This window comes from Oncorhynchus masou, chromosome 10 (genome assembly GCF_036934945.1).
Source record: "Oncorhynchus masou masou isolate Uvic2021 chromosome 10, UVic_Omas_1.1, whole genome shotgun sequence".
NCBI classification, from domain to species: domain Eukaryota; kingdom Metazoa; phylum Chordata; class Actinopteri; order Salmoniformes; family Salmonidae; genus Oncorhynchus; species Oncorhynchus masou.
Genome location: NC_088221.1, coordinates 40,245,668 through 40,362,852, shown reverse-complemented (window position 1 = coordinate 40,362,852; position 117,185 = coordinate 40,245,668). Strand labels below are relative to the sequence as shown.

The 117,185-nt window shown below is 46.0% G+C and overlaps 4 protein-coding genes across 6 annotated transcripts in view; 1 reads left to right on the top strand and 3 right to left on the bottom strand.

The window, feature by feature from the left end:
- Positions 1 to 1,613: 1,613 nt before the first annotated feature.
- Positions 1,614 to 14,866, top strand: LOC135547631 (cyclin-Y-like protein 1). Its single transcript, XM_064976802.1, has 10 exons — positions 1,614 to 2,953; positions 6,741 to 6,821; positions 7,118 to 7,161; positions 9,019 to 9,119; positions 9,210 to 9,245; positions 9,403 to 9,454; positions 10,163 to 10,282; positions 11,983 to 12,149; positions 13,618 to 13,780; positions 14,270 to 14,866. The coding sequence occupies exons 1-10, from the start codon at positions 2,797 to 2,799 to the stop codon at positions 14,384 to 14,386; spliced, it is 1,038 nt and encodes a 345-aa protein (XP_064832874.1). The 5' UTR covers positions 1,614 to 2,796; the 3' UTR covers positions 14,387 to 14,866.
- A 191-nt stretch (positions 14,867 to 15,057) lies between these two features.
- On the bottom strand, positions 15,058 to 19,003 carry LOC135547630 (frizzled-5-like). The gene has a single exon (XM_064976801.1). The coding sequence runs from the start codon at positions 19,001 to 19,003 to the stop codon at positions 17,252 to 17,254; it is 1,752 nt and encodes a 583-aa protein (XP_064832873.1). The 3' UTR covers positions 15,058 to 17,251.
- Positions 19,004 to 22,127: 3,124 nt separating this feature from the next.
- Positions 22,128 to 104,390, bottom strand: LOC135547629 (pleckstrin homology domain-containing family M member 3-like). 2 transcript variants are annotated; one of them, XM_064976800.1, is made up of 9 exons: positions 104,083 to 104,390; positions 100,308 to 101,249; positions 89,741 to 89,981; positions 88,713 to 89,494; positions 70,534 to 70,679; positions 70,126 to 70,319; positions 63,215 to 63,278; positions 51,344 to 51,501; positions 22,128 to 23,179 (listed from the first exon to the last, which is right to left on the bottom strand). In XM_064976800.1, exons 2-9 carry the CDS (start codon positions 100,789 to 100,791, stop codon positions 23,080 to 23,082), a joined length of 2,169 nt encoding a protein of 722 aa, XP_064832872.1. In that variant the 5' UTR covers positions 100,792 to 101,249; positions 104,083 to 104,390; the 3' UTR covers positions 22,128 to 23,079. The 2 variants fall into 2 exon arrangements, with proteins under 2 accessions (XP_064832872.1, XP_064832870.1); XM_064976798.1 differs by lacking the exon at positions 22,128 to 23,179 and adding an exon at positions 40,645 to 40,959 and having other exon boundaries at positions 104,083 to 104,388.
- Positions 104,391 to 108,771: 4,381 nt separating this feature from the next.
- Positions 108,772 to 117,185, bottom strand: part of LOC135547628 (isocitrate dehydrogenase [NADP] cytoplasmic-like) — a 16,347-nt gene continuing 7,933 nt past the window's right edge. For both annotated transcript variants that reach the window (XM_064976796.1, XM_064976797.1), the window contains exons 3-9: positions 115,508 to 115,799; positions 113,865 to 113,967; positions 113,270 to 113,447; positions 112,853 to 113,004; positions 112,364 to 112,504; positions 111,885 to 112,047; positions 108,772 to 111,800 (exon numbers count right to left, since the gene is read on the bottom strand). In XM_064976796.1, the coding sequence (XP_064832868.1) occupies positions 111,707 to 111,800; positions 111,885 to 112,047; positions 112,364 to 112,504; positions 112,853 to 113,004; positions 113,270 to 113,447; positions 113,865 to 113,967; positions 115,508 to 115,799 (1,123 nt within the window). In that variant the 3' untranslated portion in view covers positions 108,772 to 111,706. The remainder of the gene's footprint in view (positions 111,801 to 111,884; positions 112,048 to 112,363; positions 112,505 to 112,852; positions 113,005 to 113,269; positions 113,448 to 113,864; positions 113,968 to 115,507; positions 115,800 to 117,185) is intronic.

The window sequence follows — 117,185 nt, the reverse complement described above, 5'->3', positions numbered from 1 at the left end:
TCACAAGCAGGCTTTAATGTGCTGGGCTCTGCTATATAAACACAACTTTCACCTCATAAATGTTTTATATGGAATAATGGGTTGATGTTACATGGAAACAAGATGTTATTTAACCGTAACTGGTTCTCGAAAAACATTGTCCTTGTCAGCCAATTAGTTAATATTAGTGGGAATCTATTTACGTGGAGAGAATTTATGGAAAGATATAACGTTGAGGTTTCAAACAAGGAATATAAGACACTTATTAAACTATACCTAGTGGGATAAAAGCTTTACTTCAGAGTAATGCGTACTTTGGAATATCTCCTATTGTAAGCAATATCCAGGTGAATGGCATAGACTTACTGGATAAGAAATTCAACAATTGTTTATTAAGGAATGTTTTCTACAGGAAGTCTATTCCCTCTGCGATATTTTGCTGTGCTTCATCGTTTGATGTAAACTGGAGCCGTGCTTGGCTCACTCCACACACATTTATGGTGACCAATAAAGTAAAGGAGATCTCCTTTCAGATTATCCATAGATTCTATCCGTGTAATAGCTTGATTTCTAAGTATATACCTGATGTTACCAGTGAATGCAGTTTTTGTGAACTAGAAACTGAATCTATTGAACACTTATTCTGTCATTGTTTACATAGTGAAGTATTCTGGGCTGATGCAAAACTATATCTTGGCAACAAAATGCACACAAACTTTGAAATATCTAACTTTGACATATAATTTTACTACACTGATTTCACAATTGAACGTGAGATGTCATAAATCTCTTTATGTTATTAATAAAAATGTTTCATACACAAATCAAAATTTATGAAGAAAAAGGCCCTTTTCTTATTTTTTTTTTAAATCTGATTTTGAAAACTATTTAGAATCATTGAAACGTATACAGAACAAAATGTCTAAAACATGTATTCCTACATGTCTGTATTTTAATTGATATAATGTGGATTTGTATTTTTATTATTTTTTCTCTTCCTTATTTGTGGAATCCCTCTGGATGTTCTGTTTTTGGGGTTTTGCATGTTACTGTTTAATAATAAAAATAATAAAAATAAAATAAAGGTATTTTTAAACGGCTACATTGGACCTTTAAGTATAATGTAGGTACAATCCTCTCCGTGGTTTTTGTCCAATCAAATGTACGATTAACCAAGAGGTTGTCTTTCTATGGGTGGATGATTGACATGTACATAGAGCAATGAGAGAAGGACACTCTTGATTTTTAAAGACCAATAGGGATGAAGATGTATGTACTGAATGTAGTTATTGGTCAGAATGAATTTAGACTGACACGTGTTTCAACCAATTGCCATCGAAACATTCCCCTTTGTTTTGAGTAGTTTATGGTTCTGTAAGTGGGTGGGTCAACTCTGGGTGCCAGATGTGCGTTCAGTTCGCTTGAACGTTTGCTACGTTACGGAACGGTTTGTACTTAACGACTCGTTTCCCCAAAACGTTCGTGTACGTTCTTGAACAGACTTTGTGGATCGTTTGCTCGCGTTTGGTGGGTGTGGCGAGGTGTGGCTTGAAGCAATGAATGACGAATTTGCGAATTTAAAGGGCAGTGGCTATGCTGACAGCGTTCCCCAACCCTTCCCGACAACTGGTCGTACTATGCTGACAGCGTTCCCCAACCCTTCCCGACAACTGGTCGTTCAGTACGATCGTCACTAGTTACCACTCCCAGAAAGTCAGAAACCCCTCTTATTTCAACAATTTATCTTCCTATAATGTGATTTTAACCTGAACTCTAACCCTAAATAAATAATTAAAAGCATTTGTATTTATTTATGAATTGTTTTGCTGTAGTCACATGTTCCGTTCAATCGAACGTTCCAAACGTAAAAGCGTACTGAACGCAGCCCAGGCAGCGGTGTGTTCAGAGCTGATGGCGGTGGTGGCGGGTAGCGGACCGCAGAACTGGCCGGTGGAGAGGAGGGGATAACGTAGCTTTTTTTAGTCCACAAGTTGTGAGATCGAAAATTAACTTCGACAAGGCTTGACCAGTTTACATTCACAAAATGATTTGAAACTCTCCGGCTTTGATTTCTTTATCATGCGGGTAGCTACGTTAGTGTAGGCCTCAAGCCTCGGATAAAGTTGTCGTCTGATCCTGGGATTGGGATTCCAAGAAAGATCTCTCACGCCAGTCCCATCTCGGACAATTGGGAATCCCTGTTCGGAAACTATTTGGGATCCATGCTTGGAAGAACTAGCTAGTGGCATATGAGTGGAGTAGTTTCTTTCTTTAAATGATTGTTTAAACGGCAGCTCCGGAGGGGTTGATGCATATTGGCAAAGTTATTAAAGGGACGAGCTAACTAGTTAATCTATCCTACAGACAATGTTCCATTGCTGCTAGCTGATTTCGCAAAGGAATGCCGAATGGATGAATGGGCAACCGCTTGTAATGCTCCGATTTAAACAGCTGCTTGATGATGACCTCAGTGTTACAAACAATTAGTTTCGTTAGTTAGCAACCCTGTAAATAATAGAGCATAGAGCACTCGAACAAACGTTGATTTTTATTTTGCTGTGCAGCCAGCAATCTGATTCATGGTGCGGACGGAGCACACACACAGATGGCCAGGGTTGCAATTTATTGACATTACTGGTCAACAATTTAGTTGACCATTTGTGTTTCTCTCATCTCTGTTTTAATTACAGACGTGTTTTTTTTAAATCCTAGGCTTATGTAATGTATGTATGCAGCAGTAAAGCTAAATATCTGGCATCCTTGATTTGAAGGAACGTTGCACTACTTAATTAGTGTTGAGGTTATCCCTGGTTTGGAATGGGGAATACGGTTTCATGCTGCGTGTCGCCCGAGGAGAGCCCAAAGCTACCAAGGCAACCGGTGGACCGCCACGAAGACTACCAAATAATTACGGACGTGAGTGACGACACTGGCCCGTACCTGCAGCACATCAGCGACAGAGAAGTCCCTGACGGTAGGTGTCACACACGACAGCATAGCTAGGATTTGAAATATTTACAGAATGTGACTGGTTACGAGAAAGACAGAACCGGTAATGGTCTGTCCTGTGTTTGGTTGGTTTCCTCCAAATCTACATTCTCATTGGCTGTGGTAGTTGCAGCAGTAGAGATGCAGTACTAAAATATACAACATCCATTTAGTCTTTTTAACACTCTCTCATACACCTCTGAGGCCTGTAGCCAACTGAATTACATGCAAATAAAGTTAGGTGAGATGAGGCTATCAATTGGGAAGGAGGGGTATTTGATCTATAGCCCCCTGGTGTCCGGCCCCTCCCTCTCAGCAGGGTTTGATGTTGCTGGTTGTTTACAGCTTTAGACTACTGTTGATTTTAGGCCCTGCATGGTGTTACACTCCTGGGGTAAAACCACACACACACACTTCCTGATGCTGCAACACCAGGCATCGTGCACTCATCCATTCAGACCCCCATTGACTGAGAGCAGAGGACCTCAGACTGTTGTTGCCACCATCATTGATCTCAGTGATAAGGGATTCCACAGTACTTGCCCAACTAGCTCAGCCAAATCAAATTGTATGTCACACGCCGAATACAACAGGTGTAGACTTTACCGTGATATGCTTACTTACGAGCCCTCCCCCAGCAATGCAGAGTTGAAAAGTAAGACAAAATTATCAAAAAAGGAAATGGTAACACAATAAAATAAGACTATATACAAGGAGTACCAGTACTGAGTCAATGTGCAGGGGTAGGAGGTAATATGTACATATAGGTAGGTGTAAAAGTGACTAGGCAATCATTAGTTGCCATACCAAGCCAGTCAAGATGCTCTCAATGGTGCAGTTATAGAAACTTTTAAGGATCTGGGGACCATGAGACATTTTTTTTCAGCCTCCTGAGGGGGAAGAGGTGTTGTCGTACCCTCTTCAAATCAAATTTGATTGGTCGCGTACATTTTGTGACGTGTTTGTTCGTAAAATAGCACGACTAAGAGCTCCTCTGCAAAAATGTCAATTAATGATGGATTTATTGAGTTATCTCAGAATAATTCTGACTTTTGAGGAAGTGTATACTGGCTACAGCGTCTCAAAATGGACAAACAGTACTATTGCCTCTTATTTATTTTTTTTCTCATTTTTCAAGCAAAGGTCTTTCAGAGAAATATGTGAGCACATTTGTTCGGTTGGGATAAGCGAGTTGGGATAAGCGAGTTGGGATAAGCGAGTTGGGATAAGCGCCAGCTGAACTGAAGCATGCTGACGCCTTAACATGCCAACCAGGCCTCGCCCACCCTTAGTGCTGCAAGGTATTCTCCCGGCAGGAAGACTCCAGTCCAGGGAAAGGCCAGGGAGTGATTGGTGGAGGTTGGTGGAGGGAGGAGAGCAGTGTGGCTGGGGAGGGGAGCTGTGTGGCTGGGGAGGGGAGCAGTGTGGCTGGGGAGGAGAGCAGTGTGTGGGGAGGGGAGCTGGGGAGGGGAGCTGTGTGGCTGGGGAGGGGAGCTGTGTGGCTGGGGAGGAGAGTAGTGTGGCTGGGGAGGAGAGTAGTGTGGCTGGGGAGGGGAGCAGTGTGGCTGGGGAGGGGAGCTGTGTGGCTGGGGAGGGGAGCTGTGTGGCTGGGGAGGGGAGCTGTGTGGCTGGGGAGGGGAGCTGTGTGGCTGGGGAGGGGAGCTGTGTGGCTGGGGAGGGGAGCTGTGTGGCTGGGGAGGGGAGCTGTGTGGCTGGGGAGGGGAGCTGTGTGGGGAGGGGAGCTGGGGAGGGGAGCTGTGTGGCTGGGGAGGGGTGTGGCTGGGGAGCTGTGTGGCTGGGGAGGGGAGCTGTGTGGCTGGGGAGGGGAGCTGTGTGGCTGGGGAGGGGAGCTGTGTGGCTGGGGAGGGGAGCAGTGTGGCTGGGGAGGGGAGCTGAGGCTCCATCTTATCTAGGCTGGAGTAATCACATGATGTTGTCTGACTGACTCATCTTAGTGGATCTGATAGGCTGAATAACTTTGTTGCGCCATGGTTTGTGTTGTAAAACACTACATGGCTAGTCTACCTGCTCGTCGCTGCCCTATGCTCTGTATAGAACACACTGTTTGGTTCGGTAGCCTGTCTGCAGATGGGTTGACATGGCTACTCCCACTTCCTGTTTCTCAGCGTGCTGGCCAGTGTGGGAGGGGTGTAGAGTGAGGACTGTGTTTTCCACAGAGACCCCAGACAAAGGTCTCCTTGTTGCCCCCACCCTGCCAGTCCCATACCACCATCCCCACAGCCTGAGTGGGCAGGGGGCACACGCTGCCAAGCCAACCCGCCTGGCCTTGCATCCCCCTGGCCCTGCCTGCCACGTCTGATCCAGGCCATGAGCACCCAATCCCAGACAGAGGGAGCTGTTAATACGTTAGGGTAGGATGAGGCGGTCTCATAGCTCCACCTGACCATTGAGCCTGTGGTGTGGTTGCAAAGGAGGTCATCAGATTCATCTGCATCATTAGAATCCGACGCTCCTGCTGTCCAAGTGTGTTTTGTTACATAACCTGGCTGCTGTACACACACGTACTCACTCATTCATCCGTCTAACTGGGTAAAAGTAGGCCTGGGAATTGCCAGGGATCTCTCGATACAATAGTATCACCATCCTTAGCTGCTGATATGTGTCAAGGTCTCTGAATGTGCTGTAACTGTATCCATTTTCCCCATCACTAGGTACTGTAATGGCATGCATTCCTTCCAGGTACTGCAGCACAGGGATAGTTCTAATGGTGGAGTGACATCCTGCACCGTACGGTACATTATAGAACCGGTTGTGCTGATTGGTTGATATGCGGGAGTTGTGGGACAACTCCCACAAAATACAATTTCTTGTTAATGTCATAATTCTACTGTCTGTAGCCCAGGCAGGAAATTCATAAACTTCATCTCACTCGTGGGGAGAGAGTCTACACATTTTCCCATGCTACTATTTGGTTTGCAACAGTTGGGGGTTATAAACCTAGCTGTCTGCCTCTGACCTGGGCAACAATGTATCATTTCACAAATGCGAAGAGGCAAGCTAAGCACTGGCTGTCACCAAGCGGCACCAGGACAGTAGCTAGTTTTCCCAGTCCTGTGCGATCAACGGAAACGTCACTGTTAACATCACCAACTAGCTTGGTTAGCTCGGGCTCACCAACCATAAGTGGTTGCCAATATAGGCCTATTGGATATTTATTAAATTCATTATTGAAGTTCTTGTCTCATCATCATTGAGTCTCTGCTAGCTATCTACATGTCAATGACTTGTTTTGCATAGCAACGTTGAATGAATCGAAAGATTAGAACGAATGACTGGGTCAACAAGAGAAAATAACTAAGAAGACCAGCCCGCTTGGGTAGCAAACTTTAGAATGTAAAAACAAATGTACGTTTTAAAATGTTTTTAATTAATATTTTCATAAATATGTTGGCAACATATAGCCTTCAAACCCTGGAATTATCATGTGATACCTTCGCCTCAGAACAGCCCTTGTCGGGAGTTGTCACGATAATTCCCGGGTTCTCGGGCATTATTGTTTAGGTTCAGTAAGTTACAGGTCACTGTTCTGTCTGTCAGGTCTCATTTTCACTCACCGGCTTCAATTCAACATACTCACCTCAGGTGAACTAAGGTAGTTTACCCCCTAAACAGTCGGTTTTCTGGATCACTAACTTTCCAAGTCAGGTTCGTCTGTCATTACCCTTGTTTGTCTGTCATTACCCTTGTTTGTCTGTCATTACCCTTGTTTGTCTACTTTGTTTCTAATGGTCAGTGGTGTTTTTGTGTTCCAGAACTGGCCCAGGAGTCCAACCCATCAGACCATGCCCGAGCCAGCACCATCTTCCTCTGCAAGTCCCAGACAGACAGCGAATGTAAGTACTCTACCCTGGTCACAACACGTCACACAGGAGAAATGATCATGACGCCATGTCAGCCAATGTGGCACACATCTCAAACTGTCGTCTTACTCACTTTAGCTACTTGGTACAGTGGTAAACCAACCTTAGCTTGCTAGAGCAGAGACATGTAGAGAGATGGTACTTAGGCTACTGGAAGTGACTGATATGGCTTTCTCATAAGCACAATGTGACTCAGTACCATTCCTCATTATTTTCAACATGGCTGTTTTGTCTGGGTCTGTAATGGCCTATTTTCTTTTTCCTTCCAGTGCGAGACAAGAGGAAAAGCAATCACATAAACCATGTTAGTCATGTAAGTATTTCAATACAAAGTTTTAGTTTTGTGTTAACCAACAATAAATAATGAATTGTGTGGGCCTACTGTGTGGGCCTACTGTGTGGGCCTACTGTGTGGGCCTACTGTGTGGGCCTACTGTGTGGGTGTGCATGTGAGAATACATCTGTAATCTCATTTTCCTCGTAACTTGGGTCACTGGAGGACAATTTGGGTCACGGGAGGATGGTCAATTTGTCATTTGGGTCTCGAGCTGAAACAGGTTTAAGAACCTCTGCTCTAGAGGACAACACCAAGCTCATGTATATGCAAATGCCACTCTGACCATCACACCTTATTGGTCAGCTGTTATAGGATGTAGCCCTTATACTGGTTGAAAAGGACAGATTGTTCCAATTTAGTGTCCCACAGTGGCTGTACAGTAACATGCTAAACATGACGTCAGAGCTCAGTCTCCACTTCACAGCTCTCTGACAGCCGTTCTGAAATAGAACATCACACGACAGGAAGTTGCTCCCAATCCTTCCCTCAAATTGGGCAACTTTTGCACATTTTTGGCTGTTTGAGTGAGGGGAAATGCTGTAAATTGAGGTCTCAATGTATTTTGAAAGATGAGACATTGAAGATTATAATCAATACTGCTTTGAGTCCAAATGTGCACTTCACATTTCCATATCATAAAACTCATGTGATATACAGTGTGAAGGTTCATGATCACTATATTTGATGTAAAGTTACAAGATGACATGGCGTTATACCCTGGGTTGTCCTGAACAGAAAGAGACCATGTTGTTTGTATTGTGAAGAAAATGTGCAATATTTTTCTTATGTTGCACCTACCCCAAATTTTCAAAAAATTTTCTTATGTTGCTGATTGTATCCAGAGTATTTTTAGATTTCGTTATCAACAAATGTGCCGACCAGTACAGCAACTGTAAAATGCACACAAAATCAACGGTGTAATGTTTTGGATTCAGTCTTGTCAGGTGAACTGTTGTCCTCACCTTTCCTCTAATCATTTCCCATAATCCCCAAACTGTTCCCTTTTAATTGCTGCCATGGTTATTCTTTTTTTATTTCACCTTTATTTAACTAGGCAAGTTTGTTAAGAACAAATTCTTATTTACAATGACTGCCTACCCCGGGCCAAACCCGGACCATGCTGGGCCAATTGTGCACCGCCCTATGGGACTCTCAATCACGGCCGGATGTCATACAGCCTGGATTCGAGCCAAGGACTGTAGTGACGCCACTTGCACTGAGATGCAGTCCCTTAGACAGCTGCGTCACTCGGGAGCCCACACGCTTTCCATAATTCTTCTGTAAGAAACGTTTCAATTTTGCCCGTTCCATGTAGGTGAATTCCCACCCGTGTAAGTAGTTTAGCAGAGGGTTGGCCTGGGTTATGACTTCTTTTACACCAACCTCTAATATAACTAGCTAAGTGCCAAGACCTTTGACCTGGTCAAATAAAAGGCAGGGCTGTGTTCCCCTTGCCTGCTACTATTCTGTGTGTGTCCATGTAGCCTGTGCTTGAGTTGACCACTAGAACAGGCTGTAACCGCTGTGGTGTCCTGTCAGCGAGAAGACTGACACAGATAAAGAGGAGACCTGGTGAATGTTTAGCGAGTGTTCAACCTCAACTCCACCTCATCTCATTCTCTCTGTATTATAGAGCAACGGCCAAGTTTAGCCACATTTCAAACCTTTTACCTTGGAAATAGTTCATGACCCTGGAGTGACTTATTGGTGATGTCATTATTTGGCTAAGGCCACCACAGGCTAACGTTAGCATCAATTACCTCAGAAGGATTGGGTTCAACAGGGCCCACATTAGCAGCGTCTGACTTCCATGTCACATATTTAATTTTGCAGACCTCTCCTGGCCCTCTCTCTAAGAAGTACAGTTCCTGTTCCACCATCTTTATAGATGACAGCACGGTCAGCCAGCCTAACTTGAAAAGCACAATTAAATGGTGGGTACCCACTACCTTCATATATGCACACACAGGAAACATTTTGTAGTTGAACTCTGGCCTAATGAATTGTCTGTCTTTGTTTTCCAGTGTTACATTAGCAATATACTACCACATTAAAAACAGGTGAGTGGCAGTGTTTTGACTTGTTCAGTCTGAGTGTGCACAGGTATTATTTTAAATGGGGGATCAGAAGGTGCCTTCGAGGCCTGGCAGAATGTCTGTATTGGACAGTATTTGGCTCGTAGTGGAGACGTTTTCTCTGTTCCTCTGTCTCTCTCAGGGACTCAGACAGGTCACTGGACATTTTTGATGAGAAGATGCACCCCTTATCGGTGAGTGGTCGGTTCAATTTGACCATAATCCTCTCAGGGTTTACAGGAAGTGAATAGCTGTTATGTACTCCAGACCTGCTAATACAGGTTTACATCAAAACAGAGGTCTGCAGAAGATGTGGCAGTATTGGTTTCTCAGCCCTTGTCTACATCAATATCTGGCATCAGCTACCTTCCTCACTCCCTTCTAGACCTTACGCTGCAACTTGATATGCCCCATAGCCCAGCCTAGCACATACCACTGCTCTTAGCTCCAACTTCAGCATAGCACATACCACTGCTCTTAGCTCCAACTTCAGCATAGCACATACCACTGCTCTTAGCTCCAACTTCAGCCTAGCACATACCACTGCTCTTAGCTCCAACTTCAGCCTAGCACATACCACTGCTCTTAGCTCCAACTTCAGCCTAGCACATACCACTGCTCTTAGCTACAACTTCAGCACAGCACATACCACTGCTCTTAGCTCCAACTTCAGCCTAGCACATACCACTGCAGGGTTAATGAAGAAGTTAGTTTAGCTCACATCACTTAGTTTCGTTCTGGTAGGAAAGTCAACATAAAACCATTAGGAAATTGAGAAATTACTTAAATGTTTCCTTATCTTGTTGGGGGGGTGGTCTTTTATGTGCTATCAAGACATGAATGTGTGTTTTGTGTTGTCTCTGGGCTGGTATGTGTTGTCTAACACTGTCTTCTCCCTGCAGAGAGAGCAGGTCCCTGACAACTACTCTGTTATGGACCCTGAGCACAAACTCATCTACCGCTTTGTCAGAACTCTGTTCAGCGCTGCACAGCTCACTACAGAGTGTGCCATCGTCACCTTGGTGAGGAGTTCAGTTAGCAACCATCAAAACACATACAGTTGAAGTCAGAAGTTTACATACAACTTGCTGAAATACATTTAAACTCAGTTTTTCACAATTCCTGACATTTAATCCTAGTAAATTCCCTGTCTTAAGGTCAGTTAGGATCACCACTTTATTATAAGAATGTGAAATGTCAGAATAATAGTGATTTATTTCAGCTTTTATTTCTTTCATCACATTCCCAGTGGGTCAAAAGTTTACATACATTCAATTAGTATTTGGTAGCATTGCCGTTTAAATTGTATAACTTGGGTCAAACGTTTCAGGTAGCCTTCCACCAGCTTCCCACAATAAGTTGGTGAATTTTGGCCCATTCCTCCTGACAGAGTTGGTGTAACTGAGTCAGGTTTGTCGGCCTCGTTGCTCACACACGCTTTTTCAGTTCTGCCCACAAATGTTCTATAGGATTGAGGTCAGGGCTTTGTGATGGCCACTCCAATACCTTGACTTTGTTGTCCTTAAGCCATTTTGCCATGACTTTGGAAGTATGCTTGGGGTCATTGTCCATTTGGAAGACCCATTTGCGACCAAGCTTTAACTTCCTGACTGATGTCTTGAGATGTTCCATCAATATATCCACATCATTTTCCATCCTCATGAAGCCATCTCTTTTGTGAAGTGCACCATTTCCTGAGTTTGAAGGTATGTCTTGAAATATATCCACAGGTACACCTCCAATTGACTCAAATATCAATTAGAAGCTTCTGATAGGCTAAAGCCATGACATCAATTTCTGGAATTTTCCAAGCTATTTAAAGCCACAGTCAACTTAGTGTATGTAAACTTCTGACACAGTGAATTATAAGTGGAATAACCTGTCTGTAAACAATTGTTGGAAAAGTTGCTTGTGTCGTACACAAAGTAGATGTCCTAACAAGAAATTTGTGGACTGGTTGAATTTTTTGTTTTTTTTGTTTTAACGACTTCAACCTAAGTGTATGTATACTTCCGACTTCAACTGTACATGTATTGTAGCTCAGTTGGTAGAGCATGGCGCTTCTTGTAATGCCAGGGTAATGGGTTTGACTCCTGGGACCACCCATATGTAAAATGTACGCACGCATGACTAAGTCACTTTGGATGAAAGCGTCTGCTAAATTATAATATACTGTATTATTCACTAGGTGTTGTGGGGTTGTATTAACCTACATGATGCGCTATAATACATCTGCACTAATGCACCACCGGGGGGCAGCAGAGTAATAGAAACCATGTTTTTTTTATTTAACTGGGCAAGTCAGTTAAGAACAAATTCTTATTTACAATGACGGCCTACCCCGGCCAAACCCTAACCCGGACGACAGCCGATTGTGATACGGCCTGGAATCGAACCAGGGTCTGTAGTGATGCCTCTAGCACTGAGATGCAGTGCCTTAAACCGCTGCGCCACTCAAGAGCCCAAGTGAACAGAGCCTAGTTTCAATTTAAACAGACAGTACACCTGCATTTGATTAATACGATTGGTCCTAATATATCAAGCATTCCTTATTTCCTGGACTCCAACCATAACAAAGTACTATTTCTCCCTTGTGTGTGTATATATAGGATAAATAATCAATAACATGCCCTTTTCCCTACTGGTTTTCTATGTTGGGCACATGGCATTTCTGAATGGAAATAACCCGCTCAGGTTTATCAAAGACCTCTAACCTCACCAGGTGTACCTGGAGCGTCTGCTGACCTACGCTGAGATGGACATCTGTCCCTGCAACTGGAAGCGGATCGTACTGGGAGCCATCCTGCTGGCGTCCAAGGTGTGGGACGACCAGGCCGTGTGGAACGTAGACTACTGCCAGATCCTCAAAGACATCACCGTGGAGGACATGTGAGTGGACAGGACACACACAAGATGCACCTTTCTCACTATTGTGCCAACCTAAACCGTACTTTAATGTTCAGCTTCAGATATGTCATTTTCACTTTGAGGGCGGAGGCTGGTTTGGCAGTGATTTGGAGGTGGGGGCTGGTTTGGTAATGATTTAGGGGCTGGTTTGGTAGTGATTTAGGGGCTGGTTTGGTAGTGATTTAGGGGCTGGTTTGCTAGTGATTCATCATGACCATGTTTCAGGTGGAGAACAGATGTAGACTGGAGCCTTCTTCCCCCCCCCCCGGTCTGATAATCATTCATTGGGCTGTAGTCTAAAGACTGGTACAGTCTCTAGCTCTCATCAGGGCTGTGTGAGATGAAGACCCTGCTTTGGGCAGCAAGGGAGTGAAGACTTGGCCCAGAGAGGGACATTGAGGGAGGCGGAGTACTGGTTGTATACAGGATCTCCAAGCCATCAGTAGGCTGCTCCTTACTAAACTACTGGCTGAAATTCTAGTAGCTTTTAGAGCTGGCTGTTGTCTCTTAAGTTAGGTTGTTGGCGTGTGTACCTGTCAAATAAGGGGTGCTTATATTTGTCCTGTTTCACACATGAGTGTATTTTGTTTCTCCTCAGACACCCTCAGTGGGGTCACGTCCAGGATCAGCCATTATCAACGGCAACCTGGGAGAAATTGGGGTGAAGTGCCTTGCTCAAGGGCAGATCGACATTTAAAAAAAATATCTATATCTAGTCAGCTCTGGAATTCTAGCTACGGTTACTGGCCCAATGCTCTGGGCTACTTGCCACCGTGTGTGTGAGCCCATGTCCCTCCCGCTCTTCTTTGGATTTGCAGTCTACTGTCATGTCTTTGTGAGCTGGGGAGTCTGGAGTGGCTCTCATCTCTCCTACATAATGGCAGTAGCCCTCACGCACTCCATTAGTTGCCCTGGGAGACCAGCCTTCCAACACACACCCTCCAGCCACCCTGGCCCTCATGTCTCCTCTCCCACAAAGCATCCTGGATGTTGTCTCCGTGGTGACCGGCATGCAGCTCTTTTATTGTCATGGTGATAAGGATGATGAGGCGAATCTGTTCAGGAGAGACATGAAGCGAGCCGTATGGGTCTTCATTGTAGTTAGAATGAATAGGCCAGCCCTCAGTTGCTCTAGTTGGTTGAGTTGTATTTTTTTTTAATGTAATTCCTGTTTGTCCTTTTGGGTAATTAAACATTTGAATAAGATGGGTTGAATAGCAGTCCTGTAGACCTGCACCCTTCTCCTTGCTGCTGTAAGGGAAAGACAAGGTTTTGCTATTGGTTAGACTCTCGCCCTCGTCAGTGGTTGACGTTACCTCTATCGTTGATCTATTTGGCATTTCTCCCTCACTCATTGTCAGGGTTGATCCTAGATCTGTGCCTGAGAGCAACTTTTTTTTGTTTGTATTAGAAGTCTCTAACCCTGTTTCATCCGCTCTCCTTCCGCCAGGAACGAGATGGAGCGTCACTTCCTGGAACTTCTGCAGTTCAACATCAACGTCACGGCCAGTGTTTATGCTAAGTACTACTTTGACCTGCGATCTCTGGCTGAGGACAACAACCTCCTCTTTCCCCTCGAGCCACTCAGCAACGAGAGGGCACAGAAACTGGAGGTATGGTGGTGGGTATGGTGGTGGGTAGGGTGGTGGTGGGTGTGGTGGGTATGGTGGTGGGGGTGAAGGGTGGTGGGTAGGGTGGTGAGTGTGGTGGGGGTGAAGGGTGGTGGGTGAAGGGTGGTGAGTGTGGTGGGGGTGAAGGGTGGTGGGTATGGTGGTGGTGAAGGGTGGTGGGTGTGGTGGTGAGTGGGGTGAAGGGTGGTGGGTATGATGGTGGTGAGTGGGGTGAAGGGTGGTGGGTATGATGGTGGTGGGTATGATGATGGTGAAGGGTGGTGATGGTGAAGGGTGGTGGTGGTGAAGGGTGGTGGGCATGGTGGTGGTGAAGGTGTGGTGGTGGAGGGTATGGTGGTGGTGAAGGATATGATGAAGCTGACAGGTATCAGAAAAGATTGGTGCTGAGACATGAATGGTCAAAGGGGATGTGTTGTTGTTAACCAGTGCATCAGGTATGAAGCCAATGAGCCTGTATATTGTGTTGTCCAGGCCATCTCCAGACTGTGTGAAGACAAGTACAAGGACCTGAGCCGAGCAGCCATGAGGAGGTCCTTCAGCGCTGACAACCTGGTGGGCATCCGCCGCTCCAACGCTGTGCTCTCATAGGCCAGCCACACTTCAGCGTTGTGCTCTCATTAGTCAGCAACAAATCTGTCACTCCAACATTGTGCTCTCACTGGACAGACACAATGGTGGAGTTAATTTCGCATGGCCCTGTGCCCCGAATGGGGGAAGTTTGCTCATTTTAGACTTCCATTGGTCCTTAAGTGAAAAGTCTACCCGCCTGGAGCACTGAGCCATGCAAAATTAACTCCACCAATATCTGACCTCTACAGCCCAACCAACACCCCAGGATACCTGCCACACACCCAGCCCCTCTGAGAGACTGGTCGAGGCAGCACCATAGGCCCCGCCTGTCCCGTCCCAGACCCTAAGCGCAAAATAACTTCTTCACTACATAGAAAGAAGGGGGAAAATATTTTTTTTTGGTGCTTACTATGTAGGCTACTAGCTGTGAAATGTACCCGTTTTTAAACTGAAAATAATTTGGAGATGGAGGATTTTAAATAAACACTAAACATGTAACATTGTCTTTCATTGGAGTGGAGATGAGAACATGTGGGAGCGCATTGTAAACATGTTACTTTAGACAAATGACGCATACTCAAACAGATTGGTCCACAGTTTAATTCTCTAGCATTGAGAGCTAAATGAAATGAGAGTAGGGGAGAGCTGCATCTTCAGAAATATCTAGCAAAAAACCTTTCTTGCAAAATCTCAGCCATGAATTTGCCACACTGAATGTAGTACACACAAAGCTGCAGTCCAGACTACTGAAGGACGCCAACGCAGACTTCCAGACCATGGGGTAGAACTCACACTGAACGTCAGGAAACAGGCTAATAAATTACACTGGATCATTTACACACTAGTCTGGTTAGAAAAACTCTGAAGCACAACAAAGTAGAAAGGCAGAAACCAGCAACTGGACAAGGTTTTAGTTCACCATGTTCTAGTCTAGCTGTCCACCAGTTCATCTTGTGTGAAGACAGTTTGATATGTAGGCCTATGCCTGCTGGATACCTTTTGAACAGAAATATTGACCATTTTGTAAACGTCTGACTCAATATGAGTACTGACGCGGTCATTGAAAATGTATACAGAGCTGTAGGTGACGTGTCCGAGGGTTCAGTGCAGTTTACAGGTGATCATCAAACTTATAAAGCCCTTCTTACATCAGCTGATATCTCAAAGTGCTGTACAGAAACCCAGCCTAAAACCCCAAACGGGTTTTTTTTTTGGCCTAGAGAGGAACCAGGCTCTGAGGGGTGGCCAGTCCACTTCTGGCTGAAGATTATAACAGAACATGGCCAAGATGTTCATAGATGACCAGCATGGTCAAATAATAATCACAGTAGTTGTCAAGGGTGCAACAAGTCAGCACCTCAGGAGTAAATGTCAGTTGGCTTTTCATAGCCGATCATTGAGAGTATCTCTACCGAAACCTGTACATTTACCATTGGGTTGGTGTGAACAGTTCCTGTGTGTACCAGTAGGGGGTGGAACACAGAACTCAGAGGGAGGCCAGGTGTACTTTGGCCATGCCTTCTCTTCTGGCCTGTGAGACTGATCTACAAACAGGCGGTCCCTCTACACTGCTTTACAACATGGTCCATTGTCAAAACTATTCCAAAGCATTAAACTCCCTACAACTGCGATTAGTGTTTTCTAGAGGCTACTTTTGACCACAAGTTCTAACAGAAAATACTGGTTGAGAAAAAGAGGCCCTTGATTATTGATATACTAGTAGGCTACACATCCATTTTCAGATGACCTCTGAAAGCCGATTTAACCATAGGTCCAGTCCAGAATCTGGTCAACAGTTGGGCTAGAGATCTTCATCCTACTACTATAAAGACCGGCTAGGGTGTTCACAGACCAGTCGGTCAACCAAACTGGATTTTACCGGGCAGAATAGGGCAAAGATTAATTGAACTCGAGCAGCATACAAACACATCCATACCACACATTTACACATTTACTAGATTCATACTGAATAGTGATTCATCACTGGGATTGCAACGAAACACATGAAATATTTTCTTCATTCTGTTCCTAGATTTGTTTTCATCCATTAAGGACCCAGTGTCCACACTGAATAATGGGGGGCATTCTGGGTAAGCAAAATCCATAGTCTTTTATAGAGCATCATATATACAGGAATAAATAGTGAGTCATCTAATGGTCCAGATGTGCAGGTTATACGTCCATCCACAGTCTGACGAAAACACAACTCCCTTTTCCCCCTCAGAGAATGTTCTAGTGCCCTCAAACTCAACTCTGGCCCGCGAAGCCAGTGTCACTGCATTTTTTTGTTGTTCCCCTCTAATCAGGAACTGAATGAGACCTGGGACACCAGGTGGGTGCAATTAATTATCAGGTAGAACAGAAAACCAGCAGGCTTCAAGCCTTGTAGGGTAAAAGTTGAATACCTCTGTGGGCCTGTTGAAGTAGTGGTACTTTGCCAAGGCAGCGATGAGTACCAGTTGTACCAAAGAGCTCATATGATACAAACGTCCCATTTCATTCAAAGAAATTCACTTTGTGATTTCTACAATATCCCTCTTTTCTGTTAAAAACACATTTGTTCTATGTTCCATGAAAAGAGTCAGTGAGGCAGGTTTGTTGATAAATGTTGTATTTACAACCTGTGGAATGACTTGGTTCATCTCCTGGTTGTCCTCTGACCCTTTTGCTTCCAGAGAACTGCTTTATCACATTCACCGTCTTGTCCAACGTCAAGGTGAGGCCCGCTCTCACATATGACAGAGCTATCACTGGACACCATTAGGGGCTCCTCTCCCCTCTAGGGTCCCATTCACACTGGACACCATTAGGGGCTCCTCTCCCCTCTAGGGTCCCATTCACACTGGACACCATTAGGGGCTCCTCTCCCCTCCAGGGTCCCATTCACACGTGTGAGGGCGGGGCAGGTTTGTGGTAGGACCCTGGTGGCAGAGCTGCCCCGGGGTGTCCCGTGAGGACCGTGCTGGCCTCAATGTACATGGAGGGGGGCACGGTGGGCTTGGAGACCCAACAGGGGCAGCAGCGAGCAGCGAACCTCCTCCAGGACTCCAGGGTCTTCCCAGACCAGATCCACACCCCTGATGTGATGCCCACCACCAGACACATGAAGTACTTCAACATGAAGACGGCGTAGTCGGGCCCCAGGCCCAGCCTCTGTCTCTCAGCCTGACAGGAGCAGGATAGAGCCCGGTCCCAGCCCGGCCTGTAGTGCTGTTCGTACACCAGGCAGGCTACTACTATAGTAGCAGGACCGGTGTAAAGCACGGTAAACAACCCAATCCTGATCATCAGCTTCTCCAGTTTGTCTGTCTTGGTCCCTCCCTGTTTGATGATGCTGCGGATGCGGAACAGAGACACAAAGCCCGCTAGGAGGAACAGGGAGCCGGTGAAGAGGTAGACCACCAGGGGAGCTAACACAAACCCCCGCAGGCTCTCCAGACTCTGGTTCCCCACGTAGCAGATCCCCACCACCGGGTCTCCGTCCACAGAGCTCAGAGCGAGGACCGCAATGGACTTGACGCTGGGGATCAGCCAGGCAGCCAGGTGGAAGTACTGGGAGTAACCAGCAATCGCCTCGTTGCCCCACTTCATGCCCGCGGCCAGGAACCAGGTGAGGGAGAGCACCACCCACCAGATGGAGCTGGCCATGCTGAAGAAGTAGATGAGCAGGAAGACCAGGGTACACAGGGGTGGACCAGTGGTGTCATACAGGATGTGCTGCTGGTCTCCGCTCCCAGCGCACGCCACCCTTTCGTGACCCGCCACTAGTCGTATAATGTAGCCCAGGGAGACAAAGAGGTAGCAGGCAGCCAGAAAGATGATGGGTCTCTCAGGGTACTGGAAGCGCTCCATGTCGATGAGGAAGGTGGCCACGGTGGTCAGGGTGGAGACGAAGCACAGGATGGACCACAGGCCGATCCAGAAGGTGGTGAAGGTGCGTTCATCCTGGGAGAAGTAAGGGTGGTGGCAGGGCTGGGCACAGTTATCCACAGGGCCAGTGTGGACCCGGTTGTATAAGGGATGGGCGTCTTTCTTGATGGGCACCAGAGGGTCCCGACAGCGGCAGTCCCGGTCACACTCCTGGGGGGCGGGGGGCTTGGGGGCGGGCTGCCTGCGGCGGGTGCCCTTAGGGGTGGGTTTGGGGAAGGAAGGGGCGAGGGTGGTGGTCTCGCTACTGTTCTGGTCCATACACAGAGTCTCGTCTCCCAGCTGAGGCAGCTGCTCACAGCTCATCCTCTCTGGCCACTCAAAACCATACTGGATCATGAGGGGGGAGCAGCCTCGCTTGGCCCGCTCACACACAGAGCGGCAGGGGGGCAGGGGCTTCTTGTAGTCCTGCAGACAGATAGGGGTGTACATGGAACACAGGAAGAAGAGCAGGTCTGGGGAACAGCGGATGCGGACCAGGGGCCAGAACTGATGGACCTCCAGCCCCACCTCCTCCTGGGTGTCATGGTTGAACTGGTTGGGCATGTAGGTGAGGTTGTACCCAATGCCCTTACACATGGGAACCGTGATGGGCTCGCACACTATGTCCTTGGAGGCAGCGTGCGCGAGCAGGGGCAGCTGGGAGAGGAGCAGCGCGAGCAGCCAGCGGACGACACCACACAGAGGGGGTTTGACTGTGGTCGCCATGGGGAAGTGGGATATTTCCATAAAAAGAATATTGGTAGAAAAATTACAGGAATTGCGTTGTGGACTTCAGTATTTGCTAAGCTCAGGCTTTCCTTACATTTATGACTGCATCTCCGACATATGAAATCCCAGGAGAGCGTAATTGCTCCAGCAGCATGTCCACAGTCCTCTGTTCTATAAATCACAGACAAGTTTCATCCCAGACTGCAGGACGCTCATTCTCTTCCAACAGCATGAGCACCTTTAGAAGGAACCATGGTGATTGTAAATACAGCAGCCAAGATCCGAAAACCCCCGAAATAAAGTGCCAATGTTTTATCCAATAAAGCTTGTGAGGATTTCGGGAAGATGGACTATGAACACCAAGCCGACCGAGGCTCTAAATAGGTTGCATTCAATTGTAAATCATTCACCAAGCTTTGCAATTACTTGAGTTGACAATTCATTTACCCTTTCCTTGCATTCCGGCCACGCGTCAATAAATGTAGTAACTGTAACCACAGGCTTAAACAAGAAACAATTTTATATTCCTCCAGTTTTCTATTCCGCATGACAGGTGAAGTCGCCTGTGCCTTGAAAAGAGGAACCCCTCTCGCCGCGTCTCTCTGAACAATAAAAACACTTGGAAGCAAAACTGTTAGAAAAATAATCGCAATGTTTCTCTCCGCTATGGTGCCTCATTTAAAGTCCACATTCAAATCCAATTAAAACAGACTCCCCTCTTCATGCAGCCGCTCTCGGGGTCTGAACCTCGGGGTAGAAAACAGGTTTCGGATAAAAGTCCACTTACGCTCCTCTCGCTCCAAAGTTTGGGAAACTCGTTACGCTTTCCTTTGTCCAACCAAATGTATCACTTGGACAACCCCAGAGTCGTCTCATTCAAAACTTCAGCACTTGTTTTCCAAACTTATCTCCAATGATTGTAAGCATGTATCGCTGTGTCTCGCTACACATCTCAAAGTGCTTGCCAAAATAACTCGCTCCGCTGCCCAAGAGGAAGAGACCCCTCCTGCTGCAGAACGCCCACCTCGTCCACAGCGCCAGCCCTCGAGCACTCAGCTCTATTGACCAAGGACTGTTTGGATAGCTTCACCACGCCTACTCGCACTCCGCGGCGCTCCTTGTACCTTTTGGACTAATCAGGACCAGAGTTTGAGCTACAGCGTTGACCAAATCAGTTAATTTATGGATGACCAAAATGTACCGGATGTGGAGGGACAGGTGGCATTTGGAGACATTAACGCACCTGCACCTCAAGCTGTATACTGTATATACTGTATATGCACCGTTGATTAAATAAAGAGAGTGAAATGAAAGGTGGGGATTCATATTGAAAAGTGTTTTCACGGGTTCCTGTACTGCATAGGCGTTTACCAGGGTTGGGTGGGTTACTTTCTAAATGTAATCCGTTAAAAAGTTACTAGTTAACTGTCCTAAATTGTAATCAGTAATGTAACTTTTGGATTACCCAAACTCAGTAACGTAATCTGATTACATTTTGTTACTTTTAGAGGCATTAGAAGAAGACCAAAATGTATGTTACCAATTGAAAGACATCTATTGCAGGATAAATCAATATTAAAGTTTACATAGCTGGCCATATATGGATGTTACATTTGACTTTATGGGTTGGTTATGTAGGTTAACACATCATTTTCTACTACATATAATAATACGATTAAATTATATATTTCCATTAAAAAACTAAGTATCAGAATTCCAGAAATATTGGAAATATGGAAGTATAGATTAGCCAAATTGTTTTACCTGAGCATGACCCAGTGGTGATTTTAGCACGCACATCTTGGTGGGGCAAACAAATAAAACAATGATGCATGCCAGCAATGCCACTATACAACACTAAACAATACATTAATTGCACTATAACGGTGACAAACGGTGCCCACAAACTGTTAGGGCCAACATAAAGCTGTCCCAACAGCAGCCCGACATCTTACCACTGCTACACCTGCTACACACTGTTAGGGCCTACATAAAGCTGTCCCAACAGCAGTCCCAACACCTTACCACTGCTACACCTGGCTATCAGGGGAGCCTTGTCTGGCAGCGATTCAGCCTCATTTACTGCCTTTTTTTAAAACATAGCTGATATGGCTGACTTGTTTAAACAAATGTGGATTCTACTGACAATTGACATGTACAAACTATGGCATAAGAGAACGATGAGCAGATAAGATGCAATCCGATGAAGACATTAATGAGCGAGCCAGGATGGACGTTGTCAATATAACTATTTGTTCAGCACTTTTGAAATGTACCGCGACAGAATTCAGAACATGGGCAGTTCTTACAGTGTTCTCGCTGTACACCAAGTCAGAACCGTAGGATAAATAACGGGGGCATATATGCAGACATTGAAAGCTCTTACAATATTCAATGATTACATTTCTCTAAAACAGGCTAAAGGCTAATTAAGAGGGGAAAAGGGACCAAATTATTTGCATGAGGCACATGGGCTACTAACAGCTTACTACATAACAGAGCAAGTGACGTTATTACTTTCTTAGCTACAGTATACATATCTCCCTGGCATATTACATCATTTATGCAGCAACATTTTTGGACTCACCTTGTGCTGTGCTCACTTCCTTCCAAACCACTCATTGTTGAATTTGCAATTTCCATAATGTTTATGTCCAATGACACCGATACGTTTTTATCTATAGTTTCTCTTCATTATTTATCTTCACATGACAAGGATTGAAAAGAATTTGCCAACATATTGTAGACTTGATTCATGATGATGACTGCTAGCTAAGATTTTGAAAGTATAATGTTGACATGATCAGTCCAATCAAAGCTACTGTACATATAACGTGATTTGACGGCATTCTATCTGTGTGTGGCCAATGACCTCAAGCCTTTTTGGATGGGCACTTCTAGTGTAATGCTATGACAGCAGCCAAAGGGTTAGAATTTTAGAGGTCTCCCCTTACACTTCACAATGATGTAGTTTCCCCATGAGTGACAGAACACTGAGCCAATCACGGCGCAATGCTCCGCATTTTCTGCTGGCTTGCCCCACCACCACAGAAAGCACTGAACTAGGCTGAAACACCTGCATTTTGGAGCTGCCTTACTCAAGAAAACTAAAAAGAGACCATGTTTGTATGCTGCTTTATTAACTCAATTATATATATACATTGTTTGCAAACTGATATGTGACATGTATTAATGCCAAAATAAAAGCCGCACTTGTATTCCATAGGCTTGGATCCACACAGCAGCAAGACCGCATTTTTCACTAGCTGTCCACTGGTTTCAAAAACAATGATTGATAGGCAGCTTAAACGTCTTGAAATCAACCATTATTGGGTTCAAATCCACTTTTAGATTTGTGAACAGCCATCCTCAACAACCACAATCCGTATGGCGCAAATGGCTAAATGAGAGAGCAGCAGTGTGATTCACATCAATGCGCTATGTAGATATCAATAATAAGTATCTATGTAGATATGAATAGTGAGTGATATCCGTATCGCCGTAGACTACAGCACTGCTGTCATCCTCACCTCCAAGCGTTTAGTCAAGTTGGATAATCTGTGGATGCCGACAGCATTCTCACCATTGGAAGACATAGCTTGGACTGTAGCCTACAAAAGTCTATTTGCGCTCTTTTCCACGATCCATCAAACACATTTGGTGTGTCATCACAGTGGTCTCTGACTTGTGGTCAAACTCGCTCAGGTGGAACAAAACAAACTCAAACTTAAACTTTTTTCAATGCCGATTTGAATGTCATTGGGAAAAACAGAAATGTAAAAAAAAAAAAAAACAATTCACAAACATCCTTCCTGAATGTAAAAGTAATCCTCGAAGTAATCATCTAGTTTTTCAAAAGTATCTGTAATCTGATTACAATATTTTTGCTGGTAACATAATGGATCAGTTACCATTTTTTTGTAATTCCTTACACGTAATGGATTACATGTAATCCGTGAGTGTTTACCCTAGAGGTCATAACGGATTACAGTTACTGTTTTTTGTAATAGTTTACATGTAATGGATTATGGTATCATTGGTATAAAAAAATAGGGATTATGGCATCAAATACATCAAAACACATGGTTTCCAGGCGTTATTATGAGCTGTTCTCCTCTCAGCAGCCTCCTGCGCAAGGGACCCATTCCTGCAGCCTGAATCAGCAACACACACCTGCAGAAAAAAAACATAGGTAGGGAGGTAGATTGGGAGAGAGGTTGGTAGGTAGGTTGGTAGAGAGGGAGAGAGGTTGGTAGGTAGGTTGGTAGGGAGGGAGAGAGGTTGGTAGGTAGGTAAGGGAGAGAAATTGATAGGTTGGTAGGTAGGTAGGTAGGGAGAGAAATTGATAGGTTGGTAGGTAGGTGGGGAGAGAGAGAAATAGGTAGGTAGGTAGGTAGGGTAGGTTGGGTAGGGTAGGTAGGTAGGTTGGTTGGTAGGTAGGTAGGGAGAGAAGTTGATAGGTAGGTAGGTTGGTAGGGAGGGAGGTTGGTTGGTTGGTAGGTAGGGATACAGGTTGGTAGGGAGGGAGGTAGGTAGGGAGTGAGGGAGGTTGGTAGGGAGGGAGGGAGGTTGGGAGGGAGGGAGGGAGGGAGGTTGGGAGGGAGGTAGGGAGAGGTTGGTGGGTAGGTAGGAAGATAGGTAGCAAGGTAGGTAGGTAGGTCAAATCAAATCAAATTTATTTATATAGCCCTTTGTACATCAGCTGATATTTCAAAGTGCTGTACAGAAACCCAGCCTAAAACCCCAAACAGCAAGCAATACAGGTGTAGAAGCACGGTGGCTAGGAAAAACTCCCTAGAAAGGCCAAAACCTAGGAAGAAACCTAGAGAGGAACCAGGCTATGTGGGGTGGCCAGTCCTCTTCTGGCTGTGCCGGGTGGAGATTATAACAGAACATGGCGAAGATGTTCAAATGTTCATAAATGACCATCATGGTCAAATAATAATAATCACAGGCAGAACAGTTGAAACTGGAGCAGCAGCACAGCCAAGTGGACTGGGGACAGCAAGGAGTCATCATGCCAGGTAGTTCTGAGGCATGGTCCTAGGGCTCAGGTCCTCCGAGAGAGAGAAAGAAAGAGAAAGAGAGAATTAGAGAGAGCATACTTAAATTCACACAGGACACCGGATAGGACAGGCAGAGACAGCAACGGTGGTTCGTTGCTCCAGAGCCTTTCCGTTCACCTTCACACTCCTGGGCCAGACTACACTCAATCATATGACCCACATAAGAGATGAGTCTTCAGTAAAGACTTAAAGATTGAGACCAAGTTTGCATCTCTCACATGGGTAGGTAGACCATTCCATAAAAATGGAGCTCTATAGGAGAAAGCCCTGCCTCCAGCTGTTTGCTTAGAAATTCTAGGGACAATTAGGAGGCCTGCGTCTTGTGACCGTAGCGTACGTGCAGGTATGTACGGCAGGAGCCAAATCAGAGAGATAGGTAGGAGCAAGCCCATGTAATGCTTTGTAGGTTAGCAGTAAAACCTTGAAATCAGCCCTTGCCTTGACAGAAAGCCAGTGTAGGGAGGCTAGCACTGGAGTAATATGATCACATTTTTTGGTTCTAGTCAGGATTCTAGCAGCCGTATTTAGCACTAACTGAAGTTCATTTAGTGCTTTATCCGGGTGGCCAGAAAGTAGAGCATTGCAGTAGTCTAACCTAGAAGTAACAAAAGCATGGATTCATTTTTCTGCATCATTTTTGGAATGGAATTTTTTAGCAATGTTATGTAGATGGAAAAAAGCTGTCCTTGAAACAGTCTTGATATGTTCTTCAGAAGAGAGATCAGGGTCCAGAGTAACGGCGAGGTCCTTCACAGTTTTATTTGAGACGACTGTACAACCATTAAGATTAATTGTCAGACTCAACAGAAGATCTCTATGTTTCTTGGGACCTAGAACAAGCATCTCTGTTTTGTCCGAATTTAAAAGTAGAAAGTTTGCAGCCATCCACTTCCTTATGTCTGAAACACATGCTTCTAGCGAGGGAAATTTTGGGGCTTCACCATGTTTCATTGAAATGTACAGCTGTGTGTCATCCGCATAGCAGTGGAAGTTAACATTATGTTTTCGAATGACATCCCCAAGAGGTAAAATATATAGTGAAAACAATAGTGGTCCTAAAACAGAACCTTGAGGAACACCGAAATTTACAGATGATTTGTCAGAGGACAAACCATTCACAGAGACAAACTGATATCTTTCCGACAGATAAGATCTAAACCAGGCCAGAACTTGTCCGTGTAGACCAATTTGGGTTTCCAATCTCTCCAAAAGAATGTGGTGATCGATGGTATTAAAAGCAGCACTAAGGTCTAGGAGCATGAGGACAGATGCAGAGCCTCGGTCTGATGCCATTAAAAGGTCATTTACCAACGTCCCAAGTGCAGTCTCAGTGCTATGATGGGGTCTAAAACCAGACTGATGCATTTTGTATACATTGTTTGTCTTCAGGAAGACAATGAGTTGCTGCGCAACAGCCTTTTCTAAAATATTTGAGAGGAATGGAAGATTCGATATAGGCCGATAGTTTTTTATATTTTCTGGGTCAAGGTTTGGCTTTTTCAAGTGAGGCTTTATTACTGCCACTTTTGGTGAGTTTGGTACACATCCGGTGGATAGAGAGCCGTTTATTATGTTCAACATAGGAGGGCCAAGCACAGGAAGCAGCTCTTTCAGTAGTTTAGTTGGAATAGGGTCCAGTATGCAGCTTGAAGGTTTAGAGGCCATGATTATTTTCATCATTGTGTCAAGAGATATAGTACTAAAACACTTGAGTGTCTCTCTTGATCCTAGGTCCTAGAGAAAGAGATAGGTTGGCAGGTAGGTAGGTAGATAGGGAGGGAGGGAAGTAGGTAGGTAAGTAGAGAGGTAGATAGGGAGGGAGGGAAGTAGGTAGGTAGGTAGGTAGATAGGGAGGGAGGGAGGGAAGTAGGTAGGTAGGTAGGTAGGTAGATAGGGAGGGAGGGAAGTAGGTAGGTAGGTAGATAGGGAGGGAGGGAAGTAGGTAGGTAGGTAGGTTGGCAGGTAGGTAGGTAGATAGGGAGGGAAGTAGGTAGGTAGGTAGATAGGTAGGTAGATAGGGAGGGAGGGAAGTAGGTAGGTAGGTAGGTTGGCAGGTAGGTAGGTAGATAGGGAGGGAAGTAGGTAGGTATGTAGGTAGGTAGATAGGGAGATAGGGAAGTAGGTAGGTAGGTAGGTAGGTAGGTAGGTAGATAGGGAGGGAGGGAAGTAGGTAGGTTGGTAGGTAGGTAGGTAGAGAGAGATAGGTTGGCAGGTAGGTAGTTAGATAGGGAGGGAATGAAGGAAGTAGGTAGGTAGGCAGGCAGGCAGGTAGGGAGAGACATTGATAGGTAGGTAGGTAGGTAGGTAGGGAAGGAAGGAGTGAAGGGGGGAGGGAGGTAGGGAGGTAGGCAGGGAGAGAGTTTGGTAGGTGGGTAGGTAGGTAGGTAGGTAGGTAGGTAGGCAGGGAGAGAGTTTGGTAGGTGGGTAGGTAGGGCGATAGGTTGGTAGGGAGGAAGGGAGGGAGTGAAAGAAGGAAGGAAGGAGGTAGGTAGGGATAGATATTGGTTGGGAGGGAGGGAAGGTAGGTTTGTTAGTCGGTAGATAGGTAGGTAGGGAGAGAGGTTGGTAGGTAGGGAGAGAGATAGGTAGGTAGTGAGAGAGGTTGGTAGGTAGGGAGGGAGGTTGGTAGGGAGAGAGATTGGTAGGTAGGGAGTGAGGTTGGTAGGTAGGGAGTGAGGTTGGTAGGTAGGGAGTGAGGTTGGTAGGTAGGGAGGGAGGTTGGTAGGTAGGGAGAGAGATTGGTAGGTAGGGAGGGAGGTTGGTAGGTAGGGAGGGAGGTTGGTAGGGAGGGAGGGAGAGAGATTGGTAGGTAGGGAGAGAGGTTGGTAGGTAGGGAGGGAGGTTGGTAGGTAGGGAGAGAGAGTGGTAGGTAGGGAGAGAGATTGGTAGGTAGGGAGAGAGATTGGTAGGTAGGGAGAGAGGTTGGTAGGTAGGGAGAGAGATTGGTATGTAGGGAGAGAGGTTGGTATGTAGGGAGAGAGATTGGTAGGTAGGGAGAGAGATTGGTAGGTAGGGAGAGAGAGAGGTTGGTAGGTAGGGAGAGAGGTTGGTTGTTAGGGAGAGAGATTGGTAGGGAGGGTAGGTTGGTAGGTAGGGAGAGAGGTTGGTAGGTAGGGAGAGAGGTTGGTAGGTAGGGAGAGAGGTTGGTATGTAGGGAGAGAGGTTGGTATGTAGGGAGAGAGATTGGTATGTAGGGAGAGAGGTTGGTATGTAGGGAGAGATATTGGTAGGTAGGGAGAGAGGTTGGTATGTAGGGAGAGATATTGGTAGGTAGGGAGGGAGGTTGGTAGGTAAGCCTATAGGTAAGATAAACAACAGGCATGCTTTGTGTGTTGACCAAGCAGGACTGAGTCTAAACATGCATGACAATGGGTTCAACACGCAAGAACACTGCCCTGTGTTCACATGGAGGGGCTCTTCCACAAAGCATGGCTGTGTCCCAAATGGCTCCCTATTCAGTACGCTCTATTCGTGCACTATATAGGGAAGATGGGGGGCCATTTGGGAAGAAGGCCATGTTTTCACTCTTAGCCTGTTTCTCTTGACCTGTCTCTTTAAGGTCAGGGAACATTCATACAGGATAGGGTTGATATTTTCTCACACAAATAGATTTGCTCTCCTTGTCCTATCACTCAAACAGACTCCAACTATAACCATGGTTTGCTACTCTCATATAAACTGACTGTACAATGTTTACCTAATTGCTTTGAAATACAAAGTACACCACATACCATAGGTGTAGATAGATAGCATTAGCATGGGTGTGGTGTGGTTGATGTGTGGGTACTAGAGTATACCCCACCTACAACACTACATTGCTCAGGAGAATAGTTATGGTTTCTTTACTATGTGCAGTCAAACAAGCACAAGTAGACTCTCTCTCTCTCTCTACCTCTCGCTCTACCTCTCTCTCTACCTCTCTCTCTACCTCCCAAAGAGTGTTGAGGCTTTCTGAAGTCCTAAGGCCTAAGATTTTTGACTAAGACTTAACACTGAAGGAACACATTCAAACCAACCCTGACCTGCATCATTGACAAATCTGCAAACCAATGGTTACAGAGCACAGCATATCAACAGATCTGACAGCTAGGCACACCTAGTCATCAACTGCCCACACAGGCAGTGCTGCTCTGTGATCAGACAGAGTGACCCAACAACCAAATCACTTGTCCCTTCTTCTTTCTCTGGAATCAAAACAACCACCTGAACTCACCCACAAAAAACACACGGTAATGATTGTGGGCTCCATTTCGGTTAGCTTGGGTATGTGAACGAAATGGAGTGCTGTGTCCACACTCCTCCCTGGCAACCCCCCCCCCCCCTCCCTCCTTTCAGAGCCAGGGATGAGCCTGCGTGCCCGTACAGGTGTCTACACAAAAGCCTTTATCCTACTCCTCATTCAGCCCCCTCCATAGAAACACACACACACACACAAAAGGCTGATGACACAATGTTACAAATGTTCACGTTTGTAAATGCATTCTCATTTTCCAGTCTCCACTCTTCCTTCTTCTCTCTGGTTTATCCTTTATGTACAGAGACATGAGGTCAGGGTTACACAATACCAGACACAATTACTCATAAACACCCGTAATCCCACGTTTAGGGACCAACAACCATGTGTAAATCCCACGTTTTGTGTGATAAAATGATGGAAACCTAATCTCATCTTTATAATAGCAGTATTTCGCATAACAGTCATATTCTATTTCTACAGTGTTGTCACACAGTGAGGAGCCTCAGCCTATAAGAAGGGCCAGAGTTGTTCCTGGTTAGACATGGTAACAGGTAGAAAAAAGACCTGGGCCTATGTATAAAACATAACTAGGGCCAGGAATATACCCTGACTAAATGTCTCTATCCATGATCCTGGGCCTATGTATAAAACATAACTAGGGCCAGGAATATACCCTGACTAAATGTCTCTATCCATGAGCCTGGGCCTATTTATAAAACATAACTAGGGCCAGGAATATACCCTGACTAAATGTCTCTATCCATGATCCTGGGCCTATGTATAAAACATAACTAGGGCCAGGAATATACCCTGACTAAATGTCTCTATCCATGATCCTGGGCCTATGTATAAAACATAACTAGGGCCAGGAATATACCCTGACTAAATGTCTCTATCCATGAGCCTGGGCCTATTTATAAAACATAACTAGGGCCAGGAATATACCCTGACTAAATGTCTCTATCAATGAGCCTGGGCCTATTTATAAAACATAACTAGGGCCAGGAATATACCCTGACTAAATGTCTCTATCCATGAGCCTGGGCCTATGTATAAAACATAACTAGGGCCAGGAATATACCCTGACTAAATGTCTCTATCCATGAGCCTGGGCCTATGTATAAAACATAACTAGGGCCAGGAATATACCCTGACTAAATGTCTCTATCCATGATCCTGGGCCTATGTATAAAACATAACTAGGGCCAGGAATATACCCTGACTAAATGTCTCTATCCATGAGCCTGGGCTCTGCAAACGACTCAATAACATGTTCAGACTTCTAGTCCGAGGGCAAAGAGAGCATCAGTCGACTGAGAGGGCTGTGACAGGTGAGAGAGGGGGTTGGGTTGGGCTGTGACAGGTTATAGAGGGGGTTGGGTTGGGTTGTGACAGGTTATAGAGGGGTTGGGTTGGGACAGGTTATAGAGGGGGTTGGGTTGGGTTGTGACAGGTTATAGAGGGGGTTGGGTTGGGTTGTGACAGGTTATAGAGGGGGTTGGGTTGGGTTGTGACAGGTTATAGAGGGGTTGGGTTGTGTGACAGGTTATAGAAGGGGTTGGGTTGTGACAGGTTATAGAGGGGGTTGGGTTGTGACAGGTTATAGAGGGGGTTGGGTTGTGACAGGTTAGAGAAGGGGTTGGGTTGTGACAGGTTAGAGAGGGGGTTGGGTTGTGACAGGTTAGAGAGGGGGTTGGGTTGTGACAGGTTATCGAGGGGGTTGGGTTGTGACGGGTTATAGAGGGGGTTGGATTGGGTTGTGACAGGTTAGAGAGGGGGTTGGGTTGGGTTGTGACAGGTTATAGAAGGGGTTGGGTTGGGTTGTGACAGGTTAGAGAGGGGTTGGGTTGGGTTGTGACAGGTTAGAGAGGGGGTTGGGTTGGGTTGTGACAGGTGAGAGAGGGGGGGGTTGGGTTGTGACAGGTTATAGAGGGGTTGGGTTGGGTTGTGACAGGTGAGAGAGGGGGTTGGGTTGGGTTGTGACAGGTGAGAGAGGGGGTTGGGTTGGGTTGTGACAGGTTATAGAGGGGGTTGGGTTGGGTTGTGACAGGTTATAGAGGGGGTTGGGTTGGGTTGTGACAGGTTATAGAAGGGGTTGGGTTGTGACAGGTTATAGAGGGGTTGGGTTGTGACAGGTTATAGAGGGGGTTGGGTTGTGACAGGTTAGAGAAGGGGTTGGGTTGTGACAGGTTAGAGAGGGGGTTGGGTTGTGACAGGTTATCGAGGGGGTTGGGTTGTGACGGGTTATAGAGGGGGTTGGATTGGGTTGTGACAGGTTAGAGAGGGGGTTGGGTTGGGTTGTGACAGGTTATAGAAGGGGTTGGGTTGGGTTGTGACAGGTTAGAGAGGGGGTTGGGTTGGGTTGTGACAGGTTAGAGAGGGGGTTGGGTTGGGACAGGTCAGAGAGGGGGTTGGGTTGTGACAGGTTAGAGAGTGGGTTAGGTTGTGACTGGTTAGAGAGGGGGTTGGGTTGGGACAGGTCAGAGAGGGGGTTGGGTTGGGTTGTGACAGGTTAGAGAGGGGGTTGGGTTGGGACAGGTCAGAGAGGGGGTTGGGTTGTGACAGGTTAGAGAGGGGGTTAGGTTGTGACTGGTTAGAGAGGGGGTTGGGTTGTGACAGGTTAGAAAGGGGGTTGGGTTGTGACAGGTTAGAGAGGGGGTTGGGTTGTGACAGGTTAGAGAGGGGGTTGGGTTGTGACGGGTTAGAGAGGGGGTTGGGTTGTGACAGGTTAGAGAGGGGGTTGGGTTGTGACAGGTTATAGAGGCGGTTGGGTTGGGACAGGTTATAGAGGGGGTTGGGTTGGGACAGGTTAGAGAGGGGGTTGGGTTGGGACAGGTTAGAGAGGGGGTTGGGTTGGGTTGGGACAGGTTATAGAAGGGGTTGGGTTGGGTTGTGACAGGTTAGAGAGGGGTTGGGTTGGGTTGTGACAGGTTAGGCAGAATTGGGTTGGGACAGGTCAGAGAGGGGGTTGGGTTGTGACAGGTTAGAGAGTGGGTTAGGTTGTGACTGGTTAGAGAGGGGGTTGGGTTGTGACTGGTTAGAGAGGGGGTTGGGTTGTGACAGGTTAGAGAGGGGGTTGGGTTGGGTTGTGACAGGTTATAGAGGGGGTTGGGACAGGTCAGAGAGGGGGTTGGGTTGTGACAGGTTAGAGAGGGGGTTAGGTTGTGACTGGTTAGAGAGGGGGTTGGGTAGTGACAGGTTAGAGAGGGGGGTTGGGTTGTGACAGGTTAGAGAGGGGTTGGGTTGTGACAGGTTAGAGAGGGGGTTGGGTTGTGACGGGTTAGAGAGGGGGTTGGGTTGTGACAGGTTAGAGAGGGGGTTGGGTTGTGACAGGTTATAGAGGCGGTTGGGTTGGGACAGGTTATAGAGGGGGTTGGGTTGGGACAGGTTAGAGAGGGGGTTGGGTTGGGACAGGTTAGAGAGGGGTTTGGGTTGGGACAGGTTAGAGAGGGGGTTGGGTTGGGTTGTGACAGGTTAGAGAGGGGGTTGGGGTGTGACAGATTATAGGTCAACTCCATCTTTCTTCAGTCAACTAAGGAAGTGGATTGGAATTCCAATTAATGAATATAAAATTCCTCTTTGAAAATAAACAGCCTCTTAAATTCTTTAATTTAAATTTAAATAAAATGGAACTGACCCCAACCGATCTACTAACTTAAGTAAAGCACATGTTTTCTGAACAGACCAACTATCTAAAATGTTGATTCATAGGCTTTCACACGAGGGCATAGGTCCAGACTAGAGGTCCTAGTCTGAATATACCATGAGGCAACAGTTGTAATTCTCCAGAGCAGCAGTACTAAGCTACTCTCTCTCTGATCCAGGTCACCCGGAACAGCAGGGTCCAGTGTGCCTTTGTATGGCTGCTCAACGTCAGGGGGCCAGTGTATGTGTGTGTGTGTGTCAGAGAATGGGGGGATGGTGGAGGGGGGGGGTTTCAAAGCCACTATTTTCCTCCTTTCACAAGCACCGACCCTCACCCCTCGCGTTCCATCCAATGTTACCCTCTCCCTTTGCACCCATCATCTCTCCCATCGTCTTTTTCTCCTTAAACCATCTTTTGTTTTCTTTTTCTGATGGCATTTCTCCTCTCTTGTTGTCGAGGCCCTAAATGAGTCTTGACCGGCCCCCGGGCCACTGGAGAAGCACAAAGGATCGTGTTCCGCTCGCTACAGTTGAGCCATTGTGGCTGCTGACAACGCACTAATTGGCAATGACAATTAAGCGCGGTCGACACTCAGGTTCAATTTGCCTGCTCCTCAATACAAATCACAGGCAAATGAGTCAGGCGATACACAGTTTGAACACACACACATTGTTTTGTTACAGTTTTCTCTTGCCTGGTTTGGAACTTGTGGGAAGCCTGCAGACTTGCCTCGTTTGGGACTGGTTGGAAAGCCTGCAGACTCTTGCCTCGTTTGGGACTGGTTGGAAAGCCTGCATACTCTTGCCTCGTTTGAGACTGGTTGGAAAACCTGCAGACTCTTGCCTCGTTTGGGACTGGTTGGAAAGCCTGCATACTCTTGCCTCGTTTGGGACTGGTTGGAAAGCCTGCAGACTCTTGCCTCGTTTGGGACTGGTTGGAAAGCTTGCAGACTCTTGCCTCGTTTGGGACTGGTTGGAAAGCCTGCAGACTCTTGCCTCGTTTGGGACTGGTTGGAAAGCCTGCAGACTCTTGCCTTGTTTGGGACTGGTTGGAAAGCCTGCAGACTCTTGCCTTGTTTGGGACTGGTTGGAAAGCCTGCAGACTCTTGCCTCGTTTGGGAAGCCTGCAGACGGAACAAGGACAGGAACTAAAGGCTGAGCTCATTTTCTTTCAACCACATTTTGTCATGTCAGCAAACTGCATGCAGAGTTCATAGTTTCAAAGGCCATTGACATTTTACAGGGCTTTCATTCCTCTGGTAACTACAGTATATGCATTTCCAATAACAGAGATGGAATGGTTCCATCCTCCCACTCATCCATTTCATGCATTTACAAAGAGAAAACACTCATATACTTTGTGTAGTTAAAACAACCTCACACTGAAAATCTGTTTTAAATCTTAAATGGTTACAAAGCCTGTAACCCTTGTGTCCTCCAGGGAAATAAATGTGTGAGGGCTCCATTTAGAAGAGAGAGGACAGAGAGATGAGACTTCAACTCTGACCTGCCCAACATTAAGATCTTAATGGGGTTTGGAATCAACATAGCGGCAAGGCTCAAGGACCCATTAAAAACAACCCAAACCTTTCAGATCTCTCTGCCACTTCATGAAGAAAATAAAATGTGGCGGGCACACGTCCACGACAGGCTGGCACACATCCACGACAGGCTGGCACACGTCCACGACAGGCGGGCACACATCCACGACAGGCTGGCACACGTCCACGACAGGCGGGCACACATCCACGACAGGCTGGCACACATCCACGACAGGCTGGCACACGTCCACGACAGGCGGGCACACATCCACGACAGGCTGGCACACGTCCACGACAGGCGGGCACACATCCACGACAGGCTGGCACACGTCCACGACAGGCGGGCACACGTCCACGACAGGCTGGCACACATCCACGACAGGCTGGCACACATCCACGACAGGCTGGCACACATCCACGACAGGCTGGCACACATCCACGACAGGCTGGCACACATCCAAGGCAGACAGGCTGGCACACGTCCACGACAGGCTGGCACACATCCAAGGCGAAGGCTGGCACACATCCACGACAGGCTGGCACACATCCACGACAGGCTGGCACACGTCCACGACAGGCGGGCACACATCCACGACAGGCTGGCACACGTCCACGACTGGAGGCTGGCACACATCCAAACCACAGGCTGGCACACGTCCACGTACAGGCGGGCACACATCCACGAAACAGGCTGGCACACGTCCACGTCTGTCGCTGGCGGGCACACGAAACCACGACAGGCGGGCACTGAGGTCCACTGTTGGCGGGCACACTGAAACCAAGAGAAAGGTCGGGCACACGTTGTCTGACAGGCGGGCACACGTCCAAGGCGAAAGGCTGGCACACATCCACGGCAGGCGGGCACACTGAAACCAAGGCAGAAAGGCTGGCACACATCCACGTTGGCTGGCACACAAACCAAGACAGATGGTCACACATCCACAGACTGAAACGGGCTGGCGTGTTGCAGCCCATCGTCGGGTCTCAAATGGGTCCTCAGATGCCTGTGGATTACTGCCTGTCAGCTATAGTGCTTCATCTCTCACTCTCTCCAAAGACCAGACCAGGGAAATGGCTGCTGCCTGCCGCAGGACAGGAAAGAAGGCAGGGAGGAAAAGTGGAGTGTTGACAAAGTATACTACATGGGGATTGGGGAAGAGGCCACCAGAGCAGGGGGGTGGCAGGAGAGTGGGTTTCTCAAGCTTTGTGTGGACTCAGTGGTTTGCCCTGACAGATGGAACAGGGATCCCATTGGCTGCTGTATGCCCCTACCACAGATCTAGGATCAGATGATAATCCTACCATTAACCATTGGGTTGGATGAAATAATATCTGACCCTGTATTAGTGGTTCGGGGCAAGTCCTATCTACTCCTATGCCAGGCTGGAGAGTTGGTAGAATGTGATACTAGGTGGATGTTGTCTCACCCATGAGGTCATGCCAATGAATTAACCCAATGTCTTTAGGGTTCTTCCAGACCTTAACCTTTGAAAAGGATAGAACGAGATAACGTGCCAGCGTAACCAATGTAATACAATTCAGTATTAAAAAAGGACACAAAGCGAGTGGTAGAACTCAATCAGATCCTTGGTGCATCCTCTTACATGACATTACAAGTCTGGTAGTATAGTGCGGTTTATGACAGGTCCTCTGGCTGGCTCTTGGTTCTCCTCCAGGAAACCGGATCCATCTGGAAGTTAGGTTGTAATTTGGGATTAGTGAGAGTCAAGAGTTAGTGTTTGGACCTTCTCTGGCCCTGAACCAAACCAAGACCAACCAAGCCCAATAGGAACCATCCGGACCATTAACAGAACTATAGGGGTAGAAATAGACAGAACTCAATCAGTTGTTCCACTCTGTAACCATTCTTAGGTTTGTTCTGACTCATAACCAGAGAATAATTATGTATTTCATATATAGTGCATAATGTATTGTTTAACTAGGGCCATGGGGTTTTCCAGACCGTGTATGACCAGAGAAGAAACATCTCTGTGGAGGCTATGCTGTTCAACTGGTTTACTTCTCCTGCTCAGGAAAACCTAGTATATCATGTCGCTGATGTGAAATGACTAGACAGATCACAACATCACGTTGTAGTAGTTTGTTTTATTGGCATCAGTGGTAAAAAGAGAAAAGAGGAAAGAACAGCAGGAGGAACGAGGGGTCAGCTACAGAGGTTGTCTGTTGGCTGAGATGCAGACTGAAACCAAGGCAGAAAGGTCAGGTACTGAGGTTGTCTGTTGGCTGAGATGCAGACTGAAACCAAGGCAGAAAGGTCAGGTACTGAGGTTGTCTGTTGGCTGCGATGCAGACTGAAACCAAGGCAGAAAGGTCAGGTACTGAGGTTGTCTGTTGGCTGCGGTGCAGACTGAAACCAAGGCAGAAAGGTCAGGTACTGAGGTTGTCTGTTGGCTGAGATACACACTGAAACCAAGGCAGAAAGGTCAGGTACTGAGGTTGTCTGTTGGCTGAGATACACACTGAAACCAAGGCAGAAAGGTAGATTAACCTGAAACAGTGCTGAAGTCCAGACAGACATGATGGTGGTTGGTGCACAACATAAATACAATAAATATTGGGCCAAAGTAACACAATGTAACAAAGGCAGAGTAAAACACTGAAGTGAATTAAAAACACAGCAATGAAAAGCAGGGTGCAGTAATTCAGAAACCAAGGGCTCATGGTGCGAAGGCACATGGAAGTAAATAAATCCCTATTTGGGACTCCGAGTCCAAACAGAAAGACATGTCTAAGGGGATTATTCCCTTGGTTCAATGTCCTCATCAGTCCCTCAGTAGGAACAATATTGTTCACCATTTACAGTGCACAGAATCCCTGATGTTTATAAGATCAACACACTTAAAAAAAAAATGTTTTTGAGTACGTGTGTGTATGTATATATATATATATATATGGTGCACCAAGGAAAATAAATAGATAAAGTCAAATAAAAACACTTATTTTCTTAATTTTTCATTTGAATTGTATTTGTATTTTTTCAAATGTACTATTATATTTTTTGACTTCTTAGTTTTAGTTTTTTAAGCCTGTCACATCTGTGAATGTGGAATGTGTTTTGTTGGTTGATTGAAAAACAAGAAAACTTAATAAAACATTAAATTTAAAAAATGAAAGAAAAGATCAACGCACGTTAAGAGAAGTCGTTACAGACGATCACAGAGCGAACATCAGCAGTGGAAGAGTCTGCACTCGGACTTCAGTTATGTACATTTTACTGCATTTATGTGCAGCGTTTCACTTCAAGGAACAGAAGTTATATAGGCTCCCTGTCCTCTCAGCACATTACTAGTTGTACATTGAGGAGCTTTGCTCGAAGCCAATTAAAACAAAACATTTATGATATATTCTCCTTTGAGTTCCAGATTGGAGTCGGCTCTTTATTCTAGCAACAGTGACCATTGTTCATTGTTTAGACTGAGGTCCAAAAACAATGAACAAACAGAAACATGGTTCAATACTAAATGGGAATCTGAGGCACGGTGGCATGATTAAAGATAGAAGCCCACACGTCAGTCTCACACAGACTACATTATCGCTGTAAGGAACACGTCAACAGGCTGTTAAGGCAGACGAACGTACAGACACTCAATAAATACCATTCATGAAATGTTCAAAAGCATGTACTCATTATGCATTCACACACAAAAAGAAAGGTGATTTATTACACAACACAAAAAAACAATACTGGCAAAATAATTGATAGGGCAACATGCCAAAACGATAATGTAGCTGCATTTAAACAAGCACACCCACTTAGCTAGCTGTTAACTGGACCTTGTCCAGGGCATTAGTGCATCTTAGTAACGCTGGCTCAGTCACACCAACACCCTGGTTTAGAGCCATTATCCAGTTTTCAATCAATGCAAGACATTTCCAGAAATTATATGACTTGTTACTTCAAATGTAAACCACAGGAAAACTAACACACTTACATACAAATACATGGACAAATAAACTATGACCAGATAAAGGGACCTTCCAGGAGAGAGGGGACGACATGGGAAGAAAAGAGGACAGTGATAACCAGAGAAATGTATTCTAGAGAAAGCAGAGTATGACTATAAAGACCTAGTTGCATAGGGAAGACACTCAACTCAAGGTAAAGCTTCAGTCTTTGAAAGTTTTGCACGATTAAAGCACAGTACCTCAAAAAGGACAAGAAACAGAGGAGAGAAAAAGGCAACAATGAAAATAAAAATGTATATTATTGCCCCAAGTATAGTTCCGGTAATGGAAAAACCTACACACACACACACACACACACACACACACACACACACACACACACACACACACACACACACACACACACACACACACACACACACACACACACACACACACACACACACACACACACACACACACACACTTGATATGGCTCCAGAGTGAGAGCAGTGGGCCATCACAGTCCCAGCTCCTGTGGGTTTGTGACGGCTTGGCTTGTGTAACAGAACTAAGCCACACATGGTGTTTTCCCTGGACTGTAAGTTGGGCCTCCTGTGGCTGAGGCCTGGAGATGTAGGGCTGACCTGAAAGAGCTTTCCCTGCTGAATATACTGGACAGTCAATAACTCCACCAGCCTCTAGCCTCAGAGGACAGGACTCGTTGCCCTTATTTAACCAGGATTAAGAAAACATGATATGTGAAATGACTATGACTCATTCTAGTTTCATGTCAGTCTTGGACCCTTCTATTGAACATGTCCAGATAAAGAGTTGACAGGTTAGAGATGGGCGCACTACTGGCCCAGTGTCGTCCGGGTTTGGCCCGGGGTAGGCCATGATTGTAAATAAGAATCTGTTCATAACTGACTTACCTAGTTAAATAAGGTTAAAAAACATGTTTGTTTTTTTTTAAATAACCAACTCACCATCAAACTTATGGTGAGTTGGTTATTGAAGGACCGCGTTTGGGAAACCCTGGGTTATAGAGGGGCTCCAAAGGGTAATAGGCAAGTTAAATAAGCAAACGCATCCTTCAATACTGTGGCTACGAGCCCAGTCTGTAGCTTGACATCTGAATTAACATGCATTGATAGTGCAAAAACATGTGAAGGAGAGGGAGGGAAAGAGAATGACGTCCAGAGAGACAGTGTGGGGAAAGGCTGGGGGCAAGGTGGGGCACAGTATCCTAATGTAGACTTCAGATATATAGCGAGATGCCACATCACACCAACTGAGTCCACATATAGTCCATACACACTGCATATAGTGACATCACACCAACTGAGTCCACATAGTGTCCATACACACTGCATATAGTGACATCACACCAACTGAGTCCACATAGTGTCCATACACACTGCATATAGTGACATCACACCAACTGAGTCCACATATAGTCCATACACACTGCATATAGTGACATCACACCAACTGAGTCCACATATAGTCCATACACACTGCATATAGTGACATCACACCAACTGAGTCCACATATAGTCCATACACACTGCATATAGTGACATCACACCAACTGAGTCCACATATAGTCCATACACACTGCATACAGTGACATCACATCAACTGAGTCCACATATAGTCCATACACACTGCATATAGTGACATCACATCAACTGAGTCCACATAGAGTCCATACACACTGCATATAGTGACATCACACCAACTGAGTCCACATATAGTCCATACACACTGCATATAGTGACATCACATCAACTGAGTCCACATAGAGTCCATACACACTGCATATAGTGACATCACATCAACTGAGTCCACATAGAGTCCATACACACTGCATATAGTGACATCACATCAACTGAGTCCACATAGAGTCCATACACACTGCATATAGTGACATCACATCAACTGAGTCCACATAGAGTCCATACACACTGCATATAGTGACATCACACCAACTGAGTCCACATATAGTCCATACACACTGCATATAGTGACATCACATCAACTGAGTCCACATAGAGTCCATACACACTGCATATAGTGACATCGCATCAACTGAGTCCACATAGAGTCCATACACACTGCATATAGTGACATCACATCAACTGAGTCCACATAGAGTCCATACACACTGCATATAGTGACATCGCATCAACTGAGTCCACATAGAGTCCATACACACTGCATAGTGACATCACAACTGAGTCCAACTGAGTCACATCATGAGTCCAGTGTCCATACACACTGCATATAGTGACATCACATCAACTGAGTCCACATAGTGTCCATACACACTGCATATAGTGACATCACATCAACTGAGTCCACATAGAGTCCATACACACTGCATATAGTGACATCACACCAACTGAGTCCACATATAGTCCATACACACTGCATATAGTGACATCACACCAACTGAGTCCACATATAGTCCATACACACTGCATATAGTGACATCACATCAACTGAGTCCACATAGAGTCCATACACACTGCATATAGTGACATCACACCAACTGAGTCCACATATAGTCCATACACACTGCATATAGTGACATCACATCAACTGAGTCCACATAGAGTCCATACACACTGCATATAGTGACATCACACCAACTGGCACTAGCTGTCCTTCTCATAATCAGCTGTTGAGTCACCTGGTGTGTGTGTGTGTGTGTGTGTGGAAAGGTCATCCCGTAATTCAATATGCGTTATTTCATAGTTTTGATGTCTTCACTATTATTCTACAATGTAGAAACTAGTAAAAATAAAGAAAAACACTTGAATGAGTAGGTGTGTCCATTTTGGATTGGTACTGTATATATTTCGGTTTAAAAAGGAACAAAAGAACCATATAAACCAGCACTTTTTGGAACTTTATTTTGCAGAGCAGAACAGTGGAATGAAATTTAAAAAACAAATGGTTCTGTTCAGAACAAAATGGAAAAATAATTTTGGTTCCAACCCTTGCTTCCGGTCATAGCTGTTTAAAGTGGTGTGAAAAGAGTGTTTCTCATGCAGAAAGCAGAGTAGTTCCTCTCCAGTGGGTGTTGCATTAGTGTCCATCTCTCCCAGCTGAGAGTGATGTCAGATCAAAAAGCAGGTGTGTCAGGGAGCATGATCCTTGCTTAGTCATCGACACTTCTGTTACTGTGTATCCTGGCCGACCCTCCCTCCCTCCCTCCCTCCCTCCCTTCCTCCCTTACACACACACACACACACACACACACACACACACACACACACACACACACACACACACACACACACACACACACACACACACACACACACACACACACTTTGGTAAGAGCAGCTCTGAGGTGGGTCCGCTGTTCCTCTCTCTGTGTGTGATCAGGTGTCCTGGTAGGGCATTGTGAAGCAGCCTGGTGTATCGTCGTGAGGGCTCCAGAAGGACGAGGGTCTCGTGTGGTGGAGCTCCCTGTGGACACAGCGTGGACATGGCTGGGCCTTCTGACGACACTCTGTATGGAACACCGCTCCGCAGATATCACATCTGGATCACACACACACCAAAATACAACAACAGTCTGTGGTGATTGTAGGTTGGTCGATTTCATCAATGTCAGAAATGTAAAGTAAAACCAGAGGGAAAACATCACTATAGTAAAAATGTGGATAAAATGTAGTTTTAAATGGCCCTGTTCAGTTCAGCCATGTCTGTCTAAGATGTACCACCTGTTGCCATCCTGCCAGGTGTCTATAGGACAGGACAGCATACTACACAGGTGGCTGTCTCTCCATCCATCATTCCATCATTCTATTCATCATTCCATCCATCATTCCATCCATCATTCCATCATTCCATTCATCATTCCATTCATCATTCCATTCATCATTCCATTCATCATTCCATTCATCATTCCATTCATCATTCCATTCATCATTCCATTCATCATTCCATTCATCATTCCATTCATCATTCCATTCATCATTCCATCCATCATTCCATCATTCCATTCATCATTCCATCATTCCATCATTTCATTATTCCATTCAGCATTCCATCATTTCATCATTCCATTATTCCATTCATCATTCCATTAATCATTCCATTAATCATTCCATTAATCATTCCATTCATCATTCCATTCATCATTCCATCCATCATTCCATTATTCCATTCATCATTCCATCATTTCATTATTCCATTCCATGATTCCATTCATCATTCCATCATTCCATTCATCATTCCATTATTTCATACATCATTCCATTCATCATTCCATTAATCATTCCATTATTCCATTCATCATTCCACCATTTCATCATTCCATTCATTTCCATCATTCATCATTCCATTCATCATTCCATTAATCATTCCATTAATCCTTCCATTCATCATTCCATCCATCATTCCATTATTCCATTCATCATTCCATTCCATCCATCATTCCATCCATCATTCCATTATTCCATTCATCATTCCATAATTTCATCATTCCAACATTTCATTATTCCATTCATCATTCCATCATTTCATCATTCCATTATTCCATTAATCATTCCATTCATCATTCCATTAATCATTCCATTAATCATTCCATTAATCATTCCAATATTCCATTTCCATTCATTTCCATTATTCCATCCATCATTCCATTATTCCATCCATCATTCCATTATTCCATTCATCATTCCATCATTTCATCATTCCATCATTTCATTATTCCATTCATCATTCCATTCATTATTCCATTCATCATTCCATTCATCATTCCATTCATCATTCCATCCATCATTCCATTCATCATTCCATCATTTCATCATTCCATTATTCCATTCATCATTCCATCAATCATTCCATTCATCATTCCATCCATCATTCCATTATTCCATTCATCATTCCATCCATCATTCCATTATTCCATTCATCATTCCATTCCATCCATCATTCCATTATTCCATCCATCATTCCATTATTCCATTCATCATTCCATCATTTCATTATTCCATTCATCATTCCATCATTTCATCATTCCATTCATCATTCCATCATTTCATTATTCCATTCATCATTCCATTCCATCCATCATTCCATTATTCCATCCATCGTTCCATTATTCCATTCATCATTCCATCATTTCATTATTCCATTCATCATTCCATCATTTCATCATTCCATTCATCATTCCATCATTTCATTATTCCATTCATCATTCCATCATTTCATCATTCCATTATTCCATTCATCATTCCATTATTCCATTCATCATTCCATTATTCCATCCATCATTCCATTATTCCATCCATCATTCCATTATTCCATTCATCATTCCATCATTCCATTATTCCATTCATCATTCCATTCATCATTCCATCATTTCATCATTCCATCATTTCATTATTCCATTCATCATTCCATCATTTCATTATTCCATTCATCATTCCATCATTTCATTATTCCATTCATCATTCCATCATTCCATTATTCCATTCATCATTCCATCATTATCATTCCATCATTCCATTCATCATTCCATTCTTCCATTATTCCATTCATCATTCCATTATTCCATTCATCATTCCATTCATCATTCCATCCATCATTCCATTATTCCATTCCATCATTCCATTCATCATTCATCATTCCATTCATCATTCCATCCATCATTCCATCCATCATTCCATCCATCATTCCATTCATCATCCGATTCATCATTTCATCCATCATTTCATCCATCATTCCATCCATCATTCCATCCATCATTCCATCCATCATTCCATTCATCAATCCAATCATCAATCCATTCATCATTCCATTCATCATTTCATCATTCCATTATTCCATTCATCATTTCATCATTCCATTATTCCATTATTCCATCCATCATTCCATTCATCAATCCATTCATCAATCCATTCATCATTCCATTCATCATTCCATCATTCCATTATTCCATTCATCATTCCATCCATCATTCCATTCATCATTCCATTCATCAATCCAATCATCAATCCATTCATCATTCCATTCATCATTTCATCATTCCATTATTCCATTCATCATTTCATCATTCCATTATTCCATCCATCATTCCATCCATCATTCCATTCATCATTCCATTCATCATTCCATTCATCATTCCATTCATCATTCCATTCATCATTCCATTCATCATTCCATCCATCATTCCATCCATCATTCCATCCATCATTCCATTCATCAATCCAATCATCAATCCATTCATCATTCCATTCATCATTTCATCATTCCATTATTCCATTCATCATTTCATCATTCCATTATTCCATTATTCCATCCATCATTCCATCCATCATTCCATTCATCATTCCATTCATCAATCCATCCATCATTCCATCCATCATTCCATTCATCAATCCATTCATCAATCCATTCATCAATCCATTCATCAATCCATTCATCAATCCATTCATCATTCCATCATTTCATCATTCCATCATTCCATTATTCCATTCATCATTCCATCCATCATTCCATCCATCATTCCATTCATCAATCCATTCATCATTCCATCATTCCATTATTCCATTCATCATTCCATTCATCATTTCATCATTCCATTATTCCATTTATCATTTCATCATTCCATTAATCATTCCATTCATCATTCCATTAATCATTCCATTAATCATTCCATCCATCATTCCATTATTCCATTCATCATTCCATTCATCATTCCATTAATCATTCCATTAATCATTCCATCCATCATTCCATTATTCCATTCATCATTCCATTAATCATTCCATTAATCATTCCATTAATCATTCCATCCATCATTCCATCCATCATTCCATTCATCAATCCATTCATCATTACATTCATCATTCCATCATTCCATTATTCCATTCATCATTCCATCCATCATTCCATTCATCATTTCATCATTCCATTATTCCATTTATCATTTCATCATTCCATTATTCCATTCATCATTCCATTCATCATTCCATTAATCATTCCATTCATCATTCCATCCATCATTCCATCCATCATTCCATTATTCCATTCATCATTCCATTCCATCCATCATTCCATTATTCCATTCATCATTCCATCCATCATTCCATTATTCCATTCATCATTCCATTCCATCCATCATTCCATTATTCCATCCATCATTCCATCATTCCATTCATCATTCCATCCATCATTCCATCATTTCATCATTCCATCCATCATTCCATCATTCCATTCATCATTCCATCCATCATTCCATTATTCCATTCATCATTCCATTCCATCCATCATTCCATTATTCCATCCATCATTCCATCATTCCATTCATCATTCCATCCATCATTCCATCATTTCATCATTCCATCATTCCATTATTCCATTCATCATTCCATTCATTATTCCATTCATCATTCCATTCATCATTCCATTCATCATACCATTCATCATTCCATTATTCCATTCATCATTTCATCATTCCATTATTCCATTCATCATTCTATCATTATCATTCCATCATTTCATCATTCCATTCATCATTCCATTCATCATTCATTATTCCATTCATCATTCCATCATTCCATTCATCATTCCATCATTCCATTCATTATTCCATTCATCATTCCATTCATCATTTCATCATTCCATTATTCCATTCATCATTCATCATTCCATTATTCCATTCATCATTCCATAATTTCATCATTCCATTCATCATTCCATCATTTCATCATTCCATTCATCATTCCATTATTCCATTCATGAAATTTACATATAGCCAAATACATTTAAACACAGTTTTTCACAATTCCTGACAATTAATCCTGGTAAAAGATTCCCTGTTTTAGGTCAGTTAAGATCACCACTTTATTTTAAGAATGTGAAATGTCAGAATAATAGTAGAGAGAACTATTTATTTCAGCTCTTATTTCTTTCATCACATTCCCAGTGGGTCAAAAGTTTACATACACTCAATTAGTATTTGGTAGCATTGCCTTTAAATTGTTTAACTTGGGTCAAACATTTCAGGTAGCCTTCCACAATGAGTTGGGTGAATTTTGGCCCATTCCTCCTGACAGAGCTGGTGTAACTGAGTCAGGTTTGTTGGCCTCCTTGTTCACACACGCCTTTTCAGTTCTGCCCACAAATTTTCTATAGAATTGAGGTCAGGGCTTTGTGATAGCCACTCCAGTACCTTGACTTTGTTGTTCTTAAGCCATTTTGCCACAACTTTGGAAGTATGCTTGTGGTAATTGTCCATTTGGAAGACCCATTTGCGACCAAGCTTTAACTTCCTGACTGATGTCTTGAGATATTGCTTCAATATATCCACATAATTTTCCGTCCTCATGATGCCATCTATTTTGTGAAGTGCACCAGTCCCTCCTGCAGCAAAGCACCCCCACAACATGATGCTGCCACCCCCGTGCTTCACAGTTGGGATGGTGTTGTTCAGCTTGCAAGCCTCCCCTTTTTCCTCCAAACATAACAATGGTCATTATGGCCAAACAGTTCTATTTTTGTTTCATCAGACCCAAGGACATTTCTCCAAAAAGTATGGTCTTTTCCCCATGTGCAGTTGCAAACCGTAGTCTGGCATATTTTATGGAGGTTTTGGAGCAGTGGCTTCTTCCTTGCTGAGCAGTTTATCAGGTTATGTCGATATAGGACTAATTTTACTGTGGATACAGATACTTTTGTACCTGTTTCCTCCAGTATCTTCACAAGATCCTTTGCTGTTCTTCTGGGATTTATTTGCACTTTTCGCACCAAAGTACGTTCATCTCTAGGCGACAGAACGCGTCTCCTTCCTGAGCGGTATGCGTGGTCCCATGGTGTTTATACTTGCTTACTATTGTTTGTACAGATGAACGTGGTACCTTCAGGCGTTTGGAAATTGCTCCCAAGGATGAACCAGACTTGTGGAGGTCTACAATTTTTTTTCTGAGATTTTGGCTGATTTCTTTTGATTTTCCAATGATGTCAAGCAAAGATGCACTGAGTTTAAAGGTAGGCCTTGAAATACATCCACAAGTCCACCTCCAATTGACTCAAGTTATGTCAATTAGCCTATCAGAAGCATCTAAAAAAAAATGGGAATTTTCCAAGCTGTTTAAAGGCACAGTCAACTTAGTGTATGTAAACTTCTGGCCCACTGGAATTGTTGGAAAACAATTGTTGGAAAAATGACTTGTGTCCTGCACAAAGTAGATGTCGTAATTGACTTGCCAAAACTATAGTTTGATAACAAGAAATTTGTGGAGTGGTTGAAAAACGAGTTTTAATGACTCCAACCTAAGTGTATGTAAACCTTCGACTTCAACTGTATATATACACATACATACACACACCTGTTCTGAAAGGCCCAGATACCAGAAATACCAGAATACCAGAAAGCAAGGGGCACCGCCAAGCAAGTGGCACCATGAAGACCAAGAAGCTCTCCAAACAGGTCAGGGACAACATTTTAGAGAAGTACAGATTAGGGTTGAGTTGTAAAAAAATATCAGAAACCATTAAAATAATTGAAAGGATATGGCACCACAACAAACCTGCCAAGAGAGGGCCGCTCACCAAAACTCACAGACCAGGCAAGGAGGGGATTAAACAGAGAGGCAACAAAGAGACCAAAAATAACCCTGAAGGAGCTGCAAAGCTCCACAGCGGACATTGGAGTATCTGTCCATAGGACCACTTTAAGTAAGCCGTACACTCCACAGAAATGGTCTTTACAGAAGAGTGGCCAGAAAAAAAGCAATTTCTTAAAGAAAAAATGAGCAAACATGTTTGGTGTTTGCCAAAAGGCATGTGGGAGACTCCCCAAACATATGGAATAAGGTGAGACAAGAATGCAGCTTTTTGGCCATCAAGGAAAACGCTATGTCTGGTGCAAACCCAACACCTCTCATCACCCAGAGAACATCATCCCCACAGTGAAGAACGGTGGTGGCAGCATCATGTTGTGTGGATGTTTTTCCATCGCAGGGACTGGGAATCTGGTCAGAATTGAAGGAATGATGGATGGCGCTAAATACAGGGAAATTCTTGAGGGAAACCTGTTCACCTTCCAACAGGACAATTTTTTTATTTTACCTTTATTTTACTAGGCAAGTCAGTTAAGAACAAGTTCTTATTTTCAATGAAGGCCTAGGAACAGTGGGTTAACTGCCTTGTTCAGGGTCAGAACGTCAGATTTGTACCTTGTCAACTCGGGGATTTGATCTTGCAACCTAGTCCATCGCTCTAACCACTAGGCTATGCTGCCGCCCCAAATGACCCCATGCATACTGCTAAAGAAACACTTGAGTGGTTTAAGGGGAAATATTTAAATGTCTTTGAATGGCCTAGTCAAAGTGCAGACCTCAAACCAATTGAGAATCAGTGGTATGACTTCAAGATTGCTGTACACCAGTGGAACCCATCAAACTTGAAGGAGCTGGAGCAGTTTTGCCTTGAAGAATGGGCAAAAATCCCAGTGGCTAGATGTTCCAAGCTTATAGAGACATACATCAAGAGACTTGCAGCTGTAATTGCTGCAAAAGGTGGCTCTACAAAGTATTTACTTTGGGTGGGTGAATAGTTCCGCACGCTGAAATGTTCTGGTTTTTTTTGGTCTTATTTCTTGTTTGTTTCACAATAAAAATATTTTGTATCTTCAAAATGGTAGGCATGTTGTGTAAATCAAATGATACAAACCCCCCCAAAATAAAATTTTAATTCCAGGTTGTAAGGCAACAAAATTGAAAAAATGCCAAGGGGGTGAACACTTTCACAAGCCACTGTATATATAGCAGGCAAACTGACTGAGTGTCCAAGGTTATGTTATTAATGCTGACACAACCAGACCAAGAGAGGAGCAGGTCTCTCTCTGGCCTAGAGCTCTCTCCCTCTGGCCTAGAGTTCTCTCTCTTTCTCTCCCTCTGGCCTAGAGATCACTCTCTCTCTCTCGCACTCTCCCTCCTCTCTGGCCTCGAGCTTGCACTCTCCCTCTCTGGCCTCTCCCTCTCTCGGCTTCGAGCTCTCGTTCTCCCTCCCTCCCAATCCATCTCTCTGGCCTGAAGCTCTCCCCATCCCTCACTCTCTCACTGGCCTAGAGCTCTCGCCCTCCCTCCCTCTCTGGTCTAGAGCTCTCGCTCTGCCCTCCCTCCCTCCCTGGCTTAGATCTCTTTCTCCCTCTCTCACCTAGAGCTCTCGCCCTCCCTCCCTGGCCTAGAGCTCTCGCTCTCACCCTCCCTCCCTGGCCTAGATCTCTCCCTCCCTCCCTCTCTGGCCTAGAGCTCTCTCCCTCCCTCTCTGGCCTAGAGCTCTCTCCCTCCCTCTCTGGCCTAGAGCTCTCGCCCTCCCTCTCTGGCCTAGAGCTCTCGCCCTCCCTCTCTGGCCTAGAGCTCTCGCCCTCCCTCCCTCGCTCCCTCCCTCCCTCACTCTGGCCCAGAGCTCTCTCCCTCCCTCACTCCCTCTCTGGTCTAGAGCTCTCGCTCTGCCCTCCCTCCCTCCCTGGCTTAGATCTCTTTCTCCCTCTCTGGCCTAGAGCTCTCGCTCTCACCCTCCCTCCCTGGCCTAGATCTCACCCTCCCTCCCTCTCTGGCCTAGAGCTCTCTCCCTCCCTCTCTGGCCTAGAGCTCTCGCCCTCCCTCTCTGGCCTAGAGCTTTCGCCCTCCCTCTCTGGCCTAGAGCTCTCGCCCTCCCTCTCTGGCCTAGAGCTCTCGCCCTCCCTATCTGGCCTAGAGCTCTCGCCCTCCCTCTCTGGCCTAGAGCTCTCGCCCTCCCTCCCTCGCTCCCTCCCTCCCTCACTCTGGCCCAGAGCTCTCTCCCTCCCTCCCCCTCTCTGGCCTAGAGCTCTCTCTCTCCCTCTCTGGCCTAGAGCTCTCCCTCTCTCCCCCTCTCCCTCCCTCTCTTCCTCTCCTGTCCTCTTCCTGACCTCCTCTCTGTCCTCTCCTCTCCTCTTCCTTCCTGACCTCCTCTCTGTCATCTCCTCTTCCTGATATCCTCTCTCGCCTCTACTCTCCTCTTCCTTCCTGACCTCCACTCTGTCCTCTCCTCTCCTCTTCCTTCCTGACCTCCTCTCTGTCATCTCCTCTTCCTGACCTCCTCTCTGTCCTCTCCTCTTCCCTGATCTCCGCTCTGTCCTCTCCTCTTCCTGACCTCCTCTCTGTCCTCTCCTCTCCCTGATCTCCGCTCTGTCCTCTCCTCTTCCTTCCTGACCTCCTCTCTGTCCTCTCCTCTTCCTTCGACCTCTCTGTCCTCTCCTCTCGTCTTCCTGATCTCCGCTCTGTCTTCTCCTCTCCTCTTCCTGATCTCCTCTCTGTCCTCTCCTCTCCTCTTCCTGATCTCCTCTCTGTCCTCTCCTCTCCTCTTCCTGATCTCCTCTCTGTCCTCTCCTCTCCTCTTCCTGATCTCCTCTCTCTCATCTCCTCTTCCTGATCTCCTCTCTGTCCTCTCCTCTCCTCTTCCTGATCTCCTCTCTGTCCTCTCCTCTCCTCTTCCTGATCTTCTCTCTGTCCTCTCCTCTTCCTGATCTCCTCTCTGTCCTCTCCTCTCGTCTTCCTGATCTCCTCTGTCCTCTCCTCTCCTCTTCCTGATCTCCTCTCTGTCCTCTCCTCTCCTCTTCCTGATCTCCTCTCTGTCCTCTCCTCTCCTCTTCCTGATCTCCTCTCTGTCCTCTCCTCTTCCTGATCTCCTCTCTGTCCTCTCCTCTCCTCTTCCTGATCTCCTCTGTCCTCTCCTCTCCTCTTCCTGATCTCCTCTCTGTCCTCTCCTCTCCTCTTCCTGATCTCCTCTCTGTCCTCTCCTCTCCTCTTCCTGATCTCCTCTCTGTCCTCTCCTCTCTGTCCTCTCCTCTCCTCTCCTCTTCCTGATCTCCTCTCTGTCCTCTCCTCTCCTCTTCCTGATCTCCTCTGTCCTCTCCTCTCTTCCTGATCTCCTCTCTGTCCTCTCCTCTCCTCTTCCTGATCTCCTCTCTGTCCTCTCCTCTCCTCTTCCTGATCTCCTCTCTGTCCTCTCCTCTCCTCTTCCTGATCTCCTCTCTGTCCTCTCCTCTTCCTGATCTCCTCTCTGTCCTCTCCTCTCCTCTTCCTGATCTCCTCTCTGTCCTCTCCTCTCCTCTTCCTGATCTCCTCTCTGTCCTCTCCTCTCCTCTTCCTGATCTCCTCTCTGTCCTCTTCTCTCCTCTTCCTGATCTCCTCTCTCTGTCTCTCCTCTCTGTCCTCTCCCTCTCCTCTTCCTGATCTCCTCTCTGTCCTCTCCTCTCCTCTCCTGATCTCCTCTCTGTCCTCTCCTCTCCTCTTCCTGATCTCCTCTCTGTCCTCTTCTCTCCTCTTCCTGATCTCCTCTCTCTCCTCTCCTCTTCCTGATCTCCTCTCTGTCCTCTCCTCTTCCTGATCTCCTCTCTGTCCTCTCCTCTCCTCTTCCTGATCTCCTCTCTGTCCTCTCCTCTCCTCTTCCTGATCTCCTCTCTGTCCTCTCCTCTCCTCTTCCTGATCTCCTCTCTGTCCTCTCATCTCCTCTTCCTGATCTCCTCTCTGTCCTCTCCTCTCTGTCCTCTCCTCTCCTCTCCCTGATCTCCTCCCTGTCCTCTCCTCTCCTCTTCCTGATCTCCATTCCTTTTCAGTGAAACATCAAACCTCCCTGAGGTCAGAGAGGGCCTCAGGAGACGAGGACAGTGACAGGGACAGAGCAAGGAGGATCAACTGCTCCTCTCCAGCACGGTGCCATGTCCCTATCACCCGTGCCCCTTCCAGCTGGTGTGACTAACAAGAGACAGAGACACACTCCTCTTTACTCCATTCATTCTCCAGGATGCCATCATGATCTAAGATCAGTTTTCTGCATTACCCCGAATAGCTAAAGGTGCGACATGCAGAAATCGCTCCGCCATTTCCTGGTTGCGGGTTAGTGGGATATTGGGCTGATCCTAGATCTGTGCATACAGGGGACTCACCTCTTAGTAGCACTCTCCTGGAAGGGGTAGATGACCTGTCCGTTCTGACACATCTCACAGATGAAGCCCTTCTCTCTGCACTGTCTGCAGCTGTAGACGTGGGAACTGGCAAACTGAATCACCTTGGAGAGGAAGGGGGCCAGGGTCCCATCTATCACCTGTAGGGACAGGGGGAGGGAAAAAATAGGACATTTTCTTCATGGCACATTATTGAATAAAATAGAAAATGTTTCTAAATTCTCATTCTAAATCAACCATTCTATTTCTCATCTACATTAATTCCCTGCAGTCATATATTCTACTATAGAGAGAGAACAAGACAGGAGGATTTTCCCTGGAAGGACAAACAGGGTTGATACAGGTCCCAACGGGAGCCACTGCAAAGAGATGGACAAGAGTTCGTCAGGAATTCACAAAACTAATAAAGGCCCTGGGAGAAAGAACTGGAGGCTGGAGAGGCCTGGGAAGGAGGTGTTGGGGGGTAACATGAGGGGGAGCCCTTTTTTTGTGAGGGGCCGTTTTAGCAACAAAAAAAAAATGATATGTGAACGCCATTTACTGGACTGGGGGGTGCGTAGTTAAAAACCAGCAGGGCCTTTGAATCTTGGGGGCCTGGTAGAGAGAGCATTGTGGCCCCTTTGAATGAGTCTGGGGAAGGGAAGGGGCCCAGCCTGGGTGGACCTCCAGAGAACACTGAAGGAGGCTGAGACAAGTGGCTACACCTGGCCCCGGCTGCAGCAATTAAAGGGCCTGCCAGGCATTCTTCAGCCTGGGGGAGAGAAGAGAAGGAGAAAGAGAGAGAGAGAAGGGCAGAGGAAAGGAGAGGGTGAAGGAGAAAGGAGACCCCCCCAACTGGAGATGGATACTCTGCAGGGGAGGGGGAGGTTATGTCTGGATGGTTTGGACAGAGAAAGACATTACATCATGTAAAATGTGATGTACATCAAATATATTTTGATTTGTGTTAACACTTTCTGGGTTACGACATGATTCCATATGTGTTATTTCATAGTTTTGATGACTTCAATGTAGAAAATAGTAAAAAATAAAGAAAAACCCTGGAATGAGTAGGTGTGACTGGTGCTGTATGTGATTGCATACAAATGTAAGCCATGTTTGAAATTAGTACGTTTAAGTCAAATGTTATATTGGTTTGTGCTTCTTTCGGTCAATTTGCAGTCTACAAACTATTTGTCATTATGTTCTGGCCCCCTGACCATCTACTCAACACAAAAATCGCCCCGCGGCTGAATCCAGTTGATGATCCCTGACCTAAAGAATGGGCCACAACCAGGAATAGTCCTTACACAGTCACACCTCAATCAGTGGCTGAAAACACAGCCCCCCCCCATCCCAGAGGCTGTGTTCCCTCCATCCCAGAGGCTGTGTTCCCTCCATCCCAGAGGCTGTGTTCCCCCATCCCAGAGGCTGTGTTCCCCCATCCCAGAGGCTGTGGTCCCCCCATCCCAGAGGCTGTGTTCCCTCCATCCCAGAGGCTGTGTTCCCCCCATCCCAGAGGCTGTGTTCCCCCCATCCCAGAGGCTGTGTTCCCTCCATTCCAGAGGCTGTGTTCCCCCCATCCCAGAGGCTGTGTTCCCTCCATCCCAGAGGCTGTGTTCCCTCCATCCCAGAGGCTGTGTTCCCCCCATCCCAGAGGCTGTGGTCCCTCCATCCCAGAGGCTGTGTTCCCTCCATCCCAGAGGCTGTGTTCCCTCCATCCCAGAGGCTGTGTTCCCTCCATCCCAGAGGCTGTGTTCCCTCCATCCCAGAGGCTGTGTTCCCCCCATCCCAGAGGCTGTGTTCCCCCCCATCCCAGAGGCTGTGTTCCCTCCATCCCAGAGGCTGTGTTCCCTCCATCCCAGAGGCTGTGTTCCCTCCATCCCAGAGTCTGTGTTCCCCCCATCCCATAGGCTGTGTTCCCCCCATCCCAGAGGCTGTGTTCCCTCCATCCCAGAGGCTGTGTTCCCTCCATCCCAGAGGCTGTGTTCCCTCCATCCCAGAGGCTGTGTTCCCTCCATCCCAGAGGCTGTGTTCCCTCCATCCCAGAGGCTGTGTTCCCCCCATCCCAGAGGCTGTGTTCCCCCCATCCCAGAGGCTGTGTTCCCCCCATCCCAGAGGCTGTGTTCCCTCCATCCCAGAGGCTGTGTTCCCCCATCCCAGAGGCTGTGTTCCCTCCATCCCAGAGGCTGTGTTCCCTCCATCCCAGAGGCTGTGTTCCCTCCATCCCAGAGGCTGTGTTCCCCCCATCCCAGAGGCTGTGTTCCCTCCATCCCAGAGGCTGTGTTCCCTCCATCCCAGAGGCTGTGTTCCCTCCATCCCAGAGGCTGTGTTCCCCCCATCCCAGAGGCTGTGTTCCCTCCATCCCAGAGGCTGTGTTCCCTCCATCCCAGAGTCTGTGTTCCCCCCATCCCATAGGCTGTGTTCCATCCCAGAGGCTGTGTTCCCTCCATCCCAGAGGCTGTGTTCCCTCCATCCCAGAGGCTGTGTTCCCCCCATGCCAGAGGCTGTGTTCCCCCCATCCCAGAGGCTGTGTTCCCCCATCCCAGAGGCTGTGTTCCCTCCATCCCAGAGGCTGTGTTCCCTCCATCCCAGAGGCTGTGTTCCCTCCATCCCAGAGGCTGTGTTCCCCCATCCCAGAGGCTGTGTTCCCTCCATCCCAGAGGCTGTGTTCCCCCCATCCCAGAGGCTGTGGTCCCTCCATCCCAGAGGCTGTGTTCCCTCCATCCCAGAGGCTGTGTTCCCTCCATCCCAGAGGCTGTGTTCCCTCCATCCCAGAGGCTGTGTTCCCCCCATCCCAGAGGCTGTGTTCCCCCCATCCCAGAGGCTGTGTTCCCTCCATCCCAGAGGCTGTGTTCCCTCCATCCCAGAGGCTGTGTTCCCCCATCCCAGAGGCTGTGTTCCCCCCATCCCAGAGGCTGTGTTCCCCCCATCCCAGAGGCTGTGTTCCCCCCATCCCAGAGGCTGTGTTCCCTCCATCCCAGAGGCTGTGTTCCCTCCATTCTGGGAGAGATACAACACTGTTAATAATGCTGTTTAGAATGGTGACATGAGTCATGCTGCTGCCCACCAATCAAAGGCTGTGTGTAGTGTGGAGCAGGTAGGGAGTCAGCCAGCCAGCCATGCAGAGTAGCCAGCCAGGCCGAGTAGCCAGCCAGCCAGGCCGAGTAGCCAGCCAGCCATGCCGAGCAGCCAGCCAGCCATGCCGAGCAGCCAGCCAGCCAGGCCGAGCAGCCAGCCAGCCAGGCCGAGCAGCCAGCCAGCCAGGCCGAGCAGCCAGCCAGCCAGGCCGAGTAGCCAGCCAGCCAGGCCGAGCAGCCAGCCAGCCAGGCCGAGTAGCCAGCCAGCCAGGCCGAGCAGCCAGCCAGCCAGCCAGGCAGAGCAGCCAGCGTGTCCCTCATCCCCTAGCCTAGTCCAGATGATATATGCCCCCCCTGATCAAAGCTGACACCAGGGGTAATTAAGACACTCCATCATTTAGCTGAATGAAACAACTGGCACCACACCACACTGGATTCTGACTGTGACTGATGCTCAGTGGACATGGAGAGAGGGAGATGAAGGGACACGGAGGGAGGGAGATGAAGGGACACGGAGGGAGGGAGGAGGGAGGGAGGGAGGGGGAGGGAGGGAGGGAGGGAGGGAGGGAGGGAGGGAGGGAGGGGAATTAAAGGAAGGAAAATAAATGGCGGGAGAGGTATGAATGAACAGGGGGATGCTTTGGATGGCAGTAGCACTAGGGCTCCCCGTCTTTGCCAACCAGGTGGATACATTCTCCACAGAGAAGTGACCCTCCACCCAGAGCTGGTCTGAAGAAGGGGTGCAGAGCAGAGCGGAGAGGGGCCACCGTTTATTTGTCCTGCCTACAGCTGCCTTCCTTCGCTGCAGTGTCATTGTGACTGTTCCTGGAACAAACTACCCCCAACTTCTTCCACCCTCCCCAAATCCTCCTCATCCCTCACATCCGATAAAGTCACGCCCCTCTGGCCCTGTCCTGTGCAGGGGGCTTTGTGGTCCAAACGGCTTAATCCCCTAAAACCTCTATTTAACACCCGCTACGTTATCCCTCTCTAGTGTTCCCCTGATGAAGGCCTGGAACCTCCATTAGTGATGCTAAGAAAGCCACCCGGATTACACACATAAAGACATGGTGAGCTCTGTTTGGATAACACGCTCCCTGCCACCCCACTCACCAAACAGGATTACCACCAGCCCCCAGTGTGCAGAGAGGAGAGTCTGTCTACTAGTGAGTGACAGACTTTGATTACAGAAGGAAGACGTGGAGAGTGATTACAGAAGGAAGACGTAGAGAGTGATTACAGAAGGAAGACGTAGAGAGTGATTACAGAAGGAAGACGTAGAGAGTAATTACAGAAGACGTAGAGAGTGATTACAGAAGGAAGACGTAGAGAGTGATTACAGAAGGAAGATGTAGAGAGGGATTACAGAAGGAAGACGTGAGAGGATTACAGAAGGAAGACGTGAGAGTGATTACAGAAGGAAGACGTAGAGAGTGATTACAGAAGGAAGACGTAGAGTGATTACAGAAGGAAGATGTAGAGTGATTACAGAAGGAAGACGTAGAGAGTGATTACAGAAGGAAGACGTAGAGAGTGATTACAGAAGGAAGACGTGAGAGTGATTACAGAAGGAAGACGTAGAGTGATTACAGAAGGAAGACGTGAGAGTGATTACAGAAGGAAGACGTAGAGAGTGATTACAGAAGGAAGACGTGAGAGTGATTACAGAAGGAAGACGTAGAGTGATTACAGAAGGAAGACGTGAGTGTTTACAGAAGGAAGATGTAGAGTGATTACAGAAGGAAGACGTAGAGAGTGATTACAGAAGGAAGATGTAGAGTGATTACAGAAGGAAGACGTGAGAGTGATTACAGAAGGAAGACGTGAGAGTGATTACAGAAGGAAGACGTAGAGTGATTACAGAAGGAAGATGTAGAGTGTTTACAGAAGGAAGATGTAGAGTGATTACAGAAGGAAGACGTGAGAGTGATTACAGAAGGAAGACGTAGAGAGTGATTACAGAAGGAAGACGTGAGAGTGATTACAGAAGGAAGACGTAGAGAGTGATTACAGAAGGAAGACGTGAGAGTGATTACAGAAGGAAGACGTGAGTGATTACAGAAGGAAGATGTAGAGTGTTTACAGAAGGAAGATGTAGAGTGTTTACAGAAGGAAGATGTAGAGTGATTACAGAAGGAAGACGTAGAGAGTGATTACAGAAGGAAGATGTAGAGTGATTACAGAAGGAAGATGTAGAGTGATTACAGAAGGAAGATGTAGAGTGATTACAGAAGGAAGATGTAGAGTGATTACAGAAGGAAGATGTAGAGTGATTACAGAAGGAAGATATAGAGTGATTACAGAAGGAAGATATAGAGTGATTACAGAAGGAAGACGTGAGAGTGATTACAGAAGGAAGACGTGAGAGTGATTACAGAAGGAAGACGTAGAGTGATTACAGAAGGAAGACGTGAGAGTGATTACAGAAGAGGAGAGTGATTACAGAAGGAAGACGTAGAGTGATTACAGAAGGAAGACGTGAGAGTGACTACAGAAGGAAGACGTGAGAGTGACTACAGAAGGAAGACGTAGAGAGTGATTACAGAAGGAAGACGTAGAGAGTGATTACAGAAGGAAGACGTAGAGAGTGATTACAGAAGGAAGACGTAGAGAGTGATTACAGAAGGAAGACGTGAGAGTGATTACAGAAGACGTAGAGAGTGATTACGGAAGACGTAGAGAGTGATTACAGAAGGAAGACGTAGAGAGTGATTACAGAAGGAAGACGTAGAGAGTGACTACAGAAGACGTAGAGAGTGATTACAGAAGGAAGACGTAGAGAGTGATTACAGAAGACGTATAGAGTGATTATGGAATAATGCGTGAGAGACAGAGAGTGAGAATGGCTGTGGGAAAGAGAGGCAGTCGTGTTTGAGTTTTTTTCTTTAATGCAGCAATATCTTCCACGCAAAAACAGCATAATTATAATTTACCAACAGTTCTCAAGATGACCAACATGCCCCTAACCCAGTGACAGTGTAAGGGCATACATGGGCATACTGCCTGTGTCTATGCCTGCAGGATGTCGATGTGAAAGTGTTGGTGTCTGTACTAGAGAGTCCTTGTGGCTACGACATCTGTCTGATCCGGTGTCCTGTGTGAATTTAAGTATGCTCTCTCTAATTCTCTCTTTCTTTCTCTCTCTCGGAGGACCTGAGCCCTAGGACCATGCCTCAGGACTACCTGGTATGATGACTCCTTGCTGTCCCCAGTCCACCTGGCCGTGCTGCTGCTCCAGTTTCAACTGTTCTGCCTGCGGCTATGGAATCCAGGCCTGTTCACCGGACGTGCTACCCGCCCCAGGCCTGCTGTTTTCAACTCTAGAGACAGTGGTAGAGATACTCTTAATGATCGGATATGAAAAGCCAACTGACATTTACTCCTGAGGTGCTGACTTGCTGCACCCTCGACAACTACTGTGATTATTATTATTTGACCATGCTGGTTATTTATGAACATTTGAACATCTTGGCCATGTTCTGTTATAATCTCCACCCGGCACAGCCAGAAGAGGACTGGCCACCCCTCATAGCCTGGTTCCTCTCTAGGTTTCTTCCTAGGTTTTGGCCTTTCTAGGGAGTTTTTCCTAGCCACCGTGCTTCTACACCTGCATTGCCTGCTGTTTAGGGTTTTAGGCTGGGTTTCTGTACAGCACTTTGAGATATCAGCTGATGTAAGTAGGGCTTTATAAATACATTTGATTTGATTTGATTACTACATAGTTTGTGGCCTGCCTATGCTGCATACCAGGGTATCAGTGTGGGAATCTGCCTTCCTGCATGTAAGTATGTGTCCCCGTGGCTGCTGAGCCAGTCCGGGCCAGGTCCCTCAATGCCCTTTTGTCCCCTCCAGTTGTTTGTAGGTCGTTGGCAGGACCAGCGCTGCTGCCATGGCACACAATACAATTAGCATCTACATGGCAGTGCTCAGTCCTCCACAACAAGCACACCTCTCCACCACCCCACTACTTTACAACAAGCCCACGTCTCCACTACTTTACAACAAGCCCACGTCTCCACTACTTTACAACAAGCCCACGTCTCCACTACTTTACAACAAGCCCACCTTTCCACTACTTTACAACAAGCCCACCTCTCCACTACTTTACAACAAGCCCACCTCTCTACTACTTTACAACAAGCCCACCTCTCCATTACCCCACAACTTTACAACAACCTCACCTCTCCACTACTTTACAACAAGCCCACTACCCCACTACTTTACAACAAGCCCACTACCCCACTACTTTACAACAAGCCCACTACCCCACTACTTTACAACAAGCCCAATACCGCACTACTTTACAACAAGCCCACTACCCCACTACTTTACAACAAGCCCACCTCTCCACTACTTTACAACAAGCCCACCTCTCCACTACTTTACAACAAGCCCACCTCTCCATTACCCCACAACTTTACAACAAGCCCACCTCTCCACTACTTTACAACAAGCCCACTACCCCACTACTTTACAACAAGCCCACCTCTCAACTACTTTACAACAAGCCCACCTCTCCACTACCCCACTACTTTACAACAAGCCCACCTCTCCATTACCCCACTACTTTACAACAAGCCCATCTCTCCACTACTTTACAACAAGCCCACCTCTCCACTACTTTACAACAAGCCCACCTCTCCACTACTTTACAACAAGCCCACCTCTCCATTACCCCACTACTTTACAACAAGCCCACATCTCCACTACTTTACAACAAGCCCACTACCCCACTACTTTACAACAAGCCCACTTCTCCACTACTTTACAACAAGCCCATCTCTCCACTACCCCACTACTTTACAACAAGCCCACCTCTCCACTACTTTACAACAAGCCCATCTCTCCACTACTTTACAACAAGCCCACCTCTCCACTACTTTACAACAAGCCCATCTCTCAACTACTTTACAACAAGCCCACCTCTCCACTACCCCACTACTTTACAACAAGCCCATCTCTCTACTACTTTACAACAAGCCCATTCTCACTACTTTTACAACAAGCCCACCTCTCCACTACTTTACAACAAGCCCACTACTACTTTACAACAAGCCCACCTCTCCACTACTTTTTACAACAAGCCCACCTCTCTCCACTACTTTTTACAACAAGCCCACCTCTCCACTACTTTACAACAAGCCCACCTCTCCACTACTTTACAACAAGCCCACCTCTCCACTACTTTAAACAAGCCCACCTCTCCACTACTTTACAACAAGCCCACCTCTCCACTACTTTACAACAAGCCCACCTCTCCACTACTTTACATCAAGCCCAACTCTCTACCCCACTACTCTACAACAAGCCCACCTCTCCACTACTTTACAACAAGCCCACCTCTCCACTACTTTACAACAAGCCCACCTCTCCACTACTTTACAACAAGCCCACCTCTCCACTACTTTACAACAAGCCCACCTCTCCACTACGTTACAACAAGCCCACCTATCCACTACTTTACAACAAGCCCACCTCTCCACTACTTTACAACAAGCCCACCTCTCCACTACTTTACAACAAGCCCACCTCTCCACTACTTTACAACAAGCCCACCTCTCCACTACTTTACAACAAGCCCACCTCTCCACTACCTTCCACTACAACAAGCCCACCTATCCACTACTTTACAACAAGCCCACCTCTCCACTACTTTACAACAAGCCCACCTCTCCACTACTTTACAACAAGCCCACCTCTCCACTACTTTACAACAAGCCCACCTCTCCACTACTTTACAACAAGCCCACCTCTCCACTACCCCACTACTTTACAACAAGCCCACCTCTCCACTACTTTACAACAAGCCCACCTCTCCACTACTTTACAACAAGCCCACCTCTCCACTACTTTACAACAAGCCCACCTCTCCACTACTTTACAACAAGCCCACCTCTCCACTACTTTACAACAAGCCCACCTCTCCACTACGTTACAACAAACAAGCCCACCTCTCCACTATTTACAACAAGCCCACCTATCCACTACTTTACAACAAGCCCACCTCTCCACTACTTTACAACAAGCCCACTACCCCACTACTGGAAAAACAAACGTTTTAATGCAGCAACAAAAGGGCCAGTAGCCAAACTAGTCCAGCCTCTGGGCAGGCCCTGGGCAAACAGTACACTGCTTTAAAGATAGAAAGGCTGCTCCTAATAGGAGGTGTTTGTTGGGAATTCAATAGCAAAGAGAGACAAGTGCACTACTGCTTTCCATGAAGGACTGGGTCTACTCTATAACTAGCCAGGGAGACGGTATTTATTGAACCTCACTGTGAAACAATAAAAGCCAGTCATGAACAAGCTTTGATTATTCAGGAGAAATAAAAGAAACAGCTTGTTAATATGGAAAGCCAATTAGCTGTAAAGAGAGAAAGGGGAGGGGCAGAGAAACACACACAGAGAGAGAGGGGAGGGAGAGAGAAAGACACACAGAGAGAGAGAGGGGGGGGAGGGACAGAAAGAAACACACACAGAGAGAGAGAGGGGAGGGGGAGAGAAAGACACACATAAAGAGATGGGAGGGGAGAGAAAGACACAGAGAGAGAGGGGAGGGGGAGAGAAACACACAGAGAGAGAGGGGGAGGGGGAGAGAAAGACACAGAGAGAGAGGGGGAGGGGAAGAAAACACACACAGAGAGAGAGGGGGAGAGAGAAAGACACAGAGAGAGAGAGGGAGGGGGAGAGAAACACACACAGAGAGAGGGGAGGGGGAGAGAAACACACAGAGAGAGAGGAGAGAAAGACACAGAGAGAGAGGGGGAGAGAAAGACACAGAGAGAGAGGGGAGGGGAGAGAAACACACACAGAGAGGGGAGGGGGAGAGAAAACACACAGAGAAAGGGGAGGGGAGAGAAAGACAGAGAGAGAGGGGAGGGGGAGAGAAAGGAGAGAAAGGGGAGGGGGAGAGAAAGACACACAGAGAGAGAGGGAAACACAGAGAGAGAGGGGAGGGGGAGAGAAAGACAGAGAGAAAGGGGAGGGGGAGAGAAAGACACACAGAGAGGAGGACACAGAGAGGGGAGAGAAAACACACAGAGAAAGGGGAGGGGGAGAGAAAGACACAGAGAGAGAGTAAGCTATGATAGAGAGAGATGAATAGAGAGAAAGAGAATGAGGAAAAAGAGCGCAGAGAGAGCGCGAGGGTGAGAAGAGTGTCAGGCCAGGGGATGTAGGGAAGAATGGTGGACTTTAACACACTAGTTTTTCTGCTTGTTGATTCTGAATGTCTGTCATTAGTGAGCGGGCCAGGGTGAGGGGAACATGAAGGGGAGAGGGAGAGAGGTTGGGTGGTGCAGAGGGGGCTGGGTGGGGAAGGTGGAAGATATGGGAGAAGTAGTGTGGAAGAACTCCAGGTTGGGGGAGGGGGATCAGAGAGAGGGGGTGGGAGAGAGAGGCAAGAGATTACGCCAAACCAAAGTAACCCTCATCCCAATAACAGTTATTCAAGCCTTCATAACAGCCTAGAAACTGCTAGTGAGAGGGCTGAGGGAAACTCTCCCCACTGTAAAGAGGACTGAGGGAAACTCTCCCCACTGTAAAGAGGGCTGAGGGAAACTCTCCCCACTGTAAAGAGGGCTGAGAGAAACTCTCCCCACTGTAAAGAGGGCTGGAGAGAAACTCTCCCCACTGTAAAGAGGGCTGAGAGAAACTCTCCCCACTGTAAAGAGGGCTGAGAGAAACTCTCCCCACTGTAAAGAGGGCTGGGAGAGAAACTCTCCCCACTGTAAAGAGGGCTGAGGGAAACTCTCCCCACTGTAAAGAGGGCTGAGAGAAACTCTCCCCACTGTAAAGAGGGCTGAGAGAAACTCTCCCCACTGTAAAGAGGGCTGAGAGAAACTCTCCCCACTGTAAAGAGGGCTGAGAGAAACTCTCCCCACTGTAAAGAGGGCTGAGGGAAACTCTCCCCACTGTAAAGAGGGCTGAGAGAAACTCTCCCCACTGTAAAGAGGGCTGAGAGAAACTCTCCCCACTGTAAAGAGGGCTGAGAGAAACTCTCCCCACTGTAAAGAGGGCTGAGAGAAACTCTCCCCACTGTAAAGAGGGCTGAGGGAAACTCTCCCCACTGTAAAGAGGGCTGAGAGAAACTCTCCCCACTGTAAAGAGGGCTGAGAGAAACTCTCCCCACTGTAAAGAGGGCTGAGGGAAACTCTCCCCACTGTAAAGAGGGCTGAGAGAAACTCTCCCCACTGTAAAGAGGGCTGAGGGAAACTCTCCCCACTGTAACTGGCAAAGGACAATTTGTCCTCAGACTGTGAGCTCTTCTCCCAGTGCCTAGTGCTGCTAGCAGGTTGAGGTGTCAGAGACAGAGCACCTCTTCACTGGGAGGGACTGCTTTTGCTCCACATGCCTGTCTGAGTCCGAGCAGAGACAGACGCTGGTCCTAGCAGCCATGCATTGTCCTGACACGTGTAAACTGAATGTTCAAACCCTGAATGCTGATTGGCTAACAGCCGTGGTATATCAGACCATATACCACGGGTATGACAACACATTTCTTGTTACTGCTCTAATTATGTTGGTATCCAGTTTATAACAGCAATAAGGCACCTCAGGGTTTGTGTAATATGACCAATATATCACGGCTAAGGGCTGTATCCAGGCACTCTGCGTTACGTCGTGCACAAGAACGGCCCTTAGCCGTGGTATATTGATCATATACCACACCTGACTGCTTAAATATAACACAGTACATATATATATATATATGAGTGTGTATTAGTGTGCCTGTAACGGTCTGATGTTTGAAAGTGAGTGTGTCCACCATACAGTATGTGTGTAGTGTGTATTACCTGTTGCAGGTCAGCCAGTGAGTACAGGTGGATATGTTGCAGTAGGTAATCTCTGGGGAAGATCCTTTAGGGGAGAGAGAAAGACAAACATTTTGACCATTTTAGTTATGCAATTTTCTTAGAACCATAAGTCAGATCCTTTCAGAAAATAATAATATACGCCATTTAGCAGATTTACAGCACTGTGTGCATGGGTGGCCCCACCAATAAAAAGTAGAATTCAATGGTGTGTGTCATTGTCTCTCACTGTACTGACCTGGAACAGCAACGCTGGTGAAATGGTTTATCATATATTAAAACATGACAGGAAGGAGATGTGAGGTTCATGTTGAGATTCATAAAGGACGATAACAAAATGTACACGATGAGTCATGTCACACATACACACACACACACACACACGGACCATGATAGTGCCTGTGTAACCATGGTAACGGCAGGGCCAAATTGCAGAGAAAATGGGGGTTAATTCAATAGAATGAGAGTCAGGCTGGGGCAGAAGGGGAATGGGTGTTTAAAAGCTCTCTGCCTTATAATGGAGCGAAGTGGAGGTCTCTCTCTGCTCTCTCCGTCTCATCAGGCTCGCTATTATAGCCCTCTGCACAACACTCTCTACCAAACCGACACACACACAGTAATTCACACACTCACCCACACCAGCTCACGTTACAGTTCAAGGATCCACAAAGTGACATAGCGAGAGACAGAGAGGTGGTAGTTGGAGTGAAAGATGGAGAGGGCGAGAGATGGGATCATATAGACTCCCTGCACTACTAACCCTGCGCTGTCCCTCTCTGCACTAATAACCCCGCACTGTCCCTCTTTGCACTAATAACCCCGCGCTGTCCCTCTCTGCACTAATAACCCCACGCTGTCCCTCTTTGCACTAATAACCCCGCGCTGTCCCTCTCTGCACTAATAACACCATGCTGTCCCTCTCTGCACTAATAACGCCATGCTGTCCCTCTCTGCACTAATAACCCCGCGCTGTCCCTCTCTGCACTAATAACCCCGCGCTGTCCCTCTTTGCACTAATAACCCTGCGCTGTCCCTCTCTGCACTAATAACACCATGCTGTCCCTCTCTGCACTAATAACGCCATGCTGTCCCTCTCTGCACTAATAACGCCATGCTGTCCCTCCATGCACAAATAACACCATGCTGTCCCTCTCTGCACTAACACTGAAGGGACACACAGCTCCAATGCCTCTCCTGGGAGTGTAGAGGGACAGACACACAGCTCTATGCAGGTACCATGGAAACCCTTGTGGGAAGGGGTAGTAGTATCTATATCAATGTGAATTTGAGTGCATATACTGTATACGTGAGTTACATCTGTCCCTTCCACGCCCTCTACTTCTCATCCCGTGTCTCCCTAACCTGCCGCCACTCCCCCAGTGCTCTCTCCCTCTCTGTGTGGGTGTTTCTGATTGTGTGAGTAGAGACAGGTGTGCTGGAGGCAGAGCAGATCCCCACCAGCTGCAATCTGTTCCATAATCAAGACTAGAGGTCGGCCGATATGATTTTTCAACGCAGATACCGATACCGATTAATCAGCCGATTAAAAAAAATGTTATTGTAATAATGACAATTACAACAATACTGAATTAACACTTATTTTGACTTAATATAATAGATCAATAAAATCAATTTAGCATCAAGTAGATAATGAAACATGTTCAATTTGGTTTAAATAATGCAAAAACAAAGTGTTGGAGAAGAAAGTAAAAGTGCAATATGTGCCATGTAAGAAAGCTAACGTCCGGGTTTTAGCTAACATGTTCCTTGCTCAGAACATGACAACATATGAAAGCTGGTGGTTCCTTTTAACATGAGACTTCAATATTCCCAGGTAAGAAGTTTTAGGTTGTAGTTATTATAGGACTATTTCCAGCTATACCATTTGTATTTCATTAACCTTTGACTATTGGATGTTCTTATTTTTATTTATTTTTTTAACCTTTATTTAACTAGGCAACAAATTCTTATTTTCAATGACGGCCTAGGAACAGTGGGTTAACTGCCTGTTCAGGGGCAGAACGACAGATTTGTACTTTGTCAGCTCGGGGATTTGAACATGAAACCTTTTGGTTACGAGTCCAACGCTTTAACCACTAGGCTACCCTGCCGCCCCTATAGGCACTATAGTATTGCCAGTGTAACAGTATAGCTTTTGTCCCCCTCCTTGCTCCTCCCTGGGCTCGAACCAGCAACACAACGACAACAGCCACCTCGAAGCAGCGTTACCCATGCAGAGCAAGGGAAACAACCACCCCAAGGCTCAGAGCGAGTGAAGTTTGAAACGCTATTAGAGCGTATATGACTGTAGTACAGAACCATGTCTTTAAACAGTATATGACTGTAGTACAGAACCATGTCTTTAAACAGTATATGACTGTAGTACAGAACCATGTCTTTAAACAGTATATGACTGTAGTACAGAACCATGTCTTTAAACAGTATATGACTGTAGTACAGAACCATGTCTTTAAACAGTATAAATGACTGCCTGTGTTCATATCCACACGTATGCAGCAGATCTGTGTGTCTAACGTGTACTGTGTGTGCATCCTTATGTGTGTGTGTGTGTGTGTGTGTGGTACATCCGTGGGGTTCAGAGGTGTGTGTTAGATCAGTGCGGGCGGTGATGGCCGTGACAGGCCTCCTCAGTGCCCCCTCCAGGCCGACAGTAGGCCCAGAGGGTCCATGGATGGCCGGCGGTAGGCCAAGAGGGTCCATGGCCCATGGTTGGCCCATAGAGGGCTCATGGTTGGCCCATAGAGGGTCCATGGTTGGCCCATAGAGGGTCCATGGTTGACCCATAGAGGGTCCATGGTTGGCCCATAGAGGGTCCATGGTTGGCCCACAGAGGGTCCATGGTTGGCCCATAGAGGGTCCATGGTTGGTCCATGGTTGGCCCATAGAGGGTCCATGGTTGGCCCACAGAGGGTCCATGGTTGGCCCATAGAGGGTCCATGGTTGGCCCATAGAGGGTCCATGGTTGGTCCATGGTTGACCCACAGAGGGTCCATGGTTGGCCCATAGAGGGTCCATGGTTGGCCCATAGAGGTCCATGGTTGGCCCATGGGGTCCATGGTTGGCCATGGCCCATAGAGGGTCCATGGTTGGCCATGGTTGGCATAGAGGGTCCATGGTTGGCCCATAGAGGGTCCATGGTTGGCCCATAGTGGGTCCATGGTTGGCCCATAGTGGGTCCATGGTTGGCCGGTGGGTCCATGGAAGGGTTTAGCACCACCGGCCTCATTAATCCTGCAGTGTTTGGAGGGCAGGGCGTTAGTCGCCGAGTGCTAATGGTGTAGTGGTAAACAGGGTCTCTAGCGAGAGAGGAGCACTCCGGGGTCGCCACCACAGCCTTCTTCCCCTTCCGACAACCAGCTGGGATAACTCTGTAGCCCAAGGTGTGTGTGGAGTAGGAGCGTCTCAGAGCCCCACTCTCTGTTCGTCTCAGCCAAGACCTCAGAAACAAAATGTAGACCTCCACAAGTCTGGTTCATCCTTGGGAGAAATTTCCAAACGCCTGAAGGTACCACGTTCATCTGTACAAACAATAGTACACAAGTATAAACACCATGGGACCACACAGCCGTCATACCGCTCAGGAAGGAGACGCGTTCTATCTCCTAGAGATGAACTACTGTGGTGTGAAAAGTGCAAATCAATCCCAGAACAACAGCAAAGGACCTTGTGGAGATGCTGGAGGAAACAGGTACAAAAGTATCTATATCCACAGTAAAACAAGTCCTATATCGACATAACCTGAAAGGCCGCTCAGCAAGGAAGAAGCCACTGCTCCAAAACCACCATAAAAAGCCAGACTGTGGTTTATGCGGACAAAGATCATAATTTTTGGAGAAATGTCCTCTGCTCTGATGAAACAAAAATAGAACAGTTTGGCCATAATGACCATCGTTATAATTGGAGGAAAAAGAGGGAGGCTTGCAAGCCGAAGAACACCATCCCAACCGTGAAGCACGGGGGTGGCACCATCATGTTGTGGGGGTGCTTTGCAGTAGGAGGGACTGGTACACTTCACAAAATAGATGGCATCATGAGGATGGAAAATTATGTGGATATATTGAAGCAACATCTCAAGACAACAGTCAGGAAGTTAAAGCTTGGTCGCAAATGGGTCTTCCAAATGGACAATGACCCCAAGCATACTTACAAAGTTGTGGCAAAATGGCTTAAGGACAACAAAGTCAAGGTATTGGAGTGGCCATCACAAAGCCCTGACGTCAATCCTATAGAAGATTTGTGGGCAGAACTGAAAAAGCGTGTGTGAGCAAGGAGGCCTACAAACCTGACTCAGTTACACCTGCTCTGACAGGAGGAATGGGCCAAAATTCCCCCAGATTATTGTGGGAAGCTTGTGAAAGGCTGCCTGAAACGTTTGACCCAAGTTAAACAATTTCAAGGCAATGCTACCAAATCTAATTGAGTATGTAAACTTCTGACCTACTGGGAATGTGATGAAAGAAATAAAAGCTGAAAAAGATCACTCTACTATTATTCTTACATTTCACATTCTTAAAATAAAGTGGTGATCCTAACTGAACTAAAACAGGGAATTTTTACTAGGATTAAATGTCCGGAATTGTGAAAAACTGAGTTTAAATGTAGTTGGCTAACGTGTATGTAAACTTCTGACTTCAGCAGAGGGAACACCCCCCTATCCACATCGATGGAACAGTAGTGGAGAGGGTAGTAAGTTTTAAGTTCCTCGGCATACACATCACAGACAAACTGAATTGGTCCACCCACACAGACAGCATCGTGAAGAAGGCGCAGCAGCGCCTCTTCAACCTCAGGAGGCTGAAGAAATTTGGCTTGTCACCAAAACACTCACAAACTTCTACAGATGCACAATCGAAAGCATCCTGGCGGGCTGTATCACCGCCTGGTACGGCAACTGCTCCGCCCACAACCATAAGGCTATCCAGAGGGTAGTGAGGTCTGCACAACGTATCACCTGTGGCAAACTACCTGCCCTCCAGGACACCTACACCACCCGATGTTACAGGAAGGCCATAAAGATCATCAAGGACAACAACCACCCGAGCCACTGCCTGTTCACCCCGCTACCATCCAGAAGGCAAGGTCAGTACAGGTGCATCAAAGCTGGGACCGAGAGACTGAAAAACAGCTTCTATCTCAAGGCCATCAGACTGTTAAACAGCAACCACTAACATTGAGTGGCTGCTGCCAACACACTGACTCAACTCCAGCCACTTTAATAATGGGAATTGATGAGAAATGATGTAAAATATAAAAAAAATATCTTTATGTAATACATGTATCACTAGCCACTTTAACTATGCCACTTTGTTTACATACTCATCTCATATGTATATACTGTACTCGATACCATCTACTGTATCTTGCCTATGCCGCTCTGTACCATCACTCATTCATATAGCTTTATGTACATATTCTTTATCCCCTTACACTTGTGTCTATAAGGTAGTAGTTTTGGAATTGTTCGATAGATTACTTGTTGGTTATTACTGCATTGTTGGAACTAGAAGCACAAGCATTTCGCTACACTCGCATTAACATCTGCTAACCATGTGTATGTGACAAATAAAATTTGATTTGATTTGATTTGATTTGTACCCTCCCCTCCCCTCCCACTCCATACAGCCTCTTCCTCCCCTCCCCTCCCACTCCCTACAGCCCCTTCTACCCTCCCCTCCCACTCCATACAGCCCCTCCCCTCCCCCTCGAACTCCATACAGCCCCTTCTACCCTCCCCTCACACACCATACAGCCCCTTCCCCTCCCCTCCCACTCCATACAGCCTCTTCCATCCCCTCCCCTCCCACTCCATACAGCCCTTCTACCCTCCCCTCCCACTCCATACAGCCTCTTCCATCCCCTCCCCTCACACTCCATACAGCCCCTTCCCCTCCCCTCCCACTCCATACAGCCCCTTCCCTCCCCTCCCACTCCATACAGCCTCTTCCATCCCCTCCCCTCCACTCCATACAGCCCCTTCTACCCTCCCCTCCCACTCCATACAGCCCCTTCTCTTCTCCATACCCCCTCCCCTCCCCTCACACACCATCCCCCTTCTATCCCCTCCCACAGCCTCTTCCATCCCCTCCCCCACTCCATACAGCCCCTCCCTTCACATACAGCCTCTTCCATCCCCTCCCCTCACACTCCATACAGCCCCTTCTTCCCCTCCCACCCATCCCCTTCTACACTCCCCTCCCACTCCATACAGCCTCTTCCATCCCCTCCCCTCACACTCCATACAGCCCCTCCCCTCCCCTCCCACCCCACTCCCCCTCCCACTCCATACAGCCTCTTCCATCCCCTCCCCCCACTCCATACTCTACCCTCCCCTCGAACTCCATACAGCCTCTTCCCTCCCCTCCCCTCCCACTCCATACAGCCTCTTCTTCCCCCCTCCCTTCACACTCCATACAGCCTCTTCCCTCCCCTCCCCTCCCCCTTCTACTCCATACAGCCCCTTCTACCCTCCCCTCACACTCCATACAGCCCCTTCTACCCTCCCCTCCCCTCACACTCCATACAGCCCCTTCACTTCCCCCCTCACACTCCATACAGCCTCTTCCCCTCCCCTCCCTCCTCCCCCATCTTCCCTCCCCCCACAGCCTCATACAGCCTCTTCCCTACCAGCCTCCCCTCCCCTCACACTCCATACAGCCTCTTCTACCCTCCCCTCCATACAGCCTCTTCTACCCTCATCCCTACCACACTCCCCTCATACCCAGCCTCTTGTACCCTACACTCCCCACTCCACAGCTCCTTGTATACAGCCATACAGCTTCTTGTACCCTACACTCCCCTCACACTCCATACAGCCTCTTGTACCCCACACTCCCCTCACACTCCATACAGCCTCTTCTACCCTCCCCTCTCACCTCCTCCGGAGGTCCTCGGCCACGACGGCGCGGCAGCTGAACAGGTATGCTCTGAGGGACTGGAGCTGCTGTCTCAGGCGTAGGACCGCAGCCAGGCCCTCACAGTGTTCATACAGACACGGGTTCAACTGCTGCACATCCAGCAGGGGCTCCTCATAAACAAACTCCAGGAACACCTTGGCCTGCTTGGACACCTGGACAGAATAGGGAGAGGAGGGGTGGGCTGTGTGTGTGTGTGTAAGGTCAAATCCTAACTTCAGAAGTGTAAGTATCTAAAACTTTCTCACTCAGTCGGTGTTTCAGAATTTTTCTGTAGGTTTCTGAATATGTTGCGTGCGAGTGGATATGAACACATACAAGTCACTCTGGTAAATGACTCAGACGTGTGTAGAACGTCACCATTCTCACCTTGTGTCTGTTGGTGTCCCAGTTGTGCAGCAGGCGGGCAGGGATGAGGAACAGGTTGCCTTGGTGACAGCTCTGGCAGTAGTACCAGCCGCTGTAGCAACACACCTTGGCCTTGCCTCGCGACAACCCTACTGGCTTCTGACACCCTGCACAGAGATAGAGAGGAGATACTGGGTGAGGGAGTGTGTGTGTGTGAATGAGTGTATGGGTCTACAGATAAACTAAACCACCAAACACTCTCTGTATCTAGAATTCAAAAAGGTGAGTGATGAAGTCCCTAGTTTATTAGCTGTTTTTAGACGTTGCAACAGCCATGCAGGTCAACGATTGAGCGGCTGTTGACCTCCACAGGTCAAAGGTCAGGAGATAGAAAAACAGATTTGCCATGGTTAATGATTAGAGTCCCCGTCTGCTAGAATTTCTCTCTCAATGCCACACTAACCACAAGCAAACCAACATCTAGAACTACAAGGACTTCCAAAAACATCCCGTTCAGTGAATCCCTCCAACCCAGTTGAAGCAGAGGTTTCCCCACTCCTCCCTGTAGTCACAATAAGAGGGGAATTCAATGCTCTACTGTCTTAGAAAACAGTAGAAAGGAAAGATCCTAGGCTTCTATTGATGTCCTTCAGTAGTGCTGCTATCCTCTGAAAACTCTCTGCTTTGTCTTGGTCTCTTTGTTGTTCCTGTCTGCGCTCCCCCAAACACTCTGGGCCCACGCCATGGGCCACGCTCAGAACCCAAACAGGTGACCGCGGCAACGGCAGGTGTCCCTTATCCCCAGGACGATCTGGGAGGGACGGGGCCCAGGACGCCACGGAGGAAGAAAGGAACAAGGGAAGAAGGAGATGGAGAAGGTAATGGAGGGAGAGGGGGAAGGAGCGCAGACGGATACGGACTTGCACGCTCTTTGTCTTTTTCGGTGGAGCGTAGCGCCTGCCTCTGTACTTCACAGAGACGAGAGGGGGAAGAGATCAGACGTGGATAGAGAGAAAGAAGGAAAGAGACGGAGGAGAGAAAAAACAGAGGATAACACACCAACAGCGGCTATCAGAACAGCCGATCTGGACCGGAGAGAGGTTCAGAATTAACCTTATTCAATCGACTACAGGCTTAATTAACTGAATGGACAACAGAGACAGAATGCAATATGGAATTTCATTAAATAGTTTGGGGTAAGGCCGTGTCCTTGTAGCCAGATGTTGATGACAGGTAGCCCTCTGCTGGGCAGCTGGGGAGGGGGGGGGGGGTGCGGAGGGTTGTCCAAAACTGTTGCTGAAAAACAGGAAGTGAGAGAACATGGGCAAGTTGACATGTAAGTACATCAACACTTACACCCATTGGTTGAGACAGTGATAATTGATAATTGCAAGTGATAATTGATAAGTGATAATTGCAAGAGCGAGGTTAAAAAGCAAACGTGCTTTATTGTGCCGTGCTTATAGGCTAAAGGTAAATAGGTAAATGACATTCAGCTGATGGCTAATAAGAGGAGGAGATTAGCGAGATGCTACGCTGATGATATGTTTGTATTCATTCCCACTACGACAGTAGAACAGGAACCAGAGTGAATTAGGTAATACTGCTTGATGAAGTTAAACAAGCATTCAGATCAGCCTTCCTGATTGAGCATTCAGATCAGCCTTCCTGATTGAACATTCAGATCAGCCTTCCTGATTGAGCATTCAGATCAGCCTTCCTGATTGAACATTCAGATCAGCCTTCCTGATTGAACATTCAGATCAGCCTTCATTGAACATTCAGATCAGCCTTCCTGATTGAACATTCAGATCAGCCTTCCTGATTGAACATTCAGATCAGCCTTCCTGATTGAACATTCAGATCAGCCTTCCTGATTGAACATTCAGATCAGCCTTCCTGATTGAACATTCAGATCAGCCTTCCTGATTGAACATTCAGATCAGCCTTCCTGATTGAACATTCAGATCAGCCTTCCTGATTGAACATTCAGATCAGCCTTCCTGATTGAGCATTCAGATCAGCCTTCCTGATTGAGCATTCAGATCAGCCTTCCTGATTGAGCATTCAGATCAGCCTTCCTGATTGAGCATTCAGATCAGCCTTCCTGATTGAACATTCAGATCAGCCTTCCTGATTGAGCATTCAGATCAGCCTTCCTGATTGAGCTTTTGTGAACTACATTACAAGTCTCTGTTTTCTGCTATTTATCTGCGGAGGCTTTCTATTGGCTGTTGTTGAAGCTCTGTCAATGAAGAGGAAGTGAGACTGGCTCTACTGCTCTAGGGATACAGAGAGAAAACGAAGGGTAATAGGTCAACTAAAACACATAAAGGGCCGGTTCAAGAGTATTCCTGGACCCAGATGAAGCCTAGCACTTTTAATGGAGGGCCAAGTGTAAAATGAATCTGGGAGTTGGTTTTCCATTCCCCATTGTGGACAAAAGAGAAGGCAATGTAAAAAACCTTACAGACCTCAAAGAATAAATAAACCACAAAACCTCCCCAGCCGACATCTTAATTAGAGTAATGTCTCCCTTAAGGTCCCCTCAGACTTTGGGGACCATTAGTTTCCACTTTATTATTCTGTCAGAGGGAAAAACTTAGAACTCAACCCAACGCAATATAACAGAGGCCCCATTATAAGTGAGTATGATAAATGACTAAGCAGGGACTGATGTGTGACCCTGTTTCTCTTGGAGAGAGAGACCATCTCCTCCTTAAGCCTTCCTAAACCCAAACCAATAAGGCATAAATACAGGGGCTGCCCTGCCACTGGCTGAGGTTAGGAGCTGCTACGCACCAGCCCGCTACCATCAGGCACACTGGAGCTAATGTCAACTGGGGCAGGGACCCCAAGCTATAAAAAGACAGAGTTGGTGTCTTCCCCCCTCAACTCTAGTCCCCTCTCTACCATCCAACCCTGAGCCGAAACACACACACACACACACACGCACACGCACACACACACACACACACACACACACACACACACACACACACACACACACACACACACACACACACACACACACACACACACACACACACACACACACACACGAGGCTGCAGTGCAGAGCGTACCACAGACCACGCAGTGGGGTGTCGTGTGTCGAGGCTGCCCTGTCATCAACGTAGGAGCGCAGCACAAACCCACACTAACCACCCCTGCTCCATAAATACATCCACCCCCCAGAAACCCGCTTGCTCTGCTACCCATCCACTCAACTCACAGCGGATGGATGGGGTTTAGCCATTGGGGTTTTTCTCAAAAGAAAATTATTGATGATTGTTAAGTTACCAAATCGCTAACATCGTCATTTACACAACTACACCGTGGCTTCTGTATGGTCTATATTCTCTGAAATAGACCAGCATCTCTAAATCTGGACCTTAACTTGTGTTGGATGGTGCGGCTCCTATACTAATGATGTGGATTCCCTTAGTGAGAGTGAGATGGAAGCCAAGGCCTCCAGGGAAAATGTCCAGCCAGCAGAGAGGATGGTCAGTGCCAGTGGCCAAACTCTGTGACCCAGCTGGGTGCTGGGTCGTGTGGACAGCACTGCTGATATGGTCAGTAAAGAAAACAAACAAGAAAAACCCTTGCACAAAAAATTATAATCACAAACGCATGTGGAGCTACTTCATGTGTATATGTCCTCACCAAAGAACCACAGCTCACTAACACAGCTGGATGCATTCTAGAAGCCTTCTAAGGTAGAGTGTAGAGGGCAGAGGGACAGAGCAGTGATGCTCATGGGAACAACATGCCCTCTTGGAAATCCTGTGTCCACCAGTGTGGGAAGTGGGAAAGAAGAAGAGGTATCAAACCATGACCCCCGCCCCTCATCTCATGCTCCCACTTGAGAGGCCACCGTAGATTAGAACAGAAACACTATTCTAATACTGAGGCCCCCCAGGCCTGCCTTCTATGGTGAATCTGTGGCCCCTGTTCCCCAGTCCCATAGCTGGAGAGGGTCTTTCTGCTCTGTCGTCCCCAGAAAGGGGCTCCCACTCAGCCACGCTTTCAACTGTCCGACGGTTTACACCTCTCTCTGTGTGTGTGTGTGTGTACGCGCACAGGGGGCAAAGACAAGAGGCCTTTTCTTTGATGTGTCTCATTCAACACTCAAATTAAAATGTGCAAAGAGAGACAGAAACACAGAGACAGAAACACAGAGACAGAGACAGACACACAGAGACAGACACACAGAGACAGAGACAGACACACAGAGACAGACACACAGAGACAGACACACAGAGACAGACACACAGACACACAGAGACAGAGACAGACACACAGAGACAGAGACAGAAACACAGAGACAGAAACAGACACACAGAGACAGAAACAGACACACAGAGACAGAAACAGACACACAGAGACAGACACACAGAGACAGACACACAGAGACAGACACACAGAGACAGACACACAGAGACAAACACACAGACACACAGAGACAGAGACACAGAGACAGACACAGAGACAGACACAGAGACAGACACAGAGACAGACACAGAGACAGACACAGAGACAGACACAGAGACAGACACACAGAGACAGAGAAAGAGAGAGACAGAGAGAGAAAGAGAGAGCCAGAGAAAGAGAGACAGAAACACAGACAGACAAACAGAGACAGACACACAGAGACAGAGACAAACACAGAGACAGAAACACAGAGACAAACACAGAGACAGAGACACAGAGACAGAAACACAGAGACAGAGAGAAAGAGAGAGAGACAGAAACACAGAGACAGAGAGAGACAGAAACACAGAGACAGAAACACAGAGAGACAGAAACACAGAAACACAGACAGAGAGAGAGACAGAGACAGACACACAGAGACAGAGACACAGACAGAGAGAGAAAGAGAGAAACACACAGAGAGACAGAAACACAGAGAGAGACAGAAACACAGAAACAGAAACAGACAGAGAGACAGAAACACAGACAGAAACACAGAGAGAGAGAGAGAGAGAGAGAAACACAGACAGAAACAGAAACACAGAGACAGAGAGAGAGACACAGAGACAGAGAGAGAGACAGAAACACAGACAGAGACAGAAACACAGAGTCAAAGAAAGAGAGACAGAAACACAGAGACAGAAAGAGAGACAGAAACACCCATGGAAAATTGAAAAACACTAAACAAACAACAACATAAAGAATTATCTATCCAAAATGGAGATGTATGAGTAAACCACTTCTCCAAACTTTTTGGCTCTATAACAAAGAATAAAGAGCAAAAACATATTCAGGATCAAATATAAACCTTAGAATCAACTATTAAAAGACAACCAGAACCCACTGGATTCTCCAATTACCTTGAGTGAGCTAGAGGACAAAATAAAAACCCTCCAACCCAAAAAGGCCTGTGGTGTTGATGATGGTATTCTTAATGAAATTATCAAATATACAGACAACAAATTCCAATTGGCTACACTAAAACTCTTTAACATCATCCTTAGCTCTGGCATCTTCCCCAATATTTGGAATCAAAGACTGATCACCCCAATCCACAAAAGTGGAGACAAATTTGACCCCAATAACTACCGTGGGATATGCGTCAACAGTAACCTTGGGAAAATCCTCTGCATTATTATTAACAGCAGACTCAGTGAAAACAATGTACTGAGCAAATGTCAAATTGGCTTTTTACCAAATTACCGTACAACAAACCATGTATTCACCCTGCACACCCTAATTGACAACCAAACAAACCAAAACAAAGGCAAAGTCTTCTCATGCTTTGTTGATTTCAAAAAAGCCTTCGACTCAATTTGGCATGAGGGTCTGCTATACAAATTGATAGAAGGTGGTGTTGGGGGTAAAACATACGACATTATAAAATACATGTACACAAACAACAAGTGTGCGGTTAAAATTGGCAAAAAACACATTTCTTCCCATAGGGCCGTGGGGTGAGACAGGGATGCAGCTTAAGCCCCACCCTCTTCAACATATACAGTGGGGCAAAAAAGTATTTAGTCAGCCACCAATTGTGCAAGTTCTACCACTTAAAAAGATGAGAGGCCTGTAATTTTCATCATAGGTACACTTAAACTATGACAGACAAAATGAGAAAAAAAATCCAGAAAATCACATTGTAATTATGGTGGAAAACAGAGAGACAGAAACACAGAGAGAGAGACAGAAAGAGAGACAGAAAGAAAGAGAGAGACAAAAGCACAGAGAGAGATAGAGCGGAATAGTAGAGAATGCAGTGAACACAGTGAGCGCATGGACAGTGCAGTTCTCTCCTCAGTTCTCCTCTCCTCCTTGTCCCTACAAAGCCCTCTCCTCTGCGGACCCTGTGAATCCACACAAGCTGAATGACCAGGGTCAAGCAAACTTTGAGAGGAACCTGGGGGTACATTCTGCACCCCATAGAAGGCTAGTGGTGGTATTGGGGGGTCTCAGGCTTCAAACGAACACCGGCCACAAAAGAACAACCGTGTGTTCCTCCATGTGTAATTTGCTGAATAAATATTGCAAATTAAATACTGGTTCAGTATGGGTTTGATGTGAACAATCACTTGTCGTGGAAAGGGGTGGGGCTCGCATATGCATATGTGGTGCAATTCTATTCAGTTTAAACAAATTGACGAAGACAACACGCGGTGGAAGGGTACTGGTCTTTCATGGTGAGTCCTGCATGACTGGCCAACAAGATATAGACCAGTGTAGATGATTGTATAATATGCAGCGCATTCTGAAAGTATTCTGTTATGTTATAACCTTATTCTAAAAGGATTAAATGAGACATTTTCCACATAAATCTACAGAACTGTTTGCAAACTTAAAAACAGAAATACTTTACATACATAAGTATTCAAACCCTTTGCCATTAGACTCGAATTTGAGCTCAGCTCTGTTTCCACTGATCATCCTTGAGATGTTTCTACAACTTGATTGGAGTCCACCCTGTGGTAAATTCAATTGATTGGACATGATTTGGAAAGGCACACACCAGTCTATATAAATGGTCCCACAGTTGACAGTGCATGTCAGAGCAAAAACCAAGCCATGAGGTGAAAGGAATTGTCTGTAGAACTCTGAGACAGAATTGTGTCGAGGCACAGATCTGGGGAAGGGTACAAAAACATTTCTTCAGCATTGAAGGTCCCTAAGAACACAGCGACCTCCATCATTCTAAAATGGAGGAAGTTTGGAACCACTAAGACTCTTCCTAGAGCTGGTCGCCTGGCCAAACTGAGCAATCGGGAGAGAAGGGCCTTGGTCAGGGAGGTGACCAAGAACACAATGGTCACTCTGACATACAGTGGGGCAAAAAAGTATTCAGTCAGCCACCAATTGTGCAAGTTCTCCCACTTAAAAAGATGAGGCCTGTAATTTTCATCATAGGTACACTTCAACTATGACAGACAAAATGAGAAAAAAAATCCAGAAAATCACATTGTAGGATTTTTAATGAATTTATTTGCAAATTATGGTGGAAAATAAGTATTTGGTCACCTACAAACAAGCAAGATTTCTGGCTCTCACAGACCTGTAACTTCTTCTTTGAGAGGCTCCTCTGTCATCCACTCGTTACCTGTATTAACGGTACCTGTTTGAACTTGTTATCAGTATAAAAGACACCTGTCCACAACCTCAAACAGTCACACTCCAAACACCACTATGGCCAAGACCAAAGAGCTGTCAAAGGACACCAGAAACAAAATTGTAGACCTGCACCAGGCTGGGAAGACTGAATCTGCAATAGGTAAGCAGCTTGGTTTGAAGAAATCAACTGTGGGAGCAATTATTAGGAAATGGAAGACATACAAGACCACTGATAATCTCCCTCGATCTGGGGCTCCACGCAAGATCTCACCCTGTGGGGTCAAAATGATCACAAGAACGTGAGCAAAAATCCCAGACCCACATGGGGGGACCTAGTGAATGACCTGCAGAGAGCTGGGACCAAAGTAACAAAGCCTACCATCAGTAACACACTACGCTGCCAGAGACTCAAATCCTGCAGTGCCAGCCCCCTGCTTAAGCCAGTACATGTCCAGGCCCATCTGAAGTTTGCTGGAGAGCATTTGGATGATCCAGAAGAAGATTGGGAGAATGTCATATGGTCAGATGAAACCAAAATATAACTTTTTGGTAAAAACTCAAATCGTCGTGTTCGGAGGACAAAGAATGCTGAGTTGCATCCAAAGAACACCATACCTACTGTGAAGCATGGGGGTGGAAACATCATGCTTTGGGGCTGTTTTTCTGCAAAGGGACCAGGACGACTGATCCGTGTAAAGGAAAGAATGAATGGGGCCAAGTATTGTGAGATTTTGAGTGAAAACCTCCTTCCATCAGCAAGGGCATTGAAGATGAAACGTGGCTGGGTCTTTCAGCATGACAATGACCCCAAACACACCGCCCGGGCAACGAAGGAGTGGCTTCGTAAGAAGCATTTCAAGGTCCTGGAGTGGCCTAGCCAGTCTCCAGATCTCAACCCCATAGAAAATCTTTGGAGGGAGTTCAAAGTCTGTGTTGCCCAGTAACAGCCCCAAAACATCACTGCTCTAGAGGAGATCTGCATCGAGGAATGGGCCAAAATACCAGCAACAGTGTGTGAAAACCTTGTGAAGACTTACAGAAAACGTTTGACCTCTGTCATTGCCAGCAAAGGGTATATAACAAAGTATTGAGAAACTTTTGTTATTGACCAAGTACTTATTTTTCACCATAATTTGCAAATAAATTCATAAAAAAATCCTACAATGTGATTTTCTGGATTTTTTTTCTCATTTTGTCTGTCATAGTTGAAGTGTACCTATGATGAAAATTACAGATCTCTCATCTTTTTAAGTGGGAGAACTTGCACAATTGGTGGCTGACTAAATACTTTTTGCCCCACTGTAGCTCCGGAGTTCCTCTGTGGAGATGGGAGAACCTTCCAGAAGGATAACCATCTATGCAGCACTCCACCAATCAGACCTTTATGGTAAAGCGGCCAGATGGAAGCCACTCCCTGGTAAAAGACACATGACAGCCCACTTGGACTTTGTCACAAAGGCAAGTAAAGGACATTCAGAACATAAGAAAACATATTATTTGGTCTGATGAAACCAATATTGAACTCTTTGGCCTGAATGCCAAGTGTCATGTCTGGAGAAAACCTGGCATCATCCCTACGGTGAAGCATGGTGGTGACAGCATCATGCTGTGGGGATGTTATTCAGCGGCAGGGACTGGGAGACCAGTCAGGATCAAGGGAAAGATGAACGGAGCAAAGTACAGAGATCCTCGATGAAAACCTGCTCCAGAGCACTCAGGACCTCAGGCTGGGGCGAAGGTTCACCTTCCAACAGGACGACCCTAAGCACACAGCCAAGACAACACAGGAGTGGCTTCAGGAAAGGTTTATGAATGTCCTTGAGTGACCCAGCCAGAGCCAGGACTTGAACATCTCTGGAGACACCTGAAAATAGCTGTGCAGCGACGCTCCCCATCCAACCTGACAGAGCTTGAGAGGATCTGCAGAGAAGAATGGGAGAAACTCCCCAAATACAGGCTCTAATCTCTGCCAAAGGTGCTTCAACAAAGTACTGAGTAAAGAGTCTGAATACTTACGTAAATGTGATATTTTATTTTTAATACATTAACAAAAATGTCTAAGAACCTGTTTTTTGCTTTGTCATTATGGGGTATTGTGTGTAGATTGAAGAGGGGGAAAAAATATGTAATCCATTTTAGAGTAAGGCTGTAACGTAAGAAAATGTGGAAAACAGTCAAGGGGTCTGAATCATTTCCGAATTCACTGTAGTGCATTCAAATAGTAGTATTCATCTGGCCAGTTAATTAATATAATAGATGCATACAGGTCTCAAGTTCAATATTCATCAAGAACTGATACATTGAATGTGTTCAGTGAGGCCAGAACATTTTTTGAGAATGTTGTTTGTGGTTCATGTGAGTAAGTAGCTTTGAGACGCCAGGCTAAAATTCCTCATGACAAACCGCTGCTCTAGCAATGATACTCAGGGAAAAGGACAGGGCAAGGCAGGAGGGAAGAAGCTATCAGGGAAAAGGACAGGGCAAGGCAGGAGGGAAGAAGCTACCAGGGAAAAGGACAGGGCAAGGCAGGAGGGAAGAAGCTATCAGGGAAAAGGACAGGGCAAGGCAGGAGGGAAGGCAGACAGGAAGATTCAACACAACGATTGTTTTTGGTTAATTCTGTTGTTGCATTTTTCTATCCATTGTGCTCTGGCCTCTTCTACAAATTCCTAGTCCACTAAGTTGCTGAGGCCTGATGGGTAATTGGAAGACATCAGAGCTCAGCTGAAAGGAGGGTGCACATGCTCCCCCCCAGAACCCTTCACACAGGCACAGGAGAGGGGCCAATCCACCATCTATCCTTTGTGGGGGGAGGGGGTAACAAATTGGGACATGGGGGGTGTTGGGTGGTGGGGCGTTGGGGGGAATAGAAGAGGCACAGGGTGCTCAATCACAGACCCCGAATAGACAGAGAGGCGAAGGGCAAAAGCTACAGTAACGGGGTCCCCCAAACGCCCTTCTACACTCCCTGGACATTGTGCTCTCCGTCAGACCCCGCAATGGTAACATCCCCCCTCTGTCAGACCCCACAATGGTAACATCCCCCCTCTGTCAGACCCCACAATGGTAACTTCCCCCTCCGGTAGACCCCACAATGGTAACTTTCCCTCTATGCTATCCCTCTTCTCCATTATCTCTCTCTTCCACTAGCTCTCTCGTACTCTGTCCCTGCCTTTGCCTGCTGTCCTCACGCCCCCTAATCCCCCTAAACGAGCCCTGGTGGCCAGAGATATTTGTTTAGGGAAAAGTGATTAAAGTGTAATACAACAGACTGGCCCCTGACTCTCTGTCCTAAGATAAGTGACTGACAAGACCAAGCAGTCAAAAGGAAACTGGCACGCTACCAAGGAGCCAGGCCGGGACAGAGAGAGTTGGACAGAAAGAGGGAACAGAGAAAGAGAGAGAAAGCGAGAGAGAGCGGGACAGAGAGAGAGAGAGAGAGAGAGAGAGACTAGAGTTCAGTGAACAGAGTGAGAGCCTGAGAGACGAGTGAGTCTGAATGAACGAGAAAGGAAAAAGGATAAATGGGGAGAGAACATAATAAAAGAGGTGTGTGAACAGAACATGGAAAAAGCTGTATCCAGCTGTTATTCTAAGCTTGGGTCTCGACACGCCTCATTCAAACACCTCTGCAGCCAAAGCGAACAGAAGAGAGCCTCTGAATCAAACAATTAGCTTCCGCATTGACCACAGCATCCCGGCCGCCCGGCCGCCTGTCTTTGATTCTAAAAAGGGATTTTTTTCCCCTCCGCTTTATGCCGGCCAATTATTGTCAGGTGCCCGCTCTCCTTGTTCAGAGGACCTTTCAGATGGCATGCATTAATAGAGGACTGGTTACAGGAGAGGAGGAAAGCACCTCATTCATCCCTCTTAGTGAGCACACATTTCACACCCAGAGAGACCAAACACAGCGCCGCCATGGTTCCATTTACTGAGCTGTCTGTCAGTCAGCTTGTGAAGTCTCTCTGTATCTGGTAGTGAGATATCAGTTAGGGTCCAAAGGCTGACGACGCAAACAGATATAGTGGGGAGTAGGACATCTCTAGGGGGAATTATGAACTGTAGCTATGTCTTTAGATGACAATTTACATTAAGTTGCTCTTATAACTGTGTACTATTTACACTAGTATCAACATTGTAATAACGTGTTGTTACATAGATAGTAATTGAGTAATTGCATTTCAATTGCATAGTAATGGAACTCATATATAACAGACAGGCCATAGTGAATACTAAAACATTTACCACCAGACAATGGCCAGTGTGTGTGTGTGTAAGGTGTTAATTTTGGGGAGGTGTCTGTGACCCCCAGTAGTGTAACAGATGACTGATCTGAGCTCAAAAGAACTGATGGTGGTGGGTGAGAGACCCAGAAACCATGACCCCCAGCCGCCGTTTTGAAGCCAACCACAACAAAGCTGCTCTGTCACCAGAAACCATGACCCCCAGCCGCCGTTTTGAAGCCAACCACAACAAAGCTGCTTTGTCACTGCACAGGACTCTGGGGAATACCATGGAAAATGAAGACAAACTAAAAAGGGTCTGTGTTTGGGTTGAGGTTCAGACTAAAAAAAAATCTGACGTTCTATCAAGTGTTGCTTTGGGGAGCTGCTGTCCGCTTGTCTGTGTTTGTTTGATTGTTTGGAGGGAGGGAGGGAAAGAGGAACGGTGAAGGATTCAAGGACACTGGTCTTACTCAGGTCTGGACATGCCGTTCAAGTTGGCGTCGTTAAACGTGGTGAAATGTGGGTTGATTAACAGATAAGCCGCACCCACCCGCACACTTCCTTGTGTAACCTCAAAGGGGTTATGAGGTCACAAAGGTCAAGGTTGACGAAGAGGATAAGGGACGAGTCCTTCTGATAGGGTTTAGGATATTATGTACCCATTGGCTAATGTCACACTGGACTTCTTCAACAGGACCTATGCTTATCTCTGTTTTACTTATATTGGACTCAGAGACAAGACCTGCATTGCACCATCTGACAGTCCTTAGATAGCTGACCTCCCTCCTAACCTCCACTGAATTATACACAGAGACGACAAGAATGCCTACTGAACAGAGTACAGCGTTCTAAGGCACTGCATTTAAGTTCTAGAGGCGTCACTACAGACCCTGGTTCGATTCCAGGCTGTATCACAACCGGCCGTGATTGGGAGTACCATAGGGCAGCGCACATTTGGCCCAGTGTCGTCCAGGTTCGGGCCGTCATTGTAAATAAGAATTTGTTCTTAACTGACTTAGTTAAATAAAGAAAGACAAACGTATACAATCCTCGGGACATGTTTCCAGACCACTACTAACCCTCCGGTAGTGAACATATTTATGTGGACACCTGCTCATCAAACATTTCATTCATGGGCATTAATAGTGGGACCCCCCTTTGCTGCTATAACAGCCTCCACTCTTCTGGGAAGGCTTTCCACTAGATGTTGGAACAATGCTGCAGGGACTTGCTTCCAGTCAGCCACAAGAGCATTAGTGAGGTCGGGCACTGATGTTGGGGGCGATTAGGCCTGGCTTGTAGTCGGCGTTCCAATTCATCTCAAAGGTGTACGATGGGGTTGAGGTCAGGGCTTTGTGCAGGCCAGTAAAGTTCTTCCATAACAATCTCCACAAACCATTTCTGTATGGACCTTCGCTTTGTGCACAGGGGCATTGTCATGCTGAAACAGGAAAGGGCCTTCCACAAACTGTTGCCAAAAAGTTGGAAGCACATAATCATCTAGAATGTCATTGTATGCTGTAGAGTTCATCTATTTTATTTAACCCTTTATTTTACCAGGTAAGTTGACTGAGAACAGATTCTTATTTACAGAAACAACCTGGGGAATAGTTACAGGGGAGAGGGGATGAAGGAGTCAATTGTAAGCTGGGGATGATTGGTGCAGCTGTAGAACCTTTTGAGGATCTGAGGACCCATGCCAAATCTTTTCAGTCTCCTGAGGAGGAATAGGTTTTGTCGTTCCCTCTTCACGACTGTCTTGGTGTGCTTGGACCATTTTAGTTTGTTGGTGATGTGGACACCAAGGAACTTGAAGCCCTCAACCTGCTCCACTGCAGCCCCGTCGATGAGAATGGGGGCGTGCTCGGTCCTCTATTTCCTGTAGTCCACAATCATCTTCTTTGTCTTGATCACGTTGAGGAAGAGGTTGTTGTCCTGACACTACAAGGCCAGGTCTCTGACCTCCTCCGTATAGGCTGTCTCGTCATTGTCTGTGATCAGGCCTACCACCGTTGTGTCATCGGCAAACTTAATGATGGTGTTTGAGTCATGCAGTCATGAGTGAACAGGGAGTACAGGAGGGGACTGAGCACGCACCCCTGAGGGGCCCCAGTGTTGAAGAACAGCATTGTGGATGTGTTGCTACCTACCCTTACCACCTGTAGAGCGGCCCATCAGGAAGTCCAGTTGCAGAGGGAGGTGTGTAGTCCTAGGGTCCTTAGCTTATTGATGGGCTTTGAGGGAACTATGGTGTTGAACGCTGAGCTGTAGTCAATGAATAGCATTCTCACATAGGTGTTCCTTTTGTCCAGGTGGGAAAGGGCAGTGTGGAGTGCAATGGAGATTGCATCATCTGTGGATCTGTTGGGGCGGTATGCAAATTGGAGTGGGTCTAGGGTTTCTGGGATGATGGTGTTGATGTGAGCCATGACCAGCCTTTTGAAGCACTTCGTGGCTACAGGCATAAGTGCTAAGGGTCGGTAGTGTCATGACGTTGGCCTGGGGGATAGGTTTATGACCGTCATAAATACCTCTTCCCCCCTTTTCTCTTCTCTAACCTACTAAGGTTACATTTAAAAAAACCTTGGTTAACATAGAGATTCTGGGAACATTAGTATGTGGGGCGAAATTAATATTCTGGTAATCCAAACTATTGAACATATGCGGTGGTACTTAATGAATATGTCAGTTCGGTTGTCATCTGAGACATTCTCATCAATGATAAGATGACAAACTCTACAGTGGAAAGTCTACACATCAGAGTTATCAGATTCACATGGAATTGTTGTCCAATTTAAATGTTTGAATATTCATTATTTGTGATGGGATTAAATGCGATTTTAGCTTCTATAATGTGAGATTCGGATTTTCATAAGTTAGGGCTGCTCAATCAGTGGCCCTCCCCTGTGAAGGGACAAAGGCTGTAAAACTTTTCAAACACACCCTCCTCTTCCTTCCTATATAAGCTCTTGACGACAACATAACTATCTGTTCCGCGGATGTGAGATGACGGTCCCATGTAAGAATGGTTCAGGAAAAAAACTACAGAACGAAGCCAACATCAGCATGAGCTTTGGTTGCGAATGGTATGAACTTTGAACTCTTATTCACAACAGAAGTGATACCTCCTAGCCGTTGAGTTAGCAACCGCAGCTGCAAAAGCAGGTTAGGAAGGAACAGACAGAGTATCCCATCTACCACACAACGACGTTACTACAACTTATCCAAGTGACCACCAGAGACATTCTTCAAAGGACAGAGGACTCGGTTTGGCAACACGGCCTTCCACCTACCACCAACCTACTGAAGCGCAGCTCAGAGTAAATATTTATTGCATTTTCCTTTTCCAAATGGGCCGTAATTTAGAATGCATAAGATACTTACTTAAGATGCACTTATTTATGAAGCCAATGACTGATGTGGTGTACTCCTCAATGCCATCGGAGGAATCCCAGAACATATTCCAGTCTGTTCTAGCAAAACAGTCCTGTAGCTTAGCATCTGCTTCATCTGACCATTTTTTTATTGATCTAGTTACTGGTGCTTCCTGCTTCATTTTTGCTTGTAAGCAGGAATCAGGAGGATAGAATTATGGTCAGATTTGCCAAATGGGGGGCGAGGGAGAGATTTATATACATCTCAGTGTGTGGAGTAAATAAAGGTGGTCCAGAGTTTTTGTTTTCCTCTGGTTGCACATTTAACATGCTGATAGAAATTTGGTAAAACGGACTTAAGTTTCTCTGCATTACAGTCCCTGGCTACTAGGAGCGCCGCCTCTGGGTGAGCGTTTTCTTGTTTGTTTATGGCGGAATACAGCTCATTCAATATCTTAGTGCCAGCCTCTGACTGTGGCGGTATGTAAACAGCTACGGAAAAATACAGAAGAAAACTAGGTAGGTAGTGTGGTCTACAGTTTATCATGAGATACTCTACCTCAGGCGAACAATAGCTCAAGACTTCCTTAGATATCGTGCACCAGCTGTTATTTACAAAAATACATAGTCCGCCGCCCCTTGTCTTACCAGACGCCACTGTTCTATCCTGCCGATACAGCGTATAACCAGCCAGCTGTCTGTTGATAGTATCGTCGTTCAGCCACATCTCCGTGAAGCATACGATATTACAGTTTTGAATGTCCCATTGGTAGTTTAATCTTAGGTCATCTATTTTATTGTTCAAAGATTTCACGTTCGCTAGCAGAATAGAAGGAAGTGGGGATTTATTCGATCGCCTATGAATTCTCAGAAGGCAGCCTGCCCCCTGGCCCATTTTCATCCACCTCCTCTTCATGCAAATCACAGGGATCTGGGCCTGTTCACGAGAAAGCAGTATATCGTTCCTGTCGGCCTCATCAGACAGAGAAAAAAAAAGTATTCTGACAGTCCGTGGCTAGAAATCAAATGTCCAGAAGTTATTTTCAGTCATAAGAGACGGTAGCGGCAACATTATGTACAAAATAATAATAAAAAATAAAAAAAGTTACAAACGCAAAAAAAAAAAAAAAAAAACACAATCGGTTGGGGGCAGGTAAAACATCTGCCTTCTTCTCTGGCACCATCTTACAAGAGGCCCAAACCATGAAAAACAGCCCCAGACCATTATTCCTCCTTCACCAAAACTTTACAGTTGGCACTATGCATTGGGGCAGGTAACGTTCTTCTGGCATCCGCCAAACCCAGAGTTGTCTGTCAGACTGCCAGATGGGGAAGCGTGATTCATCACTCCAGAGAATGCATTTCTACGGCTCATGACTCAAATGGCGGCGAGCTTTACACCACTCCACCCGACGTGTGGCATTGCGCATGATGATCTTAGGCTTGTGTGCGGCTTCTCGGCCATGGAAACCCATTTCATGAAGCTCCTGACGAACAGTTCTTGTGCTCACGTTGCTTCCAGAGGCAGTTTCGGACTCGTTAGTGAGTGTTGCAAACGAGGACAGACGATTTTTACGTGCTATGTGCTTCAGCACTCAGTGGTCCCATTCTGTGACCTTGTGTTGCCTACCACTTTGCAGCTGAGCAGTTGTTGATCTTAGACGTTTCTACTTCTTAATAACAACACTTACAGTTGACCAGGGCAGCTCTAGCAGGGCAGACATCTGACAAAATGACTTGTTGGAAAGGAATCCTATGACAGTGCCACGTTGAAAGTCACTGAGCTCTTCAGAAAGGCCATTCGACGGCCAATATTTGTCTGTAGAGATTGCATGGCTGTGTCCTTGATTTTATACACCTGTCAGCAACGGATGTAGCCTGAAACCACTCATTTGAAGGGGTGTCCACAAACTTTTGTATTTATAGTGTATATCAGAAGATTTTTTACTAATGACAGTGGTTACCCCTTGGGTCAATATTTAGCCATGGTTTTGATGGATTATGTTGTAAAAATCAAATCAAATTTTATTTGTCACGTACTCTGAATACAACAGGTGACATGCTTATTTACAGGCCCTAACCAACAGTGCAATTTTTAAGTAATGAATACAGTAGCGAGGCCATATACAGTAGAGAGGCTATAACAGAAGCGAGGCTATATACAGTAGAGAGGCTATAACAGTAGCGAGGCCATATCAGTAGCGAGGCCATATACAGTAGAGAGGCTATAACAGTAGAGAGACCATATACAGTAGAGAGGCTATAACAGTAGCGAGGCCATATACAGTAGAGAGGCTAAAACAGTAGCGAGGTCATATACAGTAAAGAGGCTATAACAGTAGAGAGGTCATATACAGAAGCAAGGCTATAACAGTAGCGAGGCCATATACAGTAGCGAGGCCATATACAGTAGAGAGGCTATATACAGTAGAGAGGCTATAACAGTAGCGAGGCTATAACAGTAGCGAGGCAAATATACAGTAGAGAGGCTAAAACAGTAGAGAGGCCATATACAGTAGAGAGGCTATAACAGTAGAGAGGCCATATACAGTAGAGAGGCTATAACAGTAGAGAGGCTATATACAGTAGAGAGGCTATATACAGTAGAGAGGCTATAACAGTGGAGAGGCTATATACAGTAGAGAGGCTATATACAGTAGAGAGGCTATATACAGTAGAGAGGCTATATACAGTAGAGAGGCTATATACAGGCACCGGTTAGTTGGGCTAATTGAGGTAATATGTAGATGTAGGTATAGTTAAAGTGACTATGCAAAGATGATAAACAGAAAGTATCAGCAGCGTAAAAGAGGGGTTGGGGGACACAAATACACACACACACACACACAAAATGCAAATAGTCCAGGTAGCCATTTGGCATGTATCTTACCATTAACAGAGATATGTAGATGAACCATTATGTGGGGTGTGAAGTGACAGGATATTCTTCCAGTGAAGAATGTGTCACTTTATCACTGTATGTGTGTGTGTGTGTGTGTGTGGTTGGTAAGAGGTGCAGGTCTCTACCTGCACACCGGAAGCTCTGGGTGGTCAGGCCCTTCTCCACAGCCAGGCAGGTGAGGATACTGAGGAAGCTGGTGGTGACTGACTGTCTCTTGGCCCTCTGGGTGTCCCTCTGCCTCCTCTCCCTAGAGGGCTTGCTCCTCAGCAGAATCCCTGTCGACACTGCCCTCGGCCGGGCCTGGCCGGAACCCTGTCCCTCCTCACCCTGGGGCCTCTGGGCTGCCACGGCCATCTGCAGGGCCTCCACCCAGTCCTGGGCCTTGAGTAGGCTCTCAGTCCGCAGACGGAGCACCTCGCTGGGGAAGACGCCTTGGAAGCAGCCAGAGCTCACCCCCTCGGCCTCGTCCCTCTGCACGGCCAGGCAGGAGGCCAGCGGGTAATGGAGGACGGGCTCAGACACGGGCCCCCGGCCCTCGGTGGGAAAGGCCTGCAGCGTGGAGCGACTCAGTACGAAGGTGAAGGCCCTCCAGTTGTTCTGGTCAGTCAGCTGGTGGAGGATCCCAGCCTTGAGGACATCAGTATAGCACTGGGTGAACAGGGGCAGGGCCGTGGGCCGGGCTGGGAGGAGATGGGTGCAACAAGAGGCCAGGGCAGCCTCTGCAGGACCACGGGGATCTGGTCTGGTGTCGTGACCTCCAGAGGTAACGGAAGATGACGGGGAGAAGGCTGGAAGACACTCTGCATTTTTGTGGGTGGGCTGGGCAGCCAGTACTCTCTCCCAGATCAGCCTCCTCCAGTCTAGCACCTCCCACTGGCAGGCGGCACGTAACTGCAGGCGGGTGGAGCTGTTGAAGAAGAGGGTCAGTGAGTGATCTTTTAACACGTTGCTACGAGAGAAAGAACATTACAACAAAGCTTAAATTACAACTTATTTTCAAGTGAGTGCAGGCCATTTTTTTCATGTTTATGTGATTAACATAAACGTTTAATTTATATTTATCCAGGAAGTCCTGTTGAGGTCAGAAGACTTATTTTACAAGGGAGACCTGGCAAGAGGATAGGAGTTGAGAACCATGTTTTTCTTCCGTTACCTGTTGAAGAAGAGGGCCTGGAGGACTCGCCCGTCCTGGGGCGGCTGGGACTGGCTGACCCCCTGGCAGTGGGACAAGGAGTAGGCGGTGCAGAGCTGGCGGTTACCGCTGCTGTCCAGGCTGTAGACGCGCAGCTCACATGGGGTAAGCTCTACGCGACAGACGCTCCAACGACCCTTCTGACCCTCACGATGCTCCAGGGTATCCTGTTTCACCACACTACCGCTGCTGTCCTTACGGCCTGCAAAACAAACCCACAGTATATTCAGCAAAAGGATCATCTGCGGAAGACACTATTTAATATACTCCGTATAAACTTATATACTAACTAGGACTACATTTATTAGGCCTAACTTATATTTAATACCATATAGCCTACTGGAACAGGTTACAAGTAGAAGATAACTGCCTTTGAAAGATTCAGAGGGCAGATAAAAAGATTATCTGATGGGGTGGAGGGGCAGTCCATTCAAATGGCCCCACACACTACTACTACCACTCACAGAATGTCTGTGCAACAATTTCATTGTATTATCTGCTCGTTGGATCAATAACCTCCATTTGTTAGTCAGCACTCAGCAGTGTTCTCTTAGCTAATATACCACATATAGGACGTTCATTCTCCACTCATTAAAGTCACATCTAACATACAATTCCCTGCTTATTAAAAACCACAAATCAAACGCAACACATCACTAAGAGCAGGGGCTTGGACCTGTCTAGCCTATTGAGGTTCAGCTTGCTTAGCCAGCTTTTTCACACAAAATGAATAAGCCTACTATGCATTTCCACCCATTTGAGGGCCACAAATCTGATAGCACTTTTATATACAGCACCAGCCAAAGGTTTGGACATACAGTTGAAGTCTGAATATTACATACACTTAGGTTGGGGTCATTAAAAGTCGTTTTTCAACCACTCCACAAATTTCTTGTTAACAAACAATAGTTTTGGCAAGTCGGTTAGGACATCTACTTTGTGCAATACACAAGTCATTTTTCCAACAATTGTTACCAGACAGATTATTTCACTTATAATTCACTGTATCACAATTCCAAATGGGTCAGAAGTGTACCGACACTGCGCCTTTAAACATCTTGGAAAATTCCAGAAAATGATGTCATGGCTTTAGAATCTTCTGATAGGCTAATTGACATCATTTGAGTCAATTGGAGGTGTACCTGTGGATGTATTTCAAGGCATACCTTCAAACTCAGTGCCTCTTTGCTTGACATCATGGGAAAATCAAAAGAAATCATCCAAGACCTCAGCAAAGGATTGTAGACCTCCACAAGTCTGGTTCATCCTTGGGAGCAATTTCCAAATGCCTGAAGGTACCACGTTTATCTGTACAAACATTAGTACGCAAGTATAAACACCATGGGACCACGCAGCCATCATACCGCTCAGGAAGGAGACGCGTTCTGTCCCCTAGAGATGAACGTACTTTGGTGCGAAAAGTGCAAATCACTTCCAGAACAACAGCAAAGTACATTGTGAAGATACTGGAGGAAACAGGTACAGAAGTATCTATATCCACAGTAAAACGAGTCCTATATCGACATCACCTGAAAGGCCGCTCAGCAAGGAAGAAGCCACTGCTCCAAACCGCCATAAAAAAGCCAGACTATGGTTTGAAACTGCACGAGAACAAATATCGTACTTTTGGAGAAATGTCCTTGGGTCTGATGAAACTAAAATAGAACTGTTTGGCCATAATGACCATCGTTATGTTCGGAGGAAAAAGAGGGAGGCTTGTAAGCCGAAGAACACCATCACAACCGTGAAGCACTGGGGTGGCAGCATCATGTTGTGGGGGTGCTTTGCTGCAGGAGGGACTGGTGCTCTTCACAAAATAGATGGCATCATGAGGGCGGAAAATTATGTGGAAATATTGAAGCAACATCTCAAGTCAACAGTCTGGAAGTTAAAGCTTGGTCACAAATGGGCCTTCCAAATGGACAATGACCCCAAGCATACTTCCAAAGTTGTGGCAAAATGGCTTAAGGACAACAAAGTCAAGGTATTGAAGTAGCCATCACAAAGCCCTGACCTCAATTATATTGACAATTTGAGGGAAGAACTGAAAAAGCGTGTGCGAGCAAGGAGCCCTACAAACCTGACTCAGTTACACCAACTCTGTCAGATGGAATGGGCCAAAATTCACCCAACTTATTGTGGGAAGCTTGTGGAAGGCTACCCAAAATGTTTGACCCAAGTTAAACAATTTAAAGGAAATGCTACCAAACACTCAATTAGTTTATGTAAACTTCTGACCCAATGGGAATGTGATTTTTCACTACTATTATTTTTACATTCTTAAAAATTGGTGATCCTACATAAGACAGGGATTTTTACTAGAGAATAAAAACTAGTTTAAATGTATTTGGCTAAGATGTAAACCAATGGGAATGTGATGAAAGCAATAAAAGCTGAAATAAAATCACTCTACTATACATACATACATACATACACACACATATATATATATATCTCATTTTTGGGGTATTTTTACCCTTTTCTCCCAATTTCAAATGCGATCTTGTCTCATCGCTGCAGCTCCCCAACGGACTCGGGAGAGGAGAAGGTTGAGTCATGCTTCCTCCGAAACATGACCCGCCAAACCGCGCTTCTTAACACCTGCCCACTTAACCCGGAAGCCAGCTGCACCAATGTGTCGGAGGAAACACCGTTCAACTGACGACAGTAGTCAGCCTGCAGGCACCCGACCAGCCACAAGGAGTCGCTACAGAGCGATGAGCCAAGTAAAGTCCACCCCTGCCAAACTCTCCCCTAACCTGGATGACGCTAGGCCAATTGTGCACCGCCCTACGGAAATCCAGGTCATGGACGGTTGTGACACAGGCTGGGATCGAACCCGGGTCTGTAGTGACGCTGACCTAGATATTCAGACCTGGACATTCAGACCTGGACATGCTCTGGTAAACAACGTGTCAAAAGTGCCATCTACCACAGCATGTCCAGGTCAGAATGTCCAGGTCAGAATGTCCAGGTCAGAATGTCCAGATCCAAATGTCCAGATCCAAATGTCCAGGTCAGAATGTCCAGGTCAGAATGTCCAGGTCCGAATGTCCAGGTCCGAATGTCCAGGTCCGAATGTCCAGGTCCGAATGTCCAGGTCCGAATGTCCAGGTCCGAATGTCCAGGTCAGAATGTCCAGGTCAGCGGGGCTAGCTTTAAAAGTGCTTCCTCGGAGGTCAGCAGGAAGAAACAGCATTGTTACTCAGAACGCTGTGCCCACACAGAGAATCAGGAGAAACTGACTGCAGCACACACTCTCTCTGCTCTTCCATTTCTTTCACACTCCTTTCTTTATATTTCTCCTTTATTAATCTTATCTCTCAGCTTCCTGCTCAGTGGATATGGGTTTTGACTTGTGCTATTGGCTGCATATAGGGTGCAGACGGACCGGGGTGAGACTCCATCTACCTACCAGTGGCCCTGAAGCAGAGGGACTGGGGTGAGACTCCATCTACCTACCAGTGGCCCTGAAGCAGAGGGACCGGGGTGAGGCTCCATCTACCTACCAGTGGCCCCGGAGCAGAGGGACCGGGGTGAGACTCCATCTACCTACCAGTGGCCCCGGGGCAGAGGGACTGGGGTGAGACTCCATCTACTTACCAGTGGCCCCGGAGCAGAGGGACTGGGGTGAGACTCCATCTACCTACCAGTGGCCCCGGAGCAGAGGGACTGGGGTGAGACTCCATCTACCTACCAGTGGCCCCGGAGCAGAGGGACTGGGGTGAGACTCCATCTACCTACCAGTGGCCCAGGAGCAATGCCCCATGAGACAGATAGGAGATGTTTTCCTTATCTGTAACTCTCCAACTCACTCTAGGCCCAGAATATCATATCAGGGGAACACAACTCTAGGCCCAGAATATCAAGGGAACAACTCTCTGCCTACAATATATCAGGGAAACAACTCTAGGCCCAGATTATCATCTCAGGGGAACAACTCTAGGCCCAGAATATCATCTCAGGGGAACAACTCTAGGCCCAGAATATCATCTGAGAGGAACACAACTCTAGGCCCAGAATATAATATCAGGGGAACACAACTCTAGGTCCAGAATATCATCTCAGAGGAACACAACTCTAGGCCTAGAATATCATCTCAAGGGAACAACTCTAGGCCTAGAATATCATATCAAGGGAACAACTCTAGGCCCAGAATATAATATCAGGGGAACACAACTCTAGGTCCAGAATATCATCTCAGAGGAACACAACTCTAGGCCCAGAATATCATCTCAAGGGAACAACTCTAGGCCTTGAGGGTTGCAAAGTATACTTGTGTTCATCCTTATCAGAAACCTAGTTACACCCGGGTTAACAGGTGTGTGTGTAGTCCTTGACCAATCAATGATAATAAGTGATAATCAATTGGCAGGGATTAAGACAGTTCATTTCAGTACATCCCTGTGCTAAGCTTTAGTGTCAAGGCCGCTACACACTTCACACAAACGCAGCGATGGAAAGTCGTTTTCACACATAGTTCTATGTACTTCTGTGTGGCTCAAATTTTGGAATGGGACTGTATACGACGCTCTGTCTGTTTACATGAAGTGTGTAGCAGCATTTACTGTTACCAACCACTGTTACTCCCCTTCAGGGGGCTGTCTGTCTCACCCAACCTCCTCCCTTCAACGCCATCAATCGAGGCCGATGGCAATTGAGGTTGTGGGCTAATTTGTCTATGTTTGTCAGGGTGAGAGGAGCAGATGCCAAGAGCCAAGCCCAGGGCAGACGACCAGACGGCCGGACCGCTGTGCTTTGGCTTTCAGGAGCCACTCAGGCGACGGTGGGGGGTGTTAGGGGGCTCGCCTGTCCCCCTGGGCTTCAAAGGCTCCCGTGAGCATGTGGGTGCGGAGCAGGTCACTGTTCATTTCACGCTACAGAGGAAGCAAGGCACACGGACATGACTCAATTAGCAGTCTGCGCTTTGCTCTGCTTTGCTGGGCTTGGTCAACCAGCAGCGGTCTAGCCCTACAATGTCCTACACCTCCACTGAATTGAACTGGCCGTCCTGGCCTGTCCTGGCCACCTGATGCGATAGCGTTGCTGAAATGTCACAGGGTCTTAACATTAAGGTGATGTGAATGGTCTGGCCCAGAGGCAGGTGAGGAGAGGCCATCTTGTGAACTCGTTGTTGGTGTCTGAGCCGTCACTTCATATTATACTCAACTTACAATGGTGCCTTGTCCCCTAGTGATAGCTTAATAGCTTCACTAGATGAACTAGCCTAATATGTTTTTTTTAAACGCTTATAAAAACAAGGCTAAATGTGGTTAAATGAACAACGGTCCCCTTCCCCCTAGTTCTCTCCTTCCTGCTTTTTTAATAACGGAGATAAAGAAGGGTGGTGGTGTGTCCCAGGGTTCTCCACAAATTATTATTTTATTTTTTTATTCTTTATTTGTTATCATAGAAGGCTGTGAGAGGTGTTAAACTCCGCCTCCGGGACGCCCCCCTCCAGCGTCCTCAGCAGCACCACCTTGTTAAAAATAAATCCTTGGGAGAATCCTGTGTCCCATCCATCTTACTGCACAAAATCATTGACAGACAAGGTGTCACTGAGTTTCACACTTGCACGCTAAACTAAACTCTCTTTAGGGACTAATAAATATGTGGATGCAGTGGAAACTCGATTGGGATTCAGCCTCCGATCGGCAGTCGACACGCTCAGGGGAGTTTGGAGCAGAATTAGTGTGTCAGTGTGTCTGTGTTCAATTACACCTCCGCCGTGTGTCGTGACATCATGCTCCGGTAACGCTGTGAGACATAAACAAGCTAACGTTACGCCACACAGCCTCGGGCCCAATTGCCTCAACCCTGCTGTCAAAATGCAGAACTAGGATATCAGTCCACCCAGAGATGTAATCCCACTAAAGGCGCCAGCATGCTTCAGTTCAGCTTGGAGGCTAGCCCAACTCGGCAAGGTGAACCGAACGAGTGTGCTCGCATACTCCATTAAAGACCTTTACATGAAAAACAAGAAAAAAAGCAGCAATAGTACTGTTTGTCCATTTTGAGACGCCGTAGCCAGCTTCCTCAAAAGTCAACCCTCATTTAGGACTTTGATGAACAAAAACGTCACACAATGTCATCATAATATATGCACGAACTCTTCCGAAATGTTTCAGCCGGGAAGCAGCTACCTTTTACCACCACTGACCTTGTTCGTCTTTCAGTCACCCACGTGGGTATAACCAATGAGGAGATGGCAGGGTGCTTTGTGCAAAATAGGAAGCCGAGTCTAGATTTAATTTTGGATTGGAGATGCTTAAGAGTCTGGAAGGAGAGTTTACAGTCTAACCAGACATCTAGGTATTTGTAGTTGTCCACATATTCTAAGTCAGAACCGTCCAGAGTAGTGATGCTGGACAGGCGGGCAGGTGCGGGCAGCGATCGGTTGAAGAGCATGCAATTAGTTTTACTTGCATTTAAGAGCAGTTGGAGGCCACGGAAGGGGAGTTGTATGGCATTGAACCTCGTCTGGAGGTTAGTTAACACAGTGTCCAAAGAAGGGCCAGAAGTATACAGAATGGTGTCGTCTGCGTAGAGGTGGATCAGAAAATCACCAGCAGCAAGAGCGACATCATTGATGTACACAGAGAAGAGAGAGCCCGAGAATTGAACCCTGTGGCACCCCCATTGAGACTGCCAGAGGTCCGGACAACATGCCCTCCGATTTGACATACTGAACTCTATCAGAGAAGTAGTTGGTGAACCAGGCGAGGCAATCATTTGAGAAACCAAGGCTGTTGAGTCTGCCGATAAGAATATGATGATTGGCGGCTGCACAGTACTGTCTCTTATCGATGGCAGTTATGATATAGTTTAGGACTTTGAGCGTGGCTGAGGTGCACCCATGACCAGCTCTGAAACCAGATTGCATAGCAGAGAAGGTACGGTGCGATTCGAAATGGTCGGTAATCTGTTAACTTGGCTTTCAAATACCTTAGAAAGGCAGGGTAGGATAGATATAGGTCTGAGGCAGTTTTGGTCTAGGGTGTCTGCCCCTTTGAAGAGGGGGATGACCGCGACTGCTTTCCAATCTATGGGAATCTCAGACGATACAAAAGAGAGTTTGAACAGGCTAGTAATAGGGTTTCAACAATTTTGGCAGATAATTTTAGAAAGAAAGGGTCCAGATTGTCTAGCCTGGCTGATTTGTAGGGGTCCAGATTTTGCAGCTCTTTCAGAACATCAACTGACTGGATTTGGCAGAAGGAGAAATGGGGGAGGCTTGGGCGAGTTGCTGCGGGGGGTGCAGGGCTGTTGACCGGGGTAGGGGTAGCCAGGTGGAAAGCATGGCCAGCTGTAGAAAAATTCTTATTGACATTCTCAATTATAGTGGATTTATCGGTGGTGACAGTGTTTCCTAGCCTCAGTGCCGTGGGCAGCTGAGAGGAGGTGCTCTTATTCTCCATGGACTTTACAGTGTCCCAGAACTTTTTCGAGTTTGTGCTACAGGATGCAAATTTCTGCATGAAAAAAGCTAGCCTTAGCTTTCCTAACTGCTTGTGTATATTGGTTCCTAACTTCCCTGAAAAGTTGCATATCACGACGGCTATTCGATGCTAATGCAGAACGCCACAGGATGTTTTTGTGCTGGTCAAGGGCAGCCAGGTCTGAAGAGAACCAAGGGTTACATTGTTGTAATGGGGCATCTTTATTTAAGATGGTGAGGAAGGCACTTTTGAAGAATAACCAGGCATCCTCTTCTGACTGAATGAGGTCAAAATCCTTCCAGGATACCCGGGCCAGGTCGATTAGAAAGGCCTGTTCGCTGAAGTGTGTCGTGATCGCGTTTGGTGTAGGGGGACAAAATAAATGTATGCACGTGTAAGGCTTAAACAGTTCTGTATAAGGCTTAAACAGGGACGTGACGATAAACACTGTAGCAGGGGCCAGGGTGTAATTTGGGGGGAGGTTTGTACCGGGAATAGGGAGAACTGGTTAGGTCAGCTCACTTAGCTAAACCTGCCAAAGACATAAAGGGCAGATAGGGACTGCTCTAGCAATTATCTTACTGTACTGACTGACTGCCACACCCAGACAGACCAACGACTGGGACAGCCAATCATAACAACAAGTGCCATTTTAGAACTTTGGCCTTTAAAGAAGCAGATGTTGGACCCCCTGGTGATTCCTGGACACCATGACAGACAGACCCAAAGAGGTCAGGAATAAAGTAAACATCCCTAACATAGAGTTAGTTAACATAGTTAACATAGAGTTATAACATAGTTAGTTATAACAGTTAGTTAACATAGTTAGTTAACATAGAGTTATAACATAGTTAGTTATAACAGTTAGTTAACATAGTTAGTTAACATAGAGTTATAACATAGTTAGTTATAACAGTTAGTTAACATAGTTATAACATAGTTATAACAGTTAGTTAACATAGTTAGTTAATATAGTTATAACATAGTTAGTTAACATAGTTAGTTAACATAGAGTTATAACATAGATAGTTATAACAGTTAGTTAACATAGTTAGTTAACATAGTTAGTTATAACAGTTAGTTAACATAGAGTTATAACATAGTTAGTTAACAGAGTTAGTTAATAGAGTTATAACATAGTTAACACAGTACTGCTACTTGCACATCATTTGCACATCTATCACTTCAGTGTTAATTTGCTAAATTGCAATTACTTCGCTACTATGGCATATTTATTGCCTTACCTCCTTCCTCAATTTGCACACACTGTAAATAGAGTTTTCTATTATGTTATTAACTGTACATTTGTTTATCTCATGTGTAACTCTGTGGGTTTTTTTTTGTCACACTGCTTTGATTTATCTTGGCCAGGTCGCAGTTGTGAATGAGAACTTGTTCTCAACTGGCCTATCTAGTTAAATAAAGGTGAATTTAAAAAAAAAATATGTGAAGATACATATATTAAGTGTTGTATTTAATTCTGTGGCGTCCCTAATTAAATTAAAAGCCAAAATAACAGAGATTCATTAGATGAATGAACCAATGGAAAGACCATTTAACAGCTAATAAAGCTAGGCTACACATTCAAATCCCTGAGGTACATGTCTGGTCTAATGTCTTCAGAGGACAATATAAAACCTTACAGAGTAGAGTGGTAAATGATGTAAAACCTCTACAGCACTAGAACACTGACAGCTGAAGGCTCAGTGACGTCTGCTCGCTCTCGCATGCCGAAATCAACTGATCCATCAACATTAGCGTGTGTGTTGCTGAGGAAATCAGTAAGTGTCACCCCGCGGGGACTCAGCAGCAGTGTGTGGGCTGGGCTCGTTATGGGGGAACAGCTACCAGTGAGACAGACTGAAAGCATTCTTGCATGCCAGTAGCTCCAAAGCCTCCTTTCCCTGTTGCATCCAATGTGAAAACATGAACTGCAGTGGAATCCCATGTTATTCAAGGTAGTGGGGATGTCATGGTTCTCTCTCTTAGCAATTAAACAGATATGCTGAGGTTTGTCCTAAGAAGAGATGGGCCCTAGCCTAGGCCTACCTACACACATCATGGAAATATGTCACAGGGCACGAGAGGATACAATTAGGCTACAGTGTATGAAAGCATTGCCAACCTTAACAACTGGCAAAGAGCAGTATGTATTCTGATGCAAAGTGCTGTTGAATGCAGCCCATGCTTTTACTGTCCTCTTGTGTAGCCCAACTATCCATCCCTCCTCCCTGCCCAGAGCCAACTAAGGCCTTTTCAGCTATATGCTAATCCTTCCTAATACGAGGGATAATTGGGCCACTCTCTTTCTCCTTATTTGGGTCTGTTTGGTGACAGAATGACATCCTATTATGGTCTTTGGTGAAAATCTTCACAATCACATCCCTAAACAAACACAAACAGGCAGACTAAACAATGTGTCAGGGAGGTTGGTATTATTCACCACATCCTGACTGGTCACCGCAGTGGGAACTTAGTTCCATCCCAATAAAATGCTGGCTGCTGCAGTACAGCCTAGGCCCAATTGTTTTCTGTAGGACACTGAAATCATCTTCATAAAGGTGGAAGTGGAAGCTAGTCCCAGACTTCATCTAGTCTCTGACACAGAGGACAAGTGTCATGATAACATAAGTACTAAAACTGGGCGATAAATTACCTGAGTTGATGTGATGACTATAAATATAACTATATTTTTATAACAATGTGAACTACAGTTTGTGTTTAATTATCCTTTAAACTACTACAACTAGTTTGATGGTTGTAGCCATCAATTGTCCCATTTAACAAATCACCCATATGAGCACACTTGTTTCATTTCAAACTTTACATTTCCCTAGTATAGGCTACTTATCGTAATAAACAATATCAGTAAAATGCGATAAGTGATCGGTATGGTCGGCGTCCAGCACTTTCGGTTTATCGTCCCAGCTCTAAAGCACATGTCATGACAGCCTATTTAGCAAACATTTTGAAGATTTGTTTGAAGCTCATAGACACTGACATTGATTTGAGTATCAACCAAATGTAAATAGGCAGTATGTCCTTATCAGCTAACCAAAGAAGGACACACTCTCTCCTTCCTGCCTTACCTTCTTCTCTATGGTCGTTGAGAGCCATGTTCTTCAGCGTATTCTTGTCCACAGCAGGCAGGCCGTTAGCATTGTCCATGTAGGACGGCCGGTAATTAACATCAGACCGCGAGCGATTGTGGCCTTTGTTAAAGGCGGCGTTAGAGGAGGTGTTGTTGGTGTCCTTGGTGTGGGCGGCCAGGTCATTAGTGGAACGAGCACGGCTCCTTTTCCACTGCCTCAGAGCCAGCACGCTGAAGGCCGAGGACTGGTCAGCCCAGGCCACGTTACGCGGGGATACCTCGGTCCCCTGCTCCCCAGCCAGCAGGCCCCACACCCCGCTAGAGCTCAGCTTCCCCAGGGCTACAGACATCTCCTGCAGCTTGGGGTGGTGCTGCCTGGGCTGCCGGACCCCCTCCCCTCCCTGGCCTCCACCTCCGTCCAGGCAGTGTAGGAAGTCCTCGGTGGCCTCCAGGGCAGGGCTAATGTCCTCTACCTCCTCCATGGTGCTCCTCGGCTTGGCCCCGTGTGGTGGCTGTTAGGGCAGGCGGGGTGGTGGTTCTCTATGGGGCTGGGTGGTTCTCTGGGCAGGGGACGATCCAAGCGGCTCTGGACCTCGCAGCTGAAGCATCTGCAGTCTGAGCCCCAGAGGGAAGCCGTGTTCCTCGAGGGTAGGAGGCTTCTTCCAGGAAAACAATTCCTCGTTAACACAGCTCTGTTAATCAACTAGCTCGAGGCGGACACTCTTATTGAGTTTATGATAGCTCTGGCCTTTGCCAAAAATTCTTATGACACAGTTTTGGGGTGGCACTGCTTTTCTTACACAGGCTGATGGCTCTCTCTTTCTGTGTGTGAGTCAGCTCTCACATGAATCCACATGAGGATGTGTGTAACAAAGAAGAATGCTCCTCCTCCACATTGGATGATGATGATGCCATCCAAAGGGCACAATGTGAGGCTTCACTGTGTCATGGGACAGAAAAGGGAACAGAAAAAGGAAGCATGTCAGGGTTGATTATCAGAACATAAGAAAACACTGAACAGGGTGAAGATCAGATATGTTTAGCAATGAACAAGGCTTAGCAAGCATAACATTTCCTGATCTCATCAAACAACATAGGCATTATCCAGTTGACAGATAACAGTTTACAAACACTATTGTAAATCAAAGACAATTACCTAAAATCAATCAGCTACCCTCAACCATTGGATGCTCCCACGGCTGTTCGGATCAACCCAGGTAGAGGGGGTAAATGGAATAGCCTAGCCTAACACACAGACAGCTAACCTGTGCCTCAGGCTTGGACCAACCTGGTTGGGGCGGGGTTCCCTTCCTTCTGGCCAGACAGTTTAGCCTCTCACTTCCAGGGTTTGTTGCAATTTTTCTCTTCCTCACCCCTCGCTACCTCTCTCTCTCTCTCTCTCTCTCTGTCACTGACAGGCCCATTGCTCCCTCCCAGTTCTTTCACTTTCTTCCAGACATTAATTGTTTAGAGGACATCACCACTAGCCTATCCCTGGATGGCATACAGGCAGCACTTCACTGGGAAAGGGGAGTGAGGAGAGGAGGTGAGGAGAGGGGGTGAGTTGGAGGAAGGGAGGTGAGGAGAGGGGCTGAGATGGGGGGGGGGATGAGGTAAGGGCTGGGCGATTTATCAAATTCATGTTTTAGCACGATGTTCCAAATGCCTGTAGCACAACAATCAAGTTTAATTAAAAATGTGATTATGTCTGCTTGTTTTCATATATTTTTGGTCTCGTCTCTTTCACTCCTTCTGTGCTGTGCACCTTCCCATTTACTTACACACGCACACACACGCACACACACACACACACACACACACACACACACACACACACACACACACACCACCTGCCACTCACAACAAAGATGAGAGATCACTTCTTCCTCTCTGACAAGCGGTTTCAACTCACTATATTCATTTGAGGTTTGGTGGAAGAGAATCGGACATATGGTCAGGTAGTGTATATTATGCAGAATCCTGTCTGGGGAAAAAACATCTAAGCCACACCTCCTGCCACTCACAACAAAGATGAGAGATCACTTCTTCCTCTCTGACAAGCGGTTTCAACTCACTATATTCATTTGAGGTTTGGTGGAAGAGAATCGGACATATGGTCAGGTAGTGTATATTATGCAGAATCCTGTCTGGGGAAAAAACATTACATATCATTTATAGGCCATGTCACCCAGGCCTATGTGAGGGGATGTGGTGAGGAGGTGGAGAGAGGGATGAGGTGGAGGGAGGGGTGAGGTGGAGGGAGGGGTGAGGTGGAGAGAGGGATGAGGTGGAGGGAGGGGGTGGAGGTGGAGGGAGGGATGAGGTGGAGGGAGGGGTGAGGTGGAGAGAGGGATGAGGTGGAGAGAGGGATGAGGTGGAGAGAGGGATGAGGTGGAGAGAGGGATGAGGTGGAGAGAGGGATGAGGTGGGAGGGGATGAGGTGGAGAGAGGGATGAGGTGGAGGGAGGGGTGAGGTGGAGGGAGGGGTGAGGTGGAGGGAGGGGTGAGGTGGAGAGAAGGATGAGGTGGAGAGAGGGATGAGGTGGAGAGAGGGATGAGGTGGAGAGAGGGATGAGGTGGAGAGAGGGATGAGGTGGAGAGAAGGATGAGGTGGAGAGAGGGATGAGGTGGAGGGAGGGGTGAGGTGGAGGGATCAAGGAGGGCAGCCAGGCCAGATGAGGCTGTGCTTAGGAATGTTGTCGTTGTGACAACAAGCCCCTGGGGGAGCCCTGGGCAGGGTGTAACTCTGCAACTCCATGTCCGACTCCAGGTACAGTAGCTACAGGGATCTGTCTCATCAATGAGTTCACTGCATCCAATGAAACATTGCCATGATGGCAATGTTCATAGCAAATTATCATCTCACAGACAATCATCCTGCACTAACGAGAACGACCAGCTCAGAACTAGAAAAACATATTAAACTATCTCCAAGAGCATGTGTAAAAAAAATAAACATCCTGGTGACCTAGTGCATGACGGTCTGAGGCAAGCAGCACCACCAGCAGCAAGGAGCAGCAAGTCACGACTGTGTCCTCACCTTACCCAGCAGACTGGCAGGTGTGACACAGAAGCACACTGTCTCTCCTCACTGACGGTCTATTTATAGCCATCTCACACAGCAGGCATCATATCTTCCCTCATTGCAGTAGCTAGGACAGGTGTGTGTATGTAGTCTACACATCTGTATATTATCTATTAATTTGACATGAATGGGGTAACTAACTCTGGTGTAGTTTACAATTCATTGATCAACACAAGGGGACAGCGCTGTCAAGACAGGTGCCTTGCGTATAACTTCTGACAACAGTGCAGCATGTAACGCAATCAATGCAGCTATCCTAGCAAGCTAGTAAGTTATCGTTTTACATACACACCCAGACCAGCTACATCCTAGTTCAGTGGTTCACTAACATAGTAAGAGCGTCTGCTAAATGACTTAAATGTAAATGTAAATGTAGCTAGTTCCAAGCTAACACCGAATATCGGTTCACTTCTAACATTCGTCGTTGACATAATACTTAGTAAAGCTTGGCCAACCAAGCTAGCGAGATAAACGGCTCCGTTAGCTAGCAGGTGCGAGTGTCCATCATCTAGTTAGCAACGTCAACTAGCCTCCCATCCTTGAGCAATGTCCATTCTAGCGGTAAAAACCATCTAGCTACACGCGCAAATATGTATCTATATTTGTTAATATTATTGTTCGGAGAAAAAAATATGCTAAATAACCACAAACTCGGTGTCGAAAGAATAATTAATAAGTCTCGACTCACCTGATTCTGTTTACAAATATATAATTTTCTGGTCCGTCAGAGGAAACGTTCACCGGACAGAACTGATAGTTCCTTCGTTAAATGTTCCGTCTCTTGCAACTTGTGTGAGTTGGCCATGCATTCTGGAGAAAGGGTGTCCTGATTCTCAACCATTCATTTCCCCCAGATCAGTTCAGAGAAATTACTGTAGAGAGTTGTAAATTCTGCAATAACATGGGATTTATGATTGATTCTATAAGTAATAATACAATAGTATGGCACTACTAACATGATAATTCTGGTGTAATTATAATCTCAACATGGATGGAAACAACATGATCATTATTACACAAGTGTGTGTAGCAATAATAATTGAGGAACTTTTGGTGAGTTGAAAACCTTTCAGTTACTACATCTGTGCCTAATTTATTCTACATCCCCATTGTCCCCTTGTGTTTTGCACGAAAATAACACAGCTTTTTTGTAACTGAACATTTAAAGTCCTTTTAAATTACTCCAACCCTATTTCATACCCATTCCCCAACATCACACAAATTAACCGACAGTTGCGGCAAACCAATATAATACTAATTTAATGACGAAGGCAGGTGACAGCAGCAGGGACCACATATCAAACTGAAAATCCTCCAACAAAGGTCATAAAGACATTTCTCTAATGACGAATCTGAGTGGAGGGGTGGAGGAAAGGGGGGTGAGCAGGGAGAGAACGGAGCATATTTTTTTCCTAATGGGGCAAAGCTAGCGGTGCTTGAAGCTACCCAGCGTCCATTGTGCTGACCCTACAGAAAGAGAAACATTGGTCTCTTTCAGGCCAGAGAGAGAAACACAGTAATTATCGTGGGCTCTCTCGGCTAAACATGCAACCACCCCTCCTTCGGGCTCTCAGAGCCCCCTGTACCCTTTCTATGTGCTTATTGTCTAGGCTCGTTTAAAAAAGTCCTTCTCTAATGAAGGAGGAGGGGGCCCTGCCCGGGCTAATGGGCTCAAATATGTTCCTCTCCGGAGCATTGTTGTGGGATAATGGCTCTATGAGCCCCAGCTGTAAACTTGCAGACGCCATATTGTGTATGACCTACATAGAGCTGCATGTGAACTCTTGCTAAATGCTATTAGTCCCAGAAAACTCTCCTCTCTTTTATTTTGTTCTGAGAGGAGAGTCAATTATGGCAGTCAGCAATTGGGCCTAGCTGCCTTTGGTAGAGATGCAGAAGGAAGCAGAGAGGGACTTATAGTTGGATACGTCTTACAGCTATAATACTGTAATGTATAAATGCCTTCTCAAATAAGGATGTACAAATAAATAGAGAAATATAGTATGATAACCTCAAGGACACCAGGGCATTTAACACAATTATATAACATGTAGCACAAACACTACTAACAATGAATGGTATTTGTTGCTTCATTCGGATACTCAAAATAAATGTTAATTTTCCAAATAAAAGTAGAAATGCTCATTTGTCCCATATTGATTACATATATGTGGAGTACAATGTCCTGGTCAGTGACATTGTAATATTATTTGTCATCTTGCTCTAGGAAAGACAACAAACCTTTCAATCTAAGTGGATACGAGATTGACATTGCAAATAAGGTACCGTCAACGTTAAGAACAAAACCACGTCTATCCATATCCTCTCTAATTTTTTACATCTAACAGCACTCTCTCCCTCTCTCGTTCCTTGACCTACGAACTCCACTCTCCCTCCCTTCATTTCTCGTTTCTCTCTGTCTATCTCTCCCATCCATCTACCCCTTTATTTTGATTATATCCTCCTGTACTGATGACTAAATTATGATTGGGTTTAAGGATGGCAATGCTTTCATCTGGCCAGTGTTGTTCTGCTCTCTCCCTCTCCAACACAAAAGGCCCACTACCTCTGCTCTGCTCCCCGCTTTTGAAGAGTAGAGTGGCTGTTGGGTCCCCATGGAAACTGCAGCGAGGAGGCCTCTTATGTCCCACCTACCGGAGCAAGGTGTTCTCATATCAGAACAGAGACAAAGTTTAAAGACAGACAGACAAAGAAAGAAAAACACAGCTCTTATCTTATAAATCTTTGGACAGGAAGTGATTTCAGGAGAAATAGGTTCAATTTGTCTTTGTATTATGATCAGTTTTCTTTACACTGGAATGGCATTTTTTTTGCCAGAATGTCTTTTTGATAGGTAATGCTAAGTCCCTTAGACATCCAGTACATTTCAATCCTAGGTAAAAAGGTCAAACAGAACAATCATTTACCATTATGTTGCCATTATATGTGCTGTACCATAGCGCTTGTATAGGGCATAGTATGTTATAATTAAGCAATAAGGCACATGGGAGTGTGGTATATGGCCAATATACCACGGCTAAGGGCTGTTCTTATGCATGACGCAATGCAGAGTGCCTGGATACAGCCCTTAGCCGTGGTACATTACAAACCCTCAAGGTGCCTTATTTCTATTATAAACTGGTTACCAACATAATTAGAGCACTAACAAGAAATGTTTTGTCATACCCGTGGTATAGTCTGATATACCACGGCTGTCAGCCAATCAGCATTCAGGGCTCAAACCACCACTGTTCTTAGGCGTCGTGATTAAGAGCAGCCCTTAGCAGTGGGATATTGGCCATATACCACACACCCTCGCACCTTATTATTTAAATATCATTCATATAGGATATCAGAGTGAGGATTGACAAAGACTGCTTTGAAAGGCGGCCAAATATGTAGCAATAAACATTTAGGACCACAAAACTAGAGATCCTGAATGTGTTCAAAGCACAGACTAAACCAACACTGTGTCAACATACACTTGACAACATACACACATGACCAAAAGTATGTGGACACCTGCTCATCAAACATCTCATTCCAAAATCATGGAGTTGGTCTCCCCTCTTCTGGGAAGGCTTACCACTAGATATTGGAACATTACTGTGGGAATTTGCTTCCATTCAGTCACAAGAGCATTAGTGAGGTCGGGCACTGATGTTGGGCGATTAGGACCGGCTCGCAGTTGGCGTTCCAATTCATCCCAAAGGAGTTGGATGGGGTTGAGATCAGTGCAGGCCAGTCAAATTATTCCACACCGATCTTGATAAACCATTTCTGTGTGGGTGATATCGTCAACTTGTCTGCCTTGGGGGTAAGTTGTGCCAATGGCCACCATAGACCATACAAATTACTATAATTTAGTCCGTTTTATGCAGTATTTTTGCAACATGTCATGCATATGAACTCCAGATAGTGCATTTGCATTGTTTCAAAGCAGACATCGTCATTCCCCATGAAGGGAAGATATCCATTAGAGCAGCAACAAGTGAGGAAAACAGACTATGACATTGAAGGGATTCGTTGACAACAACAAAAAAGTTAGCTTAATTAACATATCAAGAATCTTCTGACCAGTTTCATGGGCTAAGTAACCTGAAATGCAGAGAACTTGCCTACAAATTGGAACATCGAAACAACATTCCAGACAACTGGTCAAGAAATGGAAGGGTAAGTGATATTGAACTGAGAGATCTTTATCTGAATGTAGGCATACATTTAAGATATACTGTATACCACACCCCTTTTCCATGAATTCAACTTTGACCTACCAGCACCCACTTACCCCAAGGCACCTCAATTTACATAAGTTGCACCAAGAGACCTCTTTTTTTTTGAACAAGCGATGTTTTCAAAGCTTGTGTACATGAATTCTGATTATTTCCAGGGATACACATCCTGAAATACATGTAGATATCTTTGTTAGAAAAAAATAGTATATTTACCTCGACGTAGTGATGCCGAATGTAACAAACTAAAAATAAGCCTCAGAACATCAGGCTTCCGACAGTGCAGCGATGGCCATCTCTATGGTAGTCTCTTACTGGTCTGGGCCTTGGAAATATATTGACCTTTTTAGATATCATTTTTTTGCTGGAAGTGCTCTTTAAGACTGACAAATGAGTTTTGGTTCAATACCAGCTAATGGGTATTACTCCCTCGGAGTTGATAGCTTATGTGGGGCTTCTTGATCTATGTTGTCCCATCCATTCCAGCCAGGTTTTAAAATAGTAACCACTGTTCCCATTCGCAGCTAACAATCCTGCTCTTTCAGTGGCAAGTGATCCATGTGGAGCCTCAGACTGGTAAAATGAGACTTCCTTCTCCCAGACAAAATCCAATTACGTTGGGACAATAGTAGCAGCCCTACAGGCTTTGATACCTTTTTGGAAGCCTTGGTTCTCGCCATCGTCCATTGGAAGTCTGAGTGCCTCCGTTTCCTTTCTTTTCCTCTGGGTCTATCCACCCATCGCCGCTTGCGCTAGGATTTAACCATGTGGATTCCATCTGGTGCAGAAAAGCTAATCATGCCAAGGGTGCTCCTGACTGTGTACATGTGGAAGGTGCATCGCAGTAGGCCTATACTCCATGTGGACATACCATAGTCAGTGCTTTAGAAGGATTTGAGGGATGTTGTGCTGCAACTGATAATATGTTGGATACAGTAATTTGTCATAGCTTCTTCCAGTTCATGCAGATAAGATGTATTACACCTGATGAACAATGTCACTCAGATTACAATGGCACCATCTGGTGGCAAACTGTAAGACTAAAATCTTCCAAAGTGTTTTTTTGTAAGACCGTGGCACTCGATAAACAGTTTAACATGACATTTATGGGGTAATAGAAAATAAATACTAAAAGCACTAGACAATTTTCTCCAAAACCCATTTATTGAGTTGATATTCTGACCACACTGTCGAGTACAAACCTGCATCCCCTGGTTGTGTGTGCTTACTGGCAGAGGAAGGTACTTGGACAGTTGTTTCTGTATGGGTTAAGGTGTTAAGTGTGTTTTTAATATCTTACATAACCACAAACAGGGAGTGGGTGATGCTAGTATAGCTTTGTGAATCAATGACAGCAAGTCAAGACAGTCAAAATCTAAACAGGCTGCAGTAGTCGTTATGGCATAATCTATATAAAATGGTGTGACAGACTGAAGTCACGTTACATAAGACAAGGCAACAGAAGGGTAAGCGCACCCTCAGGCAGGACTGGCGATCACTGCTCACTGACAGACAACACACACAAAAAAAAAACACAACCATAGGGGGACCTTATTGCAATTAGCGTAAAGAACACTGGTTATTTCTGTGTCCATCATTCATTAAAAACAGTCATACTTGGCAGAATTATAAACACATATTTCACTAGGCGATTGCTTTAAAAAAAATAAAAAAATCACAAGTTATGCTTGTGGATCTCAAATTAGGATTCAGGCCACTTAGATTGGCTGAGTGTTACCAAAAGATATGGCTGGACCATAGTGGCAAGTCATCAATGGAGAAGATGGCCTCACATCAACAACCTGCCCAGGGACTGTGGTTGAAAATTAGCCGGTTGGCTAAAACAAGCACTTTTACTGAAACGTTGATTAATGTGCACTGTCCCTGTAAAAATACAAATACTCAGCCTACATCTGAACCCTGCATATAGTAAAACAACATGCGATTAATATAGCACTTTAAGGACCAAATCTAAACAATTGTAAAAAAAAAAAAAAAAAATAAAGTTTACAAAAACATGAATAAAGAGCGGGGTGGGCTGAAATAAGAGAGATGTATCAGTGTATGGGGAGGGTTGGGGTTAGGATACGAACCTGATTTAGGGTAAGGGGCATGTGGGTTGGTAGGGGACAAGAATGTCAGCGGTGGGTGGGGGGGGCAAGGTGGTGAAGGGCTTTGTAGGTCAGAAAGAAGAGCTTGTAATCAATGCGTTGAGAGACAGGGAGCTAGTGAAGTTCACAGAGGAGATGTGCTACCAGTACTTAGTGTGGGTGAGGGGGTCGGGCTGCAGAGTTATGAACCACTTGGAGACTATGGAGGGAGCCTGAGTTGACGCTAGAGAGTAGTGAGTTACAGTAGTCAAGACAGGAGGAGATGAATGCGTGTTTCAACGGCAGGACAGGTGGACCTAGCTTTGGCAATGTTGCAGAGGTGGAAGAATGACAATTTGCCAGTCTGTCCGTCTTATGTGATGGTCAAAGGAGAGGGTGAAGCCAAGGTTGTGTGTGTGGGGGGAGACAGTGGTGTCAATCGCAAGATTACCAGCTTTGGTGAAGATGGATTTGGTGTCTATGAGTAGGAGTTCCGTTTTATAAATGCTTAGCTTGAGGAAGCGTTGTTGCAGCCATGTTTTTATTGCCTAGAAAGGAAATTCAATGTGGGTCGAATAGGGATTTGGTGCCGAGGTGATCTGGGTGTCACCTGACCAAGGAAGATGAAGCGTAAGGGGCCCAGCACAGTACCTTGGGGGACACCCTGTGTGACTGCAGTGGCGTCTGAGGTATGGCCATTGAGGGAGATGTAGTGGGTCCGGTTTATGAGGTATGATTGTAGCCAGGAAAGTGCTGCACCCTCAATCTGATGACTCAGTGCTAAAAGCGGCACTCCGGTCAAGGAGAATCAGGATGTTAAGGGCACCAGCATCAGCAGAGGTGAGGTCATTCACAACTTTGAGTAGAGTTTCAGTACTGTGGTGGAAACCAGACTGGACGAGCTTGAATTAGTTGTTGACTAGCAGGTGGGTTAGAATTGGGAGGCCACGGTCTGTTCCAGAGTCTTGGAAAGGAAGGTTGGAAATTGTGCAGAAAGATGGTGGTGTCCGTTCCTGGTATTTTTAAGATGGGGGAGGGGTGCCTGCAGCTGTTCTGTAGTTGGAGGGATGAGATCCGTGGGTAAGGGAGAGGTTGATGGTGTGTGATATATGGACAGAGGGCAGGCAGGCTTTAATGAGAACAGAGCTGTGATGAGTAAGTTGTGGTGTTGATGACATGAATTTTGAGATATAGGGAGAGTCAATGAGTGCAAATTCGTAGAGCCGGGTTTCAGGGGTGACGGTTGAGGTTGACGGGGGGAGGGGCAGATAAGAGAGATTGATCAGTCAGTGAAGTGTATATGTGAGCTTTTCCTTGAAAATAGCTGACGGAAGGAGTTGCAGAGTTCAGTGGAGGGAGTAGAGAAGGCGTCGTCACGAGGCTGAAGTAGTTTTCTGACAGTGGAGAACTCTTTATTGAAGCAAGCAGTGCATGGATCTCAGGGGTCAACCAGGAGGAGAAGGACACGGTTTAGTTTGGAGGGGGGGGGGGGGGGGAATTGAGGGAGCAGTGTTGACTTGGGCAGCTAGTTCATCAGGTGAGTTGGGGGCGTGTTCAAGGGGCAGAGCAGATGGCATTAGAGTTGTAGGGGGTCAACAGCTTTTATGATGCAGAAGGAGTTGGTCTGTATTGTTGGGTAACATTGAAACAGCAATGAAATAAGAGGCAAGTTGAGTTGAATGATTCCACATGAATATTCATATTACCAAGCAACAGCAAGCATGGGGAGAGTGGGACAGCAATGGCAAGTAGTTTAGATAGGAATGATTCATTAGCTTTGGGAGGACATCACCCCCCTCCCCCTGGACAAGACACCTCCTTGAATCAGACAGACTGCTTGTGGAGGGAATGATTAAGTCTCAAGGGTCCTAGGTCTTCTAGAAGCTCTGGTTGCGTTCTGGGCAGACAGTCCCCCGTGGTTCAGTGTTGGCCAGGGCCCATAGTCCCTGCTGTCAATAGTGTGTGTGTTTAAAGGTAGGAGATGAGGTGATCACAGTTTGGGTTGGTTGGACATCTTGGTCTTCAGGTTCTCTGACAGTTTATCCAGGAACTCAAAGGTGTTCAGGTAGTCTGAGCGTTTGGTACTAAGGGAGAAGAGAAGAAAGACCGTTGGAGTCAGTCTAGTTTCAGAGTCAGATTTACTGTGCGTATGTATGCATGCTACTCACCCTGCCATGCCTTTGATACAGATCGCCAGATCCTTGGTCATGAAGCCAGCCTCGATGGTCTCCACGCAGACGACCTCCAGGGCCTCAGCAAACACACGCAGCTCTGCGTTGTCATCCAGCTTCGCTCGGTGCAGCAGCCCCCGTGACCAAGCAAAGATGGACGCTGCGCACACACACACACACACGTTAGGGACATGTCAAAACGTTGAGCTCTTTTCCTAGGTCCTCGTGTTGCCTGTGTTTCTCTGCGCTGTAATCAATAGAAAACACAGTTTCTATTGGACAAATTCAGGTAGGTCCCTCCCAGTTTGGTGTAAGAAACATTTTGCAACATAATCAGTGTAATGAATACACCCCTGCTACATGCAGATCTACATCCAGAAGGGGAATGAGCTGGGCTGAATGCTTTTTATAGAACAAGCATTATCAGTCGGAGACCGAATGAAATAGAACATGCATTGTATCCGTGTGTAATTTACCGATGGGGTTGGTGGATGTCTCCTTGCCCTGCTGGTGCTGTCTGTAGTGGCGCGTTACCGTGCCGTGGGCCGCCTCCGACTCGACCGTACGACCGTCAGGACAGATGAGCACACTGGTCATCATACCAAGGGACCCATAACCTGGGGTACACACAGAGGTATTAAATACATCGGTCACAAAGTACTTAACAGCTAACTGGATATAAGCGCTCATGGACAGTAGTGCCAAGACAAAATATATATATATCAGCATTCTCCTGTGTTCTGGAACTAAACGTCATTCTATTGAGATAGTCTTAAAATACACAAGTTCAAAACTGGACTAACTGGTCTTACCTTGGGCTACAGAGTACACTAGACTAGCTGGTCTTACCTTGGGCTACAGAGTACACTAGACTGGACTAGCTGGTCTTACCTTGGGCTACAGAGTACACTAGACTAGCTGGTCTTACCTTGGGCTACAGAGTACACTAGACTAGCTGGTCTTACCTTGGGCTACAGAGTCAGACTGGACGTCCCCGTCGTAGTTCTTGCAGGCCCAGATGAATCCTCCATCAGACTTCATGGCCTGAGCCACCATGTCATCAATCAGACGATGCTCATACCAGATCCCCTTCTGCTCAAACTTAGAGCGGTACTGCCTGGGACACACGGGAACAGGTCTGAGAACAGGGTTTACACACCTAAACCTCGTACTGTCCTTTATAAAGGAGTCAGAAATTGAACATTTGCATAGTAGGTGGGGGGGGGGGGGGGGGGGGGGGCTTGTCGGCCAATTACCCTTTATCGTCAACCATACATTGTATGTGACTCATGTGTATCGTCTACATGCTGAAAAAATATAGTGTCAATAGGGAAAATAAAGATTTACTCGACAATTAAATGTCTGAGGCCAGGCAGACATACTTTTCATAGATCTCCTGGAAGATATCTTTGAAGCGGCCGTCGTACTTCTTGAGGATGGTGTTCTTGGTGCTGAGGTACAGAGGCCAGGCTTTTTGCAGCCCCATCTGGAAGGAGCTGTGGGCAAAGTCCCTGATGGAGCTGTCTGTGTTGTACATCCCCAGAGCCACACCACCTGAACCTGGAGGACAAAGACACATCATTCTCATGAAGATACTGTACACTCACATGAATACACCACACACACTAAGACAGCCACCTCCCCCCCTCCCCCATTTTGCAAACAGAGCAATGGAGCCAACCTTAATCACAACCTCTAGTTAATCAAAATTCTGTGTTTGTCTACAGTATGTGCAGAAGAGGGAGGTACACAGCCGATTTATCATTCAGAGTTAAATCAGATACAATATGAGAATGGCAGTAATATTTACACAGCAAACATATGTAAAGATTGTCTTATTGACATACACAGGCTGGCACCATAGGCTGACACAATATTATATAACGGACAAAATCTATTCTGGACATTATTTTCCCTTACAAGCAAAGGTTACATTTTAACATTGATTTTTATTGACAAGTAAACTTGTGGTTTTACCTTCAAAGTCATGGACAACAAAGTTCATTGGCTCCCCAATCTTGGGTGTGAATTTCATCTCCAGTCTCCCAGGTCCAGGTACCACAAAGTCTGTGGCCTTGTACTGCAAAGGGGAGAGAGAGTGGAGAGGTCATTGATGAAACAGACAAGGGCTCCATCTAGTGGAGGAAAATAGAAGTGCAATCCCTGTCTGGGGCAACCAGGCACTGGTCTACTGTTCACTGGGTAGATGACAGTAACCTGTAATCTCAGAATAGATGAGAGGTTACATTGCTGTTGGAGAGCTGAAATGCAGATGTGTCTGGTCAAAATGAATCATTGTTATGGTTGTCTTCAACCAATCAGTAGTGTGGATGCAACCGAAAGAGCAATCCGAAATAGCACTATATTACAATAAAAAAATCCAGGCCATACCGTGACGTGATTGTCAAATACAGTAAGCAACCAAAAGGTCAAGTTCCCACCTCATTTCTCAATGGAGTTGAAGCGTATTGACAACGGCATGGTGCCACGTAGAGGTTAGATTATTCTCTAGCTGCAGTACAGTATGAATGACGTTCCACTTTGAGACGTGGAGCCAGTGTAGCGACATCATGGTCTGAAGGGCAAAGCCATTTAAAATCAGTGACTGAGCGTTCAGTGACAACACCAGTCCATTTGTCTCTCTGTGAGCAGGCCTGACCACCACCTCTAGTCGGCATGAAGTGAACATGTGATCACCTGGAGACTGTACAATATCTCCCTTAATTAAAAACACGTTAACAGACAGGGTACCACTAACACATAGCTTCATTTACCTAGGGCATAGCATCCATCCTCTGTCTCGAGGTAAATCAGATTCAAGGAAGTGAGGGAGGAAGGGCCTAGAGAAACCTAGAGAGCCAATCATTAGGGGTGGGAGGGGCATGGTATAAAGACATTTTGATTAGAGGTCAACTGATTATGATTTCTCAACACCGATACCGATTATTGGAGGACCAAAAAAAGCAGATGCCGATATTTATAATAATGACAATTACAACAATACTGAATAAACACTTATTTTAAGTTAATATAATACATCAATAAAATCCATTTAGCATCAAATAAATCATGTTCAATTTGGTTTAAATAATGCAAAAACAAGAAAGTAAAAGTGCAATATGTGCCATGTAAGAAAGCTAACGTTTAAGTTCCTTGCTCAGAACATGAAAGTTGGTGGTTCCTTTTAACAGGTGTCTTCAATATTCCCAGGTAAGAAGTTTTAGGTTGTGGTTATTATAGGAATTATAGGACTATTTCTCTCTATACCATTTGTATTTCATATCCCTTTGGCTATTGGATGTTCTTATAGGCACTTTAGTATTGCCAGTGTAACAGTATAGCTTCCGTCCCTCTCCTCGCCGCTACCTGGGCTCGAACCAGGAACACATCGACAAATCAACAACAAAAACAACAAAACAACAACAGCCAAAATAAGAATGTGTTCTTAACTGACTTGCCTCGTTAAATAAAGTTGTAAAAAATAAATAATAATAAAAATTGTCGCCCAAAAATACCGATTGTTATGAAAACTTGAAATCGGCCCTTCCGATTAATCGGTCAACCTCTAATTTTGATGAATGGTTAGTAAGGGTTCTACTGCTGAAGGGGTGGTAGGTTACCTGGTCTCCGTGGGCATGCCTGCCGATGATTATGGGTTTGACCCAGCCGGGCACCAGGCGGGGGATGTTCTTACAGATGATGGCCTCCCTGAACACGGTGCCTCCCAGGATGTTACGGATGGTCCCGTTGGGCGAGCGCCACATCTGCTTTAGCTTGAACTCCTCCACCCGGTTTTCATCCGGCGTGATGGTGGCACACTTAATGCCCACGTTGTAGCGCCGCGTCGCCTCCGCCGCCTCAACCGTCACCTTGTCGTCTGTGGCATCGCGGTTCTCCATGCCCAGGTCGTAGCTAAGGGAAGGGCAGAATAGCAGCAGGGAGGAGGATAACTGTTACCTTTAGGGTTCATGGGAGGACAAATGATATGAAGAGTATGTGGGCCTGTTAGAAACATATTAACTTTTTAATTGGTTTATCAGAATAAAGTTTAATACATTTACTGTGTGTTTGTTTGATGTCATTGAGCCTTCTATAATGAAGTCAGTGGGGATTCCCAATGCAAAGCCTACCTCTGATGACTGAACCACCTCATCAGGGAGTTCCCTAACAGAGCCACACTGTACCAATCAAAACAGGACCCAGTAAACAAAACCTTCCCGTTTCAAATGCAGCAGGAATTAAACAATTGCAAAAAGTAGAATGTATTTGTCGAACAGAGCGACATTCAAATACAGTGTGAAATGTAAATCACAGTGTCACCACTATAGAGTAAGCTTGGTGAGAGGCTGAACCAGAAACAGTATACAAGATGCTAACATGTGAACAAAGAGGCCAGTCTTCACAGGCTGTTGCTACGTGACTGAACTAATGAATGACTCCTCTGAAAGACCCAACACATCCTAGCAGGCGATGGGGTGCTCTGGATTTCCACTAGTTACCGCAAGCAAAAAGTCAATTGGCTAGATGGTTAAAAAAAGGTGTCTTTTTGGTCTTCAATTTAAGGTTAGCAGTGTGATTAAGGTTGTTTAAAATGTTATTTTAAGAGAAATTGTAATAATAGGCTGGGTTTATGACAGCTAGTGATGACTGACATGCTTCTCCTGGTGGCAATGAACTATTAGTTTGAGGTATTATTACATAACCAACTTCCCATTTCTACACACATTTAGAGACCGGGTTGTCTGCTCACAAACTACAACATTTTTTATTTTTTAACCTTTATTTAACTAGGCAAGTCAGTTAAGAACAAATTCTTATTTTCAATGACGGCCTAGGAACAGTGGGTTAACTGCCTGTTCAGGGGCAGAACCTTCCGGTTACTAGTCCAACGCTCTAACCACTAGGCAACCCTGCCGCCCCAACAATGCAAGAAGGAACTATTTATTTGTTTATTGATTTAACACTAAATTGAAAATCACCCCACAAATAAAGTGTTCACTGCCCCGTACATCTAAAAAGGACAAGACGAAGCATAAATACCTAATTTCCTTGTAAGCCTTTCCTTGTGTAAACTGGGTTTTGTTCAACAACCTTTCACCCAGTTTCTCCCTCCCCCTTAGCCTAGTACTACAACAATGTGCTACTCCACAGACAACCGCAGGTTAGATGTGCATCTCAATGCCATTGGCAAATCAGCACATCTGATACTGTGATACAGCACTACGGGCGTTGTGTAATGGTGCGAGATGGCGATAAATTGCCTGAGGGCTGTGTGCGCACTGTGGTTGACCAAGATGA

Coding starts and splice junctions, on each gene's coding strand:
- LOC135547630 (XM_064976801.1), bottom strand. CDS start 19,003: ATGGCGACCACAGTCAAACCCCCTCTGTGTGGTGTCGTCCGCTGGCTG.
- LOC135547629 (XM_064976798.1), bottom strand. CDS start 100,791: ATGGAGGAGGTAGAGGACATTAGCCCTGCCCTGGAGGCCACCGAGGAC. Junction 70,680..88,712: donor CCAGAGCTTCCGGTGTGCAG/GTAGAGACCTGC, acceptor ATCTCTGTGCAG/GGTGTCAGAAGCCAGTAGGG. Junction 70,320..70,533: donor GGGACACCAACAGACACAAG/GTGAGAATGGTG, acceptor TATTCTGTCCAG/GTGTCCAAGCAGGCCAAGGT.
- LOC135547631 (XM_064976802.1), top strand. CDS start 2,797: ATGGGGAATACGGTTTCATGCTGCGTGTCGCCCGAGGAGAGCCCAAAG. Junction 2,954..6,740: donor CGACAGAGAAGTCCCTGACG/GTAGGTGTCACA, acceptor TTTGTGTTCCAG/AACTGGCCCAGGAGTCCAAC. Junction 13,781..14,269: donor AGAGGGCACAGAAACTGGAG/GTATGGTGGTGG, acceptor TGTGTTGTCCAG/GCCATCTCCAGACTGTGTGA.